We start from the raw sequence: 143,253 nt of genomic DNA, 5'->3' as shown, positions 1-143,253 counted from the left end.
ATTGACATGAATCCAGAAACTCACACAAAGCTGGTGGAGAACTTCATCAAGTGATGCGTTTGTATGTATACAACGTTAAAAAAAGAAAAAAAAATGATCAACTCAGCACTTCATCTGGTCTGGAGACTTGTGTTTAGAAACTGCAGCTTGTTTGTGAATTGCTGTTTTGATTATACAGAGTTCCTGATCCCCAGTGGAAAAGACTTGAGGCACTTGACGTGCATCTCTGCCCTGAGAGCAGGGGAGGTAAGGGTTGTCAACTTGAGGTATCTCTTCACAGGAAAGAGAGTTGCCACCGGGGCCCCTTCAGAATGTTAGAGTAAATAAGTGAAATCAAGCGTGGATGGTCAGGGCCAGTTTGTAAGACTCAAGGCTAAGTTATTCTAAGTTTGAGAATATTCAAAAGAGGAAAGGTAGAACCTTTTGTCTGAGATGTTAATTGAGCAACTGTTTCTGGAATTTGCTAATCATGACACAGAATGCCAGCCCAAATTTATTGTCCAGACAGGTTCCTCTGCTGACAAAGGCAGGTGACGCCTTTTATTCTATTTTAGGTTGATCGAAGAAGAGAAGGAGAACACGGAGCAGTGGGCCGAGGAGACTGAGAGCAGGGAGGGCAGGGGGAGCTTAGGCAGCCTCCGTCGTTTTAAATCAGTGAGCTCCCTCAACCTGCTTCCCACCTCCTCGCATGCTGGCTCCTGCCCGCCCCTGCCCAAGGCCAGAAGGAGGCAGCAGAGCCTGGCGCAGGAGGGAGACCAGCTGGGCATCATGACTCTGGTATGTGACTGCCTCCTCCCTGCCGCATCCCTCCCCCAGCATGCTGTTTTTTGTTTGTTTTTTGTTTTTTCTCTTTATACCCAGAAGAAAATCAGGTACATTTGCTACGCTCAGAGGTCTAAAAGTTTTTAAACTGCCTCGTCTTTAATCATTCCACAATGGCACAGCGACAAATTAGTCTTGATATTTGGACCACCACTTAGCACGTCATCATGAACTCAGCCAGAGCCTGCCTCTGTAACGTTGGGCCTGGCCTTGTGCAGGGCACAGCAGCTGCAGGGAAGTTTCTGTTCTCAGGGAGCAGACAGCTTCGTGAAAGTAACCATAGGCAGCTCTCATGGCATGGGAAAGCCGTACAGCACATTTTCCACTGGGGATGCCTGGCTACAGGGTGCAGGGCATGCGGTGGGAACAAAACCAAGAATCTACATTGGTCTGCTTACTGATGGACCTGGCCACGCGCTCAGGCCAGCTCTGCGTGTGAAACCAGGTTAAAAGCCCAGGGCCCAGGGCCCCAGGGAAGACGTCGGGCTGCCTCACTTTTCCGAGTCTAAAACTCGGATGACGACCTAGGGCTTTTGGTGACAGAGTGTGTGGCTCTAAAGCACATGTTCCAGCTTTCTTGCGTGTTTAGCTTAGGTGTTGTGAGTGCATTGCTGTTCACCCCATGAAATCACGTGTACAACATCCTGCTTTGTAACTGGACTTGTATTGTCTCTTTTTTCTGTTACCACCCATTGCATGTTAGCTGCATTGTTAGTCAGCTTATAATTAAATTAACTGTGAATCATTTTAGCGGCCTGTGAAGTGGTAACTAGTCCATTTTGTGGTCTTTTGACACACTGTTTTTATAATTTGCATCATTGGCTAATTAGTTGATATTTAAAATTCTTTGATGATTTCTCTGTGGTTTCATGCTTGATTTCTTTCCGAATATTTGGAAAAGAACAGTTCTGCATGTTTTCCTTGCTGTTGGAGTTCTCTGACAGTGTGTCTGCTTTCATCATTGGTTTTGATTCCCTCTCTCATCCTGTTGTCTGCTTAGTGGTCATGAATCCAGATCCCCCCCCAGCCCCCGAGGCTGTAGTTTACCCATCCATCTCCCCTCCCCCGTCCCCTCACTTGCTCTGGTCATAGCCGTGCTGTGGTCCACAGCGTGTGTCCCCTTAGTCAGGTTTGTGCTTTGTCTTCATGTCTCATTAAATGGTGTTTTTCCCCCATAGCAGTAAGTTGAATTGGTGTATCACTATGCAGTTACAGGAGAAGGCAATGGCAACCCACTCCAGTACTCTTGCCTGGAAAAATCCCATGGACGGAGGAACCTGGTAGGCTGCAGTCCATGGGGTCGCACAGAGTCGGACACGACTGAAGCGACTTAGCAGCAGCAGCACGCAGTTATAAGCATAATGTATGTAGATGGATCCTAAACTACATATCATGTATAATTCATAAATGAGATTGTGCTTACATAAAGAAATGATCCTCTTAAGTGTAGAATTAGTAGAGTTTTAGATATGCAGATGACATCACCCTTAAGGCAGAAAGGGAGAGGAACTAGAAAGCCTCTTGATGAAAGTGAAAGAGGAGAGTGAAAAAGTTGGCTGAAAGCTCACCATTCAGAAAACTAAGATCATGGTATCTGGTCCCATCACTTCATAGGAAATAGATGGGGAAACAGTGTCAGACTTTATTTTGGGGGGCTCCAAAATCACTGCAGATGGTGACTGCAGCCATGAACTTAAAAGGCGCTTACTCCTTGGAAGCAAAGTTATGACCAACGTAGATAGCGTATTCAAAAGCAGAGACATTACTTTGCCAACAAAGGTCCATCTAGTCAAGGCTATGGTTCTTCCAGTTGTCATGTATGGATATGAAAGTTGGACTGTGAAGAAAGCTGAGCATCAAAGGATTGATGCTTTTGAGCTGTGGTGTTGGAGAAGACTCTTGAGAGTGAGTCCCTTGGACTGCAAGGAGATGCAACCAGTCCATTCTAAAGGAGATCAGTCCTGGGTGTTGATTGGAAGGACCGATGCTAAAGCTGAAACTCCAGCACTTTGGCCACCTCAAGTGAAGAGTTGACTTATTGGAAAAGACTCTGATGCTGGGAGGAATTGGGGGCAGGAGGAGAAGGGGACGACAGAGGATGAGATGGCTGGATGGCATCACCAACTCAATGGACATGAGTTTGGGTGAACGCCAAGAGTTGGTGATGGACAGGGGGTCCTGGCATGCTGCGATTCATGGGGTCACAAAGAGTCGGACACGACTGAGCGACTGAACTGAACTGAACTGACACAATATCCTTTCTGTGTTGGTGCTTGTATTTAAGACTGTAAATCTCATCAGCTTTTGCACAGTTAATGTCTCTATTAGACTCGTTAAAAAAGTATCTTCTATGGTTAATAAAATGTAAAGACTGCACCTGCTATTGTGCTAGCTTTCATTCTTACATATTTTCACAGGGAACTTGCTTTAATGAATTTATTTTGAGAAGTTTTAAATCAAATTCTATGTCAGGATTTTACATGAATGTCCAAGAGGTGGTTAGATTTGTTCAATGTTAAACTAGGTATTATGGTAACTTCCTCATCAGTTAAATTACTAATTTAAAGTGTAACATGTTTTTGATTAAGAGAAGCTAACTTATAGAGAGATTTGGCTGAGAATAGACACCTGTTAAGGCCCTTTGTTGTACAGAATGCTGTGCTTTAATAAATCATGATGTTGTAATAGAATGGTATCTTCCTGAGTAATAATTTTTAGTGTTTCTCTAGTAAATCTCGAATAGCTTATTTAACTTCTGTGGTCAAAAAAATGTTCTGTTTCCAGTCACATTTCTCTAAATCTTCATGTCACTTACATGTTTGCCATCATTTTTGCTTTACTGTATTTGCCTCTACGGATTCTTGAAATTTTAGCTTCCAAGTCGCAATGAATCTGGTTTCTCTTCATTTCTTTGCATGCATCTATCAGCCTAGTGATTTAAGGAAGCAGCGTCGAAAGGTAAACTATTGAGTAATTTAGCAGGCCTTTGTTTCTCTGTGAAGTATTGAAGAGTCCTTATCGTTTAACGTGAATGAACACTGTGTGGTTATGTCCTGGTGAATAATTGACGGTTTAATGGAAGTGATGAAACTCACCCACCACTTAAAATGTGCTGATGGTTCTGTTGGAAATTGGTCATTCGTTGGGACAATTGTAACAGTGTGCCTTTCTCCCACTTGTTGGCCTTCTGATCATCTCATGCTTGTTTATAATAGACATAGTATTATTTATTATTTTTAAAAATTTCTGTACTTATGTTTTTGGCCGTGCTGCACAGCTTATGGGATCTTAGTTCCCCAACCAGGGATCAGACCAGTGTCCCGGCAGTGAAAGTGCCAAGTCTTAACCTTTGGACCACCATGGAATTTCCGCTTAGTGTTTTCATATAAGAAATGACTGAATTTGGACCACCATGGAATTTCCGCTTAGTGTTTTCATATAAGAAATGACTGAATCAGAGCCATAGATGTTAGATTTGCGGGAAGCCAATTTAATGATGGTGGGTAGCAGTGTGCAGGAGACTCTGTGTGCCGGGCACGTGCTTTCCGAGTCTGTCATCTCATCCCCAGGTGAGGTCCAGTCTACTGCTATCCCCGTTCAGCAGACATAGACACTGAGGCTTAGCGAGGCCGGGCACCCTGCCCAGGCTCTCACACCCAGCAGCGTGGTGTGGACTGGTCTGATCAGAGCCTGGACACTTAACCGTGCTGCTGTCCAGCCCGCTTTCCTCCAGAGGCTCTCGTGTCCATCACGGCATCCCTGATGGAGGGAGCATCAGGAGGGAGCTCTCTGCCTCTCCCCTCGGGTCACTTGGATGAGCCCCTGTTGTTGGAGTCCAGTGCCCCAAGGGCTGGCCTTCCTTGTCCCTCTCTTGCTCCCAGCCCGCTGGCCGAGCACTCCTGGGCCTTCCCGCAGGACTGGGGTGGCCGTGCTCCAGTTCAGGCGGCTCAGTGCCCGGGAGCCCTTCTGCTGGGCACAGCAGAGCAGCGCCGTCCCCCTGGGGTTGGTGACCTGGGCATGCCGCTCGCCCGCTCTGTGGCCTGCTTTGCCCTCCTGTTCAGCGAGGACACGGCACTGCCCTTCCTAGCCACATGTGGCACCAGTGGGGCAGCTCCCATCCTGGGGGAGGGCAGCCAGGCTGCAGACCCAGAGGCCTTCCTCAGGAGGAGGCCCGGGGGAAGGGGCTGGCCTGGGCCCTGACTCCGAGGCAGGTGTTTGTCTCCACTGAGTCCATAGTCAACCCAGGTGTGTCACTTCCCTGCTCTGTTGGTGGTTGTTTTCTGATTTTTATAAATGCTTCTTTTAACTTGAATTTGAGATTAATCCCTGTTCAGTTCCATGTGGAAAATTTCTAGCCTTTGTAGCCTTCTGTTGTCTGAGGGTTCTTGTTAGAGCTCAGGGGAGGGAGCCCAGTTTATCCAGCTGCTGTTAAATGAGTTCAGCTGTATTTTGCACTAAGTTACTTTGTTGTCACCAAGCTCCTCTGGGGCTGCACGGGATCAGTATTCTTTACAGAATCCCACCAAAAAGGCACAGGTTAGTTGGTTAACACAACGCACTCATTGTTTATAACAATACATGCCATGCATGTTTCCTAAAACCTCCCCAGGTTTAGCCACACACCAAAATGTATCAGTGAGACCTGTTTGGACCCTGCAGGGTTAATCTGTTCCCACACTGTCTTCCTTTCCTCACACCCAGGACCAGCAGAAACGCTGGGAGTCCAAGAGAGATCATCTTCTTCTTTTTTTTTTTTTAATTAGTTTATTTTTTAATTCAAAGATAATTGCTTTACAGAATTTTCTTTTCTGTCAAACCTCAACATGAATCAGCCATAGGTATCCATATATCTCCTCCCTTTTGAACCTCCCACCGCTCTAGGGTGATACAAGATCATCTGTTAGTGAAGACCTGGGGGCGCCTTATGGAAACCACTGTGAGCAAATGACACTCGAACAGCGTGTAAGTACTTCAGTGGGTAGTCCCCAGTCTGTATGTTACCGAGAAATACGATCCAGGCACATGGTGTTCGCGTGGAGGGGTTAGGTACCTTTTCTGTGTTTCTCTTGTTGTCATGGGTTCCAGTAACCTGCATCATCACTACAAATGATCTTGGATGGTGGCACAAGCTGTGTCTTTTTCTCCTTCAAACAGAAAGGTCTGGACGGCTTTGCTGAGAGGTTTTGTACTCTAGCTGTGGTGCTTCTGAGCAGCATCTGGCGATGAGCACAGTCCTGTCATCAGGGCAGTTCATGCCGTGCAGGATCCACGGTGCCAGCATCGCTCTGCTGTCCTGCCCTGCAGGGCCATCTGGTCGCTGGATTCCAGGGAGGGCCGAGGCCGGCTGCAGGGAGGCTCCCGTCCGGGGTCTCTGCACTCAGTCAGATGCTCTCGCTGCCCCATAGCCCCACTTTTTTTGAACAAGACAGTCTTTTAAGATGGCATTAAGCTATAACAAGGGTTTTTTTGTACTTGGGGGAAAGCATAGCTAATAGATTTTCAAATAAGTTTCTGGTTATAATGTAAAGCCTGTGTGATTGCCTTTTTCAGAACAGTCTATTGTTAGCCAATTTGACACTTAGCTCACTCCCTCAGCTGCCAGCTTTACGGGAAGAGGTAGAAGATGACAAGACCGCCCTCAGATGTGAACCCTCGACCCTCGCCTGGCCGCGGTCCCTTCGGCTGGGCCGCCTGCACACGGGGGCGCTGCGCACAGCCACCCACGAGGACCTCAGGGACGCCCACAAGTAAGCGGCCTGTGTGTGCCTCGTCAGTTTCAGGAGCCCTGCGCCTCTTGTCTTGAAAGAGTTGCAAGGATGATTTTAAAGGAATACCACTGAGTTCGGTGCCTGTGTTTAGTGGTGAACTTCAGGTGCTGGGGAAGAAGAGCTCAGTGACCTCAGTGATTTTAGAAAACGTCCATCTCTACAGATTGACTCCTGTGGGAGCTTTCTTCCTGCTCTTGGTAGAGGTCTGCCCGGCCTGGGGCACGTTCCTGACGGTGACGGCCCCGTGCCTCTCGGGTTCGCTCTTGAGGGTCCCTCCCTTTCCTGCAGGGGTCTCCTCTCAGGAGACCCTGTCCCCTCCTGTGACTGACACTGTCCTCATTCAGACCACCACTTGCTGAGCTCCCGTCCTGAGCCAGGCAGCACTCGATGGAGGGCACATGTGGTCACCTGACCAGCGGCCCTGCACGGTGACCGTCGCTCTCCTGCCACGGCCGGGGATGGTTACCCTGTGGGAGGCGGGGGGATCTACCCAGAGCAGGGGAGCTCGTCTTCTCCTGGAGCGTCGTCACCTGCCGAGCAGCGACCCTAAGGGAGGGTCAGAGCGCCCTCTGCACCAGCTGGCCTGGAGTCAAGCCCTCCTCGCGGGAGAGCTCGAGGCAGAGAATCTCAGCTTCCCAGTGCGGTTGTCTGACACCGGGAGCCTGCATTGCTTGTGTGGAGTGTGGTTGGTGAAGGAGACTCCAACTGTCAGCTGCGAGGTTGAGGTGCGGGTGTTGCTGGGTGCCCGTTTCTATCAGTAGCTCTTGTGGAGGGGTGTGTGTTTGCACAAGGGTGCCAGTTAAAGGTCGTTTTCTCTCCCCGAAGCTCCACAGGCTCTCAGGACAGCCCCGGGAACAACCCCAGCAGCAGCACCAGCAGCCAGGGCTCGCTGCACAAAGCCCCAAAGAAGAAGGGCATCAAGTCCTCCATCAGCCGCTTGTTTCGCAAGAAGGAAAAGGGCCGGCCTGAACACCCCAGCAAGGAGGCGTTAGGACCAGGTGGGTGCTTCACCGTTCAGAGGGAGGAGGGCCTGCAGGCATCTCCCTTCTGTGTCTCCCCCGTCGTCCCCACGAGGCTCCTGTCAATCACGCTGGGGGTCCTCCTGGGAGCAGGAGTGGAGGAGGCGTCTGTCTTCTCAATGGGTCTGAGATGATCGGCTGAGTTAATGAGTGGATGGTTGGGTGGATGGATGGATGGATTAGTGAGGGGTGGATGGATGAACAGATGGCTGGCTGGATGGGTGGATGAATGGAGCATGGGATGAATAAAGCAGATGATTGTACTCCAGTGCTAGAAACATATTCTACGCAATTGATTGAGTAGGAGCTGGGCAATGATTGTTTCATCCTAACAGTGACATGTGTTTGGAAACGGCCTAAGTGGTCCTCAGTGAGGGGTGAGGTACAATCTGTGGACACCCCACAAGGAACAGCCCGCCCTCCTTCCTGCCACCTTCCCCATCCCCAGGAGCTCATCAGGGGTTCCGCCCATGCCCCCACCCCACCCCACAGCCACACAGGTCCTCCTGGGGTCCCCTCATCACACAGGGTTATCATCAGGCCCCCATATCACTCAGCTTCCTCTCCTTGAGGACAGACAGCGTATGTTCCTGCCTCTTCAGCCACAAATTTGTTGAGTCTTGTTTGTGCTGGGTGTGGGATGTACAGGGGTAAGTAAAGCAGATGTGGTCTGGAGCACAGCTAAGTGACAAGAGAGAAAAAGGAGCAGATTATTAAATGCTATCCCTATTATTAGTAAATACAATGCATAGATGGATGGTGCATTGATTATGTACCAGATGCTGTGTGCGCCTTAGCAAGCAGGTGCTGCCCCCTCCCGATTCACAGAGGAGGACACAGTGACAGTCACGTGGTTAGGGAGCGGTGAGGGCAGGTTCACACCCACCCAGTGGGACCAGGCACTTTGCCGAGCCCCAGCCACCTCTCTCGTGGATGAAACAGGAATGAGATGGCTCTATGGCATGATGGTTCAATGGACATGTATTGGAGCAAACTCCAGGAGATAGTGAAGGACAGGAAAGCCTGGAGTGCTGCAATCCAAGGAGTGGCAAGAGTCGGACACAACTGAGCGACTGAACTAAAACCTGAGCGTGTGCTAACCTGCTTCAGTCGTGTCTGACTCTGCGACCCCAGGGACTGTAGCCCGCTAGCTCCTCTGTCCATGGGATTCTCCAGGCAAGAAGACTGGAGTGGGTTGCCATGCTCTCTTCCAGGGCATCTTCTCAACCCAGGGATCGAACCCACATCTCTCGTTATCTATTGCATTGGCAGGCAGGATCTTTACCCCTAGCGCCACCTGGAAAGCCCCAGTGAATGCTGACAACTAGAAACGCAGAACATAAGGGCCGCTCCTAAGTTAAACTGGAAGAGCAGCAAGCACAGGTTGTAAAGAGGAAAACACACGATGAGCGACAAGAGCGCCAACAGAAACAAGGGATGCGTTCACCCACATAGAGGAAATATCTGTGCCATTCGGAAGAGGAGCCCGTCAGCCCTTGGAGGGACAGCTGGAACCGGAATGAAAACCGAGGCCATGGTCAGCAGTGCCCACCACACGGCCTGGGTGGCGTGGTGTCACTCACCGGGCTTCCTGCATCCCCAGAGCTGCTGGCAGTAACCTCTCTGAGTGCCAGGCCGGGCAGCGTCCCCGAGTGAGCTCAGGCATCACCGCTCTCCTTCCAGTGCTGCTCTGGGGCCCTCTGTGGGCGGCCACCCTCATGCCCTGCCCTGCTACTTGCTGGGGCCCGGCTGTCCCCCTGGGATCCTTTCAGCCCTTGAGCTTGGGTGTTCCCAGCCCTCTGCCACACCGGACTGGGACGCAACTCAGGACTTGGGCTTGAGATATCAAGGAGACCGTGAATCTGGAAGGACACCACCCTGGGGCCTGTGAGAGAGCAGGAGAGCAAAGCCCCTACGGGGAGGAAGCAGAGCTGGGGAACGTGCACACAACCTCCACTGCCTCCTGCACAAGTGCCTTTTCTTTGTCTCTCCTTGACCTGAAACAAACGCCAGCTGCTGCTGCTGTGCAGGTGATTCCTAAAGATGCACCTCCTGCCAGAGCTATTGTCCTGCTGCTCTGGGGCTGCCTGAGTGTGCTCAGGAGTACCAGACAAGTTAGGGCTGCCACACCTCATACTGGAGGTGGGGGGCCTGATACTGGGGAAGGGTCGGAGGTGGGGGGAGGGTCTGAGGGTGGGGGAGGGCCTGATGCTGGACTAGGGCCGTGACGCTGGACTGGGATCTGATGCTGGACTGGGGTCTGATGCTGGACCTAGGGTCTGATGCTGAGGGAGGACCTGATGCTGGACTAGGGTGCATCATTCGGGTCCCCGTCAAGGTTGCCCTCGGACACCCCGCCCTGTGACCGATGGCGAGCCTCGACACCTGCACTTTGTTCCCACCCTCGGCCCGCTGCCCACGCCTCAGCAGCAGAGGGGCCCTGTCCCCGCAGATGCTGAAGTGATGGAGCCTCTTGTCTCCGGAGCCAAGGGAATGAACACACCGTCGGGCGCCCTCTAGGGACACCTATGCTTCCGCCTTCTGGCCTTTCCTTTGCATCCGTCCGTTTCTCTTAAGAGAATGTCCGTGTGATGACACGGGCTCCCGTTACCAGCTCTGGTCTGTTCTCAGTGAGAGTACAGCTTACCCTCGGCACTCTTTATTGGCCCTGGGAAATTTTGCTTCAGTACTTGATTGAAAGAAAGCAATAAATAATACTGTGATAAAAATAGTTCAAAAGTAGACTGTACATACTTTGTCACATATTCGGGAAGTTCACAAAAGATTAATAGGAAAATAGAATGATAACAATGAATTGTACAAGTAAATTAAAGGCGGAACCCACATGTAAAGAGACATGCTGTCTCTGTCTACCAAGATACCAGCTGCATAATAAATATCACACTGTGACCTGAACGCATCTCTTGCTGGCTTTTTTAATGTGCTGCTGAAAAAGTAAAGATTACATTTGCTATTTATACAATCCAGAATGGCTATGTCATCACAATCTAAAAATGTACGCCTAGGTCCATTCTTTACACGTTTACAAACATGTAAAAAGATGATTTACATAAAAATAAGGCCTTTGTCAGAGCTGCACTACCCTGTCTGGGAAGTGGCACCTTCACTGTCCAGCTCGATGGCTCTGCAGCAGGTGCAGGGCATCGCAATTGGTCCCCAAAGAGTCTCACGGGAGAGGAGGGATCCGGGTCCACAGAGACTAGGTTACAGGAGAGATCTTCATAGTCGTCTTCTAGGCATCCTTTCAGCCCAAATTTCATTAGAAGCTCACATTTAACACCCAGTACTTTTAAATCACTTCACGCTGCGGCCAAAAAGCATTTCTTGCTAGAAAAAGTACAGTTTAGGCCAGTCGTTAACATCCAACAATTGGTTGAAATTAAGTTTGCTTATTTCAGAGTGATTGTTGGAGAGCTTGGTTACATTCTGGAAGGATAATAATGCACACCGTGTCATGATGATTTTACCATCGCGGGAAAACCCCTTCTCTCATGGTTTAACATTGAAAAGTTAAACAAGAATAATGACAATAAATGCATCATTTACAAAAGCCCTGTGTTTGTTCATAGGATTTATACAGACAAGCACTACAGTACATTCATTTGAAAGACTGAAATCAGGTATCAGAACATGAATGGATCTGAAAGGATATTCATAGCCTGAATATACAAGAAAAAGGAAGTAATTCTATAAATGAAGTCATAAGTTTACATAAATATCAGAAACATTAAATTCTAAAATATTTTTTCTCTATGGTCTTCATGAATTTTTCACTAGTTAAAAACCCTGTAATATCTTCGGATCCATGTAACAAGTATTAACAGAGTAAAGATGACATCGAGTTCAAAATGTAGTCTTTGTTGTATACTGGATGCTGTATAAACATCTGGAGAATTCGTGCAGGTAAACTGGAAACAAACACACAGAAAAGTCAGTCCTGGGTTGGCAGCTGGTGCCCCAGCCCCTGCCCCTCCTGACACCCCCACCCCCTACCCCATTTGGGGCTTCAGCTGCTTTGAGAATTCAGAGAAACATGGAGGACCAAGCAGATCAAGGAGAGAACTCTGTGGCTGACTTGATTCTGACATACAGCTAAAAGCTGCTGGTAAAAAAAAACCCTCAAAAGCCCAATCCAGCTTTCTAGCTGAGATGTGAACAGGACAGAGCAGACAGCCTCCTGCCCTCAGAGTTGCTCGAGCAGGGCTGGGCCCCAGGGCCGGACCCACCAGAGGACCACCCAGAGCAGCACCTGCAAGGGAGGGTGGCCCCTTAGTGGCCGCCTAGCCCCAGATGCCGGTGCACCTCCGTGTGAAATGCTGGCCTCTGCACGGAGAGGTCCAGGGCAGGGCAGCCTCGTGAACCCTGACGGTCTGGGCCCTGTTCCCTCCGAGAACGTGCACGCAGGGCGTGGCCGGCAGCACTGCCACTGTGGGAGGGATACCCACGCGTCCCTATGCGAGGGGCCTTGGCCATGCTCTGACCACTCCGGCGGCAGTGGGGCACCAAGGTCACGTTCTCTGCTGTGAGGGTTCTCCCAGGCTAACCTCCGGAGACCCGCTGACCCTCCACTCCCTGGGGCGTGGGCTCCGTGCCCCCGCAGGACCAGGCCGGCCTGTACTCACCCCGAAGCACATCAGGAGCAAGTCCTGACTGTAGCAGAATCCAGCCCCTGCGTTCCCGCCACGCTGCCTGGTCCCATGAGCGCGGGAGGAAGGGTGCAAACACAGAGTGCGGTTAGTCATGCAACGTCACATGGGGCACGAGGACACACAACGCACACCCGCAGCAGTGCCCACTCCTACTGAGGGTCTGGGGAAACTTCTAGAGGGTGGATGAGCTGGAGAGAGCGAGCCTGGAGGCTGCCACGTGGGGGTCCCTGCCCCTCGGGGTGGGGGGAGGGCGGTCAATGGCACATTTGATAACGTAAACGTGGTCATGGGGACAGATACTCCACATCGGCAGCTGCCAGTCTCTCCTTAGACCTAGGGATTCACAGAGGTCCAGATTCACAGATTCCACATAGTCTATTGTTATTCAATTTTACACTTCCCTCATTCCCTCAGCTGCCAGCTTTACGAGAAAGAGGTACGAGATGACAAGCCCACCATCAAATGTGAGCCCTCGAGATCAGACGAGATCAGGCGCGTTCAGGGTGGTATGGCCGTAGACGGAGGCGGCTGCCGCCGGGCGCCCTAAGAGCCCTGCGCTGCGCCTCCCTTTCGCTCTGACCTGCCGGTCGGGCCAGCCGGCCGCACCTCTCCCCGGGGGCGCGCGCTGTACTTGAGCCGAAGGACCCGCGACCAGACTCCGGCCGGCCAATGCCGCCACGCCCCCGAACACCGCCGCCCCGTGGCCAGCAAACGCCTGGCCAGGTTCGGCAGCCCGGAGGGCTTCCAGGACCCCCAGCGGCATGCCGGGCGTGCGTGCGTGCGTGCGTGCGGGGCCTGGGGGGTGGGCTGAGGGGCGCGGAGGTCTCGGTGCCCTCCCACCCCGGGCCTCTCCAGGCCCGGCTGCGCTCGGCGAACCGGGCCTCCCCGGATCCCGTTCGCTGCTCAGGGCCGTGCGGCCCAGAGGTGTCTGGCTTTCGGACCCGCCGCCACCCGCTCCCCCGCGGCCCGCGGGCCTCTGAGCCTCCTGTGGGCCTAGGCGCAGCCCAGCCAGGGCCCTGAGCGCCCATCCTGCCGGACACCTGCCCGGTGCCCAAACCCACCGGGAGCCACGGAGGCGCAGTCCTCCCGAGCGCCTCAGTCCCGCCCCTTCGCCCTACCGAGGCCCCCCCCCCCCACTTTCCCCCACGCCTCCGGACAAGCACACAACCTTCCTGAGAGAGCAAACGAGCGACAGGCAGTCACACGGACAGACACACAGACAGTCGACAGCCCGCCGTCGCAAGCTCGTCAGCCAGAGCCATAGCACCTGTGAGAGGCTGGGGCCAGAGGAACGGACGGGCCGCCGGGTGTCAGGAGAGACAGAGGCAGAAAGAGATGAAAGTTCAGAGACAGACTCCAAGACTGCGAGAGGGAGATACAGACAGACAGACAGACGCATGTGCGCGCGTGCACACACACACACACACACACACACACACACAGGGAAGCAGAGACAGATGGAGACACAGAGCGAGTGACAGAGAGACAGCAAACAGGAGACAGACAGGGGAGAGAGGATGGCATCGGATCTGAGACAGACACACTGGCACAGCCCGTGACGCACCTCAGAGGAAGGCCACGCGGAAGAAGCAGCTTCCCCAAGGGAGGGGGCGTCAGCCTTGGGCCGGGCCCCGGCTGGACGCGGTGCCCTGGGGCTGGCGGTCACCCGTGGGGACCCCAAGACTTCCTCGAAGCCGAGGTCTCAAAGGTCCCCTTCGGCCTGGCTACCTAAGGCGAGACCCAGCCCCCACCCCCAGGCCAGAGGGTGAGTGTGTGAGAGTGTGTGTGAGTGTGTCGGTGGGTGAGGGTGGGGTCGGGTCGACTTGGGGCCGGGTGGATACCCAGAGTGGAGGGGGAGGGTGTGGAGGCCGGGGGTTGGGAAGCTTGCGTGTCCTCTTGCTGTCTCTCTCTCCCTCTTTCTCCGTCTCCCTTACCTGTGGTTTCTAGCTCTTGACCTGTCTCGGCGGCAGGGTGTGTGTGTGTGTGTGTGTGTACCTCCAAACCCAAAGCAACTTTCTATGGAGACATAGTGAAGGGTAAATGCACTCTGACTCATCTGATATATGAGTCTAAAACACTGGACATGTCTGGACTCAAACTTCCAGGGCCGCCTTCCTGCCACCTCTGGCAAGCATTGATGGTGCCACTGTAATCCTCTAAAGGACCGAAAGTCCTGTACAAGTCCAGACATCTGCTCTGTACAGTCTCTGCCTACAGTACAGAAAAGTATAGAACAGAATGACACATTCTTTTTTAATTGTACAGATGAATCAGCTGCTATCTGCTGCCTAGTCAACATGGTCAACATGAGGGAGTCAAGCAAGAGTTCCAAATCTCTTGAATGTGGCCCTTGGAAATACTTCTGCTCTTAGTTGCTCAGTTGTGCCCAACTTTTATGCTACCCATGGACTGTGGCCCGTCAGGCTCCTCTGTCCGTGGCATTTCCCAGTCAAGAATACTGGAGTGGGTTGCCATTTCTTTCTCCAGGGGATCTTCCCGACCCAGGGATCAAACCTGAGTCTCCTGCAGGCGGATGCCTTCCCATCTGAGCCACGATACAACTAATTGCCTAGTCAAAACACAAAGAAAAGAGCTAGTGTTCTACTAAGTGGAAAGATGATTTAAGAAACGGAAGCTTTCCTTTGTTGGTATATTTAAATCTTTATTTAGTTATATTTTATTTTTCCGATTAAGGCTACTTGAACAAGGCAATGGAGAAACCCCAGAGTTGAAAAGCAATTGACTTTTTAAAAGAAACATGTGGCAGGTGAAACTTTCTTCATTTTTTAGAGTTGGTTCAATGCAAAATCTTTATTCGACAAATATGACTCTTGTGAACTTTATTTCAAATCTCCACGATGAATCACTAAGGCATCAAGGAAGAAAGGAGTAGAGGTGGAGAAAAAAAGAGCAACCTTTCCCCTTGGCTCCATCTCAACCAGCTGCTTAGTTCCTTCATCTCATGGACTACCATCTGGGATTATCTTGTTTGTCTGATTTTTGTTTGGGGACCGTTTCTAGTCACAAGGCTAGAAACAGTGGAGGGGGGAAGCCCTTCTTTCCATTCCACATCAGACCCAGTGGGCAGTCCAGGCCCTGCCCACTGCATTGAGTCTGTAGCAACAGAATCACCAGTGATGCTGGTTAACAATGCATGTTCCTGGAATCCACTCCATTCGCTACTGACTCTTTGAGGTGGTGGTCTGGAACCTATACCTGGAAACTTTCTTGATGATTTCAAATCACACCAAAGTCTGAGGACTATGGAAGATCTTCACATTTCTGGAAGAGCCGCACACCTCCAGAAGGAACCACAAGACTTGCCTGAAATGGTAAAGGTATAAGTATTGGACTGAAAGTTGGAAGGTCTCCACCTTTGCTATGTAAGTAAAATGATCTTTCTTTGAAATGAAAATGGATAATACTAAAAGTTCACATTGTTCTAGAGCATTAAAGAAAAAAACCCTGAATTATAGAAATCTGATGTACGAGTTCCTGGAAAGCAAGAACCTATATTTATTGATATGTCTTCATGCCTTAGATCATGCCTTGAATATAGTGTGCACATCAACAGAAGAAAGAAAAGAACTGGATGGACAAAGATACAAAGAGATCAAAAGTGCTGAGCCAAGTGAAAAGTTGAGGCTTCACAGAACTTTTCTGTCTTTCACACACTGAATAAATATTGAGCACCTACTATGAGCTAGTAGGCATGTAATATGTTTCTGGAAATAGAATCCTGAGAGAAGACACAAAGTTCCTTCTTTCCCTGAGACTAATCTAATGATAAATAACAGGCAGATCCTTTGAGAACTTCTATAGGGGCCTCTTCCCTCACCAAAAACTGGGTGTCAGAGAAGGCTTTTCAGACTAATAATTGAGTTGAGATCCATAGGTTGAACCAACGTAAACCAGGGTTGAGATGCAGGAAGAATTTCAGGCAGGTAAAATAGCATCTTGGAAGGCTACGTGACAAGGAAAAGAAATGAAAAAATGCCCTATGGGATGGAACCAAAAGAGTGCAGAAGGCATTCCAGTGAAAAGAAATCAGAGAAGAAAGTGGGGACCAAGCAATGAAGGGATTTGGTCATATCTTCACTATGATGGGAAAATACAAGAGCAGTTGGAGCAGGGAGGTGATAGAATTGCATCTGCATTTTAAAAAGGTCATCTTGCTCCACATCACTCATGATTGGACAGACTCAACTCCAAACTACAACGAGGTACCACGTCACATTAGTCAGAATGGTCCTCATGGAAAAGTCTGTAGATAACAAATGCTGGAGAGGATGTGGAGAAAAGGGAACTCGCCTCCACCGTTAGTAGGAATGTGAGTTGGTAGAGCCACTATGGAAAAGAGTATGGAGGTTCCTGAAGGATCTAAACCTAAAAGTACCATATGATTCAGCAGTCCCACTCCCAGGCACATATCCACCAAAAGTATAACTGAACAAGATACATGCACCATCTGTGCACATATATCTGTGTGTGCACGCAGATGCGCGCGAGCTCGGGCGTTCGCCTGCAAGGATGGGGGGGTGGGGGTGGGGGTGGGGCTGGGGGTAGGGCTGGGGCTGGGGCTGGGGCTGGGGCTGGAGCTGGTGCAGCCCCCCGGGGATTGCCTGAGGCACGCCAAGGGAGCCCCAGACGGAGACCCGCGGGACGGTCCTCTGGTTTCCTGGAAGCCAAATGCAGAGGGGCTCGCGGGCCGCGCGGAGGCACCCCAGGTCTGCAGCGGGAGTCGGTGCCCTGGCCACCCACCCCCAGGAGGGGTTGGGGTCCGGGAGCCCAAGAGTTGGGACGTGGGGGCGGGGGCTAAAGGAGAGGGAAGGCAAAGAGCCTACAGCACCCGGTATTCCCAGGCGGTCTCCCATCCAAGTAAGAACCAGGCCCGACCCTACTTAGCTTCCGAGATCAGACGAGACAGGGCGCGTTCAGGGTGCTATGGCCTTAGACGGAGGCCGGCCTTAGACGGAGGCCGCTGCCGCCCGGCGCCCTAAGAGCCCTGCGCTGCGCCTCCCTTTCGCTCTGACCTGCCGGTCAGCCATTCCGACTACAAGTAATTTTACTCCTTCCCCTTTCTCTCCCTGCTTTCTGAGAGTCTCTCTCCTTCCATACTCGATGGTGTAATGAATGGATGCCTTAGATCATTTTCCCTCAACATTTTTTTCTCTTTATTTTTACATTGATTTCTATGAATTCATCTTCAAGTTTATGGATTATTTCTGCCAGCATCTCATATGTGCTATTGAACCTATCAATTTTTCATTTCAATTATTTTAGTTTTCAAATCCAGAATTTATGTTAGTTTCCTTTAAAAAAAATAATTTGTAGCTCTTCATTGGGTCTCTCTGTTTGTTGACTTAGTATCATACTGTCATCTAATTCTTCAAACATGGTTCCATTATTTCATTTTGTAGTTATCATTATTTTGATATTTTATCTTTTGACCTTCATACTGAATTTATAAGTGATATACTTATATGAGTTATCAGTGGTATGTTATACAAATGCTTTACTCACCACCATTACCACATTAGAGTTTTCTGATTTTAACTGTATACTTACCTGTCCCAGCAGGTTGATAAAGAGTCCAAGCCTAAAGCCCCTTTAAGGAGGAGGCAAGCTTGCTTGCTTTTTCACATTCTTTGGCCTAAGACAAGTAGGCATTGTAGGGAGCAGTATCTCAGGTTCAAGGACATTCCTCTTTTTGAGCTTTGGATGTATGCTATAGGAAAGGGTCTGGGCAAAACGCTCACATCCTTGAGATGTTTTTTGTCTATTCTCAGAGGCTAGTTGAGACGTATATATGGCCCCACTTAAATTAGTGAGCCCCTTCTGATGTCTGTGTCAGAAGCTTTTTCTGTCACCTTCACTTTAAATAAAATATACACAAAGCTCTGAATGACTGAGACTGTCTTTGGCCCCAGAGTAATATCTTCTTCTTCAGACACCATGAATCCAGTGGCATCGGTCACCGTTGACTGCTAGGTTATCATCTTGGGGGCTTGTCCAAGATCTTCAAGACAAGGTAAGAACACTCGGAGTTGAGATTCTTTTGCTCGTTTACTGTGGTCTCTACTTTACTATGGAGAAGGCAATGGCACCCCACTCCAGTACTCTTGCCTGGAAAATCCCATGGGCGGAGGAGCCTGGTAGGCTGCAGTCCATGGGGTCGCTAAGAGTTGGACACGACTGAGTGACTTCACTTTCCCTTTTCACTTTCCTGCATTGGAGAAGGAAAGGGCAATCCACTACAGTACTCTTGCCTGGAGAATCCCAGGGGCGGGGGAGCCTGGTGGGCTGCCAACTCTGGGGTCTCACAGAGTCGGACACGACTGAAGCAACTTAGCAGCAGCAGCAGCAGCAGCAGCAGCAGCAGCAGCTACTTTACTAAATCAGAAGCATGTGGACTGAACTTCTTTTCCCCAGTCAGCTTTTCCTGGTCCCTCTGACCATTTCATATCTGCTTGGGGAATTAAAGTTATTAACCTCGTGTGCCGGATTGTAGACTTTCAAGGGACTTGCAATCCATGCTGTTATTGTGCTTTTCTAGCAAGGCCCCCATTCCAAGTTTTACAGGACACTGCAGACAGGAGCACTTTAGGGAGCGAGCTGGAGCTCTAGCTCCAGGGACATCTCTCAGACTGGAAATCACCATCCTGACCCCACAGACACACAGGCAAGTTCTTGTCGTGGCTATGCCTCTGGACTATATGGATTGAGGCATTGCTGGTGAGCATGAGATTCCTGAGGACACAGATTGGGACACCCCAGATTTGGGCAGATTGAAAGCGCATTGGGCTTCTTCCCTTAGTAGCGCTAGCTCTTAGCAGAGCAGACGAAGCCCTCCAGTGGCTCTTGTCTCAACTCCTTAGGTATTCTTTTCGTACAGTCTGAGGGACAGGAATCAAAAGGATGATGTTGGCACTCCATGCATATGAAGGATTAGTTTTTCCTCGCAGGCGGGCCCTCCATCGCCTCCTTTGTTATTAAATAGACTCGTGTGGCCACTCTCAGGAGGATGTCTTGGGTTTTCTGTTCATCCCTTTATGACTTGCCACTTATACTGTTATGAGGAATGTGCGCAGGTACACAGAAGTTGGGTGCTTCCCCTAGTGGTCTTGGCTCGGCGAGCATCCGGAAAACTACTCTGTTCCACCCCAGGTGGTGCCGGAATAAAAGGGAAATCAAACCAAGGTTTTAATGGTGAGGACCTGGACATCAATCTGGGATGCCATCAGGTCTAACCCTGGTGCATCTCCACCATGCCTGGGTGGTAGAATGAGGGGGGGTGGGAGTAGAACACCTTCACCTGTAAGAGACAGGTTAGCTCTGGCCAGGGAAGGAAGCTTAGGTGGAAAATCAGTCTCCAACCCCGTCTAGAGCAGGGGCAGACACCTCTGGTAGAAAAAAGCCATGGCACTGGGCACTGCTTTTTTCTCTCTTACAGATGGGGCCTAACAGTCCAGAACCACCCCCACCCCTTGAATAATATCTTGAAAAACTGGGATAATTTTGATCCTCAAGGCCTAAAAATCCCTTATATATGGGGTTTCTTTGCTTTAAGAGACGACCTCACCTGCCCAGAGAGATAATCCCTGCTGGGACATCTTCTCGATCAGTCTACCCCTGTCATCAGAGCCAATTTGAGCACTCTCTGGTTTAAATTTTAGCTATGAAGCTATGACTACATGAAGGAGAAATGACATTTTGAACCCTGAATGGCCATGTGTATTCTTTAGACTCCGGAGAAAACTAGGTAAAATGGAATCTTTTTGAAATTGCAAAACTGGTTCCTTTTGCACATGTAATTACTAAAAGTTTGACTTGTGAAAATACTCTTTTGGGGAGCTCTGATCCTGCCTGAGAAACAGAAACATGCCTGGGGAAAAACCTGAGTTAACTCTTATCATGTCCTTGAGATACACAGCCCACTCGATCCGGGACTCCAGCCATGAGCTGGAACTCAAGCCAAGAAAATAAAAGGGACAAAGAGACAATTTAAATTTCAGGTGGAAAACTGTGAGGTTTCTGTCTGTCCAGATTTGTGTGTGTCTCGGTGTATGTCTCCATCCTTGGAAAAAATTGCTAAAGGCTAAGTGGTTCAATGAGCTCTAATTAATTGGCCTAAAGAGAAGTAAGTGCTTACAAATCAAACAATTCTAAATTCAAGGAAATTAAAGTAAATGAATTCGAGGCTTGTGTGAACTGGGAAATAATCATTATTGTATTGATACATGATACTGATGTTTGTTTATTGATCTAATTAACAGAGACATTGTGCAGATACTTTTATAAATGATATAACTTTGGGTGATTTATCCTTACCAATCGACAGAATGATGATGTAAAGTACAAGTCATGGTTTCTGAAGAAAAGTAAGATGTGTGTTTTTAATAAAAAGTAATAAGGAATGGAATTACATTCTATTAAGGAAAAGCAAAGTAAGTCTAAACGTACAGGTGGCTGTCCTCTAAGTGGACAAATGAAGTGACGAATACAGAAAGTGCAAAAAGGTGTGTTGCAAGTGAAAGAAGAGTTTTGTGCATGCTACAAGTTTGTTAAGACATTAAACTGCCTTTGAAGTCTTATTGTGACTATGACTAAGTGCATAACTATTGTTTCCCAGTGAATATAAGCTGTTACCAAACTGGAATTTGGTTTTCTCTCACTGATTAAAAGAACAAAGTTTTCTTGGAATGTGGCTTTTGATAACAGACTACAGCACATATGAACACAGCTCATTCTGCTTCTACAAAAGTTAACGCCTCTTCAGGGAATTTAAAATGGATTAAAAATGGCCATAAACCAAAGGGTTGGGGCTATGAGAGGTCCAACGTGGCCACTTGGCTTTTCCTGGCTCCCTGACAAACCTCATTTTTATTTGATAATGCCTTTCCTGGCTTCAGAATTAATATCTCAGAATAGAAAAAATGGTTAAAAGGTGCTTTCCACAATCTCCAGTGATCAGGGCACCCACTTTGCTGGACAGGTCATACAGACATTCACAAAAGCTTCATGAGTTTCTTCGAGACTACTGCTTTCACTGATGTCCTTGGCCATTGGGCAAGGACAGCAGAACAAAGGGATCAATTGCATGGGATGGAGTAGACTGCTAAATATGACCGCAATTTTCACGACTTTTTGTCTGACATATTGTTGATTTTTACTCTGTGTTTTCAGATATAAAGAAGCACTTCTCCTCGAGTTACTGGTCATTTAAAACAATCTAGTGATTTACTCCTACGGGTAAAATTATACCTTTTTTCTCTCTGCCTCATCCCTCCAGAAGCTGGAGACACTTGGGTTCTGAACAGCCTTATCAGGTAAATAAAAAGACTGTCTCCCGACATATACAGAAATCTCAACGTATACTGGGGAGCTCTAAAAGAAAAATCCACCTAACTGATGTCAGGCCTATGGCATCTATTATGTTTCACTGAATATTAAGTTCCAGTTTTTTAAGTTAAGGTCTGTATTTACTAAGACGCACTCCTGAGATAGTTCCTTGTGGTTATGTTACATTGCTAAGAGGTTTAATTAAGTTGTTAAAAAGGACATTCTGAGTTTGTTTCTAAAGCTTATCTCAATAACCAGTCTTTGAATCAAGATCAGATGCTCAGGATCTACAACCACGATATCAACAGCAAGCTATAGTCATTTAGCAAACTAAGTCAGATGACATGGAGATGTCACTGGGCTACACCTACTAGAAGTTCTTGACTTAACTTCTTACTTATGATTCTACTATTACTGCTATTGTTTTCTATATTGCCTGTTTCAAGAAGTGTTGTTCCTTACATTATCAAGTGTGTGACTGAGCCACTAAGTGAGTCACTGTATGACTTAGCTGGAAAAAGAAGAGAAGTGAAAAGCAAAGGAGACAAGGAAAGATATAAGCCTCTGAATGCAGAGTTCCAAAGAACAGCAAGGAGAGGTAAGCAAGCCTTCCTCAGCGATCAATGCAAAGAAATAGAGGAAAACAACAGAATGGGAAAGACTAGAGATCTCTTCAAGAAAATTAGAGATACCAAGGGGACATTTCATGCAAAGATGGGCTCAATAAAGGACAGAAATGGTATGGACCTAACAGAAGCAGCAGATATTAAGAAGAGGGGGCAAGAATACACAGAAGAACTGTGCAGAAAAGATCTTCACGACCCAGATAATCACGACGGTGTGATCACTGACCTAGAGCCAGACATGCTGGAATGTGAAGTCAAGTGGGCCTTAGAAAGCATCACTACAAACAAAGCTAGTGGAGGTGATGGAATTCCAGAGGAGCTGTTTCAAATCCTGAAAGATGATGCTGTGAAAGTGCTGCACTCAATATGCCAGCAAATTTGGAAAACTCAGCAGTGGCCACAGGACTGGAAAAGGTCAGTTTTCATTCCAATCCCAAAAAAGCAATGCCAAAGAATGCTCAGACTACCGCACACATTGCACTCATCTCACATGCTAGTAAAGTAATGCTCAAAATTCTCCAAGCCAGGCTTCAGCGATACACGAACCGTGAACTTCCAGATGTTCAAGCTGGTTTTAGAAAAGGCAGAGGAACCAGAGATCAAATTGCCAACATCTGCTGGATCATGGAAAAAGCAAGAGAGTTCCAGAAAAACATCTATTTCTGCTTTATTGACGATGCCAAAGCCTTTGACTGCATGGATCACAATAAACTGTATAAAATTCTGAAAGAGATGGGAATACCAGAACACCTGACCTGCCTCTTGAGAAATCTGTATGCAGGTCAGGAAGCAACAGTTAGAACTGGACATGGGAAAACAGACTGGGTCCAAATAGGAAAAGGAGTTCGTCAAGGCTGTATATTGTCACCCTGCTTATTTAATTTCTATGCAGAATACATCATGAGAAACGCTGGACTGGAAGAAACACAAGCTGGAATCAAGATTGCCGGGATAATATCAATAATCTCAGATATGCAGATGACACCACCCTTACGGCAGAAAGTGAAGAGGAACTCAAAAGCCTCTTGATAAAAGTGAAAGTGGAGAGTGAAAAACTTGGCTTAAAGCTTGACACGCAGAAAACGAAGATCACGGCATCTGGTCCCATCGCTTCATGGGAACTAGATGGGGAAATAGTGGAAACAGTATCAGACTTTATTTTGGGGGGCTCCAAAATCACTGCAGATGGTGACTGCAGCCATGAAATTAAAAGACGCTTACTCCTTGGAAGAAAAGTTATGAACAACCTAGATAGCATATTCAAAAGCAGAGACATTACTTTGCCAACAAAGGTCCGTCTAGTCAAGGCTATGGTTTTTCCTGTAGTCATGTATGGATGTGAGAGTTGGACCATGAAGAAGGCTGAGCACCGAAGAACTGATGCTTTTGAACTGTGGTGTTGGAGAAGACTCCTGAGAGTCCCTTGGACTGCAAGGAGATGCAACCAGTCCATTCTGAAGGAGATCAGCCCTGGGATTTCTTTGGAAGGAATGATGCTGAAGCTGAAGCTCCAGTACTTTGGCCACCTCATGCAAAGAGTTGACTCTTTGGAAAAGACCCTGATGCTGGGAGGGATTGGGGGCAAGAGGAGAAGGGGACGACAGAGGATGAGATGGCTGGATGGCATCACTGACTCGATGGACGTGAGTCTGAGTGAAGTCCAGGAGTTGGTGATGGAGAGGGAGGCCTGGCGTGCTGCGATTCATGGGGTCACGAAGAGTCGGACACGACTGAGCGACTGAACTGAACTGAACTGACATAACATAAGAAATCCCCACATAATAGGAATTAAACTCAATATATGAGTTTTCTCATACAGTGTGATTTACTAGCGAAAAGCAACCACCACCCCACAACCTGAACTGCTCATGAATCCAGACTGAATGAGGCAGGCAGAATAATGTCTTATTTTAAGCCTCATTCCGAGAGAGAGAGATTTGTATGAATGATGTCTCTGTGAAATGAAGCAATATATTCTGGCCTCTTTATTTCCTAGTACTTGTATTTATTAACAGGAGAGATAAGAATGGCATATATTGTAAGCATCTTTTTAAAAAATTCCTCACCCAAAATATCTGGTATTAAACTCCGTAGTTCATGGCTGAAGGTCATGGATTATGGTTTCTGCTTAATTTACACATGAAGGCAGAGCTGAGGTCTCTATGGAAGGCTGTTAAACACTATAAGCAAACACAGAGATGGGGATATTGAAAAATATCAGTTATTACCAGATATTCGCAACTATCTGGGAAGACGAATGGATGATCTTTATGAAAATGTAACTCCAAACAACTGATCCACTTGAGGAGATAATTCAATTGGGAAATTAAGTAAGATTTGGTTGATTTACATTATTTACAACATATTCATTCAGTTACTTTGATAACTTCTGCCTCCTTAAGATTATTATTTACAATTCTGAAACACCATTCTTTTTTGACATTTAAATATTCAGCAAAATATGCAAAATAATATTTGCAAAGTATCTTGCAAGTACAAAAATAAGACACATACATATTCAGTTCAGTTCAGGCCCTCAGTTGTGTCTGACTCTTTGAGACCCCATGTACTGCAGCACACCAGGCCTCCCCGTCCCGTCACCAACTCCCAGAGTCCACCCAAACCCATGTCCATTGAGTCAGGGATGCCATCCAGCCATCTCATCCTCTGTTGTCCCCTTCTCCTCCTCCCCTCAACCTTTCCAAGCATCAGGGTCTTTTCAAATGCGTCAGCTCTTCTCATCAGGTGGCCAAAGTGTTGGAGTTTTAGCTTCAACATCAGTCCTTCCAATGGACACCCAGGACTGATCTCCTTTAGGATGGACTGGTTGGATCTCCTTGCAGTCCAAGGGACTCTCAAGAGTCTTCTCCAACACCACAGTTCAAAAGCATCAATCCTTCGGCCCTCAGCTTTCTTTATAGTCCAACTCTCACATCCATACATGACTGCTGGAAAAACTATAGCTTTGACTAGACAGATCTTTGTTGCTCGTAAAGTAATGCTCAAAATTCTCCAAGCCAGGCTTCAGCAATACATGCGCCATGAACTTCCAGATGTTCAAGCTGGTTTTAGAAAAGGCAGAGGAACCAGAGATCAAATTGCCAACACCTGCTGGATCATCGAAAAAGCAAGAGAGTTCCAGAAAAACATCTATTTCTGCTTTATTGACTATGCCATAGCCTTTGACTGTGTGGGTCACAATAAACTGTGGAAAATTCTGAAGGAGACACACACATAATATAGCCAAATATTAATATGGCCTATCTTTGTGTGGAGAACAGTTAACAACATTTTTATGACATAGTAATAATATGATTCTTTAAAATCCATCATCTGTCCTATTAATTCTACAAAATATTACATTATTTGAGAGAGAAACATTAGAAAATATCCTATTACCTAAAATAAATCTATAGTATTAAATATAGTTTAACTCATTATATAGAATACAAATCTATACTATTAATAGTTACATTTTATATCCAAAACTATGCACATTTTCATAAGAAAATGCAGCAATCTTAAAAATGTATTTCAAACAAAATGTATACTTTGCCCTAGAAAATCATGAAAATCCTATAGGTATGGATGTATACACATTAGACTTCCCTGGTAGCTCAACTGGTAAAGAATCCACCTGCAATGCAGGAGACCCCTGGTTGATTCCTGGGTCGGGAAAATCCCCTGGGGAAGAGATAGGCTACCCACTCCAGTATACTTGGGCTTCCCTGATGGCTCAGTTGGTAAAGAGTCTGCCTGCAATGTGGGAGACCTGGGTTCAGTCCCTGGCTTGGGAAGATCCCCTGGAGGAGAACATGGCAACCCACTCCGATATTTGTGCCTGGAGAATCCCCATGGACAGAGAAGCCTGGTGGGCTACAGTCCATGTGGCCACAGAGTCAGAAACACCTAAGCACAGCAGCAGAATATATATATATATATATTCCCATCACTGAGTCTGATCTATATTTTGTCAAATATTATTTTAGGATTATTCTACACTTGAATTTAGATAGTAAGTGAAAGTCTTTTACTTTGAGATAAATCATCTGTTTTGAGGAACTAAAGGATTTATATTTTCTTCTTTTTTGTAGCAAAGTCAGTTGTAGTTTATTTATTCCTTGATCATGTATACTTAATGTCAAACCCAGTTCAAATAGCATGAGTTTGTGTGTGTATATATATATATATATATATATATACACACACATACACATATATTTCCCCCAATACTTACAATGTTACTTCACAAACAGATCACACAGTGACTTGCTTTTCAGACTGTAAGACTTGCCATGTCGACTATAAGGCTGGACTTTACACTATGTTGTATTTAGATCTATATATTCTTTTCACTTAAGTAAAATAATAGCAGTTGACAAATACACACAAAAAAATCTCTAGGTACTTGATTAAAAGAAATCTAGAGTTGTAGGATACGAGGCTAGGTATATAGTTCTGAAAGGAGTTTGCAGTATGTGATTGTTCTTATTTTCCTATAACTGCCTTTTTGTTTTTGTTTAGTCGCTGAATCATGTCCAGCTGTTTTGCATCCCCATGGGCTGTAGCCCACCAGATTCCTCTCTCCATGGGATTTCCCAGGCAAAAACACTGGAGTGGGTAGCCATTTCCTTCTCCAGAGGATCTTCCTGGCCCAAGGATTGAACATGTGTCTCCTGCATTAGCAGGTGGATTCTTTAACTGTCTTTTACCTTGTAACATATTATTACCTTTTATACCTTGAGGCCAAGTATTTTGAGAGCGAAGTCTCCCCCAGGTTTAGCCTTCAATACAGGCAGGATCACTCTCCCTCCAGATTTTTCAGTGTGTTTTTACTCTGTAAAAAGTTTCCTTTTCTTTTTTTTTAAACAAAGGGGATTATTAGTGAAAAGTGAAATCAAGGAAAACGCATTGAGAGGAAAATAAAGAAGGAACCACTGAAGGCAAGCTGTTGTTGGAGGCTTGGCTTTTACACATTCTGCCTGATGTTCCCATTAGCAGGAGAGACTCAGCAACAGAGGGAGTGATGAGAAGACAGTCACTGGCGTCAGAGATGAATGACCTTCAGATCATTAAGCTCCTTTCCCAGAACCTTTTATTGCACCAAACTCTTCTTATGGAATTTTTCATCTCCATGTTTCTAAGTGTGTAGATAAGCGGGTTGAGCATGGGGACAATAATTGTGTAGAAGAGCATAAACACTTTATCCTCTGGTAATGTTGTGGCAGGTCTAATGTAAACAAAGATGACAGGTGTGAAAAAGAGGATCACGGACTGTGATGTGGGAACTACAGGTGGAAAGTGCTTTATGGTGGCTTTCTGCAGAATATGTGCACACATTATACAGAATCAAAATGTAGGAGGCCATCAAAACCACAAAGAGCACCAGTCCCATCAAGCCAGAATTGGCAATGACAAAAAAGCCAATTTTGTGTGTATCAGTGCAGGCTAGTTTCAACAAAAGATATGCATCACAGAAATAGTGGTCTGTTTCACTGGGGCCACAGAAAGGTAAAACAATCGCAAGAAGAAAGAGACCAAGAGAATGAAGACGTCCACCTGCACACGACGCTATGAGAATTGAGTGATGTTTTTGCCTGTTCATGGTGATGGCGTCGTGGAGAGGTTTGCTGATGACCACATAGCAGTCACAGGCCATCCCTGTGAGGGTGAAGACCTCATTCCCCCCTCCCCAAAGAAGTGGGTGGTGAAAAGCTGTGTCATGCAGTTTTTATAGGAAATGGCCTTTTTCTCCATCAGTAAGTCAGTCATGAGCTTGGATGTCACAGTGGAGGTGTAGAAGAGATCTGAGAGTGCAAGGCAGTTAAGGAAGAAGCACATGGGCTGGGTGATTAGCTGACTGCATGTAATAGAAATCACAATGATCAAATTCCCCAACCAAATAGCCAGGTAACAGAATAAGAAAAATAAAAAGCAGAGGATCTGGACTTTCTTGTCCATAGAAAGTTCTAAGAGGATAAATTCAGTAACATTATTTCTATCTTCCATGATCTGATGTTCAAGAAAGTTATCTGAAATGACAAAACCAATGAAACGAATCATTGATGAGAAAATGGAAACCTAATATCTACTTTAAATGGCACCAATGTGCCGGTGCTAGACGGCAAAGTCGATCAGGTCCCGAGAACGTGCACGGCGGGGCTGAGAAAAGAAACGAAAGCAAGAGAAATCTCCAACAAAGATGGGGTCGAGAGGTTCAGACACGTCTTCACGAAGGGACGCAGTCTGACACCAACTTTATTCAGCATCTCATATTTACACAGAAGAGCGTGAGAAAGACAAGACAGTTAACATTTTCTTTGTTTGACCTACACATCTTACAAACAGTCACAAGAAATCTTGAGAGCATGGGAATGGCACCCTGTTATTATTTCTTACACCAGATAATATTTCTCTGTGCGTGAGAAGTTTGCACAGAACTCCAGGTGCCTGCAGTAAATAAGCGCCTAATCTCTGGGGTGGCGGGACAGAGAGCTATGTTTGCAAGCAAACCCTCAAGGACTGAAGCAGCTCCCAGAGCTGTGTCCTTCGGACAAAGGACCCCGTTCTGACGGGCAGCTCCCCGCACCAATGCCTTTTAAAGACAAGTTCTTTTGAGACCCACTGAAATCATTTTCATTTAATACGAGTCTTTTGAATATCTAGTACTAATATTCCTCAAAGAGCTAAGAATACAGTGATAAATTAGACAAAGTTCCAGTTTTTATATAATTTAAATTATTTTGTGAGGAAGCCAGGAATTATATTTATCAAGAATTTTTAAAAAAGAGATAATCTTAATAGTGTTAAGTAGGGCGACATATAATGTGCCAATTTAGGATGTAAAATAGAGGCAACTATAGAATTTGCTTGATTAAGTGGTTTCTAATGAAGTCACAAAATTGGTGTAGGGTGTGTGGGTGGGTTTTGCAGTGCTGGCACAGAGTCAATGTTAAATAAATATCAATTAAATAAAAATCTGGAAAGTGAACAATGTGCTATAATTTTGAAGGAATAATACAATACAGAATCATCCTTTAGTCAGGTAATTCATGATAAAACTGAAGAACAAATCATTTTTATGAGTGGACTCATGATCCTTTTTGACTGTTAAGTTAGTTAAGTTGCTCAGTAGTATCTGACTCTTCGCGACCCAGTGGACTGTAGCCCACCAGGCTCCTCCATCCATGGGATTCTCCAGGCAAGAATACTGGAGTGGGTTGCCATTTCCTTCTCCAGGGGATCTTTCTGACTCAGGGATCAAACCCAGGTCTTCTGCATTGCAGGCAGATGCTTTAACCTCTGAGCCACCAGGGAAGCCCTTTTGACTTTTAAGAGGAAATAATTCCTTCATGTGAAATACTCCATGAAACTTTCATATTTCTTAAACAATATTTGTAGCATCTCTAGGTTAATATATTGACAACTATGCTTTTCCTGTTTGTCTATATTTCTCTTGCAAGATTATTTCCTCTTTCAAAATCAATTAACATTCAGAAGTTATTTGAGTTACATCTTATCAGACTGTAATTATACTTGCCTAGTTTGGAAATCATATACTGAGAAATGGGCTCCTCTAATTCCAAAATAGTTCCCCCCAAACACAATACAATAAACAAGATGTAGCACTCCTTCCCTTAATTTCTTAGAGAATTCACCCACACAATCTGCATGTGGAGTAGAGTTCCCTTTGGTCCACATCTTCTCTAGCATTCGTTATTGACAGACTTTGCAATGAGGACTATTCGAACTCGTGGAAGTGGTCCCTCCTTGTAACTTGGAGTTGAGTCGCTCCAAACATTAGTGTTATGGAGCAAGATGACATTTTGGAAATGCAGAGAAATTCTATCATCTCCCTGCCCCAACTGCTCTTGTATTTTCCCATCATATTGAATATATGATCACATCCCTTCATGCTTGTTCCCCACGTTAGTCTCTGATGTCTTTTAACTGGAATGCCCTCTGTACTCTTTGGCTTCCATCCCATAGGGCATTTTTCATTTCTTGAATGTTCTAAGTTTCCCTGGTCACATAGCCTTCCAAGATGCTATTTTCCCTGCCTGAAATTCGTCCTGCATCTTAACCCTGGTTTACGTAGGTTCAACCTATGGAACTCAACTCAATTGTTACTCTGAAAAGCCTTCCCTGACACCCAGGTTTTGGTGAGACAAGAGGCCCCTCGATAAGTTATCAAAGGACCTGCCTGTGATGTATCATTAGATTCGTCTCAGTGAAAGCAGGAACTCTGTGTCTTCTTCTCTCCGCCTTCTAGTTCCAGAAACTTATTACATGCCTCCCAGCTCATCGTAGGTGCTCAGGATTTACTTAGTGTGTGAAAGACAGAAAAGTTCTTGGAAGCCTCAAGGTGTCACTTGGCTCGGCACTTTTGATCTCTTTGTATATTTGGCGATTCAATTCTTTATTTCCTGGGTTGATGTGTACACTATAATCAAGGCACAATCTAAGGCACTAAGACATATCCATAAATATAGGTTCTTGCTTTCAAGGAACTCGTACAGCAGATTTCTACAATTTAGGGCTTCTCAAAAGCTCTACAAGAACGTGAACGTTGAGTATGATCCATTTTCACTTCAAAGAAAGATATTTTGATTTCCATAGCAAAGGTGGAGACCTTCCAACGTTTAGTCCAATACTTATACCTTGACCATTTCAAGCAAGTCTTGTGGTTCGTTCTGGAGGTGTGTGGCTCTTGCAGAAATGTGAAGATCTTCCATCGTCCTCGGACTTTGGTGTCATTTGCTATCATAAAGAAAGATTCCAGATATAGGTTCCAGACCACCACCACACACAGTCAGTAGCCAAAGGAGTGGACTCCAGGAATATGCGTTGTTAACCAGCATCACCGTTAATATTGCTGCTGCACACTCAATGCAGTAGCCAGGGCCTGGATTGTCCACTGGGTCTCATGTGGAATGGAAAGAAGGGCTTCCCCCCCCCCCAAATATCCACCCCACTCTTGACAGCCTTGTGACTAGAAACGGGCCCCGAAACAAGAATCAGACAAACCAGATAAGCCCAGATGGTAGTCCATGAGTTGAAGGAACTAAGCAGCTGGTTGGGATGGCGCCAAGGGGAAAGGTTGCTCTTTTTGTCTCCCGCTCTACTCCTTTCTTCCTGGACGCCTTAGGGGTTCATCATGGAGATCTGAAATAAAGTTCACCAAAGCCATATGTGTTGAATCAAGATTTTGCATTTCACCATCTCTCAAAAACGAAGAGTGCTTAACCTGCACAGGTTTCTTTCAAAAAAGTCAATTGCTTTTCAATTCTGGGGTTTCTCTCTTGCCTTGTTCAAGTAGCCTTAAGAGTAAAAATCAACGAAAACTAAAGAAAGATTCCAAGATACCAACAAAGGACACCTTCTGTTTCTTCAATCATCTTTCCACTTAGTAGCACACGAGCTCTTTTCTTTGTATTTTGCCTAGGGAATTCGCAATGTGCTGGTTCAGATGGCAAGGCATCCACCCGCAGGAGACTCGGGTTTGATCCCTGGGTCGGGAAGATCCCCTGGAGAAGGAAATGGCAACCCACTCCAGTATTCTCGCCTGGGAAATGCCACGGACAGAGGAGCCTGATGGGCCGCACTCCATGGCTCCTATAAAAGTTGGGCTCAACCCAGCAACTACGAACAGAAGAATTTCCAAAGACCACACTCAAGTGTGTGTGTGTGTGTGTGTGTGTGTGTGTGTGTGTGTGTGTGTGTGTGTGTCTGTATCTCCCTCTCGCCGTCTTGGAGTCTGTGTCGGAAGCTTCATGGATTTCTGCCTCTGTCTCTCCCGACAGCCGTCCGCCGGGCCTTTGGTCTGGCCCCGGCCTCTCCCAGGTGCTATGGCTCTGGCTGAGGAGCTCGCGCAGGCCAGCTGTCTCCCATGGCGTGGGTGCGTGCGAGTGTGTGTGTCTGTCTGTGTGCCTGCCTGTGGTTCGTCTGCTCTCTCAGGAAGGTCGGGTGCTTGGCGGGCGGCGTGGGGACAAGGGGGGCGCCTCGGTAGGGCAAAGGGGCGGGGCTGAGGCGCTCCGGTCGACCGCGCCTCCGTGGCTCCCGGTGGGTTTGGGCAGCGGGCAGGTGCCGGGCAAGTTGGGCGCTCAAGATTCGCTGCGCCTAGGCCCGCAGGAGGTTCAGAGGCCCCCGGGCCGCGGGGATCGGGAGGCGGCGGGCCCCTAAGACCGACACCTCCGGGGTCGCGCGGCCCTGAGCAGCGAAGGGGATGGGGGGGGAGGCCCCGCTCAGCCAGCGCGGCCGGGTCTGGAGTGGCCGGGGGTGGGAGGGCGCCGAGACCTCCGCACCCCTCAGCCCACCCCCCAGGCCCCGCGCGCACGCACGCACGCCCTCCCGGTCACTGGGGGGTCCTGGAAGCCCATCGGGCCCCCGGGCCCGGCCAGGCGGTTGCTGGTCTGGTGTTGGCGGTGTTCGGGGGCCGGGCCGGCGTCAGCAGGCTGGAGTGCGGTCGCGGGTCGTGCGGCTCAAGTACAGCACGGCCCCCGGAGGAGAGGGGCGGCCCGTTGGCCCGACCTGCAGGTCAGAGCGAAAGGGAGGCGAAGCGCAAGGCTCTTAGGGCGCCCCGCGGCGGCCGCGTCCGTCTCCGGCCCTACCGGCCTGAAGGCGCCCGATCTCGTCTGATCTCGGAAGCTAAGCAGGGTCGGGCCTGTTTAGTATCTTGGATGGGAGACCACCTGGGAATTCCGGGTGCTGGAGGCTTTTTTGCCTACCAGAAGAGGTCCTTTAGCCCCCGCCCCGCGTCCCAATTCTTGGACCCACACCCCCCTCGCCCCCCCGCCACCCCCGCAGCCCCAGCCCCTCCCGGGGCGGGGGGAGTGAGTGGGTGGCCGGGGCCCCGACTCCCGCTGCAGACCTGGGTTGCCTCCCCGCGGCCCGCGAGCCCCTCCGCCTTCGCATTCGGCTTTCAGGAAACCAGACGACCGGCCGTCCCGTCTCCCTCTGGGGCTCCTTTGGCTTGCCTCAGGCAATCCCGGGGCTTGCACCGACTCCAGCCAGAGCCCCAGCCCCCGCCCCACCCCCAGCCTCGCAGGCGATCGCGCATGCGCATGCGAGCGCGCGCACAGATCGATGTGCCCAAACGGGGCATCTGGCTTGTTGGCTTGGACTGGGGGTGGATCTATGCCTGGGAGTGGGACTGCTGAACCATAGGCTACTTCTACTTTTAGTTCCTTCGCGAACCTCCATACTCTTTTCCATCCCGGCTGTACCAACTCCCATTCCTACTCAGCGTGGAGGAGAGTTCCCTTTGCTCCACAGCTTCTCCAGCATCTGCTGTGGACAGACATTGCAATGAGGCCCAGTCGGACTCGGGCGAAGTGGTCCCTCCTTGGCGTTTGGAGTTGAGTCTCTCCAATCATTAGTGACGTGGAGCAAGATGACCGTTTGGAAATGCAGATGCAATTCTGTCACCATCCTGCTCCAACGGCTCTTGTATTTTCCCACCATATTGAAAATATGACCAATTCCCTTCATGCTTGCTCCTCACGTTCTTCTCGGATGTCTTTTCCCTGGAGATTATTTAGTATAGCTGATCTGGAACCCTTGTTTTTTAATTCTCAGCATTACTGTTCTTTGCTCGCTTTTACTTATATTTGTTTTTTAAATGCTTAAATATTGCAGTGTATAGGGTAAAAAAAAAAACAAAAACTCTCTCTTCCAACAGACTTCCCTCCCACTCTTCCATGTTGTCCAACATTTTAGGGGAAACCACTATTGATAGTTGGGCTTCTCTGGTGGCTCAACCGGTAAAGAACCCACCTGCTGATGCAGGAGACATAAAGAGACGTGGGTTTAATCCCTGGGATGGGAAGATTCCCTGGAGGAGGGCATGGCGACCCACTCTAATATTCTTGCCTGGAAAATTCCACGGACAGAGGAGCCTGGAGGCCTACAGTCTGTGGAGTTGCAAAGAGTCAGACAAGACTGGGCACTTGTGCACTCACTATTATCAGTTTGCTGTATACATATGCAAATTCCATGTGTGTGTCTTAAGTACTGATACATTCATTCACATACATATGGGTATATACACGGTCCAAGATTTTTTAAATTTGTATTATATTTAATTTTTATTGAATTATAATTGACATACAATATAATGTTAGTTTCAGGTGTACAACATAGTGATTTGACAGTTTTTTAATTTTAATTATTTTTTTATTGAAGGATTTTGCTTGACAGAATTTTGTTGTTTTCTATCAAACCTCAACATGAATCAGCCATAGGTATGCATATATCCCCTCCCTTTGGAACCTCCCTCCCCTCTCTCTTGGAGAAGGCGATGGCACCCCACTCCAGTACTCTTGCCTGGAGAATCCCATGGACGGAGGAGCCTGGTAGGCTGCAGTCCATGGGGTCGCGAAGAGTCGAACACGACTGAGCGACTTCACTTTCACTTTTCACTTGCATGCATTGGAGAAGGAAATGGCAACCCACTCCAGTGTTCTTGCCTGGAGAATCCCAGGGACCGGGGAGCCTGTTGGGCTGCCGTCTATGGGGTCGCACAGAGTCGGACACGACTGAAGTGACTTGGCAGCCCCTCTCTCTCCCCACCCCACCCCTCTAGGTTGATACAGTGCCCCTGTGTGAGTTTCCTGAGCCATGCAGCAAATTCCCATTGCCTATCTATTTTACATATGGCAGGCTAAGATTTTTGAAAATAGTTTTACTCCAAACTAGAACCTAACTGAACCAAACTAAAAATGGCGGGGGAGGGTGATAAAATGGGAGTTCTGAACAACAAAATAAATATCATTTCTAATAGAAATTGTTATTTCTCTTATCATTGCTCATCTAGAAATAATCATGAAATTTTTAAACATTTTTATTTATTTGACTGCACTGGGTCTTAGTTGTGCCATGTGGGTTCTTTAGCTGCAGCATGCAAACTCTTGCGGCATGTGGGATCTAGTTTCCTGAACGCAGATGGAACCCAGCCCCCTGCATTGGGAACACAGACTGAGCCACTGGGCCACCAGGGAATTCCCTAGAAATTCTCATAAAATTTGACAAAAGCTTTTCAGGCTTCCCAGGTGGAGCCAGTGTTAAAGAACTCACCTGCTGGGACTTCCCTGGTGGTCCAGGGGCTAAGACTCCATGCTCCCAATGCAGGGGGCCTGGGTTTGATTTCTGGTCAGGGAACTAGATCCCACATGCTTCAACTAAGGGTTCACATGCTTCAACAAAATTGCAACCAAATAAATTAAAAAAAGAAAACTCACTTGCTAATGCAGGTGATATAAAGGACACTGGGTTCGATCCGTGGGTCATGAAGATCCCTTGGAGGAGGTCATGGCAACCTACTCCAGTATTCTTGCCTGGAGAATCCCACAGACAGAGGAGCCTGGCCAGCTATAGTCCATGGGGTCTCCAAGAGTCGGACATGACTCGGTGACTAACACACATGAAGGGGTCCTCAGTGCTATGCATGGTGGGTAGGGTGGAATTTATTCTTTGGAACAGTCTGTTATCTCTTGCTTCATAGGATTAGTTTGGTACTTTAGAAAGATCATTCTGGGACCAGAATAGAGGATGGATTAGAGACAGTGAAACCAGCTGAGGGGTTACTGCAATGTGCCAGGCAAAGGGGGGTGAGTGTGTGAACTGAGAACGTGGAGCTGGATGTGCACAAGTCAAAGGAGAAAAGGGGTCTGGATGAAGAGACCTCGGAGGAAGACTCACAGAACCTAAAAACCAGTTGGATATGGAGGTGAAGGGGAGCTGGTAGACACTCTTCCTTCTCATCTCCTAAATCTTTAAAAAATGTTTATTAATTTATTTGACTGTGCTGGGTCTTAGTTGCAGCACACAAGGTCTTTAGTTGCAGTATGTGGGATTGAATTTCCTGGCCAGTGATAGAACCTGGGCCCCAGCCCTGGGAGCAAAGAGTCTTAGCCACTGGACCACCAGGGAAGTCCCTAAGATCTTTCTTTCTAAGCAGGAACTTTGTATCTCTTGCCAACTCTGGCCAGGTAACTGGGGCTCAATTAAAGTTTTCTTTATTTTTGTTCTAAATGTATTTCAGTTTTTTTCAATTAAAATTTTTGAAGAAATCCTTCATTTTGTTTTTTGGTTTTTGTTTTTTTTTTTTTTTTTTATCCACTATACAATCCTAAGCAATTCCTGTTCATGTTTTGATTACCAAAATTTTAATGCTTTTTTTCCCTTCAAAGTATGATTTCAACTAATACAATAGTTCTTATTACTCACCCGGTCATTCAAAAGCTGATGGTTTAGGGGTGTCCAGGTACTCATCTTTGTCTGCATTTTGGGACCATTTGTGTTTTTTGGAGGTGGAAATGCCATCATGAAATAACTGAATATTCTTCGGTAAGAAAAACTATGTCTTCAGAAGAAATGAATCATACAATCTTCAGAATACTAAAAATACTAATACCATATAATCTTTTTCAGTACACTGGGACAGGGACTAGCGGGAGAGTGACATTTACTGGGAGTATTTTATATGTCAGGCACTTAACAGGTTTGTTCAGTTAAACCCATAACAATATGGTAAGGTGGTGGGTTTTAGCTTATTTTACAGATGAAGAAAATGAGGCTCACTTTGCTTTGCCCAGAGTTATACAGACAGTAGGTGGTGAAACAGAGAATCAGACCCAGGTCTGTTTAACTCTGTTTGATTTTCATTGGACCAAGCGGGAAAAATCAGAATCACTCTTAGCTAAGAACACACCATATTGGTCAGAAAGAAGTATTTATAAAATCACTGTGCAATCTGATCTACTCCATTTTGTCCCTTGTGACCTCCTTCTTCCTCTGTTAACTTTCTGACATCTAGCTAACAAGGGCTCTAGCTTGCTACCATGTTTAAGAAGTAGAATAGTACAATGGACAAGGCCAAGAATTTATATATGGACAGATTTGGGTTTATTGAGAAAAATACACTGGGGAAAATATACAGTACACCCAGTACTGTATATGTCTGCCTTCATTTTTGTGGCCTCACGGCATGTGGGATCTCAGTTCTCCCACCGGAGATGAACTCACATCCCTTGTATTGGAAATGTTGAGTCTTAACCATGACTGCTGTTGTTCAGTCACTAAGTTGTGCCCAGCTCTTTGCAACTCCATGGACTGAAGTACACCAGGCTTCCCTGTCCTTCACTATCTCCAAGTTTGCTCAGACTCATGTCCATTGAGTTCGTGATGCCATCCAACCATCTCATCCTCTTTTGCCTCCCTTCTCCTCCTGCCTTCAATCTTTGCCAGCATCGGGGTCTTTTCCAAGGAGTCGGCTCTTTGCATCAGGTGGCCAAAGTTCTGGAGCTTCAGCTGCAGCATCAGTCCTCCCAATGAATATTCAGGGTTGATTTCCTTTAGGATGGACTCATTTGATCTCCTTGCTGTCCAAGGGAGTCTCAAAGGTCTTCTCCAGTACCACAATTAAAAGGCATCGATTCTTCAACGCTCAACCTTCTTTATGATCCAATTCTAACCATTGGACAGCCAGGGAAGTCCCTATGTATGTCTTCATTGGATTAAAGCACTCTAATTTCCACGAGGGATTACTTTTCCCTCAGTGTTTAGGGTCTGCTGGGTTGGTTAATCGAGGTGGCCTCCCCTTGCCCAGTCATAAGACTAAGCTAGGCCAGGTAACTGATGCTGGCTTATCCTTGCTTTACAGCCAAGGTGATCATTCAAAGTACCATAGATGCTCTGAGTAGACTGTTAAGCTGTTCTTAGACTCTTCTTGGAGGGGCTTCCTTGGTGGTGCTAGTGGTAAAGAATCTGCCTGCCAATTCTGGAGACAGAAGAGATGCAGGTTTGATCCCTGGGCCAGGAAGATCCCCTGGAGGAGGCCATGGCAGCCCACTCCAGTATTCTTGCCTGGAGAATCCCTGGGGCAGAGGACCCTGGTGGGCTATGGTCCACAGGGTCACAAAGAATCAGACACGACTGAAGCAACTTAGCATGCATGCATGTCCTTTCTTATCCATTTTGTGGGCCACCTGATAGCCTTCAATAAATTTCACCTACATTAGCTAGAAGACCCTTCTTGTAGGGGCATCCCTGGTGGCTCAGATGGTAAGGAATCTGCCTGCAGTGCGGGAGACCTGAATTCGATCCCTGGGTTGGGAAGAGTCCTTGGAGGAGGGCATGGCAACCCACTCCAGCATTCTCGGCTGGAGAATCCCCATGGACGGAGGAGCCTGGCGGGCGACAAAGAGTTGGAAACAACTGAGCGACTAAGCACACAGCACACACACATTAGCTAGAATCTATTTCTGTTGTTTGCAACCAAAACTTTTTACATTACACAGTTTGGATCCTGGCTCTAAAACTTACTAGCTTTGAAACTTTTTGCAAGTAGTCCCTCAGTCATGTCCGACTAACTCCATGGACTGCAGCATGCCAGGCTTCCCTGTCCTTTCCCATCTCCCGGAGGTTACTCAAACTCATGTCCATTGAGTCAGTTATGCCATCCAACCATCTCGTCCTCTGGCATCCCCTTCTCCTCCTGCCTTCAATCTTTCCCAGCATCAGGGTCTTTTCTAATGCGTGGGCTCTTCGCATCAAGGGGCCAAAGAATTGGAGCTTCAGCTTCAGCATCAGTCCTTCCAATGAATATTCAGAACTGATCTCCTTTAGGATTGACTTGGGCAGGTACACACTGCTATACTTAAAATGGATAACCAACAGGGACCCATGATATAGCACAAGGAACTGTGCTCAATGGCAGCCTGGCTGGGGGAGAATGGATACATGTATATGTATGGGTGAGACCCTTCATTGTTCATGTGAAACTACCACAACACTGTTAATTGGTTATACTCCAACACAAAATAAAAAGTTAAAAAAAAATAAAATAGCATCACCACAGACTTTCTTAGAACTTCCTGTTATTTCCAGAGTTCTTCAAAGCCTGTCCTTGAAGGGGGCACAACAAAATATTTTAAGGTAAAAAATATTTAAAGCAGATGGATGGCATTTTTCAGTATATAGCTTCAGTGTTTCTGTTTGTTTGTGCCTTCTTCCTCTCTGAAGGTATGTTTCAGATCCAAAGCAGTGGTGCTGAGTTGGAGCCTGCACAGGATTTGCCTGCCTGACCCAGGGCTCCAAAAAGTATAGCAACAAATATAAGACAATTTAAAAAAAGATTTCTTTTTATTTATTTATCTGGCTGAGCCAGGTCTTTGTTAGGGCATGTGGGATGTAGTTCCCTGACCAGGGATAGAACCCAGGTCCCCTGGACCACCAGGGAATTCACCCGGACAATATTTTGATCCACATGCCACAACTAAGACCTGGAACAGCCAAATAAATAAAAAGAATTTTTTTTAATTAACCGTTAGTTTTGGACTTACAGAGGATTCCCCCAAATGCTAGATCTGAAATTTTGTGACTCTCACTTGACATGTAATATTCCCTCTCAGGTTTAAATTAGAGCTGAAGAGAAAGCCTCAGGGTTTTAAACCATAGATAATGTCTTCCTGCAGTTGCCTGCTGATACCACTCCACTGGAATAAGGGGAAATAAAGGAGGTTCAGATGAGCCCTCACATTCTTAGCTCCTAACAGCTAAGTTGCAAAGATGTAAGAAATGATTTCATTACAGTATTATTAATTGGCTGCTATAAAAATACACATGAGCAGGCAAATATATAAAGCATGGTCACTGAGTCTAGATCTGCTCAGTTAAAAATCACATATTTCCTTTTTTATTGCTATTTATTCATGGTTGATGTTTCTTCTATTTAAATTGATTGAAGTTGTGTGTACACAACAATTTTTATTTATCTGTTTAGGCTAAGCCACTCGGCTTGCAAAATCTTAGTCCCCAACCAGGGATTGACCCTGGTCCTCAGCAATGAACATACAGAGTCCTAACCTCTGGACTGCCAGGGAATTCCTTAAACCAATTGTTTTCCATCTTTTATTTTATTTTTTTCAGGCCTATAAAACTCTTTGAGGATATGATGAAAACTATGAATCTTCTCCCTAGAAAAATTCATATTAACATTGCTGCTGCTGCTGCTAAGTCACTTCAGTCGTGTCCAACTCTGTGTGATCCTACAGACGGCAGCCACCAGGCTCCCCCGTCCCTGGGATTCTCCAGGCAAGAACACTGGAGTGGGCTGCCATTTCCTTCTCCAATGCATGAAAGTGAAAAGTGAAAGGGAAGTCACTCAGTCATGTCCGACTCTTAGTGACCCCATGGACTGAAGCCTACCAAGCTCCTCCATCCATGGGATTTTCCAGGCAAAGTACTGGAGTGGGGTGCCATTGCCTTCTCCGCATATTAACATTACATTTTGCTTATACCAGGTTAAAACCTTCTGTTGTAAGCTCAGAAACTCTCTTTTCCCAGTTTGAGTAGAAAACAACCTGACTGATTCTAAGCACGATTTCTGATTAAGACAAAGTAGTTTTTCCAGGTCCTCCCTAAGGTTTTGCTGTTGTTTTTTTTTTTCCCTTCCTGGTTCTTCAGAGCTAGAAATCATTTGAATTAGGCTTTTTTTTCAAATCAATTTGAGTAAAGTTTGGTTTTCAGGAGATGGGCCTGGCTGAGCAAAAGAACCCTCTTGGTAATAGTCTTCCTAAAGCAGGCATATGGAGGTATCCTGCCCTGGTTTTTGTCATTATCCTTTTACAGTTTTTTTCCTCTGTCCACTCTAGAAGATGGGCAGTGTGCATATCTGCATGTCCACACTGGTTCACAGTATAGACCACTCAGACGCTTTCATACAACATACCAAAAAATTACAAGACAAAGCAAGTTGCCTTCCCTCCTTCTACATACAAACCTGGCTGTTGTTTTTTCATGACCTCTTTCCCCTTAATGGCTGTCCTTGCATGTTCCCCTTTAATTTTTCTTTGGATGAAGGGGAAGAAAAAGGGCTTCTGGCCCTTACCCCCAGTGTGTGCTTCTAGTGTCATGCTTAAAGGCAAGGCTAGGTCCTCTGGTCAAGTTCCAGTGGTAACACACCTCCAATCCCATCTTCAAAGCCATTCTTCACACTGTCACCATTGCACAACTTCACTAAAGACTTATTAGGTCTGTATTACAGGTATAAAGACAAGTCTTGCCTGTAATGGAGATTACAGTCTACTACAAGAGGGTTTTTTTAACAAAAAAAATGTATATATTTAAGGTGATGTTTTAGTATATGTACACATTGTGGGATGCTTACCACAATCAAACTATGTAACATATCCATCACCTCCCATAGTTACTGTGTGTGTGTGCATGTGTGCGTGTGTGTGCATGTGTGTGCTTCTGTGTGTGTGATTACCCTTGAGATCTACTCTTCTAGTAAATTTCAAGTATATAATATATTATTATTAACTATAGTCACCATGATCCCTGGGCAGGAAGATCCCCTGAAGAAGTTAATGGCAACCCACTCCAGTGTTCTTGCCTGGAGAATCCCATGGACAGAGGAACCTGGTGGGCTACAGTCCATGGGGTTGCAAGAGTGGGACACAACTTAGCGACTAAACTACCACCACCATCACCACATAGTCACCATGCTGTACATAAGGTCTCTAGAACTTATTCCTTTTATAACTGAAGGTTTGTACCCTTTGATCAATATCTCCACACTTCCCTCCTCCCCAACTTTGGCTAACCACTACTCTATTCAGGGAAGCATTTTTTTTAAAGGTCTGTTTGTCATTTGTCAGCTCAAAAACCTTCAGAGACTCAGTAATGGCTACAGAATCCTTAGCATGCTGATCTAGGTGCACCATGAATTTACCTTTTTGGTTCATCCTCCTTCCTCTCCCTTCATGCACTATCTGTACAGACACACTGAACTTCAGATCAGAGAATGTGGTACAAAACTGGTGCTTCTCTGCTAATGTGGTTTTCTGAATGTGCTCACCTGAATCCTAAACTCAGTAGTACACAGTAGGTGCTCAATAAAACCTTGTCTCAATCAGCGGAATGAATGAACACAATAGTGGAGGTGAGGTGGTTTAAGGATGAAAGCTAGTGGCAAAGAAGGTACAACTCAACATTAGGAACCGAACATTGGGGTTAGACTCAGGATAATCGGGTTTTTATTTGGCGTTTACAGAGCAGAACACGGTTGAGTTTCTCCACTAACACACAGCTCACCCATTGTACGCTGCAGTATCATCAGAGAAGGAAATAGAGATTGCCAGGAAATGATCAGGAAATAGGGTACGGATGTGAGAGTTGGACTGTGAAGAAGGCTGAGCACCGAAGAATGGATGCTTTTGAACTGTGGTGTTGGAGAAGACTCTTGAGAGTCCCTTGGACTGCAAGGAGATCCAACCAGTCCATTCTGAAGGAGATCAGCCCTGGGATTTCTTTGGAAGGAATGATGCTCAAGTTGAAACTCCAGTACTTTGGCCACCTCATGCGAAGAGTTGACTCATTGGAAAAGACTCGGATGCTGGGAGGGATTGGGGGCAAGAGGAGAAGGTGACGACAGAGGATGAGATGGCTGGATGGCATCACTGACTCGATGGACGTGAGTCTCAGTGAACTCCGGGAGTTGGTGATGGACAGGGAGGCCTGGCGTGCTGCGATTCATGGGGTCGCAAAGAGTCGCACACGACTGCGCGACTGATCTGATCTGATCTGATCTAGATTTAAATATGAATTCATCTTATATTCAACTAGGTGGAAACAAAGAGAAACTATAAGACAATGCAAAGACCTAGTGCTTTGATAAGCACAGAAGTAATTATTTGTTGGTTGTTAATTTCATATATACGATGCACCTGGTCATTTAACTGCTAATACACAGCAAAATGTAATTCCCGGGGTCACTGCCAAGCCTCGTGAGAAGCCCAGGAGGACCTGAGAGAAGAGCTCTCAAAAGAGTCTCCATCTTTTTCATGCAGCGATCACTGCTCTCACCTCTTTAGGGCTTTCTCTTCAAGTCTTTCTCCTCAAGCCTCTAGCGCTGGTGTTGCCATAGCTCCTGTTTCTGTGACTCTGTCTAGCCCCCACCCCTTCCAGTAGGCCAATCACTACCTATAAATCTTTTCGCTGGCATCCGGGGTCTCTTAGGCAACAATGTGTGGTCTCTTGATTGGCTGGGAGATCCTGGAGGGCTGGCTCCAAATTTGGGCACGGGGACAAAATGGAAAAGTGGGAGGGCCCAGAGGGTGGGAAAGGCTGCCATCTCTCAATAGAGTGCCAGGACGAATACGCAGCCAACCCTGAAACAAACAGCATTAAATGCCCCCATTCAAGCTGTAAGTATGTTCAAATCAGGCCAACCTACTGAGCATGCCCAGTTATATCGTTCTGGTCACTCCGGGGTTCTGAAACGTAAACTCCGTTTCTCCGGGTTTTTAGAGTGGCCAACAGGTAAAAGAAGGTTGCAGGAAAAACAATTCTGGAGAGGTTCAGTGAAAGAATAGCACCTGCACACAGGAAGTGAAAGAACGTGGGAAAATTGCCCAACACACAAACTCAGCAATGCTTCCACATGAATTGTAATTTATTGGGTTAAGGAATTCAGGCCGACTAACAGATACACCAGGGAACCAGCAGATGGCATGCCTGAATAAGGATAACTCCAAATTTGGGGAATTTTTCAATCTGGTCTAATTTCATTAATGAAATTTATGAAGCATCTACCATGTAATGAGAGGCAGAGTGAGAATGCAAGAATAAAAAAAAAGAAATCTAATGAGGAGGATTTGAAAGTACAATGTAGAAATAACTACTGGTATAGAACTATAAACTAATGCTGGAGAAAAACAACATTTCAGAAGGGACATCTGGGAAGTGTAAAACAGTTCTTATGGGCAGCAGCTAACCAAATTCAAAAAAGAAGACTTTTCTCATTATCTCACATTCTCTAAAATACATAAAAATGTACTCTCTTCCAAGGTAAATAAATGTAAACCCTATGTTTATATTGTTTCATTGTTTTGAAATAGGCAGCATTCGTATATCTCCCGTTTAAAAAGAAAATGAAAAGTAAAGCTCATAGAGGTTGCTGCTTTCTTTAGAGTTGACAAAGGATCAGTAAGTGGCCAAATTGAAACTTATGTTGTCTGAATTCCATCCCAGTGGTTTTAAGTATGGTTGTATGTTTTATGATCAGGTTGTACGTAAAATGAATAAACAAAGACTTTTGCAGGGGTGGAGGCCTGGGGGAGGTAAGTAGATGCAATACTCAATTACCATGTATTAACTGTTAACATGGATGGTTTCAAAATGGGTTCATCCAGAAAGAGACCAGTTTTAACAACTCCCTGGGAGAGTGTTGGGTCTCGGTGAAGTTCCTGAGCTACCAGGGAAGCCCTAAAGACTTTCTATTGGTGGTTATAACATTGAATGAAAGAAAGATGGGATTAAAGAGAGCCCGACACTTTATCCCTGTTAGATCTGAATATTTTTATCCCTGAAAATAAGGTCCCTTTCATTGATCCTCTCAACTAGCATCCTCTGGACCTCTCCTTGTTCAGCCCTTCATCAGTGTGACTGCTGATCCCCCAGTGAACACCACCATTCACATTGTGTTCACGGTGAGCACATTGGCTCAATGTCCTTGAAAATTTAACATTACTTTCATTTAAAATTTTTTTTTAAAATTCCTTTTTAAAATATTTATTTGGCTGCACTGGATCTTAGTTGCAGCACACAAGATCTTGGATCTTTAGTTGCAGTTTGTGGAATCTAGTTCCCAGTTGTTCTTCAGTCGCTAAGTCGTGTGTGACTCTGAAACCCCATCAACTGCAGCACTCCAGGCTTCCCTGTCTTTCACTAGTTCCCAGACCAGGGATTAAACCTAGGTCCTCTGCATTGGGAGGGTGGAATCTTAGTTACTGGACCACCAGGGAAGTCCCTCAACATTATTTTTAAAGGAAACATTTCAACCATAAAGAAAAGTTTACAGACTTGCCTAAGAAACACCCTTTTCTCCCTGCAGAGATTTTTAAAAATGTTAACATTTTGCTTCATGTGTGTGATTAAGAGTTGAAGACTGTTTTACATGCTGCCCAGGTCTCATTTCCCACCCTGCCTGCCTAGAGGCATCCACTGTCATAAAATTCAGTGTACTGCCTACTTGTCCACTTTTTATGCTTATTATATATACATGTTTGGCCTTGTAAACAGTGTGACTGTTTTAAAGAGCTATCATAATTTACATACTTTGTAGTTCGCTTCTTTCACTCAGTGGTCTATTTCTGAGATGTGATCATGTTGATACATTCAACGATAATTTCTACATCATTCCCACCTCCCACTAGGAGCCAAGATATGTTCTATGCCTGACAGTTTTCACAAGACCATGTGTAAATTGCATAAAAATGTGAGAGCAGCACATCTCTAGAGGATCTGAAGGTACAAGGGATCTAGAAGTACCCGAAGCAGGTCTATACTGCTTTTCATAAATGCTCTTAGCTGCTTCACTCACCTTCAGTAGAGGCAGTGTTGGCTCCACAAGACACAATGACTTGATAAGAATCAGCCTATGGATCAATGTTATTTTTTTTTTAGAAAGTATTACTGCATTAGTATTTATTAACGAAATTGAAAATGTCATTTCAGATCCCCTTTATGGTGCAATTCGCATAGCTCATCTTCTGACATTAAACGATATTTATGACTGTCTAAGCTCAGTATTTATTATCATTTAGGGAGCATCTTTAAAACAGATTGTTTCACTGGTGGCTCAAACAGTAAAGAATCTGGCTGCAATGCAGGAGACCTGGGTTCCATCCCTGGGTCGGGAAGATCCCCTGGAGAAGGGAATGGCAACCCACTCCAGTATTCTTGCCTGGAGAAGTCCATGGACAGAGGAACCTGGTGGACTACAGTCCATTGGATCACTCACAAAGAGTCGGACACGACTGAGGGACTAACACTTCCACTTTTCTTTGTAAAAATAGTTGCCTATAATTAAAGAGGCCACAGAGATGTGTCCCAAGGGTTTGGACAAACCACAGATTATATAGCTGTTTTTGGTCAGTCTCCTAACATGGGGTGGCAAAGATTCAGACAGAAGATTATACTAAAATACACCATTTTAAGCAAGTGTACAGTTGAAGAACCTTAAGTACAGTCATACTATGCTACAAGATCAAAGTATTTCTTTAAGTCCTGTGTGCTACCATAGAACAAAATGATGCCTGTGAAGTCTAGGTTGAAAAGGGAGGGAAAGGAAGAGAAAGGAAGGTAGGTAAAATGATAGAGGCCAAGGTAACAGCTTTGGCTTGGAATGAGTGAATCCAGACTCAGCCCTTAAAACGCTGCCTGGCTTTGGCTAAGTCTTTTTAACCTTTCTGGACCATTCTTTTCCACGTCTGAATAATGAGAGGTTAGGTTTAGATGATTTCTAAGGAATCTTTAAGTTCTGAAATAGCTTAGGTAGAAAAAAATTAAATCACTTACGAAGAAAAAGAGAGAAGAAACATTTCTCAAAGAACAGAAGATGGGGCATGTCACCAATAACCTCAAGCCCCACCTGCTCACTAAAGTGGGTGTTGGTAAAGAGGGTATCTGCTCTGCTGCTTCAGCCTGGAGCTCTGCAATATGAAAGCTGACTACCTCTATCTGCACCCAGTACCACTCTCAGCACCCGCCTCTTAATCAATTCCAATCCCCGGGTTCCCAGGGGGCACGCTGGTTCTCAAACAGGTTTTGGTGGTCTCTCAGTAATAGCGTTCCAGGCTTGAGTGATGAGAGTCGCTGCACTGTCTCAGCAGGGAAGGGAGGGAGAGCTTTGCAAAGGGGACTGAGGGCATTTAAGAAAAGCTTCCAGAGCGCGGAACGACTCCGCCGGAGCAGGACAGGGCCGGGCATCAGCCTCGGCGCGAGGTCAAGAGCAACGAAACCTGCAGACGGGTATCCAGAAGCTGGGCTCAAACTAGGAGCGCTCGGCCGAGTGTGCGCAGCGCGCCTGCGCCGTACGTGCGTGCGCATGTGCCGCGGCCATCGCGAAAGCTCTCGGTTGCTCGGAGGCGCACGCTGGTGGTCCTCGCTGGCTCTGTTTACCTGAGGGAACTGCGGCTGCCCCCGGCCGGCGCCGCAGCCCCCCGGGAGCCCGGCCCCGATGTGTGAGGTGAGCCCCGGGTCGTGCAGGCCACTTCCTGTCCTGCTCAGCGGGAAAAGGACTTGGGAGTGGGGACTGAGGAGGTGCCGCGGCGGCTGCCCGCTCCTCGGTCTAAGCCTGTGCCGAAGAGCCACGAGCAGCTGTGGCACCTCCTCCTCAAGGATCGTTATTCTCGTCTCCGACAAAACAAAAGCCTTGGGCGCTGTGCTGTGGAGGGGTGTCTCCGGGCTTTCTCGGGGTGGGTGGCGGGCCGGCGGGGGAGCCCGAGTTTGGCGCTGGGCGGGCTGTGCGCGCGGACTGGATTAACCCTCTCGGTCCCGAATCTGCGTCGAGCAACCGGTTCGAGTGTGGCCCGCGCTCCCTGCACGCCGCCCTCGGCCCAGCCCTGGGGCTCGGTCGGCGCCGCAGGGGCGTGTGGCGCTCCCGGGCCACTGGGGGCTGTGGGTGGAGCACGCGGCTGCTTGCGGGGAGGACGATGCACGGAGGGCTGGGTGCGGGGGTGCGGGCGGCATCGCAGCATCTGGACTGCTTCCTGTTTCTAGTCCTGAAAGTTGTCCCCTCTCCTCCCTCCCGTCAGTTTTGCAAAGTCTGCATATTCCTCCTCGAGGCTTTCCCCTCTGCCCCCTTGGACGCTCCGTGTGTTTGCCCTGGGGTACCTCGGGGAGGTTCATCCATAGCCTCTGAAATAAGGTTCTGTTAAACATTTCAAGACATTTTAACATCTTCCTAGAGGCCTTTTTCAGAATTAGTTGCCTTCCTCAATAAGAGAATAAGGGGTGGTTTTTTCTTTCTTTCTTTCTTAAAAGAACAAAAGCATATGCCACTAATTTAGGCAGAGGAGTCAACTCGAAGTTGCAAAATATCTAGGAAGGACAAAAGGTCTGGTTCTGGGCCCAGAATAAATGAAATTTTGAATTTTTGTTCCCTTCTGAATGTAGGCAGACAGAGCAGCAGAGCAGACCAGCAGCTATAGAAATAAATGACTGCTCGATAAGATTGGTCAAACAATATCTTATTTTATAGAAGTAGTTTGGAGAGACCTGTAACGTTTATGTACGGGAATTGGGTTACTTGGCAAAGCCAATACCGCAGGAGCAAGGAAACAAACACTTGACGAGGGGGATGTTAACCTCCCTCTTGAGCCTTCTTTTAGCCTTTAGTGGCATGCTAACAGTCAAAGGGATGGATAAATCCGTAGTTCTGTTATTAAGAACCATTTACTCCTCAAGATAATGATTTCCCTCCATCCTTTTTTTTCCCCCCAATCCGTACTTTTAAGCAAATCAATACCATCTTCTTCCTCCATAAGAAGAAGGAAAAAAAAAAGTGTTTGTTTGAAGTACCAAACCACAACATAGAGGTAATAAGATAAGAAAGTGATGTAAAAGTTTAAGTGGGCAGGCTTGCAAGGATGTCGCTGAAAATAAAAGATAATTAAGATGCAGTTCTTCTTACAGTGTTGCCTTTTATTTAGTGAAATAAGAGGTTCCTCCTCTACCCCCCTCTCCCCAAATGCTTTGAAACTGTCAGGAAAATAAGGTAATTAGTTTTCAGGAAGCATTTAACAGGAGGCTTCCTGTGTGCTGTTTTGGATCTGTCAGAAATTCTCTGTTCCTTATTAATTCCTAAATACTCAAGTGTCTCCCGGGGGCTGAGGAATCCAGGCATTTCCTTCATTAGATTTTCTATACGGAGATAAGTACCCTCTTCCTTCTTGTGAACCATAGGGTAAAAGTGATTGTTTACAACTCTCTCTCTCTTTAATATGGATCGCCTATGTTTTGTAAGTCTGGAATTTTCATCTTTATCTTTGCTGAGAAAAACTACCTTGTAAGACAGTCTATATGCCCACACCATGTTAATTAAAACACCTTTGCTCCATCAGAGCTCTGATCCCTGATATTAGAGCATTTCCTGAACACATTTTAATGGAACAGGGAAACGAGGCTGGAATTTCAACCTGATTTTTTTTTTTTAAAGTCCAGACTCTGGCCATCTTTTAGGACTTCCCTGGTGGCTCAGATGGTAAAGCGTCTGCCTACAATACGGGAGACCTGGGTTCAATCCTTGGGTTGGGAAGATCTCCTGGAGAAAGAAATGGCAACCCACTCCAGTACTATTGCCTGGAAAATCCCATTGACAGAGAGGCCTGGTAGGCTACAGTCCATGGGGTCACAAAGAGTCAGACACGACTGAGAGACTTCATTTCACTTCACTTCTGGCCATCTTTTAACTTTCCCGTTTTAGTTTTAAAAGATCTTCTGCTTCTGCTGTCTCTAGTATTAAAAGTATATATAAGTTGTAAGATGGACTGGAGTTTGATGCCTGCTATTCATTTTAGTTTTGAACTTTATTTGTTTTTCCTGTATTTTTTTAAGCCCCATCACTCAGCACACTGGAAGATTAGATTATCTTTTGTAATCAGTAGATGACTAGACGGACTTTAAAAACTAGATAAAGTAGCAAAATGATACCTTGAGATTTGTAAGAATCTAGGCCCTATGAATTAAATACGCTGCTGCTAAATCGCTTCAGTCGTTTCCAACTCTGTGCGACCCCATCGACGGCAGCCTACCAGGCTCCTCCGCCCATGGGATTTTCCAGGCAAGAGTACTGGAGTGGGTTGCCATTGCCTTCTCTGATGAATTAAAGATGGAGCAGAGATCAGCCCTGGGATTTCTTTGGAAGGAATGATGCTAAAGCTGAAATTCCAGTACTTTGGCCACCTCATGCGAAGAATTGAATCATTGGAAAAGACTCTGATGCTGGGAGGGATTGGGGGCAGGAGGAGAAGGGGACGACAGAGGATGAGATGGCTGGAAGGCATCACCAACTCGATGGACTTGGGTTTGGGTGAACTGCATGAGTTGGTGATGGACAGGGAGGCCTGGCGTGCTGCGATTCATGGGGTCGCAAAGAGTCAGACACGACTTAGCAACTGAACTGAACTGACACTTTAGCAACCAGAAAACAGTATCCTGAGAATGAATTTATTTTTTAAACAAGATATGGAAAACAAAAGGCCAAAACCCACATGAGTTTTAGGAAAAGGAATCTAGCACTTCGAGCAGTGATATGCTCTCAGTGTGTACTTTGCTCTCTTACAAGATGATGATTTCCTTGAGAGAAGAAGCTTCAGAGGTAGTGATTGCTAATCCTTATAATGCAGTCTTGGAAAACTCTGAAAGAAGACAAAAGAATATCCTCCGGTTCCCATTGTAGCCAGTGTGTTTGAGGCAACCTTTAATTTGTGAATTGGATACGCAAAATGCTATGTATATGTATAGCGTGTCCAGATAAGTAAATCTAAGCTGAGAAAGATGAAAGGAATCACTTTCTGTACAGAAAGTGTGAATTGGAATAGAATTGCTAATATCTTTTGTTGCAGGGCCTTGCTGACGAGCCCCCAGGGCCCACTTTTGTCATTGTCTCTTCTGGGATTCTGCCGGCTTTCTTTCCTCTTCACAGTTGCCATCTCTTGCTTTTCCCACCTGAGTTCTTTGGGTCTGGCTTTGTAGCCAGCCTCTGAAGACAGTCTTCCAAGATTGCATGCCCTTTATTGCTGCTCTTCAGGACAAATACTCAACTTATTTTAGGGGCTTTTACTTTTTAACATCAAAAGAGAACTGGTAAATTGGGGAATATCAGATTCCTGATGTTACACATTGATAAAAATTAAAATGTAGGGTTAAGTGTATCTAGTCCTTTTTGTTTTCTGATGAAATAGTCATCAGGTCACTTAATTGGAAATTAGTTTTCCACATATATTGCTCTGTAAAGAAGTGAATGTCTTCGCTCAGGGTTAGGGCATGAAAAACTGTTGCCAGACCCCTCACTTTTTACTGGTCCTTGACGCCTGAGACTTTTCCCTCCAGTTAATTCACCAATTCCCTTTATTCAACTGAGATTCTGCAGATTGTTATAGTAAAAGATATAATATCAAAAAGAATGCAAACAATCTTTTAACCTTTATGTGATCAGTTGCTGTATTTTGTCAGTATTTCCTGGTTTCCTCAATCTTCTGTGTCCCCTCTGAAACTTACAGCTTCTTCAAGGATGGTTCTCTTAGGAAAAAGGACTGTTGCTATCCATACTCACGTGATCCTGATTAGAAGCATTTATTTCATTATGTTATTGAAAAGCAACTTAGAATATATATCAAAAGTTTTGTTTTTTAACTGTGCATAATATTTGGTTCAGCTGAGAGGTGATCTGATTTTTTTCAGTATTCAAAATCAATTTTTGACCCATTCTAAATTGATCATCTTTTTTTTTTTTTTGCTTTTCTTGCTGCCTGTAGGAGGGTATTTTTCTGTCCCTTGGCTTGTTATTTAATCAACAGCCAGTAAATCGTTGATTCAAGTAGTAGTATTGTCAGCACACATTCATAGATTTAGCACTTAATGTTCCCATACATGAATAACATGCGACGGACTTTAAAATAACATTGCAGCATTTATAATACTTTACTACTTTTTTGTTTTGTTTTTGTTTTTTGACCACGCTGTGCAGCTTGTGGGACCTTAATTCCCTGAGCAGTGATGAAATTCGAGCTCCCTGACATAGAAGTGTGGAGTCCTAATCACTGGATTGCCAGGGAAGTCCCTATAATATTGTATTTTTAAACAGTTCAGGTAGTTTTATTCTGTTCCGTGTATGTATATTTTTGACAGAAGTGGGAGACTATATGCTGTTTTGTAAACCATTTAAAATTTTATTTTTCAGTTTTTGTAGTGTTACTGTCTTTTGAAGTCAGTATATACAGATCCTGCTCATCATTTTTAGTGAGTGTGTTATAGGTTGGTTGTACCTTAGTTTAACCAATTCCATATTGGCAGACTTTCAGATTGTCTCTGGGTTTTTGTACTAACATTTCAGTTATACATCATGTGTACTTGTGTTTACTTTCTTAGCATAAATTGTAGAATAGGTCTGCTGAATCAAATTATATACATTTTAAGGGCTTTTGATGTCCATAGCTATTTTTTTGAAATACCAACTAGTTTGCTTTTCCTCCAGTAGTATTTGAAAATGGAGAATTTCCTGGCGGTCTAGTGGTTAGACACTCCACTACTCTAGCCCGGGTTCAGTCCTTGTTTGGGGAACTAAGATTCTGCAAGCCGTGTGGGACAGCCAAAAAAAAAAAAAAAAAGTACTTCCATGTGTTGGAATGTTGAATATATTCCTTTTTCTGCACCCTCTCCTATACTGTGTTCTGTTATTCTTACTTTGCTCATCTGATTGGCAAAAATGTTAAATATCATGTTTGTATGTTTTTATTAGTAAAGTTGAGTATCTTTTCATATGTTTGTTGGCCATTTGTAAATTTATGTCCTTTTTCGATTTTTCTATTAAGGTAGTATTCTTTATCTGCTTTAAAAAAAAATTCATTTTATATATTACTTTTGCTAAGCACATAATTATGTGCAAATATCCTGTACTGTTTTAAGTTATTCTATTTTAGGATAGCATTTCTCAAAATATAACTTATAGATCACTTGTAACAGTACAGAGATAATCATTAGAATGCATGTATATCATTCATTTTCCAGAGGTTTGGATTTCTTAGACCCGTGGGGTTGCTATGAATCTACTGCACATTAAAATGAGGGAACCTCTAATTTGGAAGAAATATGAATTCCTTAATGTTTTTACTGTTCCTATTTTTCTTCTTGTCTCATGGCATTCTACTGTTTTTTCTTATTTATCTTAATAATCGTAAACTACAGTCTTAATGTATTAAGGTTTTATCCTATCCCAGGCTAACAATAATTTTACAAAAATGTTTGGATATATGGAAATTTGAATGTTAAAGTGCATAAAGGAAAGCACTTTTGTAAGTCTGTGAGAAGCATTGTTTATAAATGAGGCAAAAGGAATAACTGAGGGAAAAACAAGTAAAATAGAGTAGACAGAAGTATAAGGGGGTTTCTCATCTGGTTTAAAAAACTCAATATTACCTTGTTTCTGCCTCAAGTTTTGTGTGGTCATCTTCTTTGAACCGTAAATTTAGAACCCATACAGCTTGAATAATAGTCTAAATGAAAAATTTGAAATTCTCATTGTTATACACATATTCAGTAGGGAGCAATGTCCCCTTTAATTTTTTTTAAGTTGCAAGCAGATGAACATGCTGCATAAGGAGCAAACTACAAAAATGGAACTTCTATGGATGTTTGATACTGTAGCCAAATAAAGCTTTCAGGGCTTATTTGACACATGTAATGATATGCATAATTGGTACCGTGCTGCATGATAATTAAGCTTAAATATACATGACTGTGTTTAATATCTCTTTTCCATAGCCAGACATCACATTTCTGGGCCCAGCTTGAAGGAGGAAAGAAAATGGCAGGCCAAGAAGCTTTAACAAATATTTCTGATTTAGAGATTTCCGTATTAGAGAGATGAAACGTTTGGGGCAGAGGTTGCTTGTGACTTCGGTGTCTCTAATTCCTAAGGTTGTAGACTTTACTTTTCTCTTCTTCTACTCAAGACCATATGCTTGGGGGAGAAATTGGCAAGATTCAGCCATGGCTTTACTTTCTCCAAATAGTTTTTTCTGCCCAGTAATGAAAGCCTGGGAGGCAGAGGTCCCTGTCATTGGTAGTGCGCAAAGGACAGTTTCTTTCTCTGCTTTAGCCAAGACGGTTCAAGTTCTCTGTCACAGGCCCTAATATCTATTTGAGTTGTCCTGTTAACCTGGGTCTCTGAGAATTTCTGAACCTGACTTTCTCATGTTTTCCCAGCTGAGGTTGTGTACTTCAAACAGAAATATTTGACATCTGTGAAGCAAAAATAAAGTAAAAGCAGACTTAACATCATTACAAAACCAAATGGAAGTATGATAGTTTTAGAATATGCTTTTTTCCTACCAATCCTGCCTTCCGCTCTACCTACCCTTCCAGCCCCAAAAGAGATGCATATTTTTGTCCCTAGAAAAAAAGTGAATGTGAAAGTTGCATCCAACTCTCCGCGACCCCACGGACTGTAGCCTGCCGGGCTCCTCTGTCCATGGCATTCTCCAGGCAAGAATACTGGAGTGGGTTGCCATTTCCTCCTCCAGGGAATCTTCCCAACCCAGGGATCGAACCCATGTCTCTAGCATTGCAGGCGGATTCTTTACCGTCTGAGCCACCAGGGAAGCCCCCAGGAAAGGCAGTGTCAAATCCAACTCTGAAACTTGGTAGAAACTCTTAACTGGAAATCATTCCTATTCCATGCTGTAACTCTAGAGTTGACTCTTCTCTGCAGCCTGACTGTGTATAATGAGGCATTTGTTGGTCAAACGTTTTCTCCATCTATGTACTGAATTTTTGTACTATCTAAAAGGATGAAGCATTGTTGGGAAAATGTCCTGATGCTACTTTTAGAATCTTCTGTTTGTCAGTTCAGTATTGGTTGATAGAAGTAAGTCTTTGTATCTGCTGTCATTCAGTAATAAAACGACCTAAAGTTTGATGTTGCTTTACCTTTTATAGAGGGCATTATTTTATAATTCACTCATACATCTTTGACAGGGAGGTGCAGTTTTTAGAAAGGAAAATTCTGAGCTCAGAGCAGTTAAGTGATTCACATAGTTGGAAAGAGGCTTCAATCCATATCTTTTGATTTCTTTAGAGTTTACACCTTTCACAGATACCATCTGCTGAATCATGTAATGATTAAAACGTATATAATAACATTTAAATAACTTGTTATTAAGTGTGGCAGATATTTAAATAAAATTTAGGACAACAGCATGCAAGGTTTTCAAAATGGATCAATTATGTCTTGTGACAAATGAAAAACTACCACTGTAGATGGGAAATTAAACTATATGTTATATAAACAACTGAGGGAGGAAATAGTGCTTTCCTTTAAATGCTGTTTATGGATTCTCTTGTATAGCTATAGCAGGAATGAGAAGGTAGAGAAACTGTCGTATTTTTTCTGAAATATCCATGTATTTTATCTGTAAGGCAGTCAAAGTTTGTGATCATTGTTGTTGTTGTTAGCCACACGCCTGGCACTTGGAATTTTAGTTCTCCACCAGGGAGTGCACTGGAGCTCATCAGTGGATGTGTGCAGTTTTAATCACTGGACCACCAGAAAGTCCCAAAGGCAGTATTTTAAAATTTCTCTTTCTAGTAGCTGATTGTTAGTGTGTAGAAACGCAACTGATTTTTGTATAGTGATTTTGTATCCTGCAACTTCACTGAGCTAATCAAAGTTTTAATATCAAGCTTGTAATATTTTAAGAGGAAATTGCTAATTTCACCCATTTTTTTTTTTCAATTATTTTTCAGATATTTCAGTCAAAGGAAGAAATAGCTCTTCTCCTAAGATGGAATCTGTTGTTTGGGAATGTGGTTGATCAACTTGACACGTTGGCCACATGGTACCCGATGTAAGAAAATGAAAAGAAGAGGCAAGATGATGTCATTTTCCCATATTGTGAAACCAAAAACAAATGCCTTTTGTGAGACCAAGCTAACAAACCTCTGACGGTGCAGAGTAATTCTGTTTGAAGAACTTAACAGTAGGATAGAAGAAGTACTTTCAAGCTGAGACCTGTAGGTGTACAAAGATCCAAAATACATCTTGAGTAGGCCTGATCATCTGAATCCCATTCAATCGAGAAAGCGTGGCTATGAGTTGGATCATCTTTTAACTGTGGCCCTTGACTATGTTTGTGGGCCATACAGGTAGGCACAGTTTATTTTCTTTGAGCCTATTACCTTGAGGGTGTGCCAGGATTTGCCTTATAACACTGCCTTCATGCCCAATCTTCTGAATCACTATGACCAACAGATGGTAGTTTTAGCAATGGAGGTAAGACTTCATCTATTATTTGGCATATTGTAGAAAATTATTCTTGTATTGCCCTTTTAATCAGTCTAATGAATGTGTTTGATAAACAACAGGAACAACTAACATGTTATTTTTAACTGCATCTTGTACATTAAAAAGTTATGTATTTACGCTCAGACTCGGATAGATTGACGATTTCATGTTTGGGGGATGTTACTTATTTTAGTTTTCAGATATTATTCTTTTATGAAGAACTTTGAAACATTGGAACTGGGGAAGTAATAGCTTTTCAGAAGTTTAAATTGTCCAAGTTATGGTTACATCTTTTCTGTTATTTGATAATAAGACCTTAAAGAGCAGACTATAATAATAATATTCATAATTCACTTAGTAAATATTGAAGGTAACATGATTTTGACAATGGGTGCTTTGGTTCAGCCTTTAGGCTGGTGGGTTTACAGTATTTACGTTGTCTTAAATACTTAAGATGGTATCCTGGTCTTACTATCTTTACATCAATTTAAGAACAGTAACTCCCAAGCAGTGATAGAGGTTTTGTTGTGTGAATTATCTGTTCTTGACCTCTCGATACGTCCTGAAAATCGGTTGCCTTACTTGAATTTTTCTAATGATAATTCTTTAGGCACTTTTATTTATTTATTTATTTTTATTATTATTTTTTTTTTTACTTTACAATATTGTATTGGTTTTGCCGTACATCAACATGCATCCATCATGGGTATACATGTGTTCCCCATCCTGAACCCCCCTCCCACCTCCCTTCCCATACCATCCCTCTGGGTCATCCCAGTGCACCAGCCCCAAGCTTCCTGTATCCCGCATCTAACCCGGACTGGCGATTCGTTTCTTATATGATATTATGCCTGTTTTCATGCCATTTTCCCAAATCATCCCCCCCTCCCTCTCCCACAGAGTCCAAAAAACTGTTCTATACATCTGTGTCTCTTTTGCTGTCTCGCATACAGGGTTGTTGTTACCATCTTTAGGCACTTTTTAATTATCTTACTTTAGAAGCTATGACAAATTAGTGGATACAGTTAATAATAGGTTTAAATAATTTTGTATGTGTTTCAACAGTGGTTTTAGAATTGTGGACAAAGGTATGTTTACCAGATAGGAATTAGGGGGCAGTAAACTGTGACGACAAGAGGTAAAAGCTTTGGAAGTGTATAAACTGCAGCAGCAGCTACCACTTTCTATCTGTATTACTTTGGTCAAGTTACTTGGGCTTTCTTACCATTGTCACTTTGCTTGTAAAATAGAGGACACTTTGGAAGATACAAAATGAAGCGTTTATACAAAATGAAGCATTTATAAAGTATTTGGCACAGTGCTTTTGGAGTAAGTTCTGTGAAAGTGATAGCTTTTACCGTTTTCTCATAGTCTAATATTAATGTAGCTACATAGTACCTAGAATTTAAAGTTGTTGTTGTTGTTGTTTTAATTTTAGTCTTTAATCCTTTGTTACAGTGCTTTCAGCAAATCGAATACTACTTGTTTTGGAATCTTCATTTTATTGTAAAATTCAAAGATTTAATACTTCCAAGTAAACTAGCATAAATCTGGGAAATTTTGTAGAAAGATGATTATTGATAGATTTTGAAACGTAGAGGGCAACTTGTATAGTCCAAATACTTGAAAATATTGTAGAGGTTGAATAAAATATTTCTGCTCTTCCACTGACTACACACAGTCTAACTGGTAAGGAGAGATTTGGTATAGACTGTGGGTATTGGTTTAATATAGGAATTTGGTTCCTTGCATGGTAGTCCCTGTTGGGTGTTAAAACTACCCAGTTCTCTCACCAAAAAAATGAAGGAGGACTATCTTTGGTTCTGGTATCATTTTAAGTCAGTATAATCCCTTTGGAAAGCAAATAGAGTTGTAAGAAAGAAGTCATAAAGATTTATATACTGATTTGGGTTTAACTTTTGCCTCTTTCACGTAGTAGCTTTCAGACTTTGAAATTTTTTTTTTTTTAGTTTATTTTTTATTTTTTTTAAATTTTATTTTATTTTTAAACTGTACATAATTGTATTAGTTTTGCCAAATATCAAAATGAATCCGCCACAGGTATACATGTGTTCCCCATCCTGAACCCTCCTCCCTCCCCATACCATCCCTCTGGCTTTGAAATTAAGTCACCTAACATCTCTGTGATCTGGAGAAGGAAACCCACTCCAGTCCTCTTGCCTGGAAAAGCCCATGGACGGAGGAGCCTGGTAGGCTACAGTTATGGGGTCGCAAAGAGTCAGACACGACTGAGTCACTTCACTTCACTTCAACATCTTTGTGAAAATCATTTGTGAAAAGGCACTAATAACAACAATACTTTGAATGGCTATTAGGATTAAGTGAGAGATTTAAGTAGCTAGCACAATGCATGATGCAGAATAGATGGTCCAGAAGTGTTCATTCTATTCCAGATTTCATTTCTAGGTGACCCTAGAGAGAAAGTACTAGAAAGACGATGTATTTGTTTCATATGAATTTGCATCTCTCATTGTGGGCTCCTGGGGCTTTCATAATGGTGGTGGCATGGTGAGCTGTCTCTGTCCTCTCTTCAAACATGCCCATATAGGCTAGACATTTTGCTGGCAGTGAGACTGCATCTTTTTGAATTTCACTCATTCTAGGGAGAGCACCTAGATGTGTAAGAGAAAGCTCTGGTGATATGAAGTGATGTCGGGGATAGTTGGCTTGGTTGTCATATCAGGCCAGTGATGCCACTGACAGAGTCTCCTGACAGTCTGAGAGTGTAAAGTTTCCGTAATAGCAAAGGATATGGAAATTCAGCAATCAACACAGCACACTTGCAAATAGAAGTAAGGATTCTTAGGTCCTTACAAGGACTTGTCTGCTGATGACACCGTCCTGTCTCTGATCCAGGAACTTTGGATCAGCTTGCCAGCTTTTAGTGGGAGCAAATAATTGGAGCAGGTAACCCCAGCACATTCTTGAGTGTTCTTTGTGGGACTGGATGAGTCGAAAGACATTTCCTAGGTAAAGCATCTTTCAGCAGACCCAGGCTTCAAGCCTGCCTTGGGTTCATTCCTGTACTGATGTTTGGTGAAATCAAAATGAGTGCTTCGAATGAAATAATACATGGTATTGAGCTAAGGATGCCAGGAGAGAAATTGCAGAATTTGGGTTATTTCAAATTTGCTTATTATTGTTCACAATCAACAAGTTGGGTGTTCTTTCATTGGGTATAGAGAATTCCTCCTCAGTACTTCGATTGAAATTGGAACATGTTCAAATAAATGGGGTGAATGTCCATTTATTAAATTGGAGAAAAGATCCTTGTTAGTATGTTAGTATGTTTATTTCTCTTTACAAAACGTGCATTTATACACAAACACACACATTAAATTTTTCTGAAGTTCTTAACTTGATGTCTGTCTTTTCCCCGAGTATTGTGGCTTTTGATAGAAACAGGATTGCTCATTCCTGAGTTTGGCACACCATTTTGAACTGTCTCAATTGCCAAGTACACGGTACAGTACAGTTGTCTCCAATGTACAATTGACGTTGTACAGGAGACAGGAATCAAGACCATCCCCAAGAAAAAGAAATGCAAAAAAGCAAAATGGCTGTCTGAGGAGGCCTTACAAATAGCTGTGAAAAGATGGGAAGGAAAAGCAAAGGGGTAAAGGACAGATATCCTCATTTGAATGCAGAGTTCCAAACAATAGCAAAGAGAGATCAGAAAGCCTTCCTCAGCGATCAGTGCAAAGAGATAGAGGAAAACAATAGAATGGGAAAGACGAGCGATCTCTTCAAGAAAATTAGAGATACCAAGGGAACATTTCATGCAAAGATGGGCTCAATAAAGGACAGAAATAGTAGGGACCTAACAGAAGCAGAGGATCCTAAGAGGTGGCAAGAATACACAGAACTGTCCAAAAAAGATCTTCACGACCCAGGTAATCACGATGGTGTGATCACTCACCTAGAGCCAGGCATCCTGGAATGTCAAGTCAAGTGGGCCTTCGGAAGCATCACTACGAACAAAGCTAGTGGAGGTGATGGAATTCCAGTTGAGCTATTTCAAATCCTAAAAGATGACGCTGTGAAAGTGCAGCACTCGATATGCCAGCAAATATGGAACACTCAGCAGTGGCCACAGGACCAGAAAAGGTCAGTTTTCATTCCAATCCCAAAGAAAGACAAAGGCAAAGAATGCTCAAACTACCGCACAATTGCACTCATCTCACACTCCAGTTCAGTTCAGTTCAGTTCAGTCACTCAGTCGCATCCGACTCTGCAACCCCATGAATCGCAGCACGCCAGGCCTCTCTGTCCATCACCAACTCCCGGAGTTCACTCAAACTCATGTTCATCGAGTCGGTGATGCCATCCAGCCATCTCATCCTCTGTCGTCCCCTTCCCCTCCAGCCCCCAATCCCTCCCAGCATCAGAGTCTTTTCCAATGAGTCAACTCTTCGCATGAGGTGGCCAAAATATTGGAGTTTCAGCTTCAGCATCAGTCCCTCCATTGAACACCCGGGACTGATCTCCTTTAGGATGGGCTGGTTGCATCTCCTTGCAGTCCAAGGGACTCTCAAGAGTCTTATCCAACACCACAGTTCAGAAGCTTCAATTCTTCAGTGCTCAGCTTTCTTCACAGTCCAACTCTCACATCCATACATGACCACTGGGAAAACCATAGCCTTGAATAGACAGACCTTTGTTGGCAAAGTAATATTTCTGCTTTTGAATATGCTATCTAGGTTAGTCATAACTTTCCTTCCAAGGAGTAAGCATTTTTTAATTTCATGGCTACAGTCACCATCTGCAGTGATTTTGGAGCCCAGAAAAATAAAGTCTGACATGGTTTCCACCATGTCCCCATCTCTCTGCCATGAAGTGATGGGACCGGATGCCATGATCTTCGTTTTCCGAATGTTGAGCTTTAAGCCAACTTTTTCACTCTCCTCTTTTACTTTCATCAAGAGGCTTTTTAGTTCTTCACTTTTCTGCCATAAGGGTGGTGTCATCTGCATATCTGAGGTTATTGCTATTTCTCCCAGCAATCTTGATTGCAGCTTGTACTTCTTCCAGCCCAACGATTCTCATGATGTACTCTGCATAGAAGTTAAATAAGCAGGGTGACAATATACAGCCTTGACGTACTCCTTTTCCTATTTGGAACCAGTCTGTTGTTCCATGTCCAGTTCTAACTGTTGCTTCCTGACCTGCATACAGATTTCTCAAGAGGCAGGTCAGGTGGTCTGGTATTCCCATCTCTTTGAGAATTTTCCACAGTTTATTGTGGTCGACACAGTCAAAGGCTTTGGCATCGTCAATAAAGCAGAAATAGATGTTTTTCTGGAACTGTCTTGCTTTTTCCATGATCCAGCGGATGTTGGCAATTAAGTAATGCTTAAAATTCTCCAAGCCAGGCTTCAGCAATACGTGGAAAGAGAACTTCCAGATGTTCAAGCTGGTTTTAGACAAGGCAGAAGAACCACGGATCAAATTGCCAACATCCGCTGGATCATGGAAAATGCAAGAGAGTTCCAGCAAAACATCTATTTCTGCTTTATTGACTATGCTAAAGCCTTTGGCTGTGTGGATCACAATAAACTGTGGAAAATTCTGAAAGGGATGGGAATACCAGACCACCTCACCTTCCACTTGAGAGACCTGTATGCAGATCAGGAAGAACTGGACATGGAACAACAGACTGGTTCCAAATAGGAAAAGGAGTATGTCAAGGCTGTATATTGTCACCCTGCTTATTTAACTTCTATGCAGAGTACATCATGAGAAACGCTGGGCTGGAAGAAGCACAAGCTGCAATCAAGATTGCCGGGAGAAATATCAATAACCTCAGATATGCAGATGACACCACCCTTATGGCAGAACGTGAAGAAGAATTAAAGAGCCTCTTGATGAACGTGAAAGAGGAGAGTGCAAAAGTTGGCTTAAAGGTCAACATGTAGAAAACGAAGATCATGGCATCCGGTCCCATCACTTCATGGCAGAGAGATGGGGACAGAGTGGAAACAGTGGCTGACTTTATTTTTGGGGGCTCCAGAATCACTACAGATAGTGATTGCTGCCATGAAATTAAAAGATGCTTACTCCTTGGAAGGAAAGTTATGACCAACCTAGACAGCATATTAAAAAGCAGAGACATTACTTTGCTAACAAAGGTCCGTCTAGTGAAGGCTGTGGTTTTTCCAGTGGTCATGTATAGATGTGAGAGTTGGCCTATAAAGAAAGCTGAGTGCTGAAGAATTGATGCTTTTGAACTGTGGTGTTGGAGAAGACTCTTGAGAGTCCCTTGGACTGCAAGGAGATGCAACCAGTCCATTCTAACGGAGATCAGTCCTAGGTGTTGATTGGACGGACTGATGTTGAAGTTGAAACTCCAATACTTTGGCCACCTGATGCGAAGAGCTGACTCATTGGAAAAGACCCTGGTGCTGGGACAGATTGAGGACAGGAGGAGAAGGGATCGGCAAAGGATGAGATGGTTGGATGATATCATTGACTCGATCGACATGGATTTGGGTAGACTCTGGGAGTTGGTGATGGGCAGCGAGGCCTGGCGTGCTGCAGTGCATGGGATCACGAAGAGTTGGACATGACTGAGCTACTGAACTGAACTGATATGCCTCTTAATTTATAGTTTCTCCTTCCATTTCCCATCTTCCTTTTTTCTCGTAACACACTTGCCCTGCAGATTGTCTCAGACTTCATTTTGTTGTTTGCATCCCTGTGATGCTTTTGACCATGTTCCTCTGTCTGTTTTTTTTTTTTTTTTTTTAAGGACAACATTTATTGCTACCAGTAGCTTTTATCATCAGTACATGGTTCTGACTGCAATACCTTCTTCAGACTGCACAGGGAGCTCAGAATCCAGAAGTCATTAAGAGAAATACAGGTAGGTTGGGGAGGCAGGGGGATTAACTGATCAAGAAATACAGGTAGGCTGGGGAGGCAGGGGGTTAACTGATCAAGAAATACAGGTAGGCTGGGGAGGCAGGGGGTTAACTGATCAAGAAAAATCCTAATGGCTTAACATAAAACTAGGGTACTGAATTCAGTTAATACATGTTACAGATCCCAATCACAGAGCTGCCCCAACATCTAGAGAGTCTCTCCTGCTGATTATAAATGAGTGAACTGAGCAGTTTAAAAAACCTAACTTTAGCTGTTACGTTTCTTTAGTGAGCACCTCGATATAGTCTTTATCACAAATTTTTATACAAATGTCAAAAATCCTTTCAACAAACCTAAGAGTGTCTTAATCACGTGCCACTTTTAAGCTTCAATTTAAGATAAACAAAAACTGAAAGTAATTTTATTTTCAAACTCTAGAAATTGAAAGGAGACAAAAATCAACAATGGTAACAGGGGTCCTTTTTACCACCTGATTCATATGGGGCAATTTTGAAGTACCTTTTCCAGATTAATTTGAATTTGAATCATGGATTAAACATGGCTGTCACACTGAAATAATTTGTTCACTAGATTGCTAAAAATAAACTTTGAGGGTTTCCTCATCAGCAGGCATAGATCAACATGCATAAAATTCATTTAGTATTCAAAGAAGCAAGCAAAAGCAAGAGGGAAAATTAAATCAGGATTCTGGGACAAGGTTTGCTAGCTAGGAATTTTGGAATTTAAAAAAAACTGTGAGTTTCTGACACAAGGCAATCTACACGTTACATTTTAGCAGAGTAAAGGGTAGAACTGACAAATACTACAAAGGAATTTTTTACTAAAATTTTTTTTGATCTTTAGACTTTTTTTTTGGTTTTTAAGTGCTTAAATATTGTTAAATTATAATTAGTCATACAAATCAACTGGGTTTTTTCCTCTGGCTCATTTCAAATCAGCCTGAAAAGATATATACCTTACATAGCCTATCCTGGTTCTCCATGCTCCCATCCCCAGAGTCGTCTACCTTAGTTTGCACTTGAAGGTAACTCTTGCAGCTACATGACAGAAACAGGCTGCAGAGGTGGACAAGGAGAAGCCTGTCCCTCTTGCCGTGATAAATCAGTGCCACACACAGAACCCACACTTTCGGAAGCGTTATCTTCGTTATAGAGCCGTTTGATCCCATCGTAGAAGTCATCCACTTCCATTTCTTCCACTTCGCGTTTGGCAGAGGCATACTTGCACCCATTGGCAGCTGGGAGATGGTGGCAGAAGGCTGCTGGACCTCTGACTGGCACTTCTGGTTTGCTGTTGTCCTTGGAGAAGTCTGGGCCTGGGACGGAGGAGGGGTGTAATCTGAACACTCCTCTGTCACAGGTCACCAGGGTGTGCTTGAGGGGACGGTAGACATAAACGGAATTTAGAGGCAGGGAAGACTGCAGAGTAGAAAGGTGATGTGCCACAAGCTCCCGACAGTGGATCAGCTGGGAGCTATCCATCTGTGCTTTCTGAAGCAGTTCAATTGTAAGAGGAAGCCAATCAGGAATGAGTTTCTCCATTTCCAGACTAACCATCGCCAGGGCAAGCATGGATCCTTTGAACTGCAGAAGTTGGCTGCAGGCCATACAGTGAAGTAATTGCTTGGTAAGGAATGCCAAATGTTGAGATGGGCTCAGACTGGGCAAACTAAAAAGTAACTGAGGTCTAGTTGACACTGCAATGGCATGGAAAATGTGAAGAAAATCCAATGGTGTGGCTGTGTGAAGATCCCAATTCAACTTATCCAGAATAATTCTCTCCATCCGCAGAATTTCAGGAGAAGAACAGCCACAGAAACTGTCTCTTGCCAACACCTTCAGTACTGGGATTCTCTCGTCTTCCTCAACAGTCTTGGCAGCCAGGAAAAAACAGCTGATTGCAATACAACTCAGGTATTTGGGGTGGGCCTTTACAGTAGCTAAGAACCTGTCCAAAAGACTGCTAGCCAGAGCAAATGTTTCTGGGTAAAGGTTGAATTGGTACTTGAGTTTGGCCAGCCACTCAATCACTTCATCTCTCTGCGATGGAGAAACATTCTGATTTGTAGGTATTTTCGGCACATTCACTTTCCACATCTGGGCTTCCCTAGAGATTGCCTTTTCCAATAGGAAAGACAATCTCTGGTTTTCCAAAGGCCCTGGAAAGTTCATGATATCCTATGGATCTGCCTGCCACCCAGCTTGATGTAGCTACCTTCTCCTCCTCTTCTTCCTCCTCCTCCTCCTCCCAGGCAGAACTGTAGACCTCAAAGTGGTGACGAGGGGTCATCCGGGGGCCCGTTACCACCTCATTTTCCTCTGCGCGCGGCGACGAGACGCGCGGGACCAGGACCGGGCCGACAGAGGAGGGAGAAGAGGGGGAAGCGGGCCGGAGGGCACGGGCGCTGGCGCTCGAGCGGGACGCACGGCTGCAGCCGGTGGGTTGGTCAGCGAATTAGTTCCATGACGCCCGCGGACCTGAGGCCGCCGCCGCCGGTCCCGCTCCTCCAACCGCCGCCGCTTGTGCCCGGATGGGGAGGGGGTTCCCTCTCGCCATAGGGCGGCGGGGGCCGGGGAGAGGCGGGGGGTGAGACCGGCTCTGCCCCTGCCCAGGGGAAGCGCCTCCAAGGGGAAATGGTGAAAGGGGGGGAAGGGGGAAAAATGAAAAAAAAAAAAGGAAGGGGAAAGGGGGGAGAAAAATAAGAAAAAAGCGAGACAGAGGCGATGCCGCGTCCGCTCGCGGGGAAGGCTGGGGAGGGAGGGCTGTTTTTGTTTTGAAAGAATAGTTCCAAGGCCCTGTAATATCTGCTTGTTACTCTGTATAATTTTAGCAGCCGTCGATCTTTCCCTAGGTCTAGAATTTTATTAGGGGTTTGTAAAATGGTGATACTCTGTCATTCTTCGTTTCTCAGCTAGAATACTTTATAAACAGAAACTTCCTCATTTTGATTATTGGACTGTTGAGTTACTCTTGTGTTCAGTTTATATAAAAAAGACAGTAAATATGCAGCTGTTCTCCTTTGTTAGTTTTTAGGATAATAAATTGATTCATAAGAATCTTTCAAAAGTGACTAATGAGATCTTTCTCCTTTCAAATATCATCATTCTCCTTTCAAGTATCATTATGAAGTCATGGATTTTTATCATATTTTATGGGTTTCAGTCCATTGCCGTTATTATTTTGTTGTGGCTCAGTCTGTTCTGCTTTTGGCAGTGAGCACCTCTTCAAGATAGCTCCTAAGTGTTTTTGATACTACCCTAGTGGTTTCTGATTGCTTCCTTGCTTTCTGGTATGATCCAACCTCATTTCATAAAATTCTGCCTCAGAACTTGAATTATCAGTTTCTTTTGTGAGCGCTGGTTCCTTTGAGTTGGAAGGAATTGTCACGGACGTTTACAGACTGCTCTCTGGGTGCTATGCTTATTGATCCTAGGTTAGGAATTTATAGGTCTCTTCAAAGATGGAGCTAGGAAATACTTTTTTAAAAAAAGAAAGTTCAGCATGAGTTTATACTGATAACTTGTAATGAAATATTATTGGAGAGTTTTTATTTAAAATTTTAGAATTTTTGTTTCTTCTCATACCGAAACCTTATGATATACAGACATGACATAATTTCAGCATAATATCAGTATCATTACTGAAAGCACTGTAAGGTTTCTTTGTATTTCTTATGTCCTTAGGATGCATTTCACCAAGGATGTGCAGTCAGATTGCTGTGTTTCAGAGTTAAGCACTCCTCTGTTTGGTTTAACTCAATATACAGTGTAGGTTTGTTTTTCATTTTGATTTTGAGGAACGACTTAAAAATTTTTTTTGTTTAAATTTATTTTATAATCATGTTTAAAAACTTGAGATCTATGACAAGGTACATTGAGAGGAGTCTAGTTTCTGGACTGTGTTTGTGCCTAGTCACTCATTTGTGTCTGACTCTTTGAGACCCACTGGACTGGAGCCTGTTAGGCTCCTGTGTCCGTGGGGATTCTGTAGGCAAGAATACTGGAGTGGGCAGTCATGCCCTCCTTCAGGGGATCTTCCCAACCCAGGGATTGAACTCAGGTCTCCCGAATTTCAGGCAAATTATTTACCATCTGAGCCACCAAGGAAGGCCATGAATACTGGAGTGGATAGCCTATCCTTGTTCCAAGGGATCTTCCCGACCCAGGAATTGAACCGGAGTCTGCAGCTGGATTCTTTACCAGCTGAATCCTAACCTTATTCTTTCCTTCCCTTGGGGGTAGTTGGTTTTTTTTAAAGCTTTTTGTTTATCCTTCCATTAAAAGTTATAGTAATTGTAGAAAATGTCTATATAATATCTGTGTATAGCTATATATTCTTCCACGCTCTTTTGGTATAGTGTCATACTGTTTGTTTTCTCTACCTTGTTTTTTTTTTACTTAACAATATATCCTGGCTGTTTCATAGTAGCACTTATAGATAATATTCCTCAGAATTTTTTTTTAATTGTGGCAAAATATACATGTTGCACTAGTGGTAAAGCAACTGCCTGCCAATGCAGGAGATGTGGGTTCGAGCCTAGGGTCGGGGAGATCCCCTCGAGGGAGGGCATGGCTTCCCAATCCAGTATTCTTGCCTGGAGAGTCCAATGGACAGTGGAGTGTGACAGGCTACAATCCATAGTGTTGCAAAGAGTTGGACATGACTGAAGTGACTTAGCATGCATGTACACAAAATATATATAACATAAAATTTACCATTTGAATCTTTTCTTGTTTGTTTTTTGGCATGCCATACAGTTTGTGGGATCTTAATTCCTCAGCCAGGGATTCAACCCAGTCCCCGGCAGTGAAAGTTCAGAGTCCTAACCGTGAAACCACCAAGGAATTCCCCCATTCCAGTCATTTTTAAGTGTGCAGTTCAGTGGCATTAAGTACAGTCACCTTGGTATGTCATTACCACTATCCTTTACTTTTTCAGCTTCTGAAACTGAAACACTGTACCTATTAAACACTAATTCCCTGTTCTCCCCTCCCCTCAACCTTTGGCAACCACCATTCTACTTTTTTTCTTTCTCTCTGAATTTGACTACTCCAGTACCTCATCTAAGTGAAATCATAAAATATTTGTCCTTTTGTGATTGGCTTATTTCACTTTGTCCAATGTCTTCAAGATTCATGCACGTCGTAACAAGTGTCAGGATTTCCTTCCTTTTTAAGACTGAATAATATTTCATTGCATATTTATGCCCAACGTTTAGTTTAATCATTCATGCATCAGACACTTGAGTTCCTTCCACTTTTTGGCTATTACGAATATAGCTGCTGTGAACACAGATGTATAAATATTTGTTCCAGACATTGCTTTAAATTTTTTTTGGTTATTCTCAGAAGTGAACTTTTAGGATAGCATGATAATTCTGTTTAATTTTGTGAGGACCCTCCGAACTGTTTTGTATAGCAGCTGCTCCATTCTACATTTTTGCTAGCGATGCACAAGGGTTCCAGTATCTCTGTATCCTCACCAACACTAGTTATTTTCTGGGTTTTTGTTTTGGAATAATAGCCATTGTATTGGGTACGAACTCGTCCTCATTTTTTAGTTCAGGTCCTACTGCAGGACATTTGCTTTTGAAAGCAGAACTTGCTATTGAGGTCCTTATTCATCTTTGTAGGGCCAGCAGGTAACATAGTACCTAACACATCAGATCAGATCAGATCAGATCAGTCGCTCAGTCGTGTGCGACTTTTTGCGACCCCATGAATCGCAGCACACCAGGCCTCCCTGTCCATCACCAACTCCCGGAGTTCACTCAGACTCATGTCCATCGAATCAGTGATGCCATCCAGCCATCTCATCCTCTGTCATCCCCTTCTCCTCCTGCCCCCAATCCCTCCCAGCATCCGAGTCTTTTCCAATGAGTCAGCTCTTCGCATGAGGTGGCCAAAGTACTGGAGTTTCAGCTTTAGCATCATTCCTTCCAAAGAAATCCCAGGGCTGATCTCTTTTAGGCAGGCAGGATAGGGAGCTCTGAACTATCATGGAAACAAGCCACAAATATGTTCCCTCAGATATCCACACATTCTTTCCTCTTAAATGGCAAAATGTGCATTGACTCCTATACTTGCAACAAAGTAAATGATTTTTGGAATTAAAAAAAAAAAAAAAACCTCTTTCTGTGGTAAAAAAAAAAAAAAAAATGAAATCCCAGGGCTGATCTCCTTTAGAATAGACTGGTTGGATCTCCTTGTAGTCCAAGGGACTCTGAAGAATCTTCTCCAACACCACAGTTCAAAAGCATCCATTCTTCAGGACTCAGCTTTCTTCACAGTCCAGCTCTCACATCCATACATGACCACAGGAAAAACCATAGCCTTGACTGGACGAACCTTTGTTGGTAAAGTAATGTCTCTGCTTTTGAATATGCTATCTAGGTTGGTCATAACTTTCTTTCTAAGGAGTAAGTGTCTTTTAATTTCATGGCTGCAGTCATCATCTGCAGTGATTTTGGAGCCCAGAAAAATAAAGTCTGACAATGTTTCCCCATCTATTTCCCATGAAGTGTTGGGACCGGATGCCATGATCTTCGTTTTCTGAATGTTGAGCTTTAAGCCAACTTTTTCACTCTCCTCTTTCAATTTCATCAAGAGGCTCTTTAGTTCCTCTTCACTTTCTGCCATAAGGGTGGTGTCATCTGCATATCTGAGGTTATTGATATTTCTCCCGGCAATCTTGATTCCAGCTTGTGTTTCCAGTCCAGCGTTTCTCATGATGTACTCTGCATATAAGTTAAATAAACGGGGTGACAATATACAGCCTTGACGTACTCCTTTTCGTATTTGGAACCAGTCATAGGTAACTGCTAAGTAAATGTTTGAGTGAGTTAATGAACTTCATAAACTGTGAATTCCAGAAGAGGTGGTGGTAGTCGTGTAGAGGTTTTACAGCTGTACCCAAGCACATGATCTCCTGGAATTTTAAGTAGCTGTGGGTTTGTTGGGGTTAGTAATGGTAGTCCTGAAAGGAGTACCAGAGATACCACTTTTCTGTGAACACCAGTGTTTTACTTGGCCCCCTTTTTTTTTTTTTTTTGGAGCGGGCAGAGGTCAAAGTGACTTGAAGCTTTCGACAGTATGTGTTTACACTTGTAAGTAGTATAGTAAAGTAAAGGACTAAAACATACCCGCTTTGTTATCTCTAGACCTCTCATTCTCTTTCTGCCTAAATAATCATCTTATCTCCATCTTTGCCTGTCAAATTCTAATGGTTATACTTGATGGATCCCTCCAGGCTTCTCTGTCAGTGGGATTTCCCAGGCAAGAACACGGGAGTGGCTTTGCCATTTCCTCCTCCAGGGACTCTCTGTGACCCAGGGATTGAACCAGAGTCTCCTGCTTGGCAGGTGAATTCTTTACTACTGAGCCACCAGGGAAGCCAAATCTGATACATTAATTAATAGGAAATAAATAGGAAGAGATCATAAAATACTATATATGGTATCATCCTGTTTTTGTTGAAGAAAAGAAGTGTATTCATGTTCATGTAGTGTAAGTGATCTGGAAAGATTTTTGTCAAGACCAACAGTGATTGTTCTTGAATTAGCACAGTTTATTGTGTTTTCTGTGGTTTTCATTTACTGTTTGTGTTTTCTGGTTTTTTTGTAAGAAACACATTGTATTTTTAAAATAGTAAAATTAGTACAGAAACTTTATTTTTAAAAATCCCAGCTGTCCTTTTTTGTCTAGCTCCCAGTTGCAGTGTCTAAGACTTAGTAACTTTTATTAAATATGTTTTTATCTGAATGACTGAAACTTAAGGAAGAACTTGGTAAATGCCATAAATAGGCATATAGTGCTTCGAGGATTCAAAGAGAAAAGGATCCTGTGTGGAAAGGATCAGTTGCAGATGATGTTTGACTTGACCTTGAAAGACAGAGTTTTCTGTTGTTTTGTTTTTAAGAGGATACTGTAATTTAATACCCCTTTGTACCCGTGATTAACATTTTGTGGATAGGCATTTGAGGAAATGAAATTTGTTTGATTGTATTTATTCTTTAAGCTCATGGCTTATATTTTTAGGATACGTGCATGACCCAGCAGACTGACTTATTATCTTCTATTTGGGTTAGTATTATTACGGTGGTTTTCCCTAAGCAAACAACAGCCTGGTGAAATGGATTGAAGAGCCTATTGTGTGATAGGGGAACCAGCCAGGAATTAGGAAACTTCTAAATCGAAAAGTGTGGAAAATACACAAGTAGTGGAGAATTAATTGCATTTAGTGATTTCTGACTTTAAGAAGAAATAAGCTTTTAAAATTTTAATTGATTATCTTGCATTTTAGATCACTTTAAAAGAATGCCTTAAAATGCTTATTTTAAAGTATTAATTGTGATGAATTTGGTTTGTAAAGTTTTATCTTTTGAGTCAGACTATAATTCACAACCATTCATGATACTTGAAATGTTAAAAGTACTTCCTGAAGCAAAGTCAGATTTTATGGGCTGCTGCAGGAGCTCCCCTTTGACTTAAGATAAATATACTCCTGTGATAAAGTCATGTTTCTGCAAACTAGCTCACTGAACTAATATTGGAAAGTATTTAATATGCTGTCATAAGACATTAACAAAATACATTTGTAAAAGAAAAGCAAATCTATGGGACTAGAGGTATTTTACAAACGTAGAATTTTTTATATAGTCTATATAAAGTAATTCTTAATGTTTTAGACCTTTTCTCTTTAGAATTTTTTTCTTACAAAAACGTTTTCAACGGTCTTATTTTACGTCACTTAAAATTATTCTAAAAAATTGTTTAAAATAATTTCTTACTCTAATTTGGATCTAAAATAGAATGAATACCATTTTTGAATTTTCAAGGCCATTCCACATTTGGTTTCGCATTTAGTAAATTTAGTCATAATATTCCCAAACCCAGTAGGATACAGTTTCTGTGGTTCTCAGACCCTTTGTAGAGTGACAGAGATTGGAATTCTGAATCTCACGAGTCAAATTTTGGCCTTTGACTCTGTTCCCCTTTCACACTCCTTGCTAAGCTTGGAATGGAAATTTCAAAGAAGAAAGAGAATAGGAGCACAAAGGCTTGTTGATTTGAACTTGAACAAAAAATAGAAGGTTCCCTGTCTTGCACCTTTGTTGAAGAAACCAGAAATTTAATATTAGAAAGTTATTTTTCAGTTTGTAAACTTCATATACCCTGGTCTCAATTTAGTGAAGAAAAGTGCTGCTGCTTAGGGGAGTACTCAGTAAGACTCTTCTAAAAACTTTATCAGCTGAAGATTCTTTTTTCCTCCTTTATAGAGCTTTGATAGTCTGTGTTCCTTATATATATTCTCAACTTGGCAGTATGCTGGCTAACATTTAATTTTTACTTTGATGAAGTTAAAATTTGTTAAGAGTTATAATCAGGGCAGTTTGCTTATTTGAAAAATATTAATGTTTTTTGTTTTGACATAATTCTGTTGAGGTATGATTTGTATACAGTTAACTGTACCCATTGAACAGCGTTCAGCTTGAGTTTTGACAGAAGTATGTATCTGTGAAACCATCATCACTATCAAGATATCATACATTTCCATCACCTCAAAAGCTTCCTAGGGATCTTCCCTGTGGCTCAGACACTAAAGAATCTGCCTGCAATGCAGGAGACCCAGGTTCGATTCCTGGATTGGGAAGATCCTCTGGAGAAGGGAATGGCAATCCACTCCAGTATTGTTGCGTGGAGAATCCCACGGACAGAGGAGCCTGGTGGGCCACAGTCTGTGGGGTCACACAGAGTCCAACACAGCTGAGCGACTAACACTGCTGCTGCTAGGTCGCTTCAGTCATGTCCGACTCTGCGACCCCATGGGCGGCAGCCCACCAGGCTTCCCCGTCCCTGGGATTCTCCAGGCAACTAACACTACTACGCTGCAAAAGCTTCCCTGTGCCCATTGTAGCCCACCCCTCTGAGTTGACTCCCCGCGGAAGCAACCGCTGATCTGCTTTCTGTCACTGTGGATGAGTGTGTTCATTTTCTAGAGTTTTATATGAATGTACATATAGCATCTACTTTTTTATGTCTGGTTTCTTTCACCCAGAATTGTGATTTAGATTTTAATGCATGTTTTATTTTGCTTTTTAAAAACACCATTCCAGTTGACAATTGACTTTTTCACTTGGTAGTTGAGCACAGGGAATTGAGCAGGGTTCCTGGTGCCCATCAAATAGGCCTTCTGCAGCTTTATTAATTTGTAACTCGTTCCTAATCTGTTTTTAAGCTGTCATTTACTAGGAGCTGTATCCTATTTTATATATTCTTCTTTGTATATGTTGTTGTTCGGTCGCTAAGTTGTGTCCGACTCTTTGCAACCCCATGGACTGCAGCATGCCAGGCTCCCCTGTCCTTCACCATCTCCCGGAATTTGCTCAAACTCATCTCCATTGAGTCTGTGATGCCATCCAGTCATCTCATCCTCTGTCATCTCCTTCTCCTCCTGCCCTCAGTCTTTCCCAGCATCAGGGTCTTTTCTAGTGAGTCGGCTCTTCACATCAGGTGGCCTAAGTATTGGAGCTTCAGCATCAGTCCTTGCAGTGAATATTCAGGGTTGATTCCCTTTAGGATTGACTGGACTGGTTTGATCTCCTTAATACTTCTATATATATTAACACCATTTTATAGAGGAAAAGCTGAAATTTAGAGAGGTTACAGAGAACAAACTGGTTAATAATAAGCTCAAGGGCTCTGGACAAGAATGCCAAGGTTTAACTCTTGGGACTGTCTTTGTAGCTATGTGATCTTCGGCGAGCTACTTAGCTTTCTGTGTCTTCTTTTCTTCACATTTATTTTCAAATGGTATGACTAATGATAGTACCTGCCTTATGGGATTGTTGAGAAGATTAAGTTAGGTGTGTGAAGCACTTACAGCGCTGCCCAGCCTGTAGTGAGTGTCCATCAATGCTAGCTGAGCCACAGCACAAGAGACTTACAGCTAGTGAGTGACAGAAGCGCACACTTAAAGCCTTATACTCAGTGCAAACAGCACAAAATGGTGATTCAAGTCAGTTTTATAATTCATGATGGGGCTCACAAATGCAGGTTTTACTAACATGGTAACATATCAATATCAGATTAGTTGGTATTGTGTAGTTGAGGACTAAGCAAGTTTGAGACTTACTTAGGGCATACATATGCTTGTATGTGTGATGTCTATACATACATCAGCATGTGAATATAATGCATTTTTAAGCTTTGATTTTTTTTTTTTTGGTGGCACTGGGTCTTTGTTGCTGTGCACAGTCTTTCTCTAGTTGTGGTTTAAGAGCTTCTCCGTTGCAGGGGCTGCTCTTGTTCCAGGGCACAGGCTCGAAAGTGCATAGGCTTCAGTAGTCATGGAACGTGGGCTTAATAGTTGCAACTTGCAGGCTCCAGAGCTCGGGCTCACTAGTTGTGGCCCACTGGCTCAGTTGCCCTGTGGCATGTGGGATCTTCCCAGACCAGGGATTGAACTGGTGTCCCTTGCATTACAAGGTGGATTCTTAACCACTGGACCACCAGGGACTCCCTAAACTTTAAAATAGTTATAGACTCACAGGGAGAAGGCAATGGCAACCCACTCCAGTACTCTTGCCTGGAAAATCCCATGGATGGAGGAGCCTGGTAGGCTGCAGGCCATGGGCTGGCTAAGAGTCAGACACGACTGAGCGACTTCACTTTCACTTTTCACTTTCATGCATTGGAGAAGGAAATGGCAACCCACTCCAGTGTTCTTGCCTGGAGAATCCCAGGGACAGGGGAGTCTGGTGAGCTGCCATCTATGGGGGTCGCACAGGGTCGGACACGACTGAAGCAACTTAGCAACAGCAGCAGCTCAGGAAATGAAAGGCGGGTAGAAATTCTATATACTGTAGCTAGTTTCACTGGGGGCGGGGGGCTGGGGAACTGTGTCTTGCTCTCTTATGTAGCCATTAGTATCAAAACTGGGACCTTGGACTTCCCTAGTGGTCAAGTGGTTAAGAATCCTCCTGCCAGTTTGATACTGGGGGCACCAGTTTGATCCCTGATCCAGGAAGATCCCACATGCTTCGGGACAGCTAAGCCCAGGTACCATAACTACTGAAGCCTCTATTCCCTAGAGTCTGTGTTCTGCCACAAGAGAAGCCGCTGCAATGAGAAGCCCGCACACCGCAACTAGAGAGTAGCCCCCACTCACTGCAGCTAGAGAAAGCCCTGCACTCAACAGTGAAGACCCAGCACAGCCAAATAAATAAATAAAAAGTTTTAAAGGCACAGGTGATCTTAAAAAAAAAAAAAAAAAAGGAAAGTTATCATAGGTATACGCTTTAGCCCTTTATCATATTTCACCCGTTTTTACATGTACTCATTTTTGTGTCTGTATATGCACATGTCCATGTATTTTTATTGTCTTTGCATTTGTATCACATGTATAAGTTCATGTAGCCATCACTTTGGTTAAGATACTGTGGAAGTTCCCTGGCAGTCCAGTGGTTAGGATTCTGTGCTTCCACTGCAGGGGGCACGAGTTCAGATCCCTGGTTGGGGAACTGAGATCCCACAAGACGCCCAGCGTGGCAAAAAGAAAACAAAACACCAAAACGATACAGAACTGTTTGTATCACCACATCTTTCTTGTGCTTCCTTTCTCCCTACCACTCTTTCCTGTTCCCAGGCAACCACTAATTTGTTCTCTGTCCCTCTGATTTTGTCAAGAATGTTGTATAAATAGATTCATACAGTGTATAATCTTTTGAGATTGACTTTTTTCGTTTAGCATAATACCTTGAGACCCATCCAAGTTGCTTCATGTACCAGTAGTGACTGTTTTTAATTGCTGAGTAGTATTCCGTTACAGAGATGTTTTGCAGTTTGTTTAATCATCCACTGAAGGATACTGAGTTGTTTCCAGCTTTTTGCTATTGCAAATAAAGCTGCTCTGAACATTCATGTACAGGTTTCTGTGCAGACATAAATTTTCCTTTCATGTAAATAAATGCCCAGGAGTGTGATTGCTGGGTTGCAGGATAAGCATGTATTTGAATTTTTAAGAAACTACTCAGCTATTTTCCATAGAAGTTCTACCATTTTACATTCTACCAGCAGTGTACGAGAGACGTATGTTCTCAGCATTCTTACCGCCGTTTGGTATTTTCACTATGTTTTATTCAGCTTTTCTCAGATGATGTGATTGATACCTTACATGATTTCAATTTGCATTTCCCTTACGACTAATAGTATTGAACATCTTCATGTGCCATTCATGTATCTTCTTTGATAAAATGTCTGTTCATGTCTATTGTTCACTTTCAGTTGAATTGCTTTTTACTTTTGAGCTTTGAGAGTTCTTTATAGATTCTAGATACAAATCCTTTGTTGGAAATACAGTTTATAAATAGTTTATTCTAGTCTATAGCTTGCTTTTTCAGCCTTTTAAGAAAGTCTAGGAGACTAGAAGTCTTAAATTTTAACACTGTCCAGTTTACCAAGTTTTTTTCCTTTTAGGGACTGCATTTTTGGTGTCGTTTCTAAGAATTCTTCAGTGGGTCTGCAAATTCTCTGAAGTTTTATAGCTTTATGTCTCACATTTAAATCTATGATCAATTTTGAGTTGATTTGTATCAAGTGAGTTTCGTTTTTTTGCCTGTGAATATCCACTAGCTTAAGCACCATTTTTGAACTGCTTTTGCTTCTTCCTCAGAAATCAGTTATCTGTCCTTGTATAGATTTATATTTGGGTTCTCTATTCTGTCTTGTTGATCTTTGTGCCTCTTTCACCACCAATACCACAGTGTCTTGATTTTTGGAGCGCCAAAGAATTGATGCTTTTGAACTGTGCTGTTGGAGAAGACTCTTGAGAGTCCCTTGGACTGCAAGGAGATGCAACCAGTCCATTCTAAAGGAGATCAGTCCTGGGTGTTCTTTGGAAGGAATGATGCTAAAGCTGTAACTCCAATACTTTGGCCACCTCATGCGAAGAGTTGACTCATTGGAAAAGACTCTGAGGCTGGGAGGGATTGGGGGGCAGGAGGAGATGGGGACCACAGAGGATGAGACGGTTGGATGGCATCAGCAACTCAATGGACATGAGTTTGAGTAAACTCTGGGAGTTGCTGATGGAAGGGATACCTGGCTTGCTGCAGTCCACGGGGCCTCAAAGAGTTGGACATGACTGAGCAGCTAAACTGAACTGAATATTAAGTAATCTGGACTTCATAGAATTTGTTCGGATTAGTTCTCTGCTGTTTTCTGGAAGAGATTGTATAGAATTGGTATTCCTTTAAAATTGTTAGATTTTACCAATGAAAGCATCGGGCCTGAACATCTTTGTTCAGGAGATTTTAAACTACAAATTCAATTTGTTGAATAGTTACAGGACTGTTCATATTATCAGTTTCATCTTGGGTGAGTTTGGGCAGTCTGACTTCTGAGGAATTGGTCTACTTCATCTAAATTGTCTGGTTTATATGCATAGAGTTGTTTGTAATATTACTTAGGTATTTTTAACATTTTTATTGGAAAGTGAAAGTTAGTTTTGGTTGTGCTGGGTTTCCATTGCTGCGTGCAGTCTTTCCCTAGTTGCAGAGTGTGGGGGCTACTCTTGGTTTTAGGCTTTTCATTGTGGTGGCTTCTCTTGTTGCAGAGCCTGGGCTGCAGAGTGTGTGGGCTTCAGTAGTTGTGGCACATGGGCATGTCACTCTGAAGCATGAGGGAATTTCCTGGACCAGGGATCGAACCCATGTCCCCTGCATTGGCAGGCAGATTCTTAACCACAGGGCCACTAGGGAAGTCCTTCCTTATTATATTTTTAATGTCGGTACAGTCTCTAGTGATACCCTCTTTTTCATTCTTGATATTGGTTAAGTTGTGTTTCTCTGTCGTTTTAAATGATTTGTACTAGAACCTTATCAATTGTACTAAAGTGCCGGGAGCCGGCATATTGCATATTGAGTGCATATTGCATATTGAGTGCAGCACTTTCCACAGCATCATCTTTCAGGATCTGGAATAGCTCAACTGGAATTCTATCACTGCCGGGAGCCAGCGTGAGGAATTCCGCCCATGACAAAGGTCATGAGGAAGGAGGCTCGGCATACGCAAAGGCGGGATCGAGCCTCAGGAGTCCCCCTGGAAATTCTCGAGCATCTACCCCCAAAACCAGAGTCTGCCTACTTTCTGCTTTGTGCTTTCACCCACACCTCTGACTTTATGGGGGGCTGTCCCCCACTACCTCTCTCTGGAAAAAGAGTTAGCTTACAGCTCCAGTTAATAATTCCTGGGTGTGACAGTGTTTAACCTACAAACTCCTTTGGAAATCCTCTAGCCTGCCTGAATGGGTTTTTCCGGCCACATGTGATTGTTCAGAGCCTCCCAACTGTGAGAGGCAGGAGATGTTCTAAACTGCCTAAACACAGATTCCTTTGAGTAGTTAAAAGATTGATTAGAAATTGTATTGGTGAAGGGTTTTTCACTTGTTGGGCCAATGTTTGCTGCTAAGTCTCCATACTCCTTACCTACTGTGTCCTTGGCAGTGTATTGATTGATATAATGGGTGTATAGAAATGTAAAATGCAGCTTTGTCCAATGCTTTTTGGAAGGCTGGTGCCTGACTTTGGAATAATCACCTTTAGAGAAAAATAAGTTTCTTAAAATGTTAACAGGCCTCCGGGCCAGAAGATGATGTCAATCACCTGAACTTTTGCATATGATAAGTTTGAAAGCCTGGCTTCGATTAGAACCAGGAACTGCTGTCCTTGCATGACTCCACCCCTTCCCCCATTATCCTCTATGCATAACTTAAGGTATAAAAACTACTTTGGAAAATAAAGTGCGGGCCTTGTTCACCAAAACTGGGTCTCCCCATGTCACTCTCTCTTTCAACTTCCGGCTGAGTCTCCATCTGGAGCGCGGAACCCGCCATGCTTGCTAATTATGCCTGGGCTTCTAAGATCCGACCGGGGAGGCCTCAGTGTCTCCTCTCCTTCGGGAGAACGGAAGGACGCCTGCGGCCTCCGTAAGTGGTGCAAACTTCTTGTCTTGAAGTTTTATTGGTCTCCCGCGTAAACCAAGCTACTCAGCCTCTTTTCTCCACTGAATTTTCCTACTGAGCTATCCTTATTTCAGCCGCTTTTCTCCACTGAATTTCCTCACTGAGCTATCCTTATTCTATTACCCTTTGTATCCTTAATTAAAGTGTAATTAAGCAGTTGTTTCCTGACCCTTGCCTACGCCGTCTCTCCTTCGAATACCCTGGATCAGCCGGGGCTGGTCCCCGGCACTAAAGTTTTTAAAGAACCAGCTCTTGGGTTGTGTGATTTTTTTAAAAAATTGATTCTCTGATTTCAGTGTCATTGAGTTCTCTTCTTTAGTATTTCCTTTCCTTTGCTTGCTTTTGCTTTATTTTGCTCTTTATGGTTATTATGAATAACACTGCTCTGTTATGAACAGTCATATGCACATTTTTGCTTCAGTTCAGGTCAGTCGCTCAGCCGTGTCCAACTCTCTGCGACCCCATGGACTGTAGCATGCCAGGCCTCCCTGTCCATCACCAACTGCCAGAGCTTGCTGAAACTTCTGTCCATTTAGTCGGTGATGCCATCCAACCATCTCATCCTCTGGCGTCCCCTTCTCCTCCCGTCTTCATTCTTTCCCAGCATCAAGGTCTTTCCCAGTGAGTCAGTTCTTCCCATCAGGTGGCCACAGTATTGGAGTTTCAGCTTCAGCATCAGTCCTTCCAATGAATATTCAGGACTGATTTCCTTTATGATAGAGTGGTTTGATCTCCTTGCTGTCCAAGGGACTCTCCAGAGTCTTCTTCAACACCACAGTTCAAAAGCCTCAATTCTTTGGCACTCAGCTTTCTTTATAGTTCAATTCTCACATCCATACATGACTACTGGAAAAACTACAGCTTTGATGAGACGGACCTTTGTTGGTAAGTAATGTCTCTGCTTTTTAATAAGCCGTCTAAGATGATCATAACTTTTCTTCCAAGGAGCAAGTGTCTTTTAATATCATGGTTGCAGTCAGCATCTGCAGTGATTTTGGAGGCCCCCAAAATAGTCTGTCACTGTTTCCATTGTTTTCCTGTCTATTTGCCATGAAGTGGTGGGACTGGATGCGGTGATCTTAGTTTTCTGAATGTTGAGTTGTAAGCCAACTTTTTCACTCTCCTCTTTCACTTTTCATCCAGAGGCTCTTCGGTCCTTCTTTGCTTTCTGCCATAAGGGTCGTGTCATCTGCACGTCTGAGGTTATTGATATTTCTCCCAGCAATCTTGATTCCGGCTTGTGTTTTGTCCAGTCTGGCATTTCACATGATGTACGCTGCATAGAAGTTAAATAAGCAGGATTATTTTTGCTTAGACATGATTTAAAATTATTTGGGGTATATTCCTAGGAGTGGAATTCTGGATCATGTGGCAGTTTTATGTTTAACTGCTTGAATAGTCACCATAGTGGTTGCCTCATTTTACATTCCTATCAGCAAATTTTTTTTTGTACCTAGTCCAGCAATCTTACTCTCTTATGTCGTCGATAGTTCATTTATATATAATGCGATTGGTGATGTACTTGGGTTAATATCTGCCATCTTATTCTTCGATTTCAGTTTTTCCAAACTGTTTTTCTTTTTTTCTCTCCTGTCTTGACTTCTTTTGTATTATTGTATTTCTCTCTCTGATTACCTAGTTAGTTGTGCATTCTTTTATTGCTTACCCCAGAAATTATGATATGTACTCTTGACTTACAGTATTCTAATACAAATAATAACTATGATCACTCCCCCATTAGTGTTCCTCTGACCCCTGTCTTTATCATTTTATTATTACACATAATTATTTTGTATTTTATATGTCTCTTAAGGCATTCTTTTTTGTTTTTACAGAGAATATTCATTTCTGTTTTCCCACATCTTCCTATTTATTTAGGGGCTTCTAAGAGGCTCAAAGCATTTTATGAAAGAGTTACACATTTCAAAGTTTGTTGATATATCTAGAAAGCCATTCACATGTAACATATTCATTAAAAACATGGGGTTTACAGTCCCATCTGTAACACTTTGAGTCTCAGTTTCCTCATGTAAATATAGGGAATAATATGTTAAATACAGTAATATCTACCTCATAGGTGGCTGTGAAGATTAAATGAGAAAATCAAGTTAAGCCTCTTACTTGAATGCCATACACAAAGAAACATTTCATTATTCTGTTGTGGCAAGTACATAATTCCTGAGGTTTAAAAAAGAATTGTTCTTATATTCTGTATTAGAATCATCATTTTGTCTTTTAAACATTGATTTTCAAAAGAACATGTTTCCTTTCCTAAAGTTTCCCCCTTCATTTTTTTCTCTTTCATCCATCTAATCCAGTTATCTATGTCCCAAGGAATTTTGATACTAGAACCTGTGTTTCAATAATAGAAATGTGTTACCGTAATAGAAGCAGCTTAGCCAAGACTGTCAGTTCACCTTAGAGCCATTTGTAGAATTAAAAAAAAAATTATTTGTGTAGAAAACAGCCAACCCATTATTTCTATTTTCAGCCACAGAAGGCAGCCCATCTGTTGTTTATCTAATCTTGATTCAGAAACATACAAAAATAGAACAATAACATCATATCTAACTCATAATTTTAGTTTCATTTTCTGATAACAGTGTTTCCCCTTCACCAGACAATAACAGAAGGACCTGACAGAGGAGCACAGAACTAGAGAAACACTGTTTATGTGTTTAAAAGACAAACTAGAGAAGCATTGTTTATGAAAGGACCATAAGGAAATGGGTATGTTTTGCTCTTGCAACATTAATGACAGCAAGTAATTCTCTATAAATAGATAGTATATACTACTAATCTTTTTTTTTCCTGCTACTAATCTTTAAAGTTGGGAAGTACCCTGCCTGTGACTTCCTAGCACCAAACTGATTTTTCCTCAAAATTGTTCAGTGCCTGTAATAGAGGGAAAGAGGGAGAGTTACTGAAAAAATATTCAAAGTCTCTTATAGGAAAATATTTTGAAATATTATATTTTAGAAGTATAGACTATTAAATGTATTTTAAAAGTATTCATCCTCTTACGTACAGGCTGTAAAATGCTATCAAGGGGCACTTTTGGATAAATACTTTAAAATATACGAGTCATTTTGGCCTGTGTGAAACAGACTAAATAGCCTAAGCCATGAGTTCTGTTTTAGTCTTAATTCAGATCAACCGGTGGTGGTGGTGGTGGTGGTGGTGGTCATTCGTTAAGTCGTGTCCAACTCTTTGTGACCCATGAACTGCAGCACGCCAGGCTTCCCTGTCCTTCACCATCAAAGAGCCCTGTCTTCGTCTTTTTGGGCTACTGTTGTAAATCCCGTAGACTAGCTGATAAACAACAGAAAGTTGTTTCTTGTAGTCCTGGAGGCTGGGGAGTCCCAAGATCACCAGCAGGTGCCACGTCTGGTGAGTCATGTTTCCTGGTTCCTAGATGCCTGCTGCTTCTCCCTGTCCTCGCAGCACGGGAGCCCATTCCTTCCTGGCCTGACCCCTCCCCGAGTGCCTGCCTCCTAGGATCATCACCACGTGCGGGGTGAAGTTTGAGGGCCCATAAACTGTCAGCCCATTGCAGTCCCTAAGTATACTCTGCATTACTTCCGTCTTTTGAAATAATTCGAGCTTTCCTAATAGCCCAATACATGTTCTTTTTGTTTTATGTTCGTTGGGCTCTTGAAAATAATATGTATCAGTGGGAATGCAGTGTTCTGTGTGTATCAGTTACATCAGGTTTGTCACTCATGTAATTCAGATTCCAGTAGCCACCTTGAATAAAAGCAGAAGTAGGTGAAATTACCTGTAATATATTTTATTTTAACACACCCCAAATATTATCATTTCAGTGTGTAATCAACATGATAAAACCTAATGAAATATTTCACATCCTTTTTTTCATGCTAAGTCTTTAAAATCCAGTGTGTGTTTCAGGCTTGCAGCGCATCTCACTGTAGAGCAGCCACATTTCAGGTACTTCATGGCTGCAGGTGACTACGTACCAGGGAGCCCAGTTCCACGAGAGATGTGTCTTTAACATCTCCCACTGGGATTATGAACTCGACTGTTACTCCTTTTCTATTTCTGTCAGTTTTTATGTATTGATATTTTGAGGTTATGTTATTAGGTACATTCAAGTTTAGAATCCTCATCTTCTTGCTAGACTGAACTTGTATCAGTATGAGATGTTCTTTTTTATCGCTAGTAATGCTTCTTTCTTTAGACACTATTTGACAGTGATATTGCCACGTCAGTTTTCTATCCGTGTTAGCCTGGGTATCTTTTACTTTCACCTGTCTAAAAGACCCTCCATCTTAACATGTACCTCTGAATAGTGTATAGTTTTCACTGGAATCAGTTTGAGTATTGGCTCTGTTTATAATGTTGATATTCAGTGTGTAAACACCATGTTGCTGTGTGTTTTCTGTTTGTCCCACCTAGTCTGTGTTCTTTGCTCTTGCCTTCTTTTAGAAGTATGAAGTGTTTTCTGTAGTTCTGTGCTCCTCTGTCAGGTTGTTGGGTGTACATTCGCAGACACAGCGTGTGTTTTACATTCAAGTCTAACTTAGTACTCTTACTGCCTCCCTGACACGACTGTTTCCTCCTTGTCACTGTCACACTTTAAACTGTTAGATATATTTTTGGCGTTAACATCATTGTTTTGTAGAGTTAGTATTTACCCTCACAGTTACCTCATTGTTGGTCTTTACTTGTTTTTTATATTTCCGTCAGAGACTACTTTTCTTTTTCCCAAAGCACTGCCTGAATATTTTTTTTTAGTTCCTGTGTGTGGGTGATGAGTTGTCTCATTTCCATTTGCCCTAAAAGTCTCTATTTTGCTTTCACTTTCGAAGAGAGTTTTTGTTGGATATAGAATTCCAGGTTGGTGGTTATTTGTTTTTCAGCATTTTACAGATGCCAGTCCATTATCTTCTGACTCCCTTGCTCTTGGAAAGTCAGCTCTCAGTGTTGTTGTGCCGTTAAAAGCCACACCCTTTTTCCTCTGAGCGCTTGAACATTTTCTTCTTGCCTTAGGCACCTGCAGAGCTGCTGAAACCAATGTGTGGTTTTCATTTTTGACTCAATGGTCTGATTCTTGAACCAACTCTTGCCACTGTCCCTGTCAGTCAGTTCAGTCGCTCCGTGTCTGACCCGTTGCAACCCCACGGACTGCAGCACGCCAGGCTTCCCTGTCCATCACCAACTCCTGGAGCTTGCTCAAGCTCATGTCCATCGAGTCGGTGATGCCATCCAACCAGCTCACCCTCTGTCGTCCCCTTCTCCTCCTGCCTTCAGTCTTCCCCATCATCAGGTTCTTTTCCAATGAGTCAGTTCTTTGCATCAGGTGGCCAAAGTATTGGAGCTTCAGCATCAGTCTTTCCAATGAATATTCAGGATTGATTTGCATTAGGATTGACTGACTGATTGGATCTCCTAGTAGCCCATGGGGCTCTCAAGAGTCTTCTCCAACTCCCCAGTTCAGAAGCATCGATTCTTTGGCGTTCAGCCTTCTTCATGGGCCAACTCTCACATCCATACATGACTACTGGAAAAACCATAGCTTTGACTAAATGAACCTTTGTTGGCAGAGTAATGTCTCTGCTTTTTAATATGCTGTCTAGGTTTGCCATAGGTTTCCTTCCGAGGAGCAAGCATCTTTTAATTTCACCATCTGCAGTAATTTCGGAGCCCAAGAAGATAAAGTGTGTGCCACTGTTTGCACTGTTTCCCCATTTATTTGCCATGAAGTGATGGGGCCGGATGCTATGATCTTCATTTTTTGAATGTTGAGTTTTATGCCAGCTTTTTCACTCTCCCCTTTCACTTTCATTAAGAGGCTCTTTAGTTTCAACCCCTGGAGGCATGTCTTATTCCCCTTTCTGTCTTTTCTCCACCATGAGGGTCCCCATTTATAGTTTTTAACAACATAGTTTAACAGCAGACTCCTTCAATACATTCTATCCTTTTTCCCTCTTATATATATATATTGTAACCGATCCGTCCTTCAGTTCACTGATCCTCTCTTCAGCTACGTCCAATCTGATGTTAAGCCCAGAGACTGAGTTCTTAAATTCAGTCACTGTTATTGTAAAGTTCTAGATTGGTTTTGATTCTCAGAAATTTCCCCTTTTGTCAAGTATATTTTTGAACAGGTGACATTTGCATCTGATACCTCTAGCATACCTCTGATATGCTGATACATATCTCATACCTCTGGATCTGGTTCAGTTCTTTTCCTCTTGGTCCTGTTTGTTGTTACACCCTCTTTTGCTTTTTTGGTTGCATGTTGGACATTATGTTTGGAAAACCCTAGAGGTTCTGAGTGATGCCGCCTTCTCCAGAGTTTCCTCTGACGCAGACCTCCAGTGGGGACAGAGCTGTCTGTTCACTCAGGGCCTGAGGGACTTGAGGCTTGGGGGTCCTTGTAAGCTCAGTCTCAGCAGCCTTCACCCACCTCCCCCCCCCCGACCCCAGGGAGGAGCTTTCCAGCGTCTCCAGTGTCTGGAAGCCTGGGGTGGCTCCCAGGGCCCCCCCTTCTTGGCAGGTCCTGAAGCCCACCGTCTCTCCTGAGCACCACGAGGTGACTGATAGTCAGCCCTCAGCCGGTTTGGGCAGAGTGTTGGGTACGTTTTCTGACATCCGGACTGACTGGTCAGGCCTGCGCTCGACTTTTTGTCTCCACAGCCCAAGGAACCCTCCAGAGCTGTGTTAGCCAGCCCCCTCTGCTTGACTTTTTCCCTTCCTTTTCTTCACAGAGTCGGCTTTGCTCAGATGCCCCAAGGGAAGGAGCGGCCCTCTCACTCTCCAGCTCCCTCACTGGGCTTCGCTTTTGTTTGAAATCTTGGATTGTGGCTGCCTAAGGACCTCTTTTAAACCTTATTTAGCTTTTCTAGCTCTTGGTAGGCTGACCTACAAGATGCTTGCGTCTGTCACTGGAAGTGGAGACACCCTGGGGGGTCTTCTGTCATCTGAAGCCACATGTAACAGTCACAGTAATTGTCTTGATCAAGTTTATTTGATACCAGGGAAAACAAGAACCAGGGGTCCTTGCTTGGTACCCACGGTTGTGTTTCTGGTCAGAATCCCCAGCTTGCCCGGGCTGTTTCAGTGCCATGTGAACTTGGGAAGGAGGTGGAGCAGGCGGCCCACGCGGCCTGGAGACAGAGGAGCCGGTCTCCCCTCTGCCCTTGCCCCTGGCAGCCCAGGGCAGGCCTTGCGATGACGGGCTGCTGGTGGTGGAGGCCAAGGCTGAGGAGGGAGGGATTACGTGACCTGTATTCTGTGACATGGTCACATGTGGGTTTTCTTTTTCAGTTTGAAAAAATGACTGCTTTTAGTCTTCCCTCCAGTTTCACTTTAAGGTGGAAAATGAAGACTTTATTCATAAAGTTGAGCACAGTGACCTTACAGTCTTTTTGAAAGCAACAGTTGATGCTTTAAGAACACATCTCAGAGAACTCCAGTAGATAAAGCTAAAAAAGAGAGAACGTGTTCAGGGTGAACTGCGGGCGGGACCCCAAACTGTACTCTGTCTCTCCCAGAGTGTGTAATTGCTGAGATGGGTGGATGTAGGACCCCAAGCACCCTGGGGACCGAGGTCCTCAAATGACAGCAGAGGTCCAGGCTGAGCCAGGAGCAAGTGGCCTGTGCCCTGGTGAGTGGAGAGCCGCGAGGGTGGGAGTGGAGCCAGGAGAGGGGTGGGAGACTCAGGCGGGGTCTGGGAGGCGCTGGCTGTCGCCGCTCAAGGCAGGGACACCCCTGAACCTCCACTATGCAGCCCCCACAGGGCAGAGTCGTCTGGCAGCCAAGGGTCGAAGTTAAGAGGGCAAGTTCGCAGCAGGTTGAATGAACCCCTGTACCCACTGTGGGTTCATTTTAAGTGCCTGGAGCGAGGTGGGTCAAGCCCTTGCTGAGCTCGAGTGAGGGACTCAGTCAGGGAGGACCGAGCTCAGGGTGGGAGTGAGGGGCAGCTAGCATGGTGAGTCCTCCTCAGCCGGGTGGGTTCTGGGGACACCCTTGAGTTCAGGGCTGCCCTTTCAGTAGCCCCACTGGAGGCTTGTTTGGGGCTTAAAGGGGGGCAGAAGCCCACTTAGAAGACATGCTCATTCCCAGGGGTGGTGGTTTCTGAAGGAGTTTATACTGGTCGGTTCGACTGTGACCCAGTACCTTGCAGGGTCATGTTTGACAGGGGGCCTGAGCCGTGGGCACAGCCTGCCTTCTCCTGCACTCCACGCTCAAGTGTTGTCTTTTTGGCAGCCCCTCCCCGCTCTCTGCACCCTTGACAGTGGGCCTGAGCCCAGCCCCCCTGTTGCCACGGAGCCCCTTGTGACTGAGTGGGTTCCAGTTCTGGGCTCCTGGGAGACGTGCCGGAGGCAGAGCCTTCATGCCATTTGGTGGTCATAGTGTGAGAGCAGTGGTCATAGTGTGAGAACGGTGTGTGTGAGAGTGGTGTGTGAGAGCAGTGTGTGTGTGAGAGCTGTGGTTGTAGTGTGAGATTGGTGGTGGTAGCCGAGGTATCCTACCGTGAAACAGCGGTTGCCCCCGAGTGGGGGGCTTCCCCCATCCGCGAGGATGGGTCGCAGAATGGCCCGCCTGTGGGCGTTATTCCAGCGCTGCAACCCCAAGGCAAAGGCGAAGACTAGGAAGGACTTGGCCTCAGCCCACGTCCTGGAAGCAGAGCGGCCTGAGGTGAGAGCAGCCAGGGGCTGGGCCCATCAGATTGGCCCTCACCTGGCGAAGCATTGGGGTTGTGTTTCATTTTGTTAGCATGGTTGTGGGCCCTGCCGGCCAGGGCGTTCTGGCCGTAGCGGGCAGGATCGACCCCAGCAGGTTTACCTTGTAAGAGGTTGTGCAGTTGCTGTGTGGAGGATGGGCGGGGGCCCCACAAGAAGGGAAACACTGGCTGGAGAAGTCACTGGGGCACGTGGACTGAGCTATAGAGTCAGTCCTTAAAGCAGAAAGGCTAAGCCCCTTAATGTCTCCCTTCTTGCAAAGAAAGGATATACGGGCTGGAGGAATCTCGGGGGCATGAGGATCGAGCTAGAGAGTCAGTCCATGAAGCAGAAAGGCTAAGCCCGTTAATGTCTCCCATCTTACAAAGCACAGACCAGTGTGTCCAGTATTTTAATGACAGGTACCTGCTGCTTACGTATATGACATACACCCTCATAGCTACACATGTCTACTACATGCCTCTTACAAGTGCTGGGCACTGTTCTGGGTGCTGAACACTCAGTATGTAGTAGGGGATAGTAGCCCAGGATTTTTTAATTTCTGCAAAGAAAAAGAGAAGAATGAAAGACTCCGTGTGGTTCAGTTTGAGCAAGTTCACCACGTGGACGGCCCCGCATGCACGCAAATTGTGGTAAAGTACATCTAACATAAATTTAACATGTTAACCGGTTGAGTGAATGACTGGGTGGCTTCCGTGGAGTCAGGCTAACAGATGGCTTTGAGGTGCCATCCGCCTTTTTCCCAGAGGAACACTCCAAAGCCTCGTGGCCTTGTAGACCTTCCTTTTTTTCTTCACTCTCCCCAGTGGCTCTAGGTCACTGGTCTGTGTGTCGTTTAAGAATCTCTTTATCCACTTTGTTGTTAGGTTTACGTTTTGGAAAGTTTCTCAAATGTCCCTGGGTCTTGAGAAGGCAGGCTTGGATTCCAGGTTCTCTCCTGCCACGTGCCTGCCAGGTCGAGGTGGAGGCCGAAGGCCGGTCTGAGTTGTGGTGGCCTGTGTTGTCTTGGGGTCAGTGGACCCCTCTTCTCTGGAGGGGCATGGAGATCCTTTGTGTGGAGCCTGGAGAGACTCGACAGGGTCAGTCTTCACAGTCTCGCTCTCTTTTTAATTTATGTTTGCATTTAGTTTCTCATTGAACTGTTTTCTAGGAGTTTCCAACTCCTGAAGAACCACACACATGGAGGCAGCAGCTGCGTGAAAGACAAGAGGAGATCGCTCAGCTAAAAGCTGAAAGAAACAACACCAGGGTCAGTAGGGGGATTCTCACGTGTTGACATTTGCCCCGTGGGGGTCACCGCTGGCCTCCGTGTGCTGTCTTTAAACTTTGTCTGATTTTCAAGTCATTTTTCACATCTTCCCACTGAGCAGACCAGGGTGGATCACTTCGGAGTTCTCATAACCTTGCTTCAAATTTCTGATGTGAGCTAATGTAATTTTAGTACATATGAGGGGGGAGTTCTCTTAACTTACATTTTTGTCCACGCTACACTTTGTGTGGGATCTTAGTTCCCCGACCAGGGGTTAAAACCCATGATCCTTGAAGAAGTGTGGAGTCTTAACTACTGGACCCCTGGGGAAGTCCACTCTAACTTTCTACTGCACTGGCGGGATTCCGACGTGCCTTAGCATGTTTCTGGGTATAGCGTGAGGCTGAGAGGAGTTATCGGCCCGGAATTCGAGCATGAGGTTGAAGGTGTTCCTTTGGCCTTGCCCTGCAGCTGCTGCTGGAGCTCCTGGAGCGCCTGGTTTCCCGATGTAGGCCACCCGTCGGGATGACAGCGCGCAAGCGGCAGGCGCAGTCCCCAGCCGGCATGACGAGTGAGGTGGAGGTGCTCAGGGCGCTGAAATTGCTCTTTGAACACCACAAGGCCCTGGACGAGAAGGTACCAGCCATCCGGCCGTCCTGGATTTGTACACTTGCTGCCTTGTTAGGTGGATGATGCACATATTTATGTAACTAGTTGAGTTTTGAGCGTCTTGAATTCTTGTATATACATTTTTTTTCTGTAAGAAGTCAGAGTCATGGTTAAAAAGCGTTGCCTGCGTACATGCTCAGTCATGTCCGAATCTTTGCAACCCTGTGGGCTGTAGCCCACCACGCTCCTCTCTTCATGGGGCTTCCCAGTCATGAATACTGGAGTGGGTGGCCATCTTCTACTCCAGGGAATCTTCCTGACCCAGGGATCGAACCTGCCCTCTTGCATTGGCAGGCGGATTCTTTACCACTGAGCCACCTGGGAAGCCCCCAGTTAAAAAGTATTCATTGGCATGAATGTCTCAAGATTTATTATATTCTGTATATCAACTTGCAGTTAAAAACTGGGTAATAATTAATTTAGGATAACATTTTGTTCTCTCAAACTTAGAATTTAAAGCTGTTAAACTTAGAATTTAAAGCTGTTAACAAGCAGATTCTCTTGACGTTAAGATCAATGAGAGACATTAAAGGTATTCTGTGACAGTATCCATGTATTAGGGTGAGTATACACTAAGAAATGTACTAACATATATACACACATCAACACACGGTGACTCGGCCCCTTTTATTTGAGTTGAGAGCGTGATTACGAGTAGCACTCGAAAGGTGTAGTTTGTTAGAAGAAGAATTAGGTGCCACACATAAAGAGGTAAGTTTGATCAGTCTTTGTGTAATTTCCGTGAAGGGTTTGTCATTTGAATCCTTTCATTTTAAAAAAGAATGAAGGCTGTAGTGGTGGGCATCAGATGTTATTTATCTTTCTGATTGAGGACCCGCCCACCAGGGTTACTTTAATGACTAGTAAACTAGACTTGTGGCTCAGAGTTGCAGGATCTCTTAAGTACCCCTTTGTCCAGTAGAAGACAAATTCTGACTCGAATCACCTGGTGGTATTCGGGATGGATAGCATCACCATGTATTTTCTTTTTATGTTGTGTTTTCAGTTTAGAGTTGAGTTTTCCAGGTGGAGTTTTGTTGTCTTTACTTATTTCTTTACTCTGATTCAATGTTTTGTTTTTAGCAGATGATTCTTTCAGAGGAGAATAACCAGGAAAAGATACTAACGGACAGGGTGCTTTATGTACATCATGAGCAAGAAAACATGCCAAGCGCCAATGGAAAGGCAAGTCCTTGGTCTCGCTCTCTGTCTGGTTTTCGTCTTACCATCCAGTCTGTGCGGGGCTGTTGGGACCTCTCACCAATGCACCATGTAGGTCTGAGCGGCCATGAGGGTCCTGTGAGCTCCCAGAGCGCAGAAGGCAGTTTTGACCTCACAGATTGCCCGGAAGTACTGTGTTCCCTCCCTCCCAAAACCAGGCTGTATAAGGCTTCCTTTCCCCCTTAGAGACCCTCCGACAGCCATCTAAGCAAGGAGGAAGACGTGGCGAGGGAGACAGAGCTCCAGGAAATCATAGAGAGGCAGTTGCGGGAGCAGAGGCAGATGGAGGAGCGCCTGGCAGCCCTCTCTGCCCACATGAAACATCTGGAGGAGGACCTGGACACGGCCAGGAAGGACCTCCTCCAGTCCAAGGACAGGAAGAGAAAACTTGAGCGGGACGTCCGCGAAGTGAGTGACTGCAGCTGTGTCTGTTGTCCTGAGGTGGAATGTGGGTTTCTTGTTCTCCCGGGGATCTCAGCCTTGGGATGGCTGCGTGAGTAAGAGCAGAGCACTGGAGAGACCGCAACTGGCTGCCTCCCTGCCTCTGCGTCGAGGTCTCTGGAGTAGAAGAGGCCTGGTCCAGGCAGTCCGTTGGCAGTGGAGCAACACGAGGGCAGCCCTGACGCTGTGCTGCACCCTGGGTGTGGACTCCTCCTTTCCACAAGTTCTAGGGGGCCCACTGTGTTCCTTTTCTAAAAATTCATTCATCCATTCATTCATTTATTGGCGTATAGTTGCTTTACACTGCTGTGTCAATTTCTGCTGTACAGCAAAGTGAATCAGTCATCTATCTATCTATCTATTTATGTATCTGTCTCTCTTTTAGATTTCCTGCCCATTTACATCACCACAGAGCACTGAGTAGACTTCCCTGTGCTGTACACTAGGTCCTCACTCGTTGACTTCCTGTGTAGTATCAGTGCTGTATATATGTCAACCCGAGTCTCCCGGTTCATCTCCCCCCCCCCCCCCCCCCCCCCCCCCCCCGGCAACTGCCTGTCGAATATGTTCCTGATGATGCTGAAATTTGCTTCTGATTCACTCAGGCGAGTCTGGTGACACCTGTGGAGCCCGTTCTCTCGGAGAGATGGGAGCATGCTGTGTGGGCTCTGCTGAAGGAGCTTGCCTGGCCATCTTCTCGAGTTTTCTGAGGTTCCGCTCCGTGAAGGGATGTGTGACAGTGATACCGGCGGTCAGACAAGTCGAGTGGTGTTTGCTCACGCTCAGATCCTCAGGCCCGAGCTGTGTAACCATGTGGAATCGTGATGTCTCTGGCGGTCGTGTCTGCGGGTGTCATGATTTATGAGAAGCTCCCTAGCGGTCACTGTGAAAACAGAAGAGTGCTGGGGACTCAGGCCTCTCTTCCTGTGAGCCTCGCCTCTCCTCTGTGCACAGACAGACAGCACCCACCCTGCCTACACCCTCCCCTGTGAGACTGTCTCAGAGAGAACCCCTCCAACATGTGGTATAGCAGGTGTACTTGTTTAGTAGCTTGGTGTGAGTAATTCTGTGTGAGAACTCAAAACAGAAATATTTGCACAGGTTTGTATAAGCTATTCACACTACTCTTTGACAACAGGAGATTAGGTGTCAGAGTTTAATACGTATAGATCTCTAGAAAAAGCGTTTACAAGACCTTACACTTTTAAAGTTAGGACTTTGCCCACATTGGTTACTTAGTGACCAGGGAGGGACCTGAAGTGGATTTTGAGGTGGCGGACAGGAGTTGCACCAGCAGCAAGTTCTGGTCCTGGTTTGAGCGTTTCATCCATGTGGTGTAAGTCTGCTTTTGAAGAACTAGGCTTGAGAAGGCTGCTCCCAGTTGTGTACAATTTGACTTCTGTTTCCACTCGTTAATATGCTACTTTAATTCTGAGGAAATTGCATGAGACTTTTCCAACTTTTACTCGAGGAAACGAGCCTCAGAGCTCCCCGTTGGATCTGTTGAAGGTCCCTCCCTGTTCTGGGTCAAGCCCGCCTGTATGGTGTAGCAGACAGAGGTCCTGACTTCATGCCAGATACCTTCCCTCCTGGAATTGTTGCAATAACAGGGTAGTTTAGTATACTTTTCGTTTGCTGTTTGGGTTTGTTATGTAGAAAAGAAGCTTGGTCAACCAAGTGGCTGGACAGAACGTTAAGACAGATGGGTGCCAATCGTGGCAAATGTGACCTTTGGGATAGGCGCATTTTTGCTCACGTCCGAGAAAACTGCCGTGTCTAGGACTTTTATTTTGAGGACGTTAACTTTATGTTTGATTTGAAACTTAGGACGACATCAATGATAAACTTGAAAATGAAATTGCAAATAAGGATTCTAGGCATCGACAGGTAATGGCCTTTCTGAACTGTGTCTGACTTATATAGTAGTGAATTCCTGAGGAAGGAAGGTAAAGATCTTTTCATGTGACTCCCACATTGGAAATCAAGTCCCAGTGTAAAGTTCTTATGACCCTAAAATACTGTGTTCAAAAGTGTGGATGTACATCATGGTAAATCAGCTGTACTGGAAGGAAATACATTTTTAAAAAATTGCGGGTGACTGCAACTTACAGGTTTGCATTATTTGGGACTTGGTTTAACCATTTTGTGGAATTCCATTCCTGACTCGTTTGTTTTACTTGAACGTGAATCTGTTGGCTTGTTAGAGTTTTTACCGAAAGAGTAGAGAGCAGCAGGGAACTTCACGGCAGCTGGCTGCCTGTTGGGAACTGGGGTCACTGTGACAAAAGGCAGGGTTAGAGCTCCGGTCTGATTAGGGATTCTACTTCCTGTGGTTTGGTGAGCCTTACTCGCTCCTGTTCCCGAGTGGTCTCAGATAATCAGGATTTAACCAGGAAAACCAAATCTGGCTTCTCCAAAACAAAGTGAGTCAGTCTGGTGTGTGCCAAAGTGTATCATTGTCCCCACCACAAAAATTAAATACTAGAAAGCCATTGAAATGTATGATGGGGAATGCTAACTAAAAGCATTACGATATACAAAATAATGGCTGTAAAAGGCAGATCAGAAAATACTATGTACCATATGCTATTGTTTTCTGAGGGTTTTAAAGCACAGCATATTGTTTGTGTACGTACATAGAGGAATACGCACACAGAAAAAGTAAGAAAGCTGCTTAGAAACAAATGCTAACCTCTCAGGAACCTGAGCTTATAGATACTTTAATTTTTTTCTTTTTTAAAAAAGAATCTGTCTGTTCTACATTGAAAGTTTTTCAGAGTAAGAAGATCTGTTAAAAGAATAATCGTGCATTTACAAATACTAGTTGACTGGCATTTCACCAGGCACGCTCTTATCAGGTCTGTATTTCAGAGGAGATGAAAGCCATATTTTGGCTTACACGCCCGTAGCCATCTGCGGTCGGTAGGGTTCCCTCTAAGTGATGATTCTGGTGATGTTTTAAGAAGGGTCCGTAGTGAACCCTTCTTCCCTTAACTTGTCAATAAGAATGAATAAGCTTCTACAGATCTTCTTTAATATATAAGAATTTGTTTTTTTTTTTTTAAGACGTCCTTGGGGAACGTTTAGGAAAAGCAAATACTCTGGCAGGAGGTGTTCTGCTCACTGAGCCCAAGCCCAGGAACACTGAGAGAAAATTTACCCTGACGGAGCTTCCGAAACAGAATGAATCCACTAGACACGTGCATTTAGGTTTTGTCTCAGCTTGCTTAAAGCGACAGTGGCTACACCTCTCGGCCTGTTTTGATCCTCTGCTCTCCCTTTGTAGACAGAGGATAAGAACCGCCAGTTGCAGGAGCGCCTGGAGCTGGTAGAGAAGCTGCAGCCGAGACTGCGGAGGGCAGAGACGCTGCCCGAGGTGGAGGCGGAGCAGGCGCAGAGGGTGGCCTCGCTCTCCAAGGTGCTGCTCTGGGTCCCTGGGGGGCGGGCGCAGGGAGGGCCTGTTCCCCTGCTCTCCCACCGCGCCCCTGCCGGTGCTGCTCAGTCCACACAGGAGCGCAGACGCGGGGGTCGTGCTGCCCGTCTGAGATGGGAGCGCTCCCTGAGTGTCAGGCAGGCCCCACTTCTGCGTCATCCCTATGTTAATTTCCCTCCAGTTTTGTCCCGAGTTGTGTGTGTCCCTAGGACGCTTCAGCTCCGAGTCACTGCTGCTCAGAGTTCAGTCAGCCACTCAAAGCCTAGCAGGATAGGGACCTAGAAAAATCCCATTCTCGTTTAAGAGATGGCCAAAATAGCTCTGTAATGAACACAGTTTTAAGTCATTATCCATACACTTGTTAAAGAAGTCCCAGCAGGGCACGTGCAGACCCGAGGCCCCACTCCCCACTCGCCGTCCCCAGGAGCCCGCGGGTGAGAGGCCATGTCCGTGGGATGTGGCGCTGCTGGGGGCATCGACCCCATTGCCAGCCAGCCAGCCACCCTGTCCTTGTGGCGGGAAAGGTGTTGCCCTGCGCTGCCGGTGGGCACTGGCTGAACATAGAGAGTCGGGCCGGGTCTGTGCTGACGCGGCTGTCGGAAGCCTTGCCAGGAGCTCAGTGAGCGCCCGAGGGGCCATCACGTCGCGGGAGGCTGCCGGTGTCCCGTGCTCGCCAACCCTCCCAGAGCAGGGTCACTAACAGCCGCCAGGGGGCACCCTTCTGCTGTGATCCTCCTCTCCAGGCTTGGTTTCTCCTCTCCCCTGGCATCTCTGCTGTCCATCCCCAGTCGGCCTTGTAGTCCGACCTTTTGTCTTCTGGAAGCTCTACCACTCAGGAGGCTAAACGGTTCGAACTTCCTTCCCGGCTTAGGAAGGTAGAACGTGTGCCTCGCGTTTGCCGCTGTCTGCTGCCCGCGCGGGCTCGCCACAGGCAGTCCGAGGAGGGAGCGCAGCGGCCGTGGGTGTGGGGCCCGGGGCACGGGGAGCACGTCTCCTCTCACGAGCTGGTCACCAGCCCCCTCCGTGAGCCATGTGTCACACACGAAGCCGCGCAGGCTGTGTGAGCAGGCATGCGGGCGTGCCCCCCGCGAACCCAGGGCCCGTGGTTCGCACAGAGCATGGCCCGCTTGCCGCCCCTGCGATCACAGCCCGCGTGCCGTCAGGACAGGGTTGTTGTGAGCGGAGCTGACGCTGTTCTTGGCCGACAGGCAGGAGAGAGAGACACAGCAGCATGGAGGATAGGCTGCGCCAGATGGAGGCCCAACTGGAGGAAAAGAACAAGGAGCTGCAGCGGGTGCCTGTGCTGACGGGGAGGCGGCGTCTGGGCAGGAGACGTGGCTTGGGCGGGGGCCAGCACTGCCTTTCTCCACCACTCCCGTCTCTGGCATCGAGTGTGTGCCTGTGTGGCCCCATCTGCTGATCCGGGCACCCACCTCCTCGGGAGCAGGGCCAGAGGTGGTCGCCCATAGGCAGTGGGCAGGAGCCAGGGCCTCCCCACATTCAAAGAGGCTGCTTGTTGCTCTGACCAGCCAGTCCGGGGAGCTGCTTGGGATACAGGTGGACCTCACGACTGCCCCTCAGACAAACCTGGGGTGCCAGCCCGGGGCCCATGAAACTGAAGGCATGGCGCCCAGGTGTGGAGCCTGCTTGCCTCGGACGTGGCGCTGGAGTCCCACATGCCAAACCGCTGGTCCAGACACGGTGTGTGTGTAGGATGGCTGCCTCTAGACAGGAGAACCGCAGTTGTGCTGCGAGAGAAGGCGCATCACGACAGGAAAGGGTGATGGTGGAGGCTCGCGTCACCGAGTCCTGAGAGAGGTTTCCCGGAAAGGTTGGCCACACGGCAATACAGACCATCCAGGAAATGGAGTGGGGATCCCGGGTCCAGCCTCACGTGTCAGTACTGTCCCCACCATACCTGTGTTCTTGGGCTTGGACTGCAGAGCCTCACAGGCGGGCTTCCAGGGGGCAGTGGTTCTGACTCCCATCATGCGACCCGCGGTGAGGCGCCCTCCCCGCTTAGGCGGAGAGCTCAATATCTCCCGATCAGGGGTGCACTTCTTACTTTCATCACTGCTGCTCAGAGGCTGTTGAGATCGGGATGCTGTTTATGACTAGACTAAGCCAATTCAAAGTCAACTTTTGTTTTGCTTTAAAAATCTTTGAAGGCCGATGCCTTATTGTGGAAGCTGTGACAGGTTTTGTTTCCTTGGGCTCAAAAATCACTGCAGACGGTGACTGCAGCCATGAGATTAAAAAATGCTTGCTCCTTGGAAAGCTATGACAAACATAGACAGCATATTGAAAAGTAGGGACATCACTTTGCCGACAAACCATATACTCAAACCATATACTCAAAACTGTGGTTTTTCCGGTAGTAACGTATGGGTGTGAGAGTTGGACCATAAAGAAGGCTGAGCACTGAAGAATTGATGCTTTCGAATTGTGTTGCTGGAGAAGACTCTGCTTTAACAGAAAATAAACTTTTAAAATGTATTACGATGGAAAATTGCAAACATGCACAAAAGTGGATGGAGTAGTATAATAAATACCCATGACCCGTCCCGTCAGTTCGTCTCAGCAATTTCTCATACAGAGCCAATCTCAAATAGATCATTCTTTTGTCTTCTCTCCATTTTTTTTTTAATACAGTAGGTTCTGAAACAGCTTTATAAACCTTGAAATTGATGCTCATTTTATAAAACACAGACTTGGCAACTTTGTTATTGCATTTAAAAATTGTTTGAGGTAATTATTTCCAGTTTTTTAATATGAATTTTCATATTGGAAAAGACCCTGATGCTGGGAAAGATTGAAGTCAGGGAGACAGTGGATGACAGAGGATGAGACGGTTGGACGGCATCACCAACTCAGTGGACATGAGTTTGAGCAGATGCTTAGCAGACGTCGAGTTACATTCTCCTTATGGCGAATCCACTGCTGTAACACGTATAGCACTTCTGGTTTTGAACACTGAATGTGTTTGCATTATAGATGGATTTAGAGTGTGTGGCTGTTGTGTGTGGTTCAGAATTCTGAGTAGTCCTTTCTGGATTCACCCAAGAGCTGAGACAAAGCGTGAGCCATTCACGTGGGCTGTGCTGTGCGTCAGAAAGATAATACGAGCCACCTACACAATCTAAAATTTCCTAAAAACCAGCGGGCTACTCGACGTCCTTCTTTCACCACGAGTCTTGAAATCCTCTGTGTGATTTCCACATCGGGCTTTGCAGCAGCCTGTCTCACATGCTCAGGGGCTGCACGAGGCGAGTGACTGCCATGGCCGACAGCACAGAGCTTCCAGGTTGAGTTGAGTGACTCACAGACTTGGCCCGTTTGACTTGTTTTACCCCATGAGCAAGTGAAGTGGGCTGTAGAGGAATGAATGTGAGGGATGCAGGTGAGCTCCATGGAGACAATTGAAAGCAGTGAGAGAAGGGAGGGCAATAGAGTGAGTCGTGTCCCCCTGACCCGAACCCCCCGCCTGAAGTCCAGCTTCTCTCTACAGACTTCATCGTTGTTAATGGCTTGCCATGTTTCCTCCAGAGAAACCTTTTCTACACCTGAGATGGAACTTCCTCCTCATTATGGTTTATAAGGGTTAATATTGTTCTGAGTGTTTCCATTTGCTAGGGACTCTTAGAGAACATTTTCTCAGAATTAAAATGTTGGGAGTTGATACCTACTCACGTAACCTGTTCTGCACATTTTGGTGCAAGTCACTTGACATCCAGAAAGCAAGCGGTGCAGGCTGTGTCATTTGCTGTTTCGTAGGACCAGCTGATTCTAAACCTGGAACCCCTGAGAGCCGAAGTGGACCAGACGAGACTGCGAGGGGCTCCCTTCCACCACAGGTAGGCTGCTCCCCCGGGCAGCTCCCCTCAGCGCTGTCGAGTGTGACAAGGGCCTGTCTGGTGTGTGGACAGTATGACTGGGTGTTGCTCATGGTCGCACCTCAAGGAGCCTGTAGCTTCGTGGCCAGCGAGAGGGAAGAGACAAGCATCGTTCCTTAGGGTCAAACTTGGTACCACGGAGTGGTAGTCACAGGATTGACAACACTCAAAACCACAGGCAGAGGTTTGGAAGTAGGGGGCCGACCAGTTGATATTTGGGCGTATTCATTTGAGGGGCCTGACAGACTGTGACACCGATGTTTCTGAAGAGTCGCAGAAGGTTAATGACCTGTAGTCTTTTGACTGCGGTGGGAGGAATCACCTGGCTTGTGAATGAGGAGAGCAGATTACTGAGCATCCTGCTTTTTTCTTCCTCGTTGTTAGAGGGGCGGTAATTCTTATTGAGTATTTAAATGTTTCTTTGGCTTCTTCACGGAAAACGGTCACAAGTGAGAGAGAAACTCTAGCAAAGGTGATTAAGTGCTTACTGGTGACATTCATTCATCTGTAGGAAATCGACTACTGCTTGCAGCCTGACTTAGGAGACAGTTTGGAGCCCATACGCATATTTCTGTGTTTGTGTGCTTAGGGGATCCTCGCAGTCCAGAGCCCCCACCCAGCCTTCTTCTAGAGAAAAGGAGATGTCATTTGAGACAAAGGCAGAGCCAGAAACTGGTCCTGTGTCTGAAACCACGGCGGGTGGAGTTCAAGCAGAGCACGTGCCCTGTAGAACAGGAGGGGACGTGGCCGGACTTGGTGGCAGAGCTCCTCCAGGGTGAGGGGCTGGGGCTGTCAGAGGTGGGGAACCCCTGCTCCCAGGGTGGACGAGGTGAGTGTGAGGAGGACTGCGTAGACAGTGGAGGAAGAGGAGGTGGACACGGCCTCCTCCTCTTGGGGGTTTTTGGGTAACGAGGAGGGACCTGGTGCCAGGACCCGAGGCCTGACACAATTGGGGGCTTCAGATGGAGAAGCCTGGGGCCTGGTCACCAGTCCCGTGTGTGTCAGTGAGAGTGAGAGACGAGAAGAGGAAGCAGCCGCGGGGCAGGAGGAGCCGCTGTGCTCTGAAGACAGTGGGCCACAGCGGCTGGTGCGAGGGAGGGGTGTCTCCAGGAGGCAGCTCTGGAGGGGTCACAGCAGTGACTTAGCAGCACAGGTGGGGCCTCGGAGTGGGGCTTGTGGGCAGTGTGGGCTGGGTGGGGGGCACTGTGCTGCCTCAGGAGGGAGGGAGTGGGGACTGAAAACTGGCTCCCAGGCAGGGCAGGCACGGCGTATTTGGTGGGACCTCCCAGAGGAATTGGTCACCTTGTCTCTGAGACCTTCTCCCTGAGGAAAGAGCTTCGGGTGAGGAGGGGGAGAGAGATGAAGGCTGCACCCCGCGAGGGGACTGGGAGGCGATGGTTGGGGGGCGACCCAACCCGGAGGCCTCTGTGGCCCTCAGAGGACCCTCGAGGGCCCGCAGTCCACAGCGGGACTGTGTCGTACCCCCCACCCAGTTCCCAAGTGTGCTCTAGCCCCAGGCCCTTGGGTGGAAGTGGAGCAGAGAAGGGAACAGTTCTGTCAGGAGGGAGGGGAGACAGGAGGGAAGACAGGTGTGGCTCCGGGAGATTCCAGACTTCCATCTCCTGTGCAGCACAGTGTTCCTTGCAAAACCGTCGAGCAGAGCAGCGTGTGACCCCGAGCAGGCTGAGCTGGTGGTCGGCCCTGGCCACTCTGCAGCGTATGGGGTGTCCTGTCCTCGGAGGAAGGCCCTGTCTCCTGGGTTTAGGGACTCCTGCACGTGAAGGCACCCCCCTCTTCCCAGAGAGAAGACTGAGCAGAGCCCAGGCGGTCCTGCAGTGAAGGCGGCTCACAGTCAAGGCGGGGCCGCCCTGCCTCCCAGCAGGCCCCTGCTGAGTGAGCTCCTGGCACCTGCAGGCCCAGGCCTTAGTGCTCAGGGCCTGAGCATCTGTGCTGGGCCTTGTTCAGCCCAGAGTCCGGTGACACGCTCACCTCTGCTTTAATGGGAGACACCAGTGGTGCTCAGCTCCGAGCCGTGGGTCTGAGGCTTTTCTGCTGCGGGTTGTCTGAGGCGCCTTTAAAAACACTGAGAGCCGTGCAGACAGTGTTCCAGGCAGACCGGTGATTGTGATCCACGGACTTCCCGTGGGAGAGGGAGGTCAGAGCAGGCGTGGGCCGAAGGGGAGGTGGGGTGCCAAGGGGAAAGCAGAGCAGGTGCAGGCCCTGCCCTGGGACCTGAGAGCGGGCTCCAGGGGGACCCTGGACGCCCCAACCCCAGACAGCCGATCCTGTCCTAGTCAGCTCCACACCCTCGCGTCAGCACTGCCTTCCCCACATACAGGAGTTTTCCAGCTGCTGGGGATGAGCCCTGAGTGTCTGCGGAGCAGCGGGCGGCCTGTTGCTATTGGAGCCAGGAGGGCAGTGCCCTCCCGGGGGCCCTTTTGCTGTGAAATTGCCGATCTTCCAAATGGACAGGCTTTGGCCCGTCTGACAGAGTGAGCTCTCTTTTCTTCTAACAGTGCTGCTCTTTGCCGTGTGTTTCAGCCGACCCCACTTGGGCAGCGCCCCGGACCTCAGGTTCCCTGTGGCGGACCGGCCGGCAGACTCCTTGGGCAACGGGGCGGTGCTGTGGTGCCCCCAGAAAGGCCGGCTGGCAGCGTTGCACGATGAGCCATCCGAGGCAAGGACCCCGCCGCCCCCTTCCCATCCCTGGTGGGCACCTTGTGAGGCACCTGCCCCCTCACACTGTGGTCCTGAGGTGGGTTTGGAACAAAGCGCTGATAGGTCGCTTTACGTCTTCCCATTTTCCTTTTTCTGGCTAAGAGTTTACTTTTAAGGCATGCTTTTTTTCCTTAACCAATTTTAATAATTTGTGGCCTATTGTGAGGCCCAGCATGGTACTAATTAGCACAGTTTTGAAATCGTCCTACGAGTAAATGGATACACATATCCATCAGCTTATAGTGAGAGGAATTCTCATTGGAAGTTTAAGTGCCTTTATGTTTTCACCTCATTCATGCCATGTATTTGTTCATACATGTCTGTGTTTTGAGCTTCCACATTCAGTGAGCAGTTAGTTTGGGCCAGACATGGTCAGAAGTAGGACTCCAGCAGTGAATTAAAAACCGTGTGTGTTCTTGATCCACTGCTACGTAACGAATCATTGCAAAGCTTAGTGACTTCCCAGGGAGCAGCTCACAGTCCTCAGTGCCTGTGCATTGTAGCAAGCGGGCCTGGTTCAGGGCCTCCTGAGGGCACAGACGCAGGAAGGCACCCCAGGGCTGGATGGCAGGCTTTCAGACTCACCTGGCTGCTGGGGACAGGCCGAGGTCCCTGCCGTGTGGCTTTCCCATGGCCTGGCTTTCCTCGGAACACCCTCTGAGAGCGAGAGTGCGGGGTTTAGCCCGGGGCCCTTCACGCCCTGGTCTGGAGGCTGCACACCTTCACTTATGTTTGCGAGAGTGAGCTGCTAAGTCCTGCCTCGCTCAGGGGCTGAGCAGGAGTTGCCCCTTCTGCCTCTTGAAGGGAGGAGGATGGAAGAATTTGTGGACCCCTTTTTAAACCCGCGCAGCCTGTTGAACAGTAATGAGTAGGGAAAGGAGACCAGAGTGCCTGAGTTGTCCAAGGAGGAGGGGACGATCGTGTGTAAACAGGGTGGCCAGTGAGGTGACACCAGGAGGGTGACCTTGAACCAGAGACCCGGAGGCAGGAAGAGAAGTAGCCACTCGGAGATAGAAAAAGGGTCATGTCAACCAGCGGGGACAAGGGAGAGAGCGGGCCGCATCAGGGAGGAGCCTGGGCTCAGGCCTGAGCAGCTCGAGGCCAGAGCCTGTTTCCTGAGGTGAGGAGGGCTGCCGGGGCGGGGAGCTAAGAGCCGGGCCTCAGCCCTGTTGAGGTGGACGAGCCCATGGGGTGTCCCGGGGACGTGTCAGGAGAACAGCTGAGTGTTCCGGCCTGCATCCGGGAGAGGACTCATTCAGCTCAGGGTGGACTTGGGGTCATGGGCGAACAGATGGCATTTAAAGGCACGAGCATGGTAAAGTCACCAGGCAGGTGCCGGTGGAGAGAGATGGGGTGCAAGGGTAGAGCTGTGGGGCATCCTGCATTCCAAGGTTGAGAAGGGGCGCAAGGGACTGAGGAATAACCACAGGGAGGGCAGGGCCTGGAGCCCAGGGAGAGACATGCTGGGGGTGGGGGGGTGGCGTGGGGGAGGGCAAGGAAGGGAGGGGGCTTGGTAACATGGGTTCCTCGAGCCCCCGGGGAGTTGCCCTGCAGGGCGGGGCTCACCGCCTGCTGGCAGAGAAGTGGAGACCGGGCGGGGAGGGGGACCGTAGAGGCCACTCCCAAGGAGCTTTCAGAGACCCGCAGTGGGCGCTGCAGGGAGCCCTGGAGGAGGAATCTGCTGGTTCCCCTTGTGCGATTGGAAGGCGAGAGAAGGGAGAGGACATGCCGACCGGGCTGATGGGGGTGAACCCATAGGCAGCTGGTTCGCTGGAGCAGAGCAGGAATGATGGCAGGTGGTCCTGGAGCCAGCGAATGGGGTAGCCCAGCCCTGGGGCGGGGTCGTGACGAAGACAGGAGGCGAGGGCACTGGCCACAGGGGACAGGGAGCCAGCAAGCCAGCACCTCGAGGCTGCCCCTCAGTTCCTTTGAGGTCATGTCTGGGAAAGAAGGCAGGACCTGGGTGACAGTGTGGCAGGGGGGACGTTTGCAGAGACAAGGGTGTGAGGTGTGAGAGCGGGAGGGTGGCACGGGGCACCGCAGGCACAATCCCATGTGTCTCTGATGACAGAGCCAGCCTTGCGGTGCGAGGAGCCATCCCCCAGAACAGCCCAAGGGCCTGTGTCCCGAGAGGAGAGCCGCGGAGGGGCTGGCCCTCCCGTCTCCTGGCTGCCCCTGCTTGCGCCTCTCTGTGGGTGTTCAGACCAGCCTGGGAAACGGAGGACTGGGAGCCTGCGAGGACGGCACACTCTGGTGAACTGGTACCAGTGATGACCGCTGATAGGGACCCAGTGGCTGCCGAGCTGAAGGGTTCTTTTTTCTTATTTTCTTCCAGCCTGGCTGATGGAGGCATGGATATATTTTTGTAATTTTCGGTTTCTGTCTCTGACTCCATCAGCCCACCCTTGTGAATAACCTCATAGGATTGCCTGCCGTCCACGCTGAGACCTGGGTGTCACCAGGCCATCTAGGAACTGGATTCTCCCCCTGCCTGTTTCTTGAGTCCTGTTCGCTTAAGAGATGGCAGTGTCTCATGAGCATGGCCCATTTATCCACAGTCAGGGCTTCCATGTAAAATTGGGTTCAGTTCCTGATAGACTTGAGCTGCCCTGAATGTCGCTGACGAGACGTGGTCCTCTCGTGCCCAGGTACAGACCCCGAAGGAGCAGGACTGGGAGCGCACGCAGCAAGCCAGCATGCTGGCCGATGTGGCCCAGGTGTTTGAGAGTGACGAGGGCATGTCTGACGACGAGGGCGACAGGGTCACCCTCTTCAGCTCGGCCACTCAGCTGTCGCCCAGCAGGCAGGCCAATGCCAAGACTCTGACCGTGATGATGCAGGAGCAGCTGGACGCCATCAACGAAGAGATCCGGTGGGTGATCCTGAACTCAGCTCCCCAGAAACTCGGTTTCTCTGAGGAGCTGTCTTCTCCTAGGGACGTCTGAGTGTTCCATAGTAAGAAACCTGACCTCAGGTCTGCTTCAAGAATTTTCAGTTTTGAGATGGCCCTTGATTACAGAGCTCGGGCAGCCGGGGCGTTCTGTCCACGGTGTGGTGTCAGCGCTCTGTGGGGGCGGGGGGGGCGGCGTTGTGGGGTGTCCCCCCTCAGCTCTGAGCCCCAAGGTGGGTGAGGTGCCGAGGCGGTGTCCCCTGCGGCCCGTGGACCCTCCTGTGTCCCTCAGAGCCCCCCACGTTCTGGTGAAAAGCCACCTGGTGAAAGCTGGGGTTTTGGGGTTGGCAAATTCCCACTCAGATCTGCCTTTTCCTTTTTAACTTAATGTAGTATGAAGATTGGCTTGTTGTAAGACAGTGGTCCAAGGACATGTGTTTGAGTTTTTCTCATCTCCTCAGTATATTTAAGATGTTTTCTTTAGACACCATCTTGGCAGGTATAACAATTTTCAAAACAGGATAGAATCCAAAGGCCTGCCTCGTGGTGAGCAGGGGGCCTTGGGTCTGGGTGCAGCCAGGTGGCTGGGGGCCCCGAGGCCTGCCTGGTGCCACACCTGCCCAGCTATGCCCGTGTCCCGAGTCCACGTTCAGAGTGGCCGCAGGCCGGTGACCCTGCACAGGACCAGGCAGAGCTGCTGCTCAGACTGGTCTCATCACGTCAGCCCAGGCCGAGGTGCCCGTTCCTGTCGGCCGAGCGCGGGGCTCTGGGGGAGAGACGGGGTGAACAGGACAACCAGCAAACGCAGGTGGTGTCACCTGCCCATTTCACGCCAAGACAGACAGCTTTGTGGGCCGTGTTTGAGCACAGACGAGCTCAGAAAGATGGTCTTTCTGCATCCCTGCAGGAAATATGGAACGGTTATAGATTAATATTTTTATTTTTACAGCAAGTTTTCAGGTAAAAGTCATTTTTCCTTATGCGACAAGTTGACTTGATGTAAACGGTCAATTCTGTCCATCAACTTGTTATCAACAGTGAAAAACTTTCCAGATGTATGAGTTGAAGTGAAGCTGGAGTTTACTTCCTGTAAGAATCTTGTATTTTAATTTGAAAATCATTGTATTTGCATAATCGTATATTTAAACTGCTATATAAAAACATCCACCACACATTAGGGGAGAAGAGCAGAAACTGTGAATTCTAGGTTAATGCAGCACATTGACATGAATCCAGAAACTCACACAAAGCTGGTGGAGAACTTCATCAAGTGATGCGTTTGTATGTATACAACCTTAAAAAAAAAAAAAAAAGATCAACTCAGCACTTCATCTGGTCTGGAGACTTGTGTTTAGAAACTGCAGCTTGTTTGTGAATTGCTGTTTTGATTATACAGAGTTCCTGATTCCCAGCGGAAAAGACTTGAGGCACTTGACGTGCATCTCTGTCCTGAGAGCAGGGGAGGCAAGGGTTGTCAACTTGAGGTATCTCTTCACAGGAAAGAGAGTTGCCACCAGGGCCCCTTCAGAATGTTAGAGTAAATAAGTGAAATCAAGCGTGGATGGTCAGGGCCAGTTTGTAAGACTCAAGGCTAAGTTATTCTAAGTTTGAGAATATTCCAAAGAGGAAAGGTAGAACCTTTTGGCTGAGATGTTAATTGAGCAACTGTTTCTGGAATTTGCTAATCATGACACAGAATGCCAGCCCAAATTTATTGTCCAGACAGGTTCCTCTGCTGACAAAGGCAGGTGACGCCTTTTATTCTATTTTAGGTTGATCGAAGAAGAGAAGGAGAACACGGAGCAGCGGGCCGAGGAGACTGAGAGCAGGGAGGGCAGGGGGAGCTTAGGCAGCCTCCGTCGTTTTAAATCAGTGAGCTCCCTCAACCTGCTTCCCACCTCCTCGCATGCTGGCTCCTGCCCGCCCCTGCCCAAGGCCAGAAGGAGGCAGCAGAGCCTGGCGCAGGAGGGAGACCAGCTGGGCATCATGACTCTGGTATGTGACTGCCTCCTCCCTGCCGCATCCCTCCCCCAGCATGCTGTTTTTTGTTTGTTTTTTGTTTTTTCTCTTTATACCCAGAAGAAAATCAGGTACATTTGCTACGCTCAGAGGTCTAAAAGTTTTTAAACTGCCTCGTCTTTAATCATTCCACAATGGCACAGCGACAAATTAGTCTTGATATTTGGACCACCACTTAGCACGTCATCATGAACTCAGCCAGAGCCTGCCTCTGTAACGTTGGGCCTGGCCTTGTGCAGGGCACAGCAGCTGCAGGGAAGTTTCTGTTCTCAGGGAGCAGACAGCTTCGTGAAAGTAACCATAGGCAGCTCTCATGGCATGGGAAAGCCGTACAGCACATTTTCCACTGGGGATGCCTGGCTACAGGGTGCAGGGCATGCGGTGGGAACAAAACCAAGAATCTACATTGGTCTGCTTACTGATGGACCTGGCCACGCGCTCAGGCCAGCTCTGCGTGTGAAACCAGGTTAAAAGCCCAGGGCCCAGGGCCCCAGGGAAGACGTCGGGCTGCCTCACTTTTCCGAGTCTAAAACTGGGATGACGACCTAGGGCTTTTGGTGACAGAGTGTGTGGCTCTAAAGCACATGTTCCAGCTTTCTTGCGTGTTTAGCTTAGGTGTTGTGAGTGCATTGCTGTTCACCCCATGAAATCACGTGTACAACATTCTGCTTTGTAACTGGACTTGTATTGTCTCTTTTTTCTGTTACCACCCATTGCATGTTAGCTGCATTGTTAGTCAGCTTATAATTAAATTAACCGTGAATCATTTTAGCAGCCTGTGAAGTGGTAACTAGTCCATTTTGTGGTCTTTTGACACACTGTTTTTATAATTTGCATCATTGGCTAATTAGTTGATATTTAAAATTCTTTGATGATTTCTCTGTGGTTTCATGCTTGATTTCTTTCCGAATATTTGGAAAAGAACAGTTCTGCATGTTTTCCTTGCTGTTGGAGTTCTCTGACAGTGTGTCTGCTTTCATCATTGGTTTTGATTCCCTCTCTCATCCTGTTGTCTGCTTAGTCGTCATGAATCCAGATCCCCCCCCCAGCCCCCGAGGCTGTAGTTTACCCATCCATCTCCCCTCCCCCGTCCCCTCACTTGCTCTGGTCATAGCCGTGCTGTGGTCCACAGCGTGTGTCCCCTTAGTCAGGTTTGTGCTTTGTCTTCATGTCTCATTAAATGGTGTTTTTCCCCCATAGCAGTAAGTTGAATTGGTGTATCACTATGCAGTTACAGGAGAAGGCAATGGCAACCCACTCCAGTACTCTTGCCTGGAAAAATCCCATGGACCGAGGAACCTGGTAGGCTGCAGTCCATGGGGTCGCACAGAGTCGGACACGACTGAAGCGACTTAGCAGCAGCAGCACGCAGTTATAAGCATAATGTATGTAGATGGATCCTAAACTACATATCATGTATAATTCATAAATGAGATTGTGCTTACATAAAGAAATGATCCTCTTAAGTGTAGAATTAGTAGAGTTTTAGATATGCAGATGACATCACCCTTAAGGCAGAAAGGGAGAGGAACTAGAAAGCCTCTTGATGAAAGTGAAAGAGGAGAGTGAAAAAGTTGGCTGAAAGCTCACCATTCAGAAAACTAAGATCATGGTATCTGGTCCCATCACTTCATAGGAAATAGATGGGGAAACAGTGTCAGACTTTATTTTGGGGGGCTCCAAAATCACTGCAGATGGTGACTGCAGCCATGAACTTAAAAGGCGCTTACTCCTTGGAAGCAAAGTTATGACCAACGTAGATAGCGTATTCAAAAGCAGAGACATTACTTTGCCAACAAAGGTCCATCTAGTCAAGGCTATGGTTCTTCCAGTTGTCATGTATGGATATGAAAGTTGGACTGTGAAGAAAGCTGAGCATCAAAGGATTGATGCTTTTGAGCTGTGGTGTTGGAGAAGACTCTTGAGAGTGAGTCCCTTGGACTGCAAGGAGATGCAACCAGTCCATTCTAAAGGAGATCAGTCCTGGGTGTTGATTGGAAGGACCGATGCTAAAGCTGAAACTCCAGCACTTTGGCCACCTCAAGTGAAGAGTTGACTTATTGGAAAAGACTCTGATGCTGGGAGGAATTGGGGGCAGGAGGAGAAGGGGACGACAGAGGATGAGATGGCTGGATGGCATCACCAACTCAATGGACATGAGTTTGGGTGAACGCCAAGAGTTGGTGATGGACAGGGGGTCCTGGCATGCTGCGATTCATGGGGTCACAAAGAGTCGGACACGACTGAGCGACTGAACTGAACTGAACTGACACAATATCCTTTCTGTGTTGGTGCTTGTATTTAAGACTGTAAATCTCATCAGCTTTTGCACAGTTAATGTCTCTATTAGACTCGTTAAAAAAGTATCTTCTATGGTTAATAAAATGTAAAGACTGCACCTGCTATTGTGCTAGCTTTCATTCTTACATATTTTCACAGGGAACTTGCTTTAATGAATTTATTTTGAGAAGTTTTAAATCAAATTCTATGTCAGGATTTTACATGAATGTCCAAGAGGTGGTTAGATTTGTTCAATGTTAAACTAGGTATTATGGTAACTTCCTCATCAGTTAAATTACTAATTTAAAGTGTAACATGTTTTTGATTAAGAGAAGCTAACTTATAGAGAGATTTGGCTGAGAATAGACACCTGTTAAGGCCCTTTGTTGTACAGAATGCTGTGCTTTAATAAATCATGATGTTGTAATAGAATGGTATCTTCCTGAGTAATAATTTTTAGTGTTTCTCTAGTAAATCTCGAATAGCTTATTTAACTTCTGTGGTCAAAAAAATGTTCTGTTTCCAGTCACATTTCTCTAAATCTTCATGTCACTTACATGTTTGCCATCATTTTTGCTTTACTGTATTTGCCTCTACGGATTCTTGAAATTTTAGCTTCCAAGTCGCAATGAATCTGGTTTCTCTTCATTTCTTTGCATGCATCTATCAGCCTAGTGATTTAAGGAAGCAGCGTCGAAAGGTAAACTATTGAGTAATTTAGCAGGCCTTTGTTTCTCTGTGAAGTATTGAAGAGTCCTTATCGTTTAACGTGAATGAACACTGTGTGGTTATGTCCTGGTGAATAATTGACGGTTTAATGGAAGTGATGAAACTCACCCACCACTTAAAATGTGCTGATGGTTCTGTTGGAAATTGGTCATTCGTTGGGACAATTGTAACAGTGTGCCTTTCTCCCACTTGTTGGCCTTCTGGTCATCTCATGCTTGTTTATAATAGACATAGTATTATTTATTATTTTTAAAAATTTCTGTACTTATGTTTTTGGCCGTGCTGCACAGCTTATGGGATCTTAGTTCCCCAACCAGGGATCAGACCAGTGTCCCGGCAGTGAAAGTGCCAAGTCTTAACCTTTGGACCACCATGGAATTTCCGCTTAGTGTTTTCATATAAGAAATGACTGAATTTGGACCACCATGGAATTTCCGCTTAGTGTTTTCATATAAGAAATGACTGAATCAGAGCCATAGATGTTAGATTTGCGGGAAGCCAATTTAATGATGGTGGGTAGCAGTGTGCAGGAGACTCTGTGTGCCGGGCACGTGCTTTCCGAGTCTGTCATCTCATCCCCAGGTGAGGTCCAGTCTACTGCTATCCCCGTTCAGCAGACATAGACACTGAGGCTTAGCGAGGCCGGGCACCCTGCCCAGGCTCTCACACCCAGCAGCGTGGTGTGGACTGGTCTGATCAGAGCCTGGACACTTAACCGTGGTGCTGTCCAGCCCGCTTTCCTCCAGAGGCTCTCGTGTCCATCACGGCATCCCTGATGGAGGGAGCATCAGGAGGGAGCTCTCTGCCTCTCCCCTCGGGTCACTTGGATGAGCCCCTGTTGTTGGAGTCCAGTGCCCCAAGGGCTGGCCTTCCTTGTCCCTCTCTTGCTCCCAGCCCGCTGGCCGAGCACTCCTGGGCCTTCCCGCAGGACTGGGGTGGCCGTGCTCCAGTTCAGGCGGCTCAGTGCCCGGGAGCCCTTCTGCTGGGCACAGCAGAGCAGCGCCGTCCCCCTGGGGTTGGTGACCTGGGCATGCCGCTCGCCCGCTCTGTGGCCTGCTTTGCCCTCCTGTTCAGCGAGGACACGGCACTGCCCTTCCTAGCCACATGTGGCACCAGTGGGGCAGCTCCCATCCTGGGGGAGGGCAGCCAGGCTGCAGACCCAGAGGCCTTCCTCAGGAGGAGGCCCGGGGGAAGGGGCTGGCCTGGGCCCTGACTCCGAGGCAGGTGTTTGTCTCCACTGAGTCCATAGTCAACCCAGGTGTGTCACTTCCCTGCTCTGTTGGTGGTTGTTTTCTGATTTTTATAAATGCTTATTTTAACTTGAATTTGAGATTGATCCCTGTTCAGTTCCATGTGGAAAATTTCTAGCCTTTGTAGCCTTCTGTTGTCTGAGGGTTCTTGTTAGAGCTCAGGGGAGGGAGCCCAGTTTATCCAGCTGCTGTTAAATGAGTTCAGCTGTATTTTGCACTAAGTTACTTTGTTGTCACCAAGCTCCTCTGGGGCTGCACGGGATCAGTATTCTTTACAGAATCCCACCAAAAAGGCACAGGTTAGTTGGTTAACACAACGCACTCATTGTTTATAACAATACATGCCATGCATGTTTCCTAAAACCTCCCCAGGTTTAGCCACACACCAAAATGTATCAGTGAGACCTGTTTGGACCCTGCAGGGTTAATCTGTTCCCACACTGTCTTCCTTTCCTCACACCCAGGACCAGCGGAAACGCTGGGAGTCCAAGAGAGATCATCTTCTTCTTTTTTTTTTTTTAATTAGTTTATTTTTTAATTCAAAGATAATTGCTTTACAGAATTTTCTTTTCTGTCAAACCTCAACATGAATCAGCCATAGGTATCCATATATCTCCTCCCTTTTGAACCTCCCACCGCTCTAGGGTGATACAAGATCATCTGTTAGTGAAGACCTGGGGGCGCCTTATGGAAACCACTGTGAGCAAATGACACTCGAACAGCGTGTAAGTACTTCAGTGGGTAGTCCCCAGTCTGTATGTTACCGAGAAATACGATCCAGGCACATGGTGTTCGCGTGGAGGGGTTAGGTACCTTTTCTGTGTTTCTCTTGTTGTCATGGGTTCCAGTAACCTGCATCATCACTACAAATGATCTTGGATGGTGGCACAAGCTGTGTCTTTTTCTCCTTCAAACAGAAAGGTCTGGACGGCTTTGCTGAGAGGTTTTGTACTCTAGCTGTGGTGCTTCTGAGCAGCATCTGGCGATGAGCACAGTCCTGTCATCAGGGCAGTTCATGCCGTGCAGGATCCACGGTGCCAGCATCGCTCTGCTGTCCTGCCCTGCAGGGCCATCTGGTCGCTGGATTCCAGGGAGGGCCGAGGCCGGCTGCAGGGAGGCTCCCGTCCGGGGTCTCTGCACTCAGTCAGATGCTCTCGCTGCCCCATAGCCCCACTTTTTTTGAACAAGACAGTCTTTTAAGATGGCATTAAGCTATAACAAGGGTTTTTTTGTACTTGGGGGAAAGCATAGCTAATAGATTTTCAAATAAGTTTCTGGTTATAATGTAAAGCCTGTGTGATTGCCTTTTTCAGAACAGTCTATTGTTAGCCAATTTGACACTTAGCTCACTCCCTCAGCTGCCAGCTTTACGGGAAGAGGTAGAAGATGACAAGACCGCCCTCAGATGTGAACCCTCGACCCTCGCCTGGCCGCGGTCCCTTCGGCTGGGCCGGCTGCACACGGGGGCGCTGCGCACAGCCACCCACGAGGACCTCAGGGACGCCCACAAGTAAGCGGCCTGTGTGTGCGTCGTCAGTTTCAGGAGCCCTGCGCCTCTTGTCTTGAAAGAGTTGCAAGGATGATTTTAAAGGAATACCACTGAGTTCGGTGCCTGTGTTTAGTGGTGAACTTCAGGTGCTGGGGAAGAAGAGCTCAGTGACCTCAGTGATTTTAGAAAACGTCCATCTCTACAGATTGACTCCTGTGGGAGCTTTCTTCCTGCTCTTGGTAGAGGTCTGCCCGGCCTGGGGCACGTTCCTGACGGTGACGGCCCCGTGCCTCTCGGGTTCGCTCTTGAGGGTCCCTCCCTTTCCTGCAGGGGTCTCCTCTCAGGAGACCCTGTCCCCTCCTGTGACTGACACTGTCCTCATTCAGACCACCACTTGCTGAGCTCCCGTCCTGAGCCAGGCAGCACTCGATGGAGGGCACATGTGGTCACCTGACCAGCGGCCCTGCACGGTGACCGTCGCTCTCCTGCCACGGCCGGGGATGGTTACCCTGTGGGAGGCGGGGGGATCTACCCAGAGCAGGGGAGCTCGTCTTCTCCTGGAGCGTCGTCACCTGCCGAGCAGCGACCCTAAGGGAGGGTCAGAGCGCCCTCTGCACCAGCTGGCCTGGAGTCAAGCCCTCCTCGCGGGAGAGCTCGAGGCAGAGAATCTCAGCTTCCCAGTGCGGTTGTCTGACGCCGGGAGCCTGCATTGCTTGTGTGGAGTGTGGTTGGTGAAGGAGACTCCAACTGTCAGCTGCGAGGTTGAGGCGCAGGTGTTGCTGGGTGCCCGTTTCTATCAGTAGCTCTTGTGGAGGGGTGTGTGTTTGCACAAGGGTGCCAGTTAAAGGTCGTTTTCTCTCCCCGAAGCTCCACAGGCTCTCAGGACAGCCCCGGGAACAACCCCAGCAGCAGCACCAGCAGCCAGGGCTCGCTGCACAAAGCCCCAAAGAAGAAGGGCATCAAGTCCTCCATCAGCCGCTTGTTTCGCAAGAAGGAAAAGGGCCGGCCTGAACACCCCAGCAAGGAGGCGTTAGGACCAGGTGGGTGCTTCACCGTTCAGAGGGAGGAGGGCCTGCAGGCATCTCCCTTCTGTGTCTCCCCCGTCGTCCCCACGAGGCTCCTGTCAATCACGCTGGGGGTCCTCCTGGGAGCAGGAGTGGAGGAGGCGTCTGTCTTCTCAATGGGTCTGAGATGATCGGCTGAGTTAATGAGTGGATGGTTGGGTGGATGGATGGATGGATTAGTGAGGGGTGGATGGATGAACAGATGGCTGGCTGGATGGGTGGATGAATGGAGCATGGGATGAATAAAGCAGATGATTGTACTCCAGTGCTAGAAACATATTCTACGCAATTGATTGAGTAGGAGCTGGGCAATGATTGTTTCATCCTAACAGTGACATGTGTTTGGAAACGGCCTAAGTGGTCCTCAGTGAGGGGTGAGGTACAATCTGTGGACACCCCACAAGGAACAGCCCGCCCTCCTTCCTGCCACCTTCCCCATCCCCAGGAGCTCATCAGGGGTTCCGCCCATGCCCCCACCCCACCCCACAGCCACACAGGTCCTCCTGGGGTCCCCTCATCACACAGGGTTATCATCAGGCCCCCATATCACTCAGCTTCCTCTCCTTGAGGACAGACAGCGTATGTTCCTGCCTCTTCAGCCACAAATTTGTTGAGTCTTGTTTGTGCTGGGTGTGGGATGTACAGGGGTAAGTAAAGCAGATGTGGTCTGGAGCACAGCTAAGTGACAAGAGAGAAAAAGGAGCAGATTATTAAATGCTATCCCTATTATTAGTAAATACAATGCATAGATGGATGGTGCATTGATTATGTACCAGATGCTGTGTGCGCCTTAGCAAGCAGGTGCTGCCCCCTCCCGATTCACAGAGGAGGACACAGTGACAGTCACGTGGTTAGGGAGCGGTGAGGGCAGGTTCACACCCACCCAGTGGGACCAGGCACTTTGCCGAGCCCCAGCCACCTCTCTCGTGGATGAAACAGGAATGAGATGGCTCTATGGCATGATGGTTCAATGGACATGAATTGGAGCAAACTCCAGGAGATAGTGAAGGACAGGAAAGCCTGGAGTGCTGCAATCCAAGGAGTGGCAAGAGTCGGACACAACTGAGCGACTGAACTAAAACCTGAGCGTGTGCTAACCTGCTTCAGTCGTGTCTGACTCTGCGACCCCAGGGACTGTAGCCCGCTAGCTCCTCTGTCCATGGGATTCTCCAGGCAAGAAGACTGGAGTGGGTTGCCATGCTCTCTTCCAGGGCATCTTCTCAACCCAGGGATCGAACCCACATCTCTCGTTATCTATTGCATTGGCAGGCAGGATCTTTACCCCTAGCGCCACCTGGAAAGCCCCAGTGAATGCTGACAACTAGAAACGCAGAACATAAGGGCCGCTCCTAAGTTAAACTGGAAGAGCAGCAAGCACAGGTTGTAAAGAGGAAAACACACGATGAGCGACAAGAGCGCCAACAGAAACAAGGGATGCGTTCACCCACATAGAGGAAATATCTGTGCCATTCGGAAGAGGAGCCCGTCAGCCCTTGGAGGGACAGCTGGAACCGGAATGAAAACCGAGGCCATGGTCAGCAGTGCCCACCACACGGCCTGGGTGGCGTGGTGTCACTCACCGGGCTTCCTGCATCCCCAGAGCTGCTGGCAGTAACCTCTCTGAGTGCCAGGCCGGGCAGCGTCCCCGAGTGAGCTCAGGCATCACCGCTCTCCTTCCAGTGCTGCTCTGGGGCCCTCTGTGGGCGGCCACCCTCATGCCCTGCCCTGCTACTTGCTGGGGCCCGGCTGTCCCCCTGGGATCCTTTCAGCCCTTGAGCTTGGGTGTTCCCAGCCCTCTGCCACACCGGACTGGGACGCAACTCAGGACTTGGGCTTGAGATATCAAGGAGACCGTGAATCTGGAAGGACACCACCCTGGGGCCTGTGAGAGAGCAGGAGAGCAAAGCCCCTACGGGGAGGAAGCAGAGCTGGGGAACGTGCACACAACGTCCACTGCCTCCTGCACAAGTGCCTTTTCTTTGTCTCTCCTTGACCTGAAACAAACGCCAGCTGCTGCTGCTGTGCAGGTGATTCCTAAAGATGCACCTCCTGCCAGAGCTATTGTCCTGCTGCTCTGGGGCTGCCTGAGTGTGCTCAGGAGTACCAGACAAGTTAGGGCTGCCACACCTCATACTGGAGGTGGGGGGCCTGATACTGGGGAAGGGTCGGAGGTGGGGGGAGGGTCTGAGGGTGGGGGAGGGCCTGATGCTGGACTAGGGCCGTGATGCTGGACTGGGATCTGATGCTGGACTGGGGTCTGATGCTGGACCTAGGGTCTGATGCTGAGGGAGGACCTGATGCTGGACTAGGGTGCATCATTCGGGTCCCCGTCAAGGTTGCCCTCGGACACCCCGCCCTGTGACCGATGGCGAGCCTCGACACCTGCACTTTGTTCCCACCCTCGGCCCGCTGCCCACGCCTCAGCAGCAGAGGGGCCCTGTCCCCGCAGATGCTGAAGTGATGGAGCCTCTTGTCTCCGGAGCCAAGGGAATGAACACACCGTCGGGCGCCCTCTAGGGACACCTATGCTTCCGCCTTCTGGCCTTTCCTTTGCATCCGTCCGTTTCTCTTAAGAGAATGTCCGTGGGATGACACGGGCTCCCGTTACCAGCTCTGGTCTGTTCTCAGTGAGAGTACAGCTTACCCTCGGCACTCTTTATTGGCCCTGGGAAATTTTGCTTCAGTACTTGATTGAAAGAAAGCAATAAATAATACTGTGATAAAAATAGTTCAAAAGTAGACTGTACATACTTTGTCACATATTCGGGAAGTTCACAAAAGATTAATAGGAAAATAGAATGATAACAATGAATTGTACAAGTAAATTAAAGGCGGAACCCACATGTAAAGAGACATGCTGTCTCTGTCTACCAAGATACCAGCTGCATAATAAATATCACACTGTGACCTGAACGCATCTCTTGCTGGCTTTTTTAATGTGCTGCTGAAAAAGTAAAGATTACATTTGCTATTTATACAATCCAGAATGGCTATGTCATCACAATCTAAAAATGTACGCCTAGGTCCATTCTTTACACGTTTACAAACATGTAAAAAGATGATTTACATAAAAATAAGGCCTTTGTCAGAGCTGCACTACCCTGTCTGGGAAGTGGCACCTTCACTGTCCAGCTCGATGGCTCTGCAGCAGGTGCAGGGCATCGCAATTGGTCCCCAAAGAGTCTCACGGGAGAGGAGGGATCCGGGTCCACAGAGACTAGGTTACAGGAGAGATCTTCATAGTCGTCTTCTAGGCATCCTTTCAGCCCAAATTTCATTAGAAGCTCACATTTAACACCCAGTACTTTTAAATCACTTCACGCTGCGGCCAAAAAGCATTTCTTGCTAGAAAAAGTACAGTTTAGGCCAGTCGTTAACATCCAACAATTGGTTGAAATTAAGTTTGCTTATTTCAGAGTGATTGTTGGAGAGCTTGGTTACATTCTGGAAGGATAATAATGCACACCGTGTCATGATGATTTTACCATCGCGGGAAAACCCCTTCTCTCATGGTTTAACATTGAAAAGTTAAACAAGAATAATGACAATAAATGCATCATTTACAAAAGCCCTGTGTTTGTTCATAGGATTTATACAGACAAGCACTACAGTACATTCATTTGAAAGACTGAAATCAGGTATCAGAACATGAATGGATCTGAAAGGATATTCATAGCCTGAATATACAAGAAAAAGGAAGTAATTCTATAAATGAAGTCATAAGTTTACATAAATATCAGAAACATTAAATTCTAAAATATTTTTTCTCTATGGTCTTCATGAATTTTTCACTAGTTAAAAACCCTGTAATATCTTCGGATCCATGTAACAAGTATTAACAGAGTAAAGATGACATCGAGTTCAAAATGTAGTCTTTGTTGTATACTGGATGCTGTATAAACATCTGGAGAATTCGTGCAGGTAAACTGGAAACAAACACACAGAAAAGTCAGTCCTGGGTTGGCAGCTGGTGCCCCAGCCCCTGCCCCTCCTGACACCCCCACCCCCTACCCCATTTGGGGCTTCAGCTGCTTTGAGAATTCAGAGAAACATGGAGGACCAAGCAGATCAAGGAGAGAACTCTGTGGCTGACTTGATTCTGACATACAGCTAAAAGCTGCTGGTAAAAAAAAACCCTCAAAAGCCCAATCCAGCTTTCTAGCTGAGATGTGAACAGGACAGAGCAGACAGCCTCCTGCCCTCAGAGTTGCTCGAGCAGGGCTGGGCCCCAGGGCCGGACCCACCAGAGGACCACCCAGAGCAGCACCTGCAAGGGAGGGTGGCCCCTTAGTGGCCGCCTAGCCCCAGATGCCGGTGCACCTCCGTGTGAAATGCTGGCCTCTGCACGGAGAGGTCCAGGGCAGGGCAGCCTCGTGAACCCTGACGGTCTGGGCCCTGTTCCCTCCGAGAACGTGCACGCAGGGCGTGGCCGGCAGCACTGCCACTGTGGGAGGGATACCCACGCGTCCCTATGCGAGGGGCCTTGGCCATGCTCTGACCACTCCGGCGGCAGTGGGGCACCAAGGTCACGTTCTCTGCTGTGAGGGTTCTCCCAGGCTAACCTCCGGAGACCCGCTGACCCTCCACTCCCTGGGGCGTGGGCTCCGTGCCCCCGCAGGACCAGGCCGGCCTGTACTCACCCCGAAGCACATCAGGAGCAAGTCCTGACTGTAGCAGAATCCAGCCCCTGCGTTCCCGCCACGCTGCCTGGTCCCATGAGCGCGGGAGGAAGGGTGCAAACACAGAGTGCGGTTAGTCATGCAACGTCACATGGGGCACGAGGACACACAACGCACACCCGCAGCAGTGCCCACTCCTACTGAGGGTCTGGGGAAACTTCTAGAGGGTGGATGAGCTGGAGAGAGCGAGCCTGGAGGCTGCCACGTGGGGGTCCCTGCCCCTCGGGGTGGGGGGAGGGCGGTCAATGGCACATTTGATAACGTAAACGTGGTCATGGGGACAGATACTCCACATCGGCAGCTGCCAGTCTCTCCTTAGACCTAGGGATTCACAGAGGTCCAGATTCACAGATTCCACATAGTCTATTGTTATTCAATTTTACACTTCCCTCATTCCCTCAGCTGCCAGCTTTACGAGAAAGAGGTACGAGATGACAAGCCCACCATCAAATGTGAGCCCTCGAGATCAGACGAGATCAGGCGCGTTCAGGGTGGTATGGCCGTAGACGGAGGCGGCTGCCGCCGGGCGCCCTAAGAGCCCTGCGCTGCGCCTCCCTTTCGCTCTGACCTGCCGGTCGGGCCAGCCGGCCGCACCTCTCCCCGGGGGCGCGCGCTGTACTTGAGCCGAAGGACCCGCGACCAGACTCCGGCCGGCCAATGCCGCCACGCCCCCGAACACCGCCGCCCCGTGGCCAGCAAACGCCTGGCCAGGTTCGGCAGCCCGGAGGGCTTCCAGGACCCCCAGCGGCATGCCGGGCGTGCGTGCGTGCGTGCGTGCGGGGCCTGGGGGGTGGGCTGAGGGGCGCGGAGGTCTCGGTGCCCTCCCACCCCGGGCCTCTCCAGGCCCGGCTGCGCTCGGCGAACCGGGCCTCCCCGGATCCCGTTCGCTGCTCAGGGCCGTGCGGCCCAGAGGTGTCTGGCTTTCGGACCCGCCGCCACCCGCTCCCCCGCGGCCCGCGGGCCTCTGAGCCTCCTGTGGGCCTAGGCGCAGCCCAGCCAGGGCCCTGAGCGCCCATCCTGCCGGACACCTGCCCGGTGCCCAAACCCACCGGGAGCCACGGAGGCGCAGTCCTCCCGAGCGCCTCAGTCCCGCCCCTTCGCCCTACCGAGGCCCCCCCCCCCCACTTTCCCCCACGCCTCCGGACAAGCACACAACCTTCCTGAGAGAGCAAACGAGCGACAGGCAGTCACACGGACAGACACACAGACAGTCGACAGCCCGCCGTCGCAAGCTCGTCAGCCAGAGCCATAGCACCTGTGAGAGGCTGGGGCCAGAGGAACGGACGGGCCGCCGGGTGTCAGGAGAGACAGAGGCAGAAAGAGATGAAAGTTCAGAGACAGACTCCAAGACTGCGAGAGGGAGATACAGACAGACAGACAGACGCATGTGCGCGCGTGCACACACACACACACACACACACACACACAGGGAAGCAGAGACAGATGGAGACACAGAGCGAGTGACAGAGAGACAGCAAACAGGAGACAGACAGGGGAGAGAGGATGGCATCGGATCTGAGACAGACACACTGGCACAGCCCGTGACGCACCTCAGAGGAAGGCCACGCGGAAGAAGCAGCTTCCCCAAGGGAGGGGGCGTCAGCCTTGGGCCGGGCCCCGGCTGGACGCGGTGCCCTGGGGCTGGCGGTCACCCGTGGGGACCCCAAGACTTCCTCGAAGCCGAGGTCTCAAAGGTCCCCTTCGGCCTGGCTACCTAAGGCGAGACCCAGCCCCCACCCCCAGGCCAGAGGGTGAGTGTGTGAGAGTGTGTGTGAGTGTGTCGGTGGGTGAGGGTGGGGTCGGGTCGACTTGGGGCCGGGTGGATACCCAGAGTGGAGGGGGAGGGTGTGGAGGCCGGGGGTTGGGAAGCTTGCGTGTCCTCTTGCTGTCTCTCTCTCCCTCTTTCTCCGTCTCCCTTACCTGTGGTTTCTAGCTCTTGACCTGTCTCGGCGGCAGGGTGTGTGTGTGTGTGTGTGTGTACCTCCAAACCCAAAGCAACTTTCTATGGAGACATAGTGAAGGGTAAATGCACTCTGACTCATCTGATATATGAGTCTAAAACACTGGACATGTCTGGACTCAAACTTCCAGGGCCGCCTTCCTGCCACCTCTGGCAAGCATTGATGGTGCCACTGTAATCCTCTAAAGGACCGAAAGTCCTGTACAAGTCCAGACATCTGCTCTGTACAGTCTCTGCCTACAGTACAGAAAAGTATAGAACAGAATGACACATTCTTTTTTAATTGTACAGATGAATCAGCTGCTATCTGCTGCCTAGTCAACATGGTCAACATGAGGGAGTCAAGCAAGAGTTCCAAATCTCTTGAATGTGGCCCTTGGAAATACTTCTGCTCTTAGTTGCTCAGTTGTGCCCAACTTTTATGCTACCCATGGACTGTGGCCCGTCAGGCTCCTCTGTCCGTGGCATTTCCCAGTCAAGAATACTGGAGTGGGTTGCCATTTCTTTCTCCAGGGGATCTTCCCGACCCAGGGATCAAACCTGAGTCTCCTGCAGGCGGATGCCTTCCCATCTGAGCCACGATACAACTAATTGCCTAGTCAAAACACAAAGAAAAGAGCTAGTGTTCTACTAAGTGGAAAGATGATTTAAGAAACGGAAGCTTTCCTTTGTTGGTATATTTAAATCTTTATTTAGTTATATTTTATTTTTCCGATTAAGGCTACTTGAACAAGGCAATGGAGAAACCCCAGAGTTGAAAAGCAATTGACTTTTTAAAAGAAACATGTGGCAGGTGAAACTTTCTTCATTTTTTAGAGTTGGTTCAATGCAAAATCTTTATTCGACAAATATGACTCTTGTGAACTTTATTTCAAATCTCCACGATGAATCACTAAGGCATCAAGGAAGAAAGGAGTAGAGGTGGAGAAAAAAAGAGCAACCTTTCCCCTTGGCTCCATCTCAACCAGCTGCTTAGTTCCTTCATCTCATGGACTACCATCTGGGATTATCTTGTTTGTCTGATTTTTGTTTGGGGACCGTTTCTAGTCACAAGGCTAGAAACAGTGGAGGGGGGAAGCCCTTCTTTCCATTCCACATCAGACCCAGTGGGCAGTCCAGGCCCTGCCCACTGCATTGAGTCTGTAGCAACAGAATCACCAGTGATGCTGGTTAACAATGCATGTTCCTGGAATCCACTCCATTCGCTACTGACTCTTTGAGGTGGTGGTCTGGAACCTATACCTGGAAACTTTCTTGATGATTTCAAATCACACCAAAGTCTGAGGACTATGGAAGATCTTCACATTTCTGGAAGAGCCGCACACCTCCAGAAGGAACCACAAGACTTGCCTGAAATGGTAAAGGTATAAGTATTGGACTGAAAGTTGGAAGGTCTCCACCTTTGCTATGTAAGTAAAATGATCTTTCTTTGAAATGAAAATGGATAATACTAAAAGTTCACATTGTTCTAGAGCATTAAAGAAAAAAACCCTGAATTATAGAAATCTGATGTACGAGTTCCTGGAAAGCAAGAACCTATATTTATTGATATGTCTTCATGCCTTAGATCATGCCTTGAATATAGTGTGCACATCAACAGAAGAAAGAAAAGAACTGGATGGACAAAGATACAAAGAGATCAAAAGTGCTGAGCCAAGTGAAAAGTTGAGGCTTCACAGAACTTTTCTGTCTTTCACACACTGAATAAATATTGAGCACCTACTATGAGCTAGTAGGCATGTAATATGTTTCTGGAAATAGAATCCTGAGAGAAGACACAAAGTTCCTTCTTTCCCTGAGACTAATCTAATGATAAATAACAGGCAGATCCTTTGAGAACTTCTATAGGGGCCTCTTCCCTCACCAAAAACTGGGTGTCAGAGAAGGCTTTTCAGACTAATAATTGAGTTGAGATCCATAGGTTGAACCAACGTAAACCAGGGTTGAGATGCAGGAAGAATTTCAGGCAGGTAAAATAGCATCTTGGAAGGCTACGTGACAAGGAAAAGAAATGAAAAAATGCCCTATGGGATGGAACCAAAAGAGTGCAGAAGGCATTCCAGTGAAAAGAAATCAGAGAAGAAAGTGGGGACCAAGCAATGAAGGGATTTGGTCATATCTTCACTATGATGGGAAAATACAAGAGCAGTTGGAGCAGGGAGGTGATAGAATTGCATCTGCATTTTAAAAAGGTCATCTTGCTCCACATCACTCATGATTGGACAGACTCAACTCCAAACTACAACGAGGTACCACTTCACATTAGTCAGAATGGTCCTCATGGAAAAGTCTGTAGATAACAAATGCTGGAGAGGATGTGGAGAAAAGGGAACTCGCCTCCACCGTTAGTAGGAATGTGAGTTGGTAGAGCCACTATGGAAAAGAGTATGGAGGTTCCTGAAGGATCTAAACCTAAAAGTACCATATGATTCAGCAGTCCCACTCCCAGGCACATATCCACCAAAAGTATAACTGAACAAGATACATGCACCATCTGTGCACATATATCTGTGTGTGCACGCAGATGCGCGCGAGCTCCGGCGTTCGCCTGCAAGGATGGGGGGGTGGGGGTGGGGGTGGGGCTGGGGGTAGGGCTGGGGCTGGGGCTGGGGCTGGGGCTGGAGCTGGTGCAGCCCCCCGGGGATTGCCTGAGGCACGCCAAGGGAGCCCCAGACGGAGACCCGCGGGACGGTCCTCTGGTTTCCTGGAAGCCAAATGCAGAGGGGCTCGCGGGCCGCGCGGAGGCACCCCAGGTCTGCAGCGGGAGTCGGTGCCCTGGCCACCCACCCCCAGGAGGGGTTGGGGTCCGGGAGCCCAAGAGTTGGGACGTGGGGGCGGGGGCTAAAGGAGAGGGAAGGCAAAGAGCCTACAGCACCCGGTATTCCCAGGCGGTCTCCCATCCAAGTAAGAACCAGGCCCGACCCTACTTAGCTTCCGAGATCAGACGAGACAGGGCGCGTTCAGGGTGCTATGGCCTTAGACGGAGGCCGGCCTTAGACGGAGGCCGCTGCCGCCCGGCGCCCTAAGAGCCCTGCGCTGCGCCTCCCTTTCGCTCTGACCTGCCGGTCAGCCATTCCGACTACAAGTAATTTTACTCCTTCCCCTTTCTCTCCCTGCTTTCTGAGAGTCTCTCTCCTTCCATACTCGATGGTGTAATGAATGGATGCCTTAGATCATTTTCCCTCAACATTTTTTTCTCTTTATTTTTACATTGATTTCTATGAATTCATCTTCAAGTTTATGGATTATTTCTGCCAGCATCTCATATGTGCTATTGAACCTATCAATTTTTCATTTCAATTATTTTAGTTTTCAAATCCAGAATTTATGTTAGTTTCCTTTAAAAAAAATAATTTGTAGCTCTTCATTGGGTCTCTCTGTTTGTTGACTTAGTATCATACTGTCATCTAATTCTTCAAACATGGTTCCATTATTTCATTTTGTAGTTATCATTATTTTGATATTTTATCTTTTGACCTTCATACTGAATTTATAAGTGATATACTTATATGAGTTATCAGTGGTATGTTATACAAATGCTTTACTCACCACCATTACCACATTAGAGTTTTCTGATTTTAACTGTATACTTACCTGTCCCAGCAGGTTGATAAAGAGTCCAAGCCTAAAGCCCCTTTAAGGAGGAGGCAAGCTTGCTTGCTTTTTCACATTCTTTGGCCTAAGACAAGTAGGCATTGTAGGGAGCAGTATCTCAGGTTCAAGGACATTCCTCTTTTTGAGCTTTGGATGTATGCTATAGGAAAGGGTCTGGGCAAAACGCTCACATCCTTGAGATGTTTTTTGTCTATTCTCAGAGGCTAGTTGAGACGTATATATGGCCCCACTTAAATTAGTGAGCCCCTTCTGATGTCTGTGTCAGAAGCTTTTTCTGTCACCTTCACTTTAAATAAAATATACACAAAGCTCTGAATGACTGAGACTGTCTTTGGCCCCAGAGTAATATCTTCTTCTTCAGACACCATGAATCCAGTGGCATCGGTCACCGTTGACTGCTAGGTTATCATCTTGGGGGCTTGTCCAAGATCTTCAAGACAAGGTAAGAACACTCGGAGTTGAGATTCTTTTGCTCGTTTACTGTGGTCTCTACTTTACTATGGAGAAGGCAATGGCACCCCACTCCAGTACTCTTGCCTGGAAAATCCCATGGGCGGAGGAGCCTGGTAGGCTGCAGTCCATGGGGTCGCTAAGAGTTGGACACGACTGAGTGACTTCACTTTCCCTTTTTACTTTCCTGCATTGGAGAAGGAAAGGGCAATCCACTACAGTACTCTTGCCTGGAGAATCCCAGGGGCGGGGGAGCCTGGTGGGCTGCCAACTCTGGGGTCTCACAGAGTCGGACACGACTGAAGCAACTTAGCAGCAGCAGCAGCAGCAGCAGCAGCAGCAGCAGCAGCTACTTTACTAAATCAGAAGCATGTGGACTGAACTTCTTTTCCCCAGTCAGCTTTTCCTGGTCCCTCTGACCATTTCATATCTGCTTGGGGAATTAAAGTTATTAACCTCGTGTGCCGGATTGTAGACTTTCAAGGGACTTGCAATCCATGCTGTTATTGTGCTTTTCTAGCAAGGCCCCCATTCCAAGTTTTACAGGACACTGCAGACAGGAGCACTTTAGGGAGCGAGCTGGAGCTCTAGCTCCAGGGACATCTCTCAGACTGGAAATCACCATCCTGACCCCACAGACACACAGGCAAGTTCTTGTCGTGGCTATGCCTCTGGACTATATGGATTGAGGCATTGCTGGTGAGCATGAGATTCCTGAGGACACAGATTGGGACACCCCAGATTTGGGCAGATTGAAAGCGCATTGGGCTTCTTCCCTTAGTAGCGCTAGCTCTTAGCAGAGCAGACGAAGCCCTCCAGTGGCTCTTGTCTCAACTCCTTAGGTATTCTTTTTGTACAGTCTGAGGGACAGGAATCAAAAGGATGATGTTGGCACTCCATGCATATGAAGGATTAGTTTTTCCTCGCAGGCGGGCCCTCCATCGCCTCCTTTGTTATTAAATAGACTCGTGTGGCCACTCTCAGGAGGATGTCTTGGGTTTTCTGTTCATCCCTTTATGACTTGCCACTTATACTGTTATGAGGAATGTGCGCAGGTACACAGAAGTTGGGTGCTTCCCCTAGTGGTCTTGGCTCGGCGAGCATCCGGAAAACTACTCTGTTCCACCCCAGGTGGTGCCGGAATAAAAGGGAAATCAAACCAAGGTTTTAATGGTGAGGACCTGGACATCAATCTGGGATGCCATCAGGTCTAACCCTGGTGCATCTCCACCATGCCTGGGTGGTAGAATGAGGGGGGGTGGGAGTAGAACACCTTCACCTGTAAGAGACAGGTTAGCTCTGGCCAGGGAAGGAAGCTTAGGTGGAAAATCAGTCTCCAACCCCGTCTAGAGCAGGGGCAGACACCTCTGGTAGAAAAAAGCCATGGCACTGGGCACTGCTTTTTTCTCTCTTACAGATGGGGCCTAACAGTCCAGAACCACCCCCACCCCTTGAATAATATCTTGAAAAACTGGGATAATTTTGATCCTCAAGGCCTAAAAATCCCTTATATATGGGGTTTCTTTGCTTTAAGAGACGACCTCACCTGCCCAGAGAGATAATCCCTGCTGGGACATCTTCTCGATCAGTCTACCCCTGTCATCAGAGCCAATTTGAGCACTCTCTGGTTTAAATTTTAGCTATGAAGCTATGACTACATGAAGGAGAAATGACATTTTGAACCCTGAATGGCCATGTGTATTCTTTAGACTCCGGAGAAAACTAGGTAAAATGGAATCTTTTTGAAATTGCAAAACTGGTTCCTTTTGCACATGTAATTACTAAAAGTTTGACTTGTGAAAATACTCTTTTGGGGAGCTCTGATCCTGCCTGAGAAACAGAAACATGCCTGGGGAAAAACCTGAGTTAACTCTTATCATGTCCTTGAGATACACAGCCCACTCGATCCGGGACTCCAGCCATGAGCTGGAACTCAAGCCAAGAAAATAAAAGGGACAAAGAGACAATTTAAATTTCAGGTGGAAAACTGTGAGGTTTCTGTCTGTCCAGATTTGTGTGTGTCTCGGTGTATGTCTCCATCCTTGGAAAAAATTGCTAAAGGCTAAGTGGTTCAATGAGCTCTAATTAATTGGCCTAAAGAGAAGTAAGTGCTTACAAATCAAACAATTCTAAATTCAAGGAAATTAAAGTAAATGAATTCGAGGCTTGTGTGAACTGGGAAATAATCATTATTGTATTGATACATGATACTGATGTTTGTTTATTGATCTAATTAACAGAGACATTGTGCAGATACTTTTATAAATGATATAACTTTGGGTGATTTATCCTTACCAATCGACAGAATGATGATGTAAAGTACAAGTCATGGTTTCTGAAGAAAAGTAAGATGTGTGTTTTTAATAAAAAGTAATAAGGAATGGAATTACATTCTATTAAGGAAAAGCAAAGTAAGTCTAAACGTACAGGTGGCTGTCCTCTAAGTGGACAAATGAAGTGACGAATACAGAAAGTGCAAAAAGGTGTGTTGCAAGTGAAAGAAGAGTTTTGTGCATGCTACAAGTTTGTTAAGACATTAAACTGCCTTTGAAGTCTTATTGTGACTATGACTAAGTGCATAACTATTGTTTCCCAGTGAATATAAGCTGTTACCAAACTGGAATTTGGTTTTCTCTCACTGATTAAAAGAACAAAGTTTTCTTGGAATGTGGCTTTTGATAACAGACTACAGCACATATGAACACAGCTCATTCTGCTTCTACAAAAGTTAACGCCTCTTCAGGGAATTTAAAATGGATTAAAAATGGCCATAAACCAAAGGGTTGGGGCTATGAGAGGTCCAACGTGGCCACTTGGCTTTTCCTGGCTCCCTGACAAACCTCATTTTTATTTGATAATGCCTTTCCTGGCTTCAGAATTAATATCTCAGAATAGAAAAAATGGTTAAAAGGTGCTTTCCACAATCTCCAGTGATCAGGGCACCCACTTTGCTGGACAGGTCATACAGACATTCACAAAAGCTTCATGAGTTTCTTCGAGACTACTGCTTTCACTGATGTCCTTGGCCATTGGGCAAGGACAGCAGAACAAAGGGATCAATTGCATGGGATGGAGTAGACTGCTAAATATGACCGCAATTTTCACGACTTTTTGTCTGACATATTGTTGATTTTTACTCTGTGTTTTCAGATATAAAGAAGCACTTCTCCTCGAGTTACTGGTCATTTAAAACAATCTAGTGATTTACTCCTACGGGTAAAATTATACCTTTTTTCTCTCTGCCTCATCCCTCCAGAAGCTGGAGACACTTGGGTTCTGAACAGCCTTATCAGGTAAATAAAAAGACTGTCTCCCGACATATACAGAAATCTCAACGTATACTGGGGAGCTCTAAAAGAAAAATCCACCTAACTGATGTCAGGCCTATGGCATCTATTATGTTTCACTGAATATTAAGTTCCAGTTTTTTAAGTTAAGGTCTGTATTTACTAAGACGCACTCCTGAGATAGTTCCTTGTGGTTATGTTACATTGCTAAGAGGTTTAATTAAGTTGTTAAAAAGGACATTCTGAGTTTGTTTCTAAAGCTTATCTCAATAACCAGTCTTTGAATCAAGATCAGATGCTCAGGATCTACAACCACGATATCAACAGCAAGCTATAGTCATTTAGCAAACTAAGTCAGATGACATGGAGATGTCACTGGGCTACACCTACTAGAAGTTCTTGACTTAACTTCTTACTTATGATTCTACTATTACTGCTATTGTTTTCTATATTGCCTGTTTCAAGAAGTGTTGTTCCTTACATTATCAAGTGTGTGACTGAGCCACTAAGTGAGTCACTGTATGACTTAGCTGGAAAAAGAAGAGAAGTGAAAAGCAAAGGAGACAAGGAAAGATATAAGCCTCTGAATGCAGAGTTCCAAAGAACAGCAAGGAGAGGTAAGCAAGCCTTCCTCAGCGATCAATGCAAAGAAATAGAGGAAAACAACAGAATGGGAAAGACTAGAGATCTCTTCAAGAAAATTAGAGATACCAAGGGGACATTTCATGCAAAGATGGGCTCAATAAAGGACAGAAATGGTATGGACCTAACAGAAGCAGCAGATATTAAGAAGAGGGGGCAAGAATACACAGAAGAACTGTGCAGAAAAGATCTTCACGACCCAGATAATCACGACGGTGTGATCACTGACCTAGAGCCAGACATGCTGGAATGTGAAGTCAAGTGGGCCTTAGAAAGCATCACTACGAACAAAGCTAGTGGAGGTGATGGAATTCCAGAGGAGCTGTTTCAAATCCTGAAAGATGATGCTGTGAAAGTGCTGCACTCAATATGCCAGCAAATTTGGAAAACTCAGCAGTGGCCACAGGACTGGAAAAGGTCAGTTTTCATTCCAATCCCAAAAAAGCAATGCCAAAGAATGCTCAGACTACCGCACACATTGCACTCATCTCACATGCTAGTAAAGTAATGCTCAAAATTCTCCAAGCCAGGCTTCAGCGATACACGAACCGTGAACTTCCAGATGTTCAAGCTGGTTTTAGAAAAGGCAGAGGAACCAGAGATCAAATTGCCAACATCTGCTGGATCATGGAAAAAGCAAGAGAGTTCCAGAAAAACATCTATTTCTGCTTTATTGACGATGCCAAAGCCTTTGACTGCATGGATCACAATAAACTGTATAAAATTCTGAAAGAGATGGGAATACCAGAACACCTGACCTGCCTCTTGAGAAATCTGTATGCAGGTCAGGAAGCAACAGTTAGAACTGGACATGGGAAAACAGACTGGGTCCAAATAGGAAAAGGAGTTCGTCAAGGCTGTATATTGTCACCCTGCTTATTTAATTTCTATGCAGAATACATCATGAGAAACGCTGGACTGGAAGAAACACAACCTGGAATCAGGATTGCCGGGATAATATCAATAATCTCAGATATGCAGATGACACCACCCTTATGGCAGAAAGTGAAGAGGAACTCAAAAGCCTCTTGATAAAAGTGAAAGTGGAGAGTGAAAAACTTGGCTTAAAGCTTGACACGCAGAAAACGAAGATCACGGCATCTGGTCCCATCGCTTCATGGGAACTAGATGGGGAAATAGTGGAAACAGTATCAGACTTTATTTTGGGGGGCTCCAAAATCACTGCAGATGGTGACTGCAGCCATGAAATTAAAAGACGCTTACTCCTTGGAAGAAAAGTTATGAACAACCTAGATAGCATATTCAAAAGCAGAGACATTACTTTGCCAACAAAGGTCCGTCTAGTCAAGGCTATGGTTTTTCCTGTAGTCATGTATGGATGTGAGAGTTGGACCATGAAGAAGGCTGAGCACCGAAGAACTGATGCTTTTGAACTGTGGTGTTGGAGAAGACTCCTGAGAGTCCCTTGGACTGCAAGGAGATGCAACCAGTCCATTCTGAAGGAGATCAGCCCTGGGATTTCTTTGGAAGGAATGATGCTGAAGCTGAAGCTCCAGTACTTTGGCCACCTCATGCAAAGAGTTGACTCTTTGGAAAAGACCCTGATGCTGGGAGGGATTGGGGGCAAGAGGAGAAGGGGACGACAGAGGATGAGATGGCTGGATGGCATCACTGACTCGATGGACGTGAGTCTGAGTGAAGTCCAGGAGTTGGTGATGGAGAGGGAGGCCTGGCGTGCTGCGATTCATGGGGTCACGAAGAGTCGGACACGACTGAGCGACTGAACTGAACTGAACTGACATAACATAAGAAATCCCCACATAATAGGAATTAAACTCAATATATGAGTTTTCTCATACAGTGTGATTTACTAGCGAAAAGCAACCACCACCCCACAACCTGAACTGCTCATGAATCCAGACTGAATGAGGCAGGCAGAATAATGTCTTATTTTAAGCCTCATTCCGAGAGAGAGAGATTTGTATGAATGATGTCTCTGTGAAATGAAGCAATATATTCTGGCCTCTTTATTTCCTAGTACTTGTATTTATTAACAGGAGAGATAAGAATGGCATATATTGTAAGCATCTTTTTAAAAAATTCCTCACCCAAAATATCTGGTATTAAACTCCGTAGTTCATGGCTGAAGGTCATGGATTATGGTTTCTGCTTAATTTACACATGAAGGCAGAGCTGAGGTCTCTATGGAAGGCTGTTAAACACTATAAGCAAACACAGAGATGGGGATATTGAAAAATATCAGTTATTACCAGATATTCACAACTATCTGGGAAGACGAATGGATGATCTTTATGAAAATGTAACTCCAAACAACTGATCCACTTGAGGAGATAATTCAATTGGGAAATTAAGTAAGATTTGGTTGATTTACATTATTTACAACATATTCATTCAGTTACTTTGATAACTTCTGCCTCCTTAAGATTATTATTTACAATTCTGAAACACCATTCTTTTTTGACATTTAAATATTCAGCAAAATATGCAAAATAATATTTGCAAAGTATCTTGCAAGTACAAAAATAAGACACATACATATTCAGTTCAGTTCAGGCCCTCAGTTGTGTCTGACTCTTTGAGACCCCATGTACTGCAGCACACCAGGCCTCCCCGTCCCGTCACCAACTCCCAGAGTCCACCCAAACCCATGTCCATTGAGTCAGGGATGCCATCCAGCCATCTCATCCTCTGTTGTCCCCTTCTCCTCCTCCCCTCAACCTTTCCAAGCATCAGGGTCTTTTCAAATGCGTCAGCTCTTCTCATCAGGTGGCCAAAGTGTTGGAGTTTTAGCTTCAACATCAGTCCTTCCAATGGACACCCAGGACTGATCTCCTTTAGGATGGACTGGTTGGATCTCCTTGCAGTCCAAGGGACTCTCAAGAGTCTTCTCCAACACCACAGTTCAAAAGCATCAATCCTTCGGCCCTCAGCTTTCTTTATAGTCCAACTCTCACATCCATACATGACTGCTGGAAAAACTATAGCTTTGACTAGACAGATCTTTGTTGCTCGTAAAGTAATGCTCAAAATTCTCCAAGCCAGGCTTCAGCAATACATGCGCCATGAACTTCCAGATGTTCAAGCTGGTTTTAGAAAAGGCAGAGGAACCAGAGATCAAATTGCCAACACCTGCTGGATCATCGAAAAAGCAAGAGAGTTCCAGAAAAACATCTATTTCTGCTTTATTGACTATGCCATAGCCTTTGACTGTGTGGGTCACAATAAACTGTGGAAAATTCTGAAGGAGACACACACATAATATAGCCAAATATTAATATGGCCTATCTTTGTGTGGAGAACAGTTAACAACATTTTTATGACATAGTAATAATATGATTCTTTAAAATCCATCATCTGTCCTATTAATTCTACAAAATATTACATTATTTGAGAGAGAAACATTAGAAAATATCCTATTACCTAAAATAAATCTATAGTATTAAATATAGTTTAACTCATTATATAGAATACAAATCTATACTATTAATAGTTACATTTTATATCCAAAACTATGCACATTTTCATAAGAAAATGCAGCAATCTTAAAAATGTATTTCAAACAAAATGTATACTTTGCCCTAGAAAATCATGAAAATCCTATAGGTATGGATGTATACACATTAGACTTCCCTGGTAGCTCAACTGGTAAAGAATCCACCTGCAATGCAGGAGACCCCTGGTTGATTCCTGGGTCGGGAAAATCCCCTGGGGAAGAGATAGGCTACCCACTCCAGTATACTTGGGCTTCCCTGATGGCTCAGTTGGTAAAGAGTCTGCCTGCAATGTGGGAGACCTGGGTTCAGTCCCTGGCTTGGGAAGATCCCCTGGAGGAGAACATGGCAACCCACTCCGATATTTGTGCCTGGAGAATCCCCATGGACAGAGAAGCCTGGTGGGCTACAGTCCATGTGGCCACAGAGTCAGAAACACCTAAGCACAGCAGCAGAATATATATATATATATATTCCCATCACTGAGTCTGATCTATATTTTGTCAAATATTATTTTAGGATTATTCTACACTTGAATTTAGATAGTAAGTGAAAGTCTTTTACTTTGAGATAAATCATCTGTTTTGAGGAACTAAAGGATTTATATTTTCTTCTTTTTTGTAGCAAAGTCAGTTGTAGTTTATTTATTCCTTGATCATGTATACTTAATGTCAAACCCAGTTCAAATAGCATGAGTTTGTGTGTATATATATATATATATATATATATATATATACACACACATACACATATATTTCCCCCAATACTTACAATGTTACTTCACAAACAGATCACACAGTGACTTGCTTTTCAGACTGTAAGACTTGCCATGTCGACTATAAGGATGGACTTTACACTATGTTGTATTTAGATCTATATATTCTTTTCACTTAAGTAAAATAATAGCAGTTGACAAATACACACAAAAAAATCTCTAGGTACTTGATTAAAAGAAATCTAGAGTTGTAGGATACGAGGCTAGGTATATAGTTCTGAAAGGAGTTTGCAGTATGTGATTGTTCTTATTTTCCTATAACTGCCTTTTTGTTTTTGTTTAGTCGCTGAATCATGTCCAGCTGTTTTGCATCCCCATGGGCTGTAGCCCACCAGATTCCTCTCTCCATGGGATTTCCCAGGCAAAAACACTGGAGTGGGTAGCCATTTCCTTCTCCAGAGGATCTTCCTGGCCCAAGGATTGAACATGTGTCTCCTGCATTAGCAGGTGGATTCTTTAACTGTCTTTTACCTTGTAACATATTATTACCTTTTATACCTTGAGGCCAAGTATTTTGAGAGCGAAGTCTCCCCCAGGTTTAGCCTTCAATACAGGCAGGATCACTCTCCCTCCAGATTTTTCAGTGTGTTTTTACTCTGTAAAAAGTTTCCTTTTCTTTTTTTTTAAACAAAGGGGATTATTAGTGAAAAGTGAAATCAAGGAAAACGCATTGAGAGGAAAATAAAGAAGGAACCACTGAAGGCAAGCTGTTGTTGGAGGCTTGGCTTTTACACATTCTGCCTGATGTTCCCATTAGCAGGAGAGACTCAGCAACAGAGGGAGTGATGAGAAGACAGTCACTGGCGTCAGAGATGAATGACCTTCAGATCATTAAGCTCCTTTCCCAGAACCTTTTATTGCACCAAACTCTTCTTATGGAATTTTTCATCTCCATGTTTCTAAGTGTGTAGATAAGCGGGTTGAGCATGGGGACAATAATTGTGTAGAAGAGCGTAAACACTTTATCCTCTGGTAATGTTGTGGCAGGTCTAATGTAAACAAAGATGACAGGTGTGAAAAAGAGGATCACGGACTGTGATGTGGGAACTACAGGTGGAAAGTGCTTTATGGTGGCTTTCTGCAGAATATGTGCACACATTATACAGAATCAAAATGTAGGAGGCCATCAAAACCACAAAGAGCACCAGTCCCATCAAGCCAGAATTGGCAATGACAAAAAAGCCAATTTTGTGTGTATCAGTGCAGGCTAGTTTCAACAAAAGATATGCATCACAGAAATAGTGGTCTGTTTCACTGGGGCCACAGAAAGGTAAAACAATCGCAAGAAGAAAGAGACCAAGAGAATGAAGACGTCCACCTGCACACGACGCTATGAGAATTGAGTGATGTTTTTGCCTGTTCATGGTGATGGCGTCGTGGAGAGGTTTGCTGATGACCACATAGCAGTCACAGGCCATCCCTGTGAGGGTGAAGACCTCATTCCCCCCTCCCCAAAGAAGTGGGTGGTGAAAAGCTGTGTCATGCAGTTTTTATAGGAAATGGCCTTTTTCTCCATCAGTAAGTCAGTCATGAGCTTGGATGTCACAGTGGAGGTGTAGAAGAGATCTGAGAGTGCAAGGCAGTTAAGGAAGAAGCACATGGGCTGGGTGATTAGCTGACTGCATGTAATAGAAATCACAATGATCAAATTCCCCAACCAAATAGCCAGGTAACAGAATAAGAAAAATAAAAAGCAGAGGATCTGGACTTTCTTGTCCATAGAAAGTTCTAAGAGGATAAATTCAGTAACATTATTTCTATCTTCCATGATCTGATGTTCAAGAAAGTTATCTGAAATGACAAAACCAATGAAACGAATCATTGATGAGAAAATGGAAACCTAATATCTACTTTAAACGGCACCAATGTGCCGGTGCTAGACGGCAAAGTCGATCAGGTCCCGAGAACGTGCACGGCGGGGCTGAGAAAAGAAACGAAAGCAAGAGAAATCTCCAACAAAGATGGGGTCGAGAGGTTCAGACACGTCTTCACGAAGGGACGCAGTCTGACACCAACTTTATTCAGCATCTCATATTTACACAGAAGAGCGTGAGAAAGACAAGACAGTTAACATTTTCTTTGTTTGACCTACACATCTTACAAACAGTCACAAGAAATCTTGAGAGCATGGGAATGGCACCCTGTTATTATTTCTTACACCAGATAATATTTCTCTGTGCGTGAGAAGTTTGCACAGAACTCCAGGTGCCTGCAGTAAATAAGCGCCTAATCTCTGGGGTGGCGGGACAGAGAGCTATGTTTGCAAGCAAACCCTCAAGGACTGAAGCAGCTCCCAGAGCTGTGTCCTTCGGACAAAGGACCCCGTTCTGACGGGCAGCTCCCCGCACCAATGCCTTTTAAAGACAAGTTCTTTTGAGACCCACTGAAATCATTTTCATTTAATACGAGTCTTTTGAATATCTAGTACTAATATTCCTCGAAGAGCTAAGAATACAGTGATAAATTAGACAAAGTTCCAGTTTTTATATAATTTAAATTATTTTGTGAGGAAGCCAGGAATTATATTTATCAAGAATTTTTAAAAAAGAGATAATCTTAATAGTGTTAAGTAGGGCGACATATAATGTGCCAATTTAGGATGTAAAATAGAGGCAACTATAGAATTTGCTTGATTAAGTGGTTTCTAATGAAGTCACAAAATTGGTGTAGGGTGTGTGGGTGGGTTTTGCAGTGCTGGCACAGAGTCAATGTTAAATAAATATCAATTAAATAAAAATCTGGAAAGTGAACAATGTGCTATAATTTTGAAGGAATAATACAATACATAATCATCCTTTAGTCAGGTAATTCATGATAAAACTGAAGAACAAATCATTTTTATGAGTGGACTCATGATCCTTTTTGACTGTTAAGTTAGTTAAGTTGCTCAGTAGTATCTGACTCTTCGCGACCCAGTGGACTGTAGCCCACCAGGCTCCTCCATCCATGGGATTCTCCAGGCAAGAATACTGGAGTGGGTTGCCATTTCCTTCTCCAGGGGATCTTTCTGACTCAGGGATCAAACCCAGGTCTTCTGCATTGCAGGCAGATGCTTTAACCTCTGAGCCACCAGGGAAGCCCTTTTGACTTTTAAGAGGAAATAATTCCTTCATGTGAAATACTCCATGAAACTTTCATATTTCTTAAACAATATTTGTAGCATCTCTAGGTTAATATATTGACAACTATGCTTTTCCTGTTTGTCTATATTTCTCTTGCAAGATTATTTCCTCTTTCAAAATCAATTAACATTCAGAAGTTATTTGAGTTACATCTTATCAGACTGTAATTATACTTGCCTAGTTTGGAAATCATATACTGAGAAATGGGCTCCTCTAATTCCAAAATAGTTCCCCCCAAACACAATACAATAAACAAGATGTAGCACTCCTTCCCTTAATTTCTTAGAGAATTCACCCACACAATCTGCATGTGGAGTAGAGTTCCCTTTGGTCCACATCTTCTCTAGCATTCGTTATTGACAGACTTTGCAATGAGGACTATTCGAACTCGTGGAAGTGGTCCCTCCTTGTAACTTGGAGTTGAGTCGCTCCAAACATTAGTGTTATGGAGCAAGATGACATTTTGGAAATGCAGAGAAATTCTATCATCTCCCTGCCCCAACTGCTCTTGTATTTTCCCATCATATTGAATATATGATCACATCCCTTCATGCTTGTTCCCCACGTTAGTCTCTGATGTCTTTTAACTGGAATGCCCTCTGTACTCTTTGGCTTCCATCCCATAGGGCATTTTTCATTTCTTGAATGTTCTAAGTTTCCCTGGTCACATAGCCTTCCAAGATGCTATTTTCCCTGCCTGAAATTCGTCCTGCATCTTAACCCTGGTTTACGTAGGTTCAACCTATGGAACTCAACTCAATTGTTACTCTGAAAAGCCTTCCCTGACACCCAGGTTTTGGTGAGACAAGAGGCCCCTCGATAAGTTATCAAAGGACCTGCCTGTGATGTATCATTAGATTCGTCTCAGTGAAAGCAGGAACTCTGTGTCTTCTTCTCTCCGCCTTCTAGTTCCAGAAACTTATTACATGCCTCCCAGCTCATCGTAGGTGCTCAGGATTTACTTAGTGTGTGAAAGACAGAAAAGTTCTTGGAAGCCTCAAGGTGTCACTTGGCTCGGCACTTTTGATCTCTTTGTATATTTGGCGATTCAATTCTTTATTTCCTGGGTTGATGTGTACACTATAATCAAGGCACAATCTAAGGCACTAAGACATATCCATAAATATAGGTTCTTGCTTTCAAGGAACTCGTACAGCAGATTTCTACAATTTAGGGCTTCTCAAAAGCTCTACAAGAACGTGAACGTTGAGTATGATCCATTTTCACTTCAAAGAAAGATATTTTGATTTCCATAGCAAAGGTGGAGACCTTCCAACGTTTAGTCCAATACTTATACCTTGACCATTTCAAGCAAGTCTTGTGGTTCGTTCTGGAGGTGTGTGGCTCTTGCAGAAATGTGAAGATCTTCCATCGTCCTCGGACTTTGGTGTCATTTGCTATCATAAAGAAAGATTCCAGATATAGGTTCCAGACCACCACCACACACAGTCAGTAGCCAAAGGAGTGGACTCCAGGAATATGCGTTGTTAACCAGCATCACCGTTAATATTGCTGCTGCACACTCAATGCAGTAGCCAGGGCCTGGATTGTCCACTGGGTCTCATGTGGAATGGAAAGAAGGGCTTCCCCCCCCCCCAAATATCCACCCCACTCTTGACAGCCTTGTGACTAGAAACGGGCCCCGAAACAAGAATCAGACAAACCAGATAAGCCCAGATGGTAGTCCATGAGTTGAAGGAACTAAGCAGCTGGTTGGGATGGCGCCAAGGGGAAAGGTTGCTCTTTTTGTCTCCCGCTCTACTCCTTTCTTCCTGGACGCCTTAGGGGTTCATCATGGAGATCTGAAATAAAGTTCACCAAAGCCATATGTGTTGAATCAAGATTTTGCATTTCACCATCTCTCAAAAACGAAGAGTGCTTAACCTGCACAGGTTTCTTTCAAAAAAGTCAATTGCTTTTCAATTCTGGGGTTTCTCTCTTGCCTTGTTCAAGTAGCCTTAAGAGTAAAAATCAACGAAAACTAAAGAAAGATTCCAAGATACCAACAAAGGACACCTTCTGTTTCTTCAATCATCTTTCCACTTAGTAGCACACGAGCTCTTTTCTTTGTATTTTGCCTAGGGAATTCGCAATGTGCTGGTTCAGATGGCAAGGCATCCACCCGCAGGAGACTCGGGTTTGATCCCTGGGTCGGGAAGATCCCCTGGAGAAGGAAATGGCAACCCACTCCAGTATTCTCGCCTGGGAAATGCCACGGACAGAGGAGCCTGATGGGCCGCACTCCATGGCTCCTATAAAAGTTGGGCTCAACCCAGCAACTACGAACAGAAGAATTTCCAAAGACCACACTCAAGTGTGTGTGTGTGTGTGTGTGTGTGTGTGTGTGTGTGTGTGTGTGTGTGTGTCTGTATCTCCCTCTCGCCGTCTTGGAGTCTGTGTCGGAAGCTTCATGGATTTCTGCCTCTGTCTCTCCCGACAGCCGTCCGCCGGGCCTTTGGTCTGGCCCCGGCCTCTCCCAGGTGCTATGGCTCTGGCTGAGGAGCTCGCGCAGGCCAGCTGTCTCCCATGGCGTGGGTGCGTGCGAGTGTGTGTGTCTGTCTGTGTGCCTGCCTGTGGTTCGTCTGCTCTCTCAGGAAGGTCGGGTGCTTGGCGGGCGGCGTGGGGACAAGGGGGGCGCCTCGGTAGGGCAAAGGGGCGGGGCTGAGGCGCTCCGGTCGACCGCGCCTCCGTGGCTCCCGGTGGGTTTGGGCAGCGGGCAGGTGCCGGGCAAGTTGGGCGCTCAAGATTCGCTGCGCCTAGGCCCGCAGGAGGTTCAGAGGCCCCCGGGCCGCGGGGATCGGGAGGCGGCGGGCCCCTAAGACCGACACCTCCGGGGTCGCGCGGCCCTGAGCAGCGAAGGGGATGGGGGGGGAGGCCCCGCTCAGCCAGCGCGGCCGGGTCTGGAGTGGCCGGGGGTGGGAGGGCGCCGAGACCTCCGCACCCCTCAGCCCACCCCCCAGGCCCCGCGCGCACGCACGCACGCCCTCCCGGTCACTGGGGGGTCCTGGAAGCCCATCGGGCCCCCGGGCCCGGCCAGGCGGTTGCTGGTCTGGTGTTGGCGGTGTTCGGGGGCCGGGCCGGCGTCAGCAGGCTGGAGTGCGGTCGCGGGTCGTGCGGCTCAAGTACAGCACGGCCCCCGGAGGAGAGGGGCGGCCCGTTGGCCCGACCTGCAGGTCAGAGCGAAAGGGAGGCGAAGCGCAAGGCTCTTAGGGCGCCCCGCGGCGGCCGCGTCCGTCTCCGGCCCTACCGGCCTGAAGGCGCCCGATCTCGTCTGATCTCGGAAGCTAAGCAGGGTCGGGCCTGTTTAGTATCTTGGATGGGAGACCACCTGGGAATTCCGGGTGCTGGAGGCTTTTTTGCCTACCAGAAGAGGTCCTTTAGCCCCCGCCCCGCGTCCCAATTCTTGGACCCACACCCCCCTCGCCCCCCCGCCACCCCCGCAGCCCCAGCCCCTCCCGGGGCGGGGGGAGTGAGTGGGTGGCCGGGGCCCCGACTCCCGCTGCAGACCTGGGTTGCCTCCCCGCGGCCCGCGAGCCCCTCCGCCTTCGCATTCGGCTTTCAGGAAACCAGACGACCGGCCGTCCCGTCTCCCTCTGGGGCTCCTTTGGCTTGCCTCAGGCAATCCCGGGGCTTGCACCGACTCCAGCCAGAGCCCCAGCCCCCGCCCCACCCCCAGCCTCGCAGGCGATCGCGCATGCGCATGCGAGCGCGCGCACAGATCGATGTGCCCAAACGGGGCATCTGGCTTGTTGGCTTGGACTGGGGGTGGATCTATGCCTGGGAGTGGGACTGCTGAACCATAGGCTACTTCTACTTTTAGTTCCTTCGCGAACCTCCATACTCTTTTCCATCCCGGCTGTACCAACTCCCATTCCTACTCAGCGTGGAGGAGAGTTCCCTTTGCTCCACAGCTTCTCCAGCATCTGCTGTGGACAGACATTGCAATGAGGCCCAGTCGGACTCGGGCGAAGTGGTCCCTCCTTGGCGTTTGGAGTTGAGTCTCTCCAATCATTAGTGACGTGGAGCAAGATGACCGTTTGGAAATGCAGATGCAATTCTGTCACCATCCTGCTCCAACGGCTCTTGTATTTTCCCACCATATTGAAAATATGACCAATTCCCTTCATGCTTGCTCCTCACGTTCTTCTCGGATGTCTTTTCCCTGGAGATTATTTAGTATAGCTGATCTGGAACCCTTGTTTTTTAATTCTCAGCATTACTGTTCTTTGCTCGCTTTTACTTATATTTGTTTTTTAAATGCTTAAATATTGCAGTGTATAGGGTAAAAAAAAAAACAAAAACTCTCTCTTCCAACAGACTTCCCTCCCACTCTTCCATGTTGTCCAACATTTTAGGGGAAACCACTATTGATAGTTGGGCTTCTCTGGTGGCTCAACCGGTAAAGAACCCACCTGCTGATGCAGGAGACATAAAGAGACGTGGGTTTAATCCCTGGGATGGGAAGATTCCCTGGAGGAGGGCATGGCGACCCACTCTAATATTCTTGCCTGGAAAATTCCACGGACAGAGGAGCCTGGAGGCCTACAGTCTGTGGAGTTGCAAAGAGTCAGACAAGACTGGGCACTTGTGCACTCACTATTATCAGTTTGCTGTATACATATGCAAATTCCATGTGTGTGTCTTAAGTACTGATACATTCATTCACATACATATGGGTATATACACGGTCCAAGATTTTTTAAATTTGTATTATATTTAATTTTTATTGAATTATAATTGACATACAATATAATGTTAGTTTCAGGTGTACAACATAGTGATTTGACAGTTTTTTAATTTTAATTATTTTTTTATTGAAGGATTTTGCTTGACAGAATTTTGTTGTTTTCTATCAAACCTCAACATGAATCAGCCATAGGTATGCATATATCCCCTCCCTTTGGAACCTCCCTCCCCTCTCTCTTGGAGAAGGCGATGGCACCCCACTCCAGTACTCTTGCCTGGAGAATCCCATGGACGGAGGAGCCTGGTAGGCTGCAGTCCATGGGGTCGCGAAGAGTCGAACACGACTGAGCGACTTCACTTTCACTTTTCACTTGCATGCATTGGAGAAGGAAATGGCAACCCACTCCAGTGTTCTTGCCTGGAGAATCCCAGGGACCGGGGAGCCTGTTGGGCTGCCGTCTATGGGGTCGCACAGAGTCGGACACGACTGAAGTGACTTGGCAGCCCCTCTCTCTCCCCACCCCACCCCTCTAGGTTGATACAGTGCCCCTGTGTGAGTTTCCTGAGCCATGCAGCAAATTCCCATTGCCTATCTATTTTACATATGGCAGGCTAAGATTTTTGAAAATAGTTTTACTCCAAACTAGAACCTAACTGAACCAAACTAAAAATGGCGGGGGAGGGTGATAAAATGGGAGTTCTGAACAACAAAATAAATATCATTTCTAATAGAAATTGTTATTTCTCTTATCATTGCTCATCTAGAAATAATCATGAAATTTTTAAACATTTTTATTTATTTGACTGCACTGGGTCTTAGTTGTGCCATGTGGGTTCTTTAGCTGCAGCATGCAAACTCTTGCGGCATGTGGGATCTAGTTTCCTGAACGCAGATGGAACCCAGCCCCCTGCATTGGGAACACAGACTGAGCCACTGGGCCACCAGGGAATTCCCTAGAAATTCTCATAAAATTTGACAAAAGCTTTTCAGGCTTCCCAGGTGGAGCCAGTGTTAAAGAACTCACCTGCTGGGACTTCCCTGGTGGTCCAGGGGCTAAGACTCCATGCTCCCAATGCAGGGGGCCTGGGTTTGATTTCTGGTCAGGGAACTAGATCCCACATGCTTCAACTAAGGGTTCACATGCTTCAACAAAATTGCAACCAAATAAATTAAAAAAAGAAAACTCACTTGCTAATGCAGGTGATATAAAGGACACTGGGTTCGATCCGTGGGTCATGAAGATCCCTTGGAGGAGGTCATGGCAACCTACTCCAGTATTCTTGCCTGGAGAATCCCACAGACAGAGGAGCCTGGCCAGCTATAGTCCATGGGGTCTCCAAGAGTCGGACATGACTCGGTGACTAACACACATGAAGGGGTCCTCAGTGCTATGCATGGTGGGTAGGGTGGAATTTATTCTTTGGAACAGTCTGTTATCTCTTGCTTCATAGGATTAGTTTGGTACTTTAGAAAGATCATTCTGGGACCAGAATAGAGGATGGATTAGAGACAGTGAAACCAGCTGAGGGGTTACTGCAATGTGCCAGGCAAAGGGGGGTGAGTGTGTGAACTGAGAACGTGGAGCTGGATGTGCACAAGTCAAAGGAGAAAAGGGGTCTGGATGAAGAGACCTCGGAGGAAGACTCACAGAACCTAAAAACCAGTTGGATATGGAGGTGAAGGGGAGCTGGTAGACACTCTTCCTTCTCATCTCCTAAATCTTTAAAAAATGTTTATTAATTTATTTGACTGTGCTGGGTCTTAGTTGCAGCACACAAGGTCTTTAGTTGCAGTATGTGGGATTGAATTTCCTGGCCAGTGATAGAACCTGGGCCCCAGCCCTGGGAGCAAAGAGTCTTAGCCACTGGACCACCAGGGAAGTCCCTAAGATCTTTCTTTCTAAGCAGGAACTTTGTATCTCTTGCCAACTCTGGCCAGGTAACTGGGGCTCAATTAAAGTTTTCTTTATTTTTGTTCTAAATGTATTTCAGTTTTTTTCAATTAAAATTTTTGAAGAAATCCTTCATTTTGTTTTTTGGTTTTTGTTTTTGTTTTTTTTTTTTTATCCACTATACAATCCTAAGCAATTCCTGTTCATGTTTTGATTACCAAAATTTTAATGCTTTTTTTCCCTTCAAAGTATGATTTCAACTAATACAATAGTTCTTATTACTCACCCGGTCATTCAAAAGCTGATGGTTTAGGGGTGTCCAGGTACTCATCTTTGTCTGCATTTTGGGACCATTTGTGTTTTTTGGAGGTGGAAATGCCATCATGAAATAACTGAATATTCTTCGGTAAGAAAAACTATGTCTTCAGAAGAAATGAATCATACAATCTTCAGAATACTAAAAATACTAATACCATATAATCTTTTTCAGTACACTGGGACAGGGACTAGCGGGAGAGTGACATTTACTGGGAGTATTTTATATGTCAGGCACTTAACAGGTTTGTTCAGTTAAACCCATAACAATATGGTAAGGTGGTGGGTTTTAGCTTATTTTACAGATGAAGAAAATGAGGCTCACTTTGCTTTGCCCAGAGTTATACAGACAGTAGGTGGTGAAACAGAGAATCAGACCCAGGTCTGTTTAACTCTGTTTGATTTTCATTGGACCAAGCGGGAAAAATCAGAATCACTCTTAGCTAAGAACACACCATATTGGTCAGAAAGAAGTATTTATAAAATCACTGTGCAATCTGATCTACTCCATTTTGTCCCTTGTGACCTCCTTCTTCCTCTGTTAACTTTCTGACATCTAGCTAACAAGGGCTCTAGCTTGCTACCATGTTTAAGAAGTAGAATAGTACAATGGACAAGGCCAAGAATTTATATATGGACAGATTTGGGTTTATTGAGAAAAATACACTGGGGAAAATATACAGTACACCCAGTACTGTATATGTCTGCCTTCATTTTTGTGGCCTCACGGCATGTGGGATCTCAGTTCTCCCACCGGAGATGAACTCACATCCCTTGTATTGGAAATGTTGAGTCTTAACCATGACTGCTGTTGTTCAGTCACTAAGTTGTGCCCAGCTCTTTGCAACTCCATGGACTGAAGTACACCAGGCTTCCCTGTCCTTCACTATCTCCAAGTTTGCTCAGACTCATGTCCATTGAGTTCGTGATGCCATCCAACCATCTCATCCTCTTTTGCCTCCCTTCTCCTCCTGCCTTCAATCTTTGCCAGCATCGGGGTCTTTTCCAAGGAGTCGGCTCTTTGCATCAGGTGGCCAAAGTTCTGGAGCTTCAGCTGCAGCATCAGTCCTCCCAATGAATATTCAGGGTTGATTTCCTTTAGGATGGACTCATTTGATCTCCTTGCTGTCCAAGGGAGTCTCAAAGGTCTTCTCCAGTACCACAATTAAAAGGCATCGATTCTTCAACGCTCAACCTTCTTTATGATCCAATTCTAACCATTGGACAGCCAGGGAAGTCCCTATGTATGTCTTCATTGGATTAAAGCACTCTAATTTCCACGAG

The 143,253-nt window shown here is 46.1% G+C and overlaps 2 protein-coding genes, 3 long non-coding RNA genes and 4 pseudogenes across 6 annotated transcripts; 4 read left to right on the top strand and 5 right to left on the bottom strand.

Moving 5' to 3' along the window:
* Positions 1 to 17,116: 17,116 nt before the first annotated feature.
* On the bottom strand, positions 17,117 to 17,235 carry LOC129640734 (uncharacterized; annotated as a pseudogene).
* An 11,816-nt stretch (positions 17,236 to 29,051) lies between these two features.
* LOC129640717 (uncharacterized) lies at positions 29,052 to 33,276 on the bottom strand. Its single transcript, XR_008708927.1, has 3 exons — positions 33,118 to 33,276; positions 31,275 to 31,412; positions 29,052 to 31,007 (listed from the first exon to the last, which is right to left on the bottom strand). It is a non-coding gene; the product is annotated as an uncharacterized LOC129640717 (long non-coding RNA).
* On the top strand, positions 32,844 to 32,963 carry LOC129640736 (uncharacterized; annotated as a pseudogene).
* A 22,323-nt stretch (positions 33,277 to 55,599) lies between the features above and the next one.
* LOC129640719 (uncharacterized) lies at positions 55,600 to 63,209 on the top strand. Its single transcript, XR_008708928.1, has 3 exons — positions 55,600 to 55,958; positions 62,867 to 63,023; positions 63,066 to 63,209. It is a non-coding gene; the product is annotated as an uncharacterized LOC129640719 (long non-coding RNA).
* A 149-nt stretch (positions 63,210 to 63,358) lies between these two features.
* LOC129640718 (cyclin-I-like) lies at positions 63,359 to 65,485 on the bottom strand. 2 transcript variants are annotated; one of them, XM_055565809.1, is made up of 2 exons: positions 65,215 to 65,474; positions 63,359 to 65,057 (listed from the first exon to the last, which is right to left on the bottom strand). In XM_055565809.1, exons 1-2 carry the CDS (start codon positions 65,287 to 65,289, stop codon positions 64,038 to 64,040), a joined length of 1,095 nt encoding a protein of 364 aa, XP_055421784.1. In that variant the 5' UTR covers positions 65,290 to 65,474; the 3' UTR covers positions 63,359 to 64,037. The 2 variants fall into 2 exon arrangements, with proteins under 2 accessions (XP_055421784.1, XP_055421785.1); XM_055565810.1 differs by having other exon boundaries at positions 64,463 to 64,634; positions 64,714 to 65,485.
* LOC129640715 (liprin-alpha-1-like) lies at positions 65,463 to 113,012 on the top strand (the record flags this gene model as incomplete). Its single annotated transcript, XM_055565808.1, is given in 17 exon segments — positions 65,463 to 65,522; positions 88,918 to 88,977; positions 89,449 to 89,613; positions 90,283 to 90,357; positions 90,730 to 90,831; positions 91,054 to 91,269; positions 93,145 to 93,195; positions 94,595 to 94,726; positions 95,542 to 95,623; positions 95,959 to 96,029; positions 98,522 to 98,595; positions 101,176 to 101,311; positions 104,001 to 104,224; positions 106,015 to 106,237; positions 109,212 to 109,241; positions 111,879 to 112,030; positions 112,877 to 113,012. Coding segments are annotated over 17 exon segments (1,989 nt in total), but the record flags the coding sequence as incomplete, so codon positions are not given.
* A 9,563-nt stretch (positions 113,013 to 122,575) lies between these two features.
* Positions 122,576 to 122,694, bottom strand: LOC129640733 (uncharacterized; annotated as a pseudogene).
* Positions 122,695 to 133,916: 11,222 nt separating this feature from the next.
* Positions 133,917 to 138,742, bottom strand: LOC129640720 (uncharacterized). Its single transcript, XR_008708929.1, has 3 exons — positions 138,584 to 138,742; positions 136,741 to 136,878; positions 133,917 to 136,473 (listed from the first exon to the last, which is right to left on the bottom strand). It is a non-coding gene; the product is annotated as an uncharacterized LOC129640720 (long non-coding RNA).
* Positions 138,310 to 138,429, top strand: LOC129640726 (uncharacterized; annotated as a pseudogene).
* Positions 138,743 to 143,253: the final 4,511 nt, after the last annotated feature.

The sequence above is a fragment of the Bubalus kerabau genome, unplaced genomic scaffold (assembly GCF_029407905.1).
Source record: "Bubalus kerabau isolate K-KA32 ecotype Philippines breed swamp buffalo unplaced genomic scaffold, PCC_UOA_SB_1v2 scaffold_38, whole genome shotgun sequence".
In the NCBI taxonomy this organism is placed as follows: domain Eukaryota; kingdom Metazoa; phylum Chordata; class Mammalia; order Artiodactyla; family Bovidae; genus Bubalus; species Bubalus kerabau.
The sequence above is the reverse complement of the archived record's forward strand: the minus strand, read 5'-3'. Positions and strand labels throughout refer to the sequence as shown.

What these genes read in the sequence shown, in the direction of transcription:
- LOC129640718 (XM_055565809.1), bottom strand. Translation starts at nt 65,289, where the DNA reads ATGACCCCTCGTCACCACTTTGAGGTCTACAGTTCTGCCTGGGAGGAG. An exon ending in AGGAAGAAGAGGAGGAGAAG is followed by an intron (nt 65,058 to 65,214) that starts GTAGCTACATCA and finishes CCTACAAATCAG; the next exon opens with AATGTTTCTCCATCGCAGAG.